Here is a 139,322-nt window from a genome sequence, read left to right as displayed (position 1 = left end):
CTATCTTATTTTCTCCCTTTCTTAGACAAGACCCTGCAAAGGCATGTCTGCCCTCAGTATCTCCACTTCCTCCTCTACACTGTATTCCTTGCCTACTTCAATCTGTGTTTCTAACTCCACTGAAGACACTGTCACTGAGACCTCCAGCCCATACTGTTAAATCTTTTGAGTCCTTATTTGACCACTGTGACTATATGAACCATATCAGCCTCTTTGAAGTTCTTTTTTTTTTTTTTTTTTTTGAGATGGAGTCTCACTCTGTCACCCAGGCTGGAGTGCAGGGGGCCAATCTCGGCTCACTGCAACCTCCGCCTCCTGGGTTCAAGTGATTCTCCTGCCTCAGCCTCCTGAGTAGCTGGGACTATAGGCACACACCACCACGCCCGGCTAGTTTTTTTTTTTTTTTTTTTTTGGTATTTTTAGTAGAGACGGGGTTTCATCATGTTGATCTGGCTGGTCTCGAACTCCTGACCTTGGGTGATCCGCCCGTCTCAGCCTCCCAAAGTGCTAGGATTACAGGCATGAGCCACCGCGCCCGGCCTGAAGCTCCCTTTCCAGGACTTCTGTGAGGTCATGTTCTCTTGCGTTCCATCCTACTTCTTTGGCTGCTTCATCTCCATCTTTTTCTAGGAACCTCTTCTGCTGCCTATCTTGGGAATGTAGGTGATCCTCAGGGTTCTGTCTGGCCTTCTCTTCTCTACTGAATGATCTCTACCATGTCTATGCCTTCAATTATCAGCCACATTGTGTCAGTTCTGGCTTCCCAAGAAGCATCCATCAAGACGCACAAGAGATTTATTGGGGAAAGCACCCACGAAGGATAAAGGTGAGGGAGCAGGAGTAGGTTGGGAAAACATTCAGATCATGATATTATTCTGACACAGGTGAAAGAAGAGGGGGAACAAAGGAGGTCTGGGTAAAAAGCGTCTCAGATTTCCAGGTAGTTCTAAGAAAGTTCCAGTCAGGCCCGTCTGGAATCCTGGAGCCCAAGTTGCCTGTTAAGTCATCCTGCGCCAGCCAGGAAGTGTTGTCTTGGTGTTAACGTGGTGCTGGATCCAAAGGGAGACTGGCTGTGTTTCTCAAGGCAGTTTCTCCTGAAGGTGTGAGCAGTACACTTTCATGGCTACCACACATATCAAAAAATTTTAACCTTGACAGGGCAACAGAATCCCAGTGGAGCTCTTTAAAAACCTATATTTCTAGATCCTGCCACCTGAAAACTTTGAGATTCAGTTGGTTTGGGATGAAATCAGACCTCTTCATTTGCAAAAGGAAAAAAAAAGCCCCAGAGGCAATTCTGATTCCTGACCAAGTGTGGTAACAATGATCTTCATGCTGATAACTGAAATTGTTCTATTCAGTCTAGGTCTCCATCCTGAGGTCCAGACCCATATAACCAACTGCCCACTGGCATTTCCATTTGAATGTCCCAGAATTAAAGTCAATGCAGTCTGTTCCAAGCTTGTGTCTCCTCCTGCACTCTCTGTTTCAGTGAACGTCAATTTCACCTTTCTGTGTAGAAACCAAAAACCACGGTGTTGTAACTGACTCTTTTTCTCCCCGCTTATTCCTCATGGCCAGTTCATCACCAAGTCCTGTTGGTTAATTCTGCCTTCTTGATATTTTCTGAATCTCTCCCCTTAACCCAGTGCCACTATGTTAGTTCAAGTTATTCTTGCCTCCATTTTTTCTCCTTTAGTTCGTTCTTCACCCCATAGCCAGACTTCCAAACCACAAGTCTAATAATATCCCTACATTACCTCCTCATGGTTCTCAAGATAAAAGTCCAAAATTCTTTATATATTACACAAGGCTTTACACATTTGGAACCCTGTTTATCTGCCCTGTCTCATCTCTTGCCATCATCCTACCTCCTGCGGAGCTACTGGCAATTCTGGAAGATCTCCAGGCCTTTGCAACAGCTGTATCCTCTCTCTGGAATATATTGCTCCACTTCTTTTCCTTGCTAATTCCCAGTCTCTCAAGGATCCAACTGAATGAATTTCCTTTGCAAGCCTTTCTTGAGGTCAGTGTCTCTTTTCACCTCCACCAAGACTGGGTTAGATGCTCTGACACTACCATAGCGTCCTATCATTGCAGGTTTCACAATGATTAATGTGATCCTTGAAGCCATGGATATGCCTTCTTCACTGTAATATCCCCAGCACTTGTGTAAATACTTGTATATAAATGAATGAACCGATAAGTGAGTGAGTGAGTGATGTTTTGGCCTCTGTACCAGGCATTGGAGCTCTAAGCTGTGTATCAGGAGGGCTATGAGCTGCAGAACGAACACAGGCTTTGAATCCCTGCATGGCCACTTTCCGGATAATGTTGAGCAAGTACTTAACCTCTTTGGCCTTCAGTTTTTTCATCTGTAAACTGAAAAATATCCTTCTGGGTTGTTGTAATGATTAAAGGAATCATTATTTGAAAGATAGTGCCTGTCATATGAAAGGTACACTCTAAAATTTTAGTTTCTCGACTCTCTTCACTTTGGTATTATCTCAGTTTAACTCTTCATCTAATCGAATCCAATAAGCCTTCTTCATTCTTTCCCCCTTAGAGCCGTTTCCTTCCTGTACATTACACCATCTTCCCACAACTCATCTACATAGCCACCCTCTTCTTTTCTTTGATGTCTTCCAAGAGCTGATTCCTGTACCTCATTGCTGAAGCAGACACCACTAATGGTTTTTGCAGAAACTGTGGCGTCAGACACTGCATCAGATGCATAAGTTACTGCACATCCATGTGAGCAAAGGATAGGGCTTGAATTCCCAGGTGGGAAATGATAAATATAATTGCTGAAGTGGATACCATTAATGGTTTTTGCAGAAATTGTGCTGTCAAATCCTTAATCACATGGATACTTCAACTCCCAATAGCAACCAGGATAATAAATTCTGGTGTACCAGAAGTTCTTAGACAGATCTTCTGCATTAAAACATAATCTCATGTAAGTATTTGATGAGGACAAAGCAAAAGCTAGATAACAAATCCTTCTCACACAAATGTTCTTAAGAAACTGACTTAGGACCCCAGTCCTACATAGATTAATTAACCAACTATTTAAATCTAGTATTTGCTGAGTGCCTTCTATGTACCAGACGCTCCGAATGGTCTATGGATGAGTACAGTTTGGAACAGAAAGCAATTTAACACAGCAACTAATAGCATGGGCTCTAGATTCTGTCTGTCCAAACTCAAATCTAGATCGCATCATTAATTACTTGGGTGACCTTGATCATTAACTGTTCAGCACTTCATTTTTCTTGTCTGTAAATTGGAAACAACAATAGTACCTTTCTGATAAAGTTGTAAGGAATAAGTGAATTAACACACATTAGATGTCACTGAGAACAGCGCCTGCCACTGTATACACTTAAAAATGTTAAGTACTACTATTGCGAGACACAGAGTCAGGGCATCCAGCCCAGGCTTGGGAACCAAGAAGGGCTCCCTGGAGGAAACAGTGTCAACACTGAGACTGAAAAGATGAATATAGGTGAAAGAAAGAGTGTTTTTGATAGAAGGAAGCACGTGCACAAACCCCACAGTACAGTGACTATGATCCAAGGTGAAAAACTGTTAGGTTGAGAGTGACTGAGTTACTGCGTGTGTGTGTGTGTGTGTGTGTGTGTGAGTAAATGAGTGTGTGTGTGTGTGTCTGTGTCTGTTGGGAGTAGGAGGGCCGCAGAGAGATGAAAAGTGTCTCCATTTGCCCCTGTAGTTATACTCTCCTCCACCATGCTCTTTGCAAGCCTAAGCTGGCTTGAATGCACTACTTCAGTGGTTCCTTTGTCTACTGGCTTCCAGCTGTATTTGGAGAAGGCCTGAAAGGCCATGAGAGGGAAGGAGGGGAGTGAGAGTGGGATACGACTCCCCTAGTTCCCTTCCTGCAGGGTAGTAGCCTTCCTCACCCAACAGTCTTCCCCAGGCATGGTGACGAAAGCATACCAGCCCAGGAAATTCCTGGGGAAGGAAGAGCCCTGACATTCTTTGGATCTCTGGATCTTTCTACCACCCACTGGATGTTTCAATCCCTATCCCAAGTGTCAGCCCTGAGGAATAAAGAGGAGAAAGGTCTCTATTTTTCTTTTCATAGACCCCTTTTCCCCTTAAAATCTGCTAAGACCAAAAAGTATGAAGTTCAACTTTTCACTTTCTCAGTTATGTGCTCCTTGTTGATGGTTTGCTAGAGCAGAGGGCTTTATGGCCTAACCATGTGATGGGAGTGTCGTCCACTCTGCACTATGATGTAAACATCTATGTTCTGAATGCCTCATGAGTGGCCTGGCAATGGTATCTATGGGATGACTTCACCCCAGGGATTACTTAGAACAAATACTTTGGTTTAACATGCTCATGCTATTTTACCTGTGATGTGAAGACTAGCAATAACATATATAGTGTGTACTACCCAATGTATATAGTGTTTACTCCTGGCATGTAGTAAGCAGTTACCATATGGTACCTGCTATTATTTTATAAACCAAAGATGGTGCAGTGATGTGAATATTATTCCTTCTTAGGCAATGATTGTGAAGGGCTGTCTCTACTGCCCCCACACTGCAGAGCCTACTTGCAGAGCCTTTCTTCTTTATTTCACGTTTGCATTTTATGGTTTTTAACCCTGCAGCTGGAATTCTTCTGTGTTGAGCTGCAGTGTAATAGAAAAAGTTGTCTCTGTTATCACCTGCCAGGCTAATCTGTCAGTTGTTCTGGTTCCCAGCACTCCACCACTCTGCCCTTGGGAAGTGCGTCTCTCCGAGAAGAAATGAGTCAGCTGCTATAGCTGTCACTGATTCCAGCCCCAGCAAAGTTCTCACCTGTGTAACTTCCTCAGGACCACTAGCAAAATAAAAGTTGCCGGATATGAGGGCTACTGACAATACCAATCTTAGCCTCTAGGGGCACTCTAATCTCTCTAGTCTCACCGGAGCTGAAGTGGTTTGGTAGAGATTATAAAAAATGGCTTCTTGGCCGGGTCAGGTGGTGCATGCCTGTAATCCCAGCACTTTGGGAGGCCAAGGCAGGCGGATCACGAGGTTAGGAGTTCGAGACCAGTCTGACCAATATGGTAAAACCCCGTCTCTACTAAAAATACAAAAATTAGCCGGGTATGGTGGCTTTTCCTGTAATCCCAGCTACTCAGGAGGCTGAGGCAGGAGAATCGCTGGAAGCCGGGAGGCAGAGGCTGCAATGAGCCGAGATCATGCCACTGCACTCCAGCCTGGGTGACAGAGCAAGACTCCGTTTCAAAAAAAAAAGGCTCTTTTACACAAAATAAGCTATTGATCCTAGTGTAACTAGAAGACCTCCAGACTGGTTTGTTTGCACAACTTACAGGGTTCATAGCAACCATGTCCTTCTCTTCGATGCTGTTTCACTGGATGGTAGACCAAAGTACAAGAACTCTGAGCTTAGGACAGTTTGGGGGTGGCACTATGTAAGATAAGGTAGTTTTCTAAATCTTTTCCAGAATCCTATAATCCTTTCTCTCTATAGGCTCCCAGCCCATCTGTCTGGCACTGAGAAGCACCATACACCTAGTGTATGGCAGCCCTGGTCTCTTTCTGGAGCAGGAGTGTATTCTAGCTGGCCTTGAGACTTTTCACTTTCATCTCCTGTACAGAATGAGGCCTTCTAGACACTGGAAATACTGCCTTAGTTCGTGAGCTAGTTATTTTAATTCCGTTATTTTTACCTGACTTAAATCATTAGTTGATTGTTAGAGATGGTTCTAGTTCTAATTCAACTCAGCATCTTTCTTCTTCTTTTTTTTTTTTTTTTTTGAGATGGAGTCTTGCTTTGTCACCGAGGCTGGAGGGCAGTGGCACCATATTGGCTCACTGCAACCTCTGCCTCCCAGGTTCAAGCGATTCTCCCACCTCAGCCTCCTGAGTAGCTGGAATTACAGGCGTGCACCACCACGCCCAGCCAATTTTTGTATTTTTAGTAGAGACGGGGTTTCACCATGTAGGCCAGGCTGGTCTCGAACTCTTGACCTCAAGTGATCCACCCACCTTAGCCTCCCAAAGTGCTGGGATTACAGGCATGAACCACCGTGCCCGGCCAGCATCTTTCAAAGTATGGTCTGGGGACCAAAGACATTAAAACCACTTGGGATATTTATTAAAAACAACCATGTCCCTCACCCCAACACACACACATGCACACACACACACATGCACACACACACACATGCACACACACACATACACACACACTTACCTAGATGTTAGATACAAATTTTTAGCAAATCAAATTCAACAACATATTGAAAGAATAGTACACCAAGACCAAATGGGAGTTATTCCAGGTATGCAAGGTAGGTTCAACATTTGAAAATCAAACCATGTAATTCATCATATCAACATGCTAAAAAATAAAAAGTATATGATTATATCATTGATAAAGAATAAAAGTTTTTTAAGAGATGGGGTCTTGCTATGTTGCCCAGGCTGGTCTTGAATTCCTGGCCTCAAGCAATTCTTCTACCTCAGCCACCTAAAATGTTGAGATTATAGGCGTGAGCCACTGCACCCAGCCAAGTAAAAAAAATTGATAAAATTCCACATCCATTCATAAAAACTCTCTTTTATCCATTGATAAAAACTCTCAATGTACTAGGAACAAAGAGGAACTTCCTCAACTTCACAAAGAGCTCCTACAAAAAACCTACAACTAACATTACACTAAGTGATGAAAGACTGAGTGCTTTCCCCCTACAACTGGGATCAAGGCAAAGATGTCTGCTCTCATCACTCTCATTCAATGTAGTACTGGAAGTTCCAGTCAGTGTGGTAAGGCCAGAAAAGGAAATAAAAGGTAACCATATTATAAAGAAATAAAACCGTTTCTATTTGCATGATTATCTACATAGAAAATACAAAAAAAATATTTTAAGACCACTTAGAATTGACAAGTGAGTTTATCAAAGTCTAGGCTACAAGAAAAACATACACACATTAATACCAGCAAAAAAAAAAAAAAAAAAAAAAAAACCACACACACACAAAAAACCCACATGGACACTGAAAGAAAAAATACAGTATCATTTAGAATTATTCAAAAACCCATGACATTCTTAGGTATAAATCTAACAAAACATGTACAGGATTTGTATGCCGAAAACTATGAAGTGCTGATGGAAGAATTTAAAGAAGATTTAGATAAATGGAGAGGTATACCCATGTTCATGAATTGAAAAACTCAACATAGTAAATATGTCAGTTCTGCTGAAATTGATATACAGGTTTAGTGCAATTCTATTCAACATCCCAGCAAGATTTTTGTAAATATAGATTATTCTAAAATGTATATAAAGAAGCAAAGCAACTAGAACAGTTAAAAGTTTTTTTAAAAAAGAAGAGTGTATGAGAGAAATCAGTCTACTCAATTTCAAGGCTTATTATACAGCAATAGTAATCAAGACTGTGTTGTATTAGTGAAAGAATAGACATATCAATCAATGGAACAGAATAGAGAACTCAGAAGCAGACCCACACAAGTATGTCCAACCAATTTTGACAAAGGTGCAAGAGCAATTCAGTGGAGGAAAGATAGTTGTTCAACAAATGGTGTTGGAGCAATTGACATCCATAGACCAAAAAAAAAAAAAAATTAACCTCAAACCTCATTCCTTATGTAAAAATTAACTCAAAGTGCATCATAGACTTATGCATACTATATATATAGAATTATAAAACTTTTTTTTTTTGAGACAGAGTCTCGCTCTGTTGCCCAGGCTGGAATGCAGTGACACAATCTTGGCCACTGTAGCTGCCACCTCCCGGGTTCAAGAGATTCTTGTGCCTCAGCCTCCTAAGCAGCTGGGTGCCCACCACCACTCCAGGTTAATTTTTTCTATTTTTAGCAGAAACGGAGTTTTGTCATGTGGCCGGGCTGGTCTTGAACTGCTGACCTCAGGTGATTCAGCCACCTTGGCCTCCCAAAATGCTGGGGTTACAGGTGTGAGCCACCACACCTGGACAGAACTATAAAACTTTTTTTTTTTTTTTTAAGGAGAAAATCTGCAGGATCTAAGGCTAGGTAAAGAGTTCTTAGGCTTGCCAACCAAAAGCATAACCCATTAAAAAAAAAGGTGGGGGGTAAATTGAACCTTATTGAAATTTAAAATTTTTGCTCCAGGAAAGATTTAGTTAAGAGGATAAAAAGATAAACTACAGGCTAGGAGACAAGATTTGCTAACCTAACAAACAACTAGTGTTTAGAATATATAAAGAGCATTCAAAATTTAACAGTAAAAAATAAACAATACAATTAGAAAATTAGCAAAAGACATTAGAGACACTTTACTGAGGAAGATATACAGATGGCAAATGAGCACATGAGAAGATGTTCAACAATTAGTAAAGTTCAAATTAAAACCATAAGATATCACTACATAATATCAGTATGACTAAAATTCAAAAGACTGACAATACCAAATGCTGTCAAAGACATGGAGAAACCCAATGGCTTATACATTACCAATGGGAAGGTAAACTGGTACAACCACTCTGGAAAGTAGTTTGGAAGTTTCTTCCAAAACTAAATGTGCACCTACTATACCACCTAGCAATTTCACTCCTAGGTTTTTATCTTGGAGAAATGACAAATTATGTTCACCGAAAACCTGTACACAAATGTTTGTAGTAGCTTTATTCATAATAGTCCCAAACTAAAAACAGCCCAGATGTCCTTCAAAGGGTGAATGGTTAAACAAACTGTGGTACATTCAGACCATGTGACAGACACAACCAGGCAACAAAATGGGACAAACTGCTGATATGCATAACTTGAATGAATCTCCAGAGAATTATGCTGGGTGAAAAAAAAATCCAAAATGGTTACAGAATGTAACCATTTATACAACATGATTGAAATGACAAATTAGAGAAACAAAACTGCCATAGCCAGGAGCTAAGGACTGGGGTATGGGGTTAGGGAAGCAAGTATGGCTGCTGTAGGGGCCAAGGGAAACTTCCCCTTCACCCTCTGAAGTTTTACTGAAAATTCAACTCACAAAAGGCAGATTAATGGGAGAAAAGGCATACAAATATTATTAATTTATACAAACAGAGAGAACCACAGAGTGATTATCCACCCCCATCAATGAGGTTCAGAAGTTTATATCCACCCTGGCAAAACAGGTTATGGGAATGGGGAGAAGAAGAATTCTGTTGAGGGAATTACTAGGGAGAATGAATGGATCAGGGAATACAGATCAACTTGTACATTATCCTGTGAAAGGGTCTGTTCAGGTGTGATTACATTTTTGGTCTTACAGAGAGGGAAAGAAAAAACAATTGTTCCGTTTGGTGGATCTAGATATTAGGCAGATAAAGGAACTTTGTCCTGTGCGTTGGGAGGGAAAGTTGGGGGATGAGGGGAAGGCCAGTGAGATCTTGAGGCTTCTTCACTGCACCATGTCAAAGCATCATATGTTGGGGTATCAGTTTCTGAGCCCCAGCACTACAAAAGACTACATGAGAGATGTTTGTGGTGATGGAAATGTTCTGTTCTGTACCTTGATTGTGCCAATGTCGATATCCTGGTTGTGATATTGTACTATAGTTTTGCAAGATGTTACCATTAAGGGGAAATAAGTGAAAGGAATATGAGATCTCTCCACATTGCTCCTTAAAGCTGCATGTAAATCTATAATTATTTCTAAATAAAAAGTTTAAATACATAATGAAAAATGAAAATGTTAATTAGTATTCAACAATTATTCAATATTGTCATTGTTTACCAATATTGAATGTCAGTTAGTTTGGATTTATTAGGTTGGTGAAAAATGAAAATGTTAATTAGTATTCAACAATTGTTCAATAGTGTCATCATTTACCAATATTGAACATAAGTTAGTTTGGATTTATTAGGTCAGTGCAAAAATTTAGCATTTGCTGTTAAAAGTAATGGCAAAAACCACAACTACTTTTCACCAACCTAATACTTGCTATGTCCCTATTAAGCTCACTTTGCTAATTTTAAAAAATGACCAAGCTCCCTGACTCCAACATACTCAACACACACATGTACACACAGACTTAGATTTTAGATAATCCTAGTCTGCAGGTCTGGTATGTATCTGGAAATCTATATTTCTAGCAATCATCCCAGATAGTTCTGAAGCACATTAAACACTTCTTTAGGTGAAATTTGGCATCTTTCCCCATCATTCTAAATTAACATGCCAATGCTATCTGTAAGTGACCATGTGGTGTCAATGGCAGGATGGAGCAGCAGCCCTTGAACTTTGCTATTGAAGCATCTTCCAGGGAAGTCTGGCTCCTCCTGTTTCATAGGACGTGCTTCCTTTTGGAGCAGAGCACAGCCTCCTACTCCCTGTGTGTCAAACACCTTCAGCTTTCCTCACCTCTCTGGGCTATGGCAGGTGACTCCTTTAGTTTACGTGGGGGAAAAAAACATGACATTCAGTCTTTGGGTCAAAGTGAGGACTTTTTGAAAAGGACAAATGAGCTAACTTTAAACTAAAACTCATACCTCTACATTTCCTGATCCTGCAATGTGAAAGAATGAGAAGAGGCCACGTGCTGTGTCTCACGCCTGTAATCCTAGCACGCCCTAATCCTAACTTTGAGAGGCCAAGGAGGGAGGATTGCTTGAGCCCAGAAGTTCAAGACCAGCCTGGGGTAACATAGTGAGACCCTTGTCTCTATAATTACTTTTTTAAAAGGAAAAGAATTAGAAGAAATCCCCAGTCAAAACAATCAAAACAAAGGCTTTGGACCCTATGTACTCACACATTCCTGTCTTGGGGTGAAGGTTTACAGCCAGGCTAAGAGTTACCGCTTTCTTTGAATATCTATTTAAGCCAAACAGGGATTTTTAAAAGACATACAGGTTACCTCTGATACCAAACAGGAAGAATGAAAACCTTTAGTGGACAGCTGCTGGCTTCCCAAATTGTCTTAGCAGGCTCATAGTGCCAGCTTTGCTGAAATCTGAGGAATTGAATTCAAGAGAGAAAGCTGGGGGCTATAAGAATCAGGAATTTAGAAAACCAAAGCATTCCAAGGAAAGAGGAATTTTGATTGACTAAGCAAATATTCTACACCAAATAAATCTATGTCAAAGTAGGAAAAAAAGACCAGCCGTGGTGGCTTATGCCTGTAATCTATCTCAACACTTTGGAGGCTGAGGCAGGAAGATCACTTGAGCCCAGGAGTTTGAGATCAGCCTGGGCAACAGAGTGAGATTCTGTCTCTACAAACAAACAAACAAAAATTAGCTGGGGATGGTGGTATGCCTGTAGTCCCAGCTACTCGGGAGGCTGAGATAGGAGGCCCAGGAGGTCAAGGCTGCAATGAGTCATGATTGATCACACCACTGCACTTCCAGCCTGGGTGACAGAGCCAGATCCTGTCTCAAAAAAAAAAAAAAAAAAGAGAGAGAGAGAAAACCAGGAGGGAAACAATGCAATGAGGGAGGGATGCTGAGTGACTAAGACTAATCTCTTGTTTACCTCCTGGGACTTGAAGACCTTTCTAGCGTATTTCACAGCCAGGGGAAGATTCGCTGTCAAGCAATTAGGTTTTCTCCCAGAAGACAAAGGGATAATCTATAAGTTTTCTTCTGTCTGATGGAGGCAGGTAGAGGGGAATAAGCAGGCACTGAACATTACTGAAAATTCCATTTGGTTTTTATACTGGCTAGAGGACTTGGCTACAAACAACAGAAAAAGAATTAGGGTAATTATGCAGAATAGGAATTTATCATCAGGTGGAATTGGAGACTATTGTTCTAAGTGAAGTAACTGAGGAATGGAAAACCAAACATTGTATGTTCTCACTCATATGTGAGAGCTAAGCTATGAGGACGCAAAGGTATAAGAATGATACAATGGACTTTGTGGACTAGGGGAAAGGGTGGGGGGTGGCAAGGGATAAAAGACTACACATTGGGTACAGTGTACACTGCTCAGGCAATGGGTGCACCAAAATCTAGGAAATCACCACTAAAGAACTTATTGATGGCTGGGCACAGTGGCTCAAGCCTGTAATCCCAGAACTTTGGGAGGCTGAGGCCGGTGGATCACTTGAGGTCAGGAGTTCGAGAACAGCCTGGCCAATGTGGCGAAACCCCGTCCCTACTAAAAATACAAAAATTAGTTGGGTGTGGTGGCACATGTCTGTGATTCCAGCTACTCGGGAGGTTGAGTCAGGAGAATCGCTTGAACCTGGGAGGCGAGGTTGCAGTGAGCTGAGATCATGCCACTGCACTCCATCCTGGGCAACAGAGCAAGACTCCATCTCAAAAAAAAAAAAAAGAACCTATTCATGTAACCAAACCACCTGTTCCCCCAAAACCTATATAAATAAAAATTAAAAAAAAATTTGTAAAGGAATTTATCATCAGGAAAGCTGAAGAACCTAGCTCAGATAGGGAATGTGAAGCGAGGGAGGTTGAGCAGCTGAGCTGACTGCCAAGGTCATGCTGGCCTGACAGGGGGCCATTGCTGCCACCACCACCACCATAGCTGTGAACAGAACATTGCCAAGGCCTCTGCTGGTCCTGGGCCCTGGTGGGCACCGCTGCTCTCACCATCACTAGGGGAGCTGCCTTCTCTAGGAACAGGGTGAATCAGGATGAAGAATCAAGATCCCCGGGAGATTGAATAATGAATAAGAACCCCCAGGAGTATAGCCTATACATTTGTATTTTGAAATAAATTCCCTAAGATGATTTTAAAGATCCCTCTGATTTGGGAAACAATGACTTAAATGCAGAGTATTCATCTTGTGATTGTGCTGCTCAAAGCCTTCCTGTTGGTTTCTTGTTCAAAATTATTTGGTAACATATAATTACTTATGGGAAACTAAGTTCAGGTTTCTTAGATTGGCATTCAATGGCCTCCATGACCTGGCTCTAGCCCATGTTTCCAGGCGTATGTCCTCCTTTCTCCTCTGTGTACCCAATGCCCTAGTCGCACTGAACCTCCCTGGTCTTTCTGGGGCAGTGTTCCTCATTCACACTCCCATCTTTACCTGCTGGCGTACTCTTTATTTTCAGGCCACCCCCACCAACAGCTTTCCTTAACTACCTCTCAGCTTTCTCTGAACTTTCTGTAACACTTCACCTCTCTTTTGGAATGTCGGATTATGACTCATGGCATAGGCTTTTTGCATATATGTTATTTACAGTAATAGGTGATAAGAACCTTTGCACCTCTAGGGTATATAGAATAGCACCTGACTCATAGTAGATATTCCATTAAATGTATAAACAAATGCCATCTTGCGAAATTTTGCAGTCAGATTTGTAAGGTACGTTAGCCTTCTTGAATGTTCCCATTGGGAGCAGCTTAATTTTTACAGCAGTTTTTCTTATTTCATTTTAAGTCATGAACAAGGAGACTTGCTGTTACCATAGGTTTTATATGGGTATCCTTGAACAGTAGTGTGCTTTTCAAAATTATAGACCATGATTCTTTAAAAGGAATGGATGATTACACTAACTCCCCTCAATTACAAATGTTACCTATCCTATCACTGTATTGAGTACCAATAAAACTATGGCTTCCAGAGTCAGCTCACACCCTTGCCTTCAAAAGTTAAATTTAATAGTATCTATTAACTTAGAGCAAACACTATTTTTTTTTTTTGAGACAGATTTTCACTCTCGTTGTCCAGGCTGGAATGCAATGACATGATCTCAGCTCACCACAACCTCCACCTCCCAGGTTCAAGTGATGTCCCTGCCTCAGCCTCCCTAGTAGCTGGGATTACAGGCATGCACCACCATGCCCAGCTAATTTTTGTGTTTTTAGTAGAGGTGGAGTTTCTCCAAGTTGGTTAGGCTGGTCTCAAACTCCCGACCTCAGGTGATCCACCCACCTAGGACTCCCAAAGTGTTGGAATTACAGGTGTGAGCCACCGCGCCTGGCCTGGTACCCATTTTTAAGAGGCTAACTACAGAGAAAAGGTTATCTTTTTACCACTCCACAGGTAAAAGCTTGAAGGTCAAAAGTGACATGTTGACACAGTGGTGTGTGGTTAGAAGAAAGGAGGACTAAATTTTTAATTTTTTTTTTTTTTTTGAGATGGAGTTTCGCTCTTGTTGCCCAGGCTGCAGTGCAATGGCACAATCTTGGCTCAGTGCAACCTCCACCTCCTGGGTTCAAGCGATTCTCCTGCCTCAGACTCCCAAGTAGCTGGGATTGCAGGCATGCACCACCACGCCTGGCTAATTTTTTGTATTTAGTAAAGACAGGGTTTCACCATGTTGGTCAGGCTGGTCTCAAACTCCTGATCTCAGGAGATCCACCCACCTCGGCCTCCCAAAGTGCTGGGATTACAAGTGTGAGCCACCACTCCCGGCCATAAATTTTGAATTTCTTTTCTGTGGTCACCTTGTATCAGAGGGTTACTACTGTAAAATTACAATGGTGTTTGTTTTCATTTCCCTCTGTCACTTGGATGTTTCCTCTACTTTTGTATGAAAGTTACAAAACCAGGCCAGGTGTGGTGGCTCATGCCTGTGAGCCTCCCACTTTGGGAGGCCGAAGTGGGCAGATTACCTGAGGTCAGGAGTTTGAGGCTAGCCTGGCCAACATGGTAAAACCGTGTCTCTACTGAAAATACAAAAATTAGCTGGGCATGGTGGCTCACTCTTGTAATCCCAACTATTTGGGAGGCTGAGGTGGGAGGATCAATTGAACCTGGGAGGTGGGGGTTGCAGTGAGCCGAGATCCCATCACTGCACCCTAGCCTGAGCAACACAGTGAGACTCCATCTCAAAATGAAAATAAATAAATAATTAAAAAAGAAGTTATAAAACCTAGCCAAACCAAAATGAAAAGAGTAAAAGAAAACAAAGCAAAAAGCCAAAAAAGTAATTCTTTGCTTTCTCATGGCAGCCGTGACACTCTAGTCAGAGCTGCATGAATGAAGAGGTTAAATATCTGTGTGGTGGGGCTTCGTTTGTGAAACTGTGGGGCTGTCAGTGAGTTTGGAGGGTCTGTACAGAATTTAATCCAGATGCAGGAACAGATTGTGTAAGAAGGTTCAGTGTAGGATTGGTTCTTGACTCTTAATTTATTCAACAAATATTTACTATGTGCCTGCTACTGCAGGCCTTGGGATGAGTAAGACAGACATGGTTTATTTCCTCATGAAATTTATTGTTAAATGAAGGAGATGGACAATTAACAAATGATTGTGCCAATGATTGTTTTGCTGTGGTGACAATAATTGCTATGAAGTCAATGTATACAGTGTGATCTGAAATTGTGTAACAGAGGTCCCCACCCCAACTCATTTCTTGGCCTCCAGACCTGTAGTATTTACTGCTACTGTTAGTTGTCAATTTGTGTAGCTCTTCCCTTTACTCATCATGTCAGCCTTGTCTGTTCCAGCCCATCCTCTTCTCTAGAGCTCTGGCAAATGTTTAGAGCTGTGGGTCACTTTCATGCATCCAGAATTTGGAAAAATCTATAGTCCTTTTCTGCATAGCATCTTATCCTGGACATAGCTCATTAGAAGAATCATAGTCATGGATAATCTCAGAGAAGATTCTATTGATTCCTATCATTCCAAAAGTGACTCTGCATTGTCCACACAATGTAGTGTGAGAAATCTCCATTAAGTGACAGTCATCCATGGCCCATTTCCTCCAACAGCCCTTTCTGTTCCTCTCAGTGGCACCAGAGAGGAGATGGTATCTCAAGTGAAACCCTAGTAGTCATATTTACATTCTGCTGCACCCTCAGGGGTGGGGAGCATTATCACTATGCAGACATATATGACAGGTCAGTATCTACTATCTTGATGAGGTAATACAATGCTCACAAACTGAGAAAGGTCTTGATTTGTACATCTTTTTTTTTTTTTTTTTTTAACAATTTTATTTTAGGTCATGAATGGGGAGACCTGCTGTGAACATGGGCTTTAGGATTGTGGACATCAATTGGTGGAGAGGCAGAACTGGGAGCGAGGGAGTCAACAGAGTTGTGCTCTATCTATTCATTCATAACATTTCAACGTTTGCTCACCATTTCTAGGTACCTTGTCTGGGTTCCATGCTAAAGAGGACTCAAGAGGACAGTGATACAGGCAATAGGTTGAATTGAGCTGATATAAAAGGATCACCTTCAAACAATAATATTGCTGGGGAAAACAAAATAATTTTAATACATGGCCAGGCTTGAAAGCAAACAAGAGAAATCCCCAGATGCCAGAGGCACAAAACAGGAGTTGAAGCCAAATCTCTCAAAACAATATCAATATAGGGCCCAGAGGCTGAAGACCGGAGTATTAGTTTTCTCATATGGATGGGAGATGAGGCTTGGGGACTCCAAAAAAAGCCACGGCGGCCAGGCACTGTGGCTCACGCCTGTCATCTCAGCATTTTGGGAGGCCAAGGCAGGCAGATCACGAGGTCAAGAGATGGAGACCATCATGGTCAACATGGTGAAACCCCGTCTCTACTAAAAATACAAAAATTAGCCAGGTGTGGTGGTGTGCACCTGTAGTCCCAGCTACTTAGGAGGCTGAGGCAGGGGAATTGCTTGAACCCGGGAGGCAGAGCTTGCAGTGAGCCGAGATTGTGCCATTGCACTCCAGCCTGGTGACTGAGCGAGACTCTGTCTCAAAAATAAATAAATAAATAAATAAATAATAAAAAAGCCAGGACTCGCAGGGCTGCTCCACCCACAATAATGAACCACTATCTAGAGAAGTGTCAGCGAAGCTACTTATCTACCAGGGGAAAATCGCATCCATCAGAAATCAGAACCCCAAATCTGTGCCATAAGATTTTGGGACCAGGCACAGTGGCTCATGCCTGTAATCCCAGAACTTTGGAAGGCTGAGGTGGGTGAATTGCTTGAGCCGAGGAGTTCGAGACCAGCCTGGGCAACATGGTGAAACCCCCTCTGTACAAAAAATAGGGAAGTTAGCTGGGCATGGTGGCACATGCCTGTAGTCCCAGCTACTTGGGAAGCTGAGGTGGGAGGATCACCTGAGCCTGGGAAGTCAAGGCCGCAGTGAGCTGTGATTGTGCCACTGCACTCCAGCCTGAACCTCAGAGTGAGAAACTGTCTCAAAAAAAAAAAAAAAAAAAAAAAAGATTTTGGTGCTACAAATTTATACTTCCCTATGGAAGAAGAAATGCTAAAAGATTAACCTAGAAACTCTCCCAGAAGCAGTGACTCTTAGGGCTCCAGAAAAAGCATCACAAAACTATCTTGTAGACGTGTCTCCCATGTGGAGGGTCCCCTAGGCCATTCCCAGGTTCAACAATTAACAGGAGGACTCACAAGACCGGAAAATAGTTCTGCCAGCTGTGACTTATTACAGGGAAAGGATACAAAACATAAGGAAAGATGCATGGGTGAAGTTCCAGAGGTACCAGATACAAGTTTCCAAGAGTACCCTGCCAATGGAGTCACACAAGACACACTTAATTCTCCCAGCAAGAGTCTGTGACAATATGTGTGAAATGTTGCCTAGTTGTGAAGATTGTTAGAGACTCTGTGCCTAGGGTTTTTATTTGGGGGTGGGTCATGAAGGTACGAGGTATCCTCTGCCTAACTCATAACAAAATCCAAGAATCCCAGAAGGAAAGAATGTGTTCAGCATAAACTACATTGTTTTTTGCTTTACTTATTTATTATTTTTGGTAATAGCTTTATCGAGATATGATTCATATACCATACAACTCACCCATTTAAATTGTACAATTCAATGGTTTTTAGTATATTCACAGTGTTTTCCAATAATCACAATCAATGAACATTTCCATCACTCCAGAAAGAAACCCTGTGTGCATCAGAGACAATCCCTATTTCCCTTCCCTCAACCTCTAGAAATCACTACTCTCCTTTCTGACTCTGTGGATTTGCCCATTCTGTTCATTTCGCACAAATGGAATCATATGATATGTGACCTCCAAAATAAAAATAACTAAGGAAAAGCCTAGCCAACATAGTGAGACCCTGTCTCTACAAAAAATTTAAAAAGTAGTCCGGGTGCAGTGGCTCACACCTGTAATCCTAATACTTTGGGAGGCTGAGGCGGGAGGATCACTTGAGGTCAGGAGTTGGAGACCAGACTGGCCAACATGGCGAAACCGCATCTGTACTAAAAATATAAAAATCAGTAGGGCATGGTATCATGTGTCTGTAGTCCCAGCTACTCAGGAGGCTGAAGTGGGAGGATCAGTTGATCCTGGGGGGCGGAGTTTGCAGTAAGCTGAGATTGTGCCACTGCACTCCAGTCTGAGCTGGACAGAGTGAAACTTTGTCTCAAAAAAAAAAAAAAAAAAAAATTAGCTGAGCATGGTTCCATGCCCCTCTGGTCCTAGCTACTTGGGAGGCTGACATGGGAAGATCACTTGAGCCCAGGAGTTCAAGGGTACAGTGAACTATGATCATGACATTGCACTCTAGCCTGGGTGACAAAACAGACCCAGGCCCTATCTCTTAAAAAAAAAAAAAAATTAAGGAAGAAAAAAAAATCCACATTGTTTTTACAAACAATTTAAACATCATTCTTATCAGTTCTGAGAATAGTGGGAGCCCTCCTGAAATCTAAGTTCCCAAACTCCTGCCAAGGGCCCTACCTTGCAAGCAGACGTTTCTAAGGACAGCAGTCTCAGGCCTGCTATGTTAACTCTCTTCTGCACATTTCCACAACAAGGGCATGAGAGATTGCCAGGGAGCACAGCTCAGTGACGGTCATGTCAGAGTTAAAAACTGACAAACCTCATCTTTAAGGAGGTAGAGCACAACTCCTCACTCCTTAAGTGTGGGTTGTGTATAGTGATACAGTCCCTCTTGCTAAGAGAGGAGCTTTACAGTGAAGAATCCTCACAAACACGGCCTCAGCCAGGCCATCACAGATATTGAGGATGTCAGTGATAAGTCGTGTCAATAGCATGTACCCTTGACACAACGTGATAAGAACGGCGCTTTACCTCTGTGGTCTTCCTCCCAAAACACGTAACTCCAGTCTATTCATAAGAAAAATATCAGACAAATGCCAGTGGAGGGACAGTCTATGAAACTACTGATCAGTCATCCTCAAAACTGCCAAGAACATCAGAAATGAGAAAGGAGGCCAGTTGTAGTGGCTTACACCTATAAGCCCAGCACTTTAGGAGGCCAAGGTGGGAGGATCACTTGGAGGTCAGGAGTTTGAGATGAGACTGGGCAACATAGTGAGACCCCATCTTTACAAAAAAAAAATTAAAAATAAGGAAGGTTTGAGAAACTGTAACAGCCAAAAGAAGCCTAAGAAGACATGACGACTAAATGTGATGTGGAATCCTGGACGGGACCCTGGAGCAGAAAAAGGAAATCAGGCAAAAACTAAGAAAATCTGAATAAGGTGTGGACTTTAGTTAATTATAATGGATCAATATTGGCTCCCCAATTGTGACAAATGTACCATCCTAATGGAAGAGGTTCATAATCAGGGAAACTGAATGTGAAGTACAGGGGAATTCTGTGCTATCTCTGTAATTTTTCTGTAAATCTAAACTTTTTCAAAAAATAAAGCTTATTATATTTATATTATATTATACTTTTATATTATAATATTTTATATTACACTATAAATATTTGTAATACTTTTGTATTATATTACAAATCTCATGAGGAAATGGGCCTCCATGAAGTAGGATCAGTAGTTTAAACAAATGTGTTTTTTAATATCCCGAAGAACTAGTGATAATACAATTAGAGTGAATGTTTTTCTCTTTTTCTCTTTCTGGCTACTATCAGTTTGTGGCATTTCAACAGCCTCCTGTTTTGGAAGAATCACTGATTCTGTGGTAGATATTGATCACTGATATGCTGGAGGCCATGGATATCAGACGATCCCCAGAGGAGACAAGGAGGAGCTATCTTTTCTTCTTGCCATACTTGGGAGAGCCAGGCTGCCTGCTGTGCGCAGGTACCTCCTTGTAGCCCAAAGGCTTCATTGGGAGCCACTGGGCGTCTCTGGGCAGTGTGTTACAAACATCCACTCTTCCCCTCTGTCCTGCTGATTCTTGCCAGTGACTGATTCAGGAACCCACGTTCCAGATTCATATCAGTCAGCCCATGGCAGCCCCCAGGTGAATGTTGAGGGGTAGGTACTCAACCAAAAATGTGCACCATCAGAGTGGAGAGAAGAACTCATACTCCTGGTTAGCAGCCATCTTGCATCCATAAGGTTATCCATCCTAAGAATAAAGTTGACATTTAAAAAGTGAAGGTAGGATCAAAAGGACCTCAGAAAAACGGAACCGAAGCCCTGATTGTATTTTCACCTGAACTCTGCCCCACAGGGAGGGGTTTTCTTTTGAATTAGATTTTCCATTATTTTCAAAGTCATCCACAGGCATATGTTTTCTCCTTCTGAAGAAAGTCATGGAAGCAGGGAGGACAGTCTGGCAGTGGCAATAGAGGTGACAAACGCCCAGTGAGGTGGTCCCAGCTGCACATCTCCATGTCACCTAGTCTCTTGGGTCCTGGACATTTCTTCTCTAGTTATACACCCTTTCCACCAATTCTACTAGGTATATTCATCTTTCTAGCAAATTCCTTCCTGCTTAAGTTATCCAAAATTGATTTCTGTTGCTTACAACCAAGATTCTTGGCCTATATAAGAACAATCTGAAAGAGACTTTGAAATAATACATGGCCTCTGTAACCTCACTTGATGGGGGAAACAGACACACAGGGATCTCACTGTGCATCCTATGAAAAGTGCTATAATAGATGCACCTGCAAAAGACTCTTGGGAACCCTGTGGAGGGAGACTTTTCCCTCTTAGAGTGAGCATGGGCAGTCAGGACAGGCTTCACAAGGAAGTAACATGAGCTGAGTCCTTAAAAGGTCATAAAATGTCATTAGACAAAGAGATAAGGAAAGGGAAAAGCATAAACAAATGTATGCTAGGAGGGAGCTGAGGCTGAGGATAAAGTAATTTAGGGTGTGAGCACGATTAGATACAAAGTTACAGAGAAAATATGCAGACTGTCTGAGAAAGGATTTGGGAAATGAAGCTGGATAAGTAGGTGGAACTAAGTTCTACAAAACCTTAAGTTCACATTCCAAAGGTTTTGAAAATTACTCTTGCTTGAAATTTGTCAGAGTAGGGATAAGCCATACTGGAACTTCAGCTGCACGAGCTGATGGGAGAAGAGGAGGTCATTGGAATAAGAAATGGATTGGGGCTAGAGAGCAATAATCCACACCTTCGACTAGTCATTGAAAACAGGACAAAAGTAGTAAATTCTTCTAGGTTTAAAGAAGCTTTATTCAGACAAAGAAAAAACAAAACAAAACAAAAACATATGAGAAAAACAGAAAACAAATATAAAGATGATCAATTTAAATCTAACTATATCCATGATCACACCTGTAAATGTTTATACACCCTAATTAAAAGACAGAGATGGTAAAATATCAATATTGGCTCATTAATTGTGCTATGGCCTGAATTATGTCCCCCTCAAAATCATATGTTGAAGCCCTAACACTCAATATGACTGTATCTGGAGATAAGGTTTTTAGGTTAAGGTAGGGTCTTAAGGTTAAATAAAGTCATAGGGTGGTTTCTCATCTGTTAAGACTGTGGCCTTATAAGAAGAGAAAGAAAAACCTCTCTCTGTCTCTCTTTCTCTACACACACACGCGTGCGCGCACACACACACAAACACACACACACAGGAAAGGCGACATGAGGACACAGTGAAAAAGGTTGCCAGCCACCTGCAAACCAGGAAAAGAGCCCTCACCAAAAAGTAAATAATCCAGAAAGAATTGTGAGAAATAAATTTTTGTTGTTTAAGCCACTCAGTCTCTGGTATTTTTTATGGCAGCCCAAGGAGACTAAGACAAAATGTAACGAATGGACTACACTAATGCTAATAATGCAAGATGTTAATGAGAGGGAAAACTAGGGTGGGGGTTGTGAGGGAGAATCCTTTGTACTTTCCACTTACTTTTTCTGTAAACTTAAAACTGCTCAAAAAAAAATAAAGTCTATTAATTTTTAAGGCAGAAATTGTCTAACTGGTTATAAAAGCAAGATTCACTGTAGAGGTACCCACAAGAAACACATGTTGAATACAAAGACACAAAAAGGTTAAAAGTAAAAGGATAAAAAAAGATATACCAAGTGAACACTAAATAAAACAAAGCTGGGGAGGCTACATTAATAGCAGACAAAAAGGATTTCAGAGCAAAGAATACCACCAGGGATAAAGAAAATAAATTCATCATGATAAAGGGTTAATCTATCAGGAAGATATAACAATCTTAAATGTTTATGCACTTAATAACAGAACTTCAAATAAATATGAAGCAAAAACTGACAGAACTGCAAGAAACAGTAGATAAATTAGCAATTACAGTCAGAGATTTCAAATACCCTGTCTCAATAATTAATACAGCAAGTAAAGAGAAAGTCAATAAGAATATAGAAGATTTGAACAATGCTATCAACCAACATGATCTAATTTATTTTTATAGAACACACCACCCAAAAACAGTAGAATACATAATTTTTTCAAATGTAAATAAGATATTTACCAATATACAGCATGTTCTGGGCTTCTGGGCCATAAAACAAGTCTTGGTAAATTTTAAAGGATTCATGTCATAAAAAGTATATTCTCTGATTAGAGTGGAATTAAATTAAAAATCAATAACTGAAAGATCTTTGGGGAACTGTCATATGATTGGAAACTAAATAATACACATAAACAACTAGTGGGGCAAAAAAAAATCAAAATGGGAATTAGAAAGTATTTTCAACTTAGTACAAATGAAAACATAACATATCAAATTGCATGGGATGCCTTTGTGGTAGGCTGAAAAGGAGCCCCCAGATATGTCCACATTCTAATCCCCAGAATCTGTGAATGTTGCTCTACATGGCAGAAGGGATTTTACAGATGTGATTAAGTTAAGAATCATGAGGTGGGGAGAGTATCCTGAATTATTGGGGTGGGCCAATAGTCCTTATAGGAGGAACCCAGGAGAAGTCAGAGTTAGAGAAGAAGGCAATGTCATTGTTATGGGTGGGACTTTGTTCTTAGAGCTCCCAAGATGGTGGCAGGCCACTCCCAAGATGGCAGCAAGCCTTTTGTTCTCTGACCTGAGGTTCTTGGCCTCACGGATTCCAAGGAATGGAACCTTGTGCCATGCAGTGAGTGTTATAGCTCCATTAGAAGTCGTGGGTCATGGAAGAGAACTGTGGAACCCAGCAACTAGTGTTCAGCTCAATTGGGATGAACCCTGGGCCCTTAGCCATGCAGGAACAATGGTGAGCCTCTAGCCTGATCGGGAGTGGCAATGGGTGCCTCGCTGGATCAGAAGCACAGCAGACACCCTGCTGGATCTGGAGGGGTTGATGTCAGCAGTGGGTCTGTGATGGCGGCAAACAGCAGTGGTGGACGGTGAGCGAAAGCTCAGCTCAAGCCGTAACAAACACGGACCAGAACAGTGTACAGTTGCAAGATTTAATAGAGTGAAAACAGAGCTCCCATACAATGGGAAGGAACCCAAAGGGGGTTGCCACTCCCAGCTCAAATGCCTGGGGTTTATGTTCCAATTATTGTCCCTCTCCCTGTGCTCGCAGGCAACAGATGATTTGATTATTTCTTTACCTCCTGTTTTTAGCCTAATTAGTATTTTAGTGAGTTCTCTTTACTACCTGATTGGTCAGGTGTGAGGTGAGTTACAGGCCGCGTGTTTAAAGGTCGGTGTATTCACCTTCCCCAGCTAGGCTTAGGAATTCTTAGTTGGCTTAGGAAATCCAGCTAGTCCTGTCTCTCATCATGACAGAAGCACAGATTGGAGTGATGCACTTTGCAACACATATGCTTTAGCCCAGCAAATCTGATTTTGGACTACTAACTTCCGAAACTAAGAGTTGTGTTGTTTTAAGCCATTAAATTTGTGGTAATTTGTTACAGAGAACATAAGAAACTAGTACAGCCCTTAAAAGTGTACGTAGGAGGAAATTTATGACACTAAATGCCTCAGCTTTAGCCTATGAAACTAGGAAGCAAAAATACTCAAAGTAAATCCAAAGTAAGCAGAAAAAAGAAAATAGTAAAGGTCAGAGCAGAAATCAATGAAGTAGAAAACAGAAAACAATAGAGAAAAATCAATGAAATTAAAAATTTGTTCTCTGAGAAGATCCATAAAATTGATAAACCAAATTGATTAGGAAAAAAATATGTAACAAAAGACCAATATCAGGAATGAGAGAAATGACATCACTACAGTTTCTACAGATACTAAAAGAACAATAAGGAACTATTACAAATGACTTTGTGCCAATAAATTGAACAACTTAGATGATAAAATGAACAAACCCCCCAAACTACCAATGCTTACTCAGGAAGAAATAGATAATTTACATAGCACTGTATCTATTAAAAAAATTAAATTTGTAGTGAAATACCCCCCCCCTCCAAGAAACCTCCAGGGCCATATGTCTTTACAAAATTCTATCAAACATTTGAGGAAGAAATAATACCAATTCTATACAAACTCTGCTAGAAAATGGAAGAGAATGGAATACTCTCTAACTCATTCTATTAGACCAGCATGACCTTGATACCAAAAACAGGCAGTTATTATAAGAAAACTGTCACACGTGTCTGTGTGAAGAGAGTCCACCAACAGGCTCTGTGTGAGCAACAAGGCTATTTATTTCACCTGGGTGCAGGCAGGCTGAGTCTGAAAAAGGAGTCAGCAAAGGGCGGTGGGATTATCATTAGTTCTTATAGGTTTGGGATTGGCATACAAAGTACATTCTCAAGGGCAGGGAGAATATTACAAAGTACCTTCTTAAGGGTGGGGGAGAATATTACAAAGTACCTGCTTAAGGGCAGGGTAGAATATTACAAAGTACCTTCTTAAGGGCAGGAGAGACTATATTGTATCAGTTAGGGTGGGGCAGGAACAAATCACAATGGTGGAATGTCATCAGTTAAGGCTATTTTCACTTCTTTTTTGGATCTTCAGTTGCTTCAGGCCATCTGGATATATACGTGCTGGTCACTGGGGATATGATGGCTTAGCTTGCGCTCAGAGGCCTGACATTCCTGTCGTCTTATATTAATAAGAAAAACAAAACAAAATAGTGGTGAAGTGTTGGGGAAGCAAAAATTTTTGGGGGTGGTATGGAGAGATAATGGGCAATGTTTCTCAGGGCTGCTTTGAGTGGGATTAGGGGCAGTATGGGAACCTAGAGTGGGAGAGATTAAACTGAAGAAAGATTTTGGGGTAAGGGGTGATATTGTGGGGTTGTTAGAAGGAGCATTTGTCATATAGAAACTAAATGGAAGACACAAGGTCTGAATAAGAGAAGGAGAAAAACAGGTATTAAAGGACTAAGAATTGGGAGGACCCAGGACATCCAATTACAGAGTGCCCAAGGGGGTTCAGCATAATTATTTGCTTGGTTGGCGAGTTTTTGGGCTCTATCCTTGAGTTTTTTTATGTTGTCATATACCGGGCCAGGTTGATTTAGGTAAAAAAAAAAAAAAAAAAAAAAATCTCTTCATTTAAAAATATACAGAGTCCTCCTTTTTCAGCAGTGAGTAAATTGAGGCCTCGGTGATTTGGGAGGAAAGAGAAATGCAAAGCCAGCAATTGTTTGTTAAAGAAGGATTAGAATGGCTAAGAGAGAGTGAGTGAGATTGATAGTGTGGTGGAGATAGCTGGGGAGAGGTAGAGGGTGGCATAAGAACAGGAATGAGAATAAGAGTGAGTATAAAAGTAAAGAATAGGACTTCATCAGGGTGGAAGTATTGGAGCGTGCCCTGTCAGCAAAGATCATCCATCCACTCCTCCACTCCAAGAGGGAGTCAAGAGTGGCAGATTGGGGATAGTACCAGGAGATATCTGCTACGATGGTTTGGAGGAAAAGTGTAAACCGGCAGTGTAAACAAGGGCAGGGCATTTATGAGTAGTTGAGAATGGTGAATAGGAGTATGACTAGACAGAAGATAGTAGGGATGACAAGTTTTTGGGGTACAGTCCAAGTAGTGGGGGTGACTGTGTAAAGCCCTGTTGTAAAGAGTAGGATAAGGAAGATGAGACTTAATAAAAATGAAAGGATGTATTAGGCTTATAAGGGTTACTATTATCCTTTAGGAATGCGGGTGAGTTTAAGGAAAGTAAGGGTGAGTACTTGCGACTTCCAGGAGGAAGAGGAGAGATCAGGCTGGCTGTTTAACAGACACAGCTTTATTCTGGAGTGATGAACCTAATGGTGGGTGGGTTCCTGAAGACAAACAGCCACTGGGGTACTATAGATGACTAAGTGGGGTCCAATCCACCGAGGTTGTAGAGTTTGAGGGGTCAGATTCTTAACAAGAACTGATCGTCCAGCTAGGGTGTCTTCATATGGCTGGGAATCTGGAGTAGGCAAGAGAAGATTAGCAGCCTGGCAAATTTCCTGTCTAGCCTGCTGGAGGACTTGAAGATAGTCGCTCAGAGGGCTGGAGTCTGGGACGTGGTTGGGGCCGAGCAAGAAAGTGCGTCCATATAAAAGTTCAAATGGACTGTACCCTGTCGCATCTCAAGGACAGGCTCTAATTCTGAGAAGGGCGAGAGGTAAAAGTACTGTCCAGTCCTGGCCGTGAGGAACAGAAGTTGGAACACCAGCTTCTTCTTTAGCTACCTTATCAGCATAAGCATTGCCTTGAGCAATGGGATCTGATGCCTTTTGATGGTCCTTGCAGTGAATGACTCCAGCTTCCCTTGGAAGTAAAGTGGTCTTGAGAAGAGTTTTTATTAAGGAGACATTAATGATGGAGGACTCTTGTGTAGTGAGGAAATTTCTTTCAGCCCATGTAACAGCATGGCGGTGCAGGATATGGAAGGCATATTTAGAGTCAGTATAAATATTGATGCATAGTCCCTTTGCAAGAGTGAGGGCCAAAGTTAAGGCAATGAGTTTGGCTTGCTGAGAGGTAGTGGAGGGGGGCAGAGCAGTAGCCTCAATGATAGATGTGGAAGATACTATAGCATAGCCTGCCTTTGCTGGTCAGTGGCAATTAGGCCTGGTGGAACTGCCATCAATAAACCAAGTGTGATCAGGGTGAGGAACAGGAAAGAAGGAAATATGGATAAATGGAGTGAATGCCAGGTGGATCAGAGAGATACAGTCATGGGGGTCAGGTGTGATATCTGGAATAATGTGGGAGGCCAGACTGAAGTCCAGGCCAGGAACAATGGTAACTGTGGGAGACTCAACAAAGAGTGAGTATAGCTGAAGGAGCCAGGGAGCAGAAAGTATATGTGTCAGGTGTGAGGAAGAAAATTTATTTTTGAAGTTATGAGAACTGTAGAGAGTGAGTTGAGCATAGTTTGTGATTTTGAGGGCCTCTAAAAGTATTAAAGTAGTGGCAGCTGCCACACATAGACATGAGGGCTAGGCTAAAAGAGTAAGGTCAAGTTGTTTGGACAGAAAGGCTACAGGGCATGGTCCCGGCTATTGTGTAAGAATTCTGACCATACAGCCCTGCACTTCGGCTGTGTGTAATGAAAAAGGTTGGGATGAGTTAGGGAGAGCTAGTGTGGGAGCAGCTTTTAGGGCTGTTTATTAAGGAATGGAAAGGGGAGTGGGGAAAGGATTTAGGATTTACAGGGTCAGCTAGGTTTATCTAGAACAGAATAATGGATTGTGGAGGGAGGTATTGAGGATAGGAGAGTATATGGGTTTGGCACCATGGGGTGGATAGGCAAGACGATTTGGTTGATAAGGGACAGATCCTGAACTAACCTGTAAGACTTGTCCAGTTTTTGGACAGGTAAGATAGGGGAGTTTGTAGGCTTTAGAAGCCCATGCTGTAACAGGTGAGTGATAACAGGCTTTAATCCTCTTAAAGCCTGTTGTGGGATGGGATACTGGCATTGCGTGGGGTAAGGGTGATTAGGCTTCAATGGGATGATAAGGGGTGCATGATTGGTCACCAAGGAAGGAGTAGAGGAATCCCATACTTGTGGATTAAGGTAGGGAGATACAAGAGGAGGACTCAAAGGAGGCTTTGAACTAGGGGAAAGGGCAGCAGTGAGGTGTGGCTGTAGCCCAGGAATAGTCAGGGAAGCAGATAATTCAGTTAAAATGTCTTGATCTAATAAGGGAGCTAGGCAGGTGGAGATAACTAAAAAGGAGTGCATAAAAGAATGTTGTCCAAGTTGGCACCAGAGTTGGGGAGTTTTAAGGGGTCTAGAAGCCTGGCCGTCAATACCCACAACAGTTATGGAGGCAACGGAAATAGGCCCTTGAAAAGAAGGTAATGTGGAGTGGATAGCCTCTGTATTGATTTAAAAGGGGACAAACTTACTCTCCACTGTAAGAGTTACCCAAAGCCTCTGTTATGGTCCAGGTGGCTTCCAAGGTGATTGGGCAGCATCAGTCTTCAGCCGCTAAGCTAAGAAGACCTGGGAAGGAGTCAGTCAGAGATCCTTGGGCCAAAGTTCCAGGGACTCTGGGAGTGGCTGCCAGGTGAGTTGGACAGTCCAATTTCCAGTGGGGTCCTGCAGAGATGGGACATGGCTTAGGAGGAATCCCGGGCTGTGGGCATTCCTTGGCCCAGTGGCCAGATTTCCAGCACTTGAAGCAAGATCCTGCAGGAGGAGGCCCTGTAGGAATGCCTGACTGCTGCAGCTTAGGCGTTTTGAAGTTCTTGTGTGCTGGAGATGTGGCTGAGGTTTCTCTCACAGTGGAGGCAAGGAACTGCAACTCAGAAATACACAGCTACTTGGCTGCCTCTACTCTATTATTGTACACCTTGAAGGCAAGGTTAATTAAGTTGTGTTGTGGGGTTTGAGGGCCGGAATCTAATTTTTGGAGCTTTTTTTAATGTCGGGAGTGGATTGGGTAATAAAATGTATGTTGAGAATAAGACAGCCTTCTGGCCCTTCTGGGTCTAGGGTGGTAAAGCATCTAAGGGTTGTTGCCAAATGGGCCATGAACTGGGTTGAGTTTTCATATTTGATGAAAAAGAGCCTAGACGCTAACTGATTTGGGAGAGGTCGGATAAAGAAAAAGGAGCATTAACCTTGACTATGCCTTCAGCTCCAGCTACCTCTCTAAGGGGAAATTGTTGGGCAGGTGGAGGAGGGCTAGTCGCAGAACAAAACTGTAAGCCAGACCGAGTGCGAGGAGGGGAGGTAATAGAAGGGTTATAGGGTGGGGGAATGGAGGCTGAAGAAGAGTTGGGATCTGGCTCAGCCTGGTGAGGAGCAGCCTGGGGAGGAGGGGAGGGGTGAGATAGATCTGTAGAAAATGAGGATTCAAAGGACTCAGAGCTTGGGGTGGAGACTGAGGGAATAGACAGGAGAGAAAGATTTGGGATGAGTCTCATTGGGAGCAGAGGGACCAATGTGTAAAAGAATGCCCGGACGTCAGGCATCTCAGACCATTTGCCCATTTTTCGACAAGAATTATCTAGATCTTGTAGGACAGACAAATCGAAAGTGCCATTCTCTGGCTACTTGGAACTACTGTTGAGTTTGTACTGGGGCCAAGCGGTATTGCAGAAGAAAATAAGATGCTTAGGTTTTAGGTCAGGTGTGAGTTGAAGAGGTTTTAAGTTTTTGAGAACACAGGCTAAGGGAGAAGAAGAAGGAATGGAGGGTGGAAGGTTGCCCACAGTGAAGGAGGCAAGCCCAGAGAAAAGAGAGGGTAGAGACATGGAAGGGAAGGTGGTGAGCAGCCCTGGGCTGCAATGTGGGTGAGCAGCCAAAGAAGGCATCCCTGCAATTGACTTGCCACCAAGGGAATGTGGGTGAATGACCAAGGCAGGCGTCCCCATGGTGATCAGACACCAATGGAGTGTGGGTGAATAATCAGGCAGGCATTCCCACAGTGATTAAACACCAAGGGAAGACTGTCTTCTCAGGTCTGTGACCGGTGCCGGAGTTTTGGGCCAGAGACAATGTGTCTCCTTGTCTCTACTAGAGAGGAAAAAGAACTGGAATCAGAAGGACAGGGAGATTGAAGTGTAGCAAGAGAGGAAGATTGAAGGGTAGCGAGAGAGGAAGATTGAAGGGTAGCAAGAAAGGCTGGAGAAGAGTGAAAAGACTGCTTACCCGATTTGAAATTGGTGAGATGTTCCTTGGGCTGGTTGGTCTGAGGACCCGAGGTCATAGGTGGGTCTCCTCATGGAGTGAGGGTGAGGACAGGGGACCAGTCTCCAGAAGGAGTCCTCCTGTCCAAGGTCTTTGGCACCAAATATCTCGCACGTCCATGTGAAGAGACCACCAACGGGCTTTGTGTGAGTAACAAGGCTGTTTATTTCACCTGGGTGCAGGTGGGCTGAGTCCGAAAAAGGAGTCAGCAAAGGATGGTGGGATTATCATTAGTTCTTATAGGTTTGGGATAGGCATACAAACCACATTCTCAAGGGCGGGGGAGAATATTACAAAGTACCTTCTTAAGGTGGGGGTAGAATATATCTTATCAGTTAAGGTGGGGCAGGAACAAATCACAATGGTGGAATGTCATCAGTTAAGGCTATTTTCACTTCTTTTGTGGATCTTCAGTTGCTTCAGGCCGTCTGGATGTATACAGGCAAGTCACAGGAGAGGTGATGGCTTAGCTTGGGCTCAGAGGCCTGACAAAAACTACAGACCAATATCTGTCATGAACATGGATACAAAAATTCAAAAAAAAATTTTAAGTAAATTGTACCCACCAATATATGAAAATAATACTACCGTATGATTTCATGGGGCTTATCCAAAAAGTACAAGATTAGGTCAGTGCAGTGGCTCACACCTGTAATCTCAGAACTTTGGGAGGCTGAGGCGGGCAGATCATTTGAGGTCAGGAGTTTGAGACCAGCGTGGCCAACATGATGAAACCCCATCTCTACTAAAAATATGAAAATTAGTTATGTGTGGTGGTGGGCACCTGTAGTCTCAGGTACTAGGGAGGCTGAGACAGGAGAATTGCTTGAATCTGGGAGGTGGAGGTTGCAGTGAGCTGAGATCATGCCACTGAACTCCAGCCTGGGCAACAGAGAGAGACTTCTTTGCCTCAAAAAAAAAAAAAAAAAAGCAAGATTAGATTAACATTTAAATATCAATCAACATAATTTAACATACAAATTGTTTTAGTTAAAAAATAAAACAATACCCTATATGATCACTTCAATGGATGAAAAAAAGCATTCGACATCTCAAAAAAATAACAAAGAATGCAAGGTTAGATCAACATTTAAATAGCAATCAACATAATTTAGCATACAAATTGTTGGCTTTTAGTTAGAAAATAAAACAATATCTCATATGATCATTTCAATAGATGAAAAAAAGTGTTTGACAAAATCCATGATCAATTCTTGATTAAAAAAAGAGAAGAATTCTCAGCAAACTGGGAATAAAAGGGAACTTCCTCCATCTGATAATGTACATCTAAAAAAAAAAAACCTATGGCTAACATTATATTGAGTGGTGAAATACTAAATGTTCACCCCTATAAGTTCAGGAATAAGACAAAGCTGTGTTTCTTTGCCACTTCTATTCAACATTATACCAGAAGGTCTGGTATATGCACCAGTGTAATGAGGCTATAAATAAATAAGTAAATAAATAAATAACAGCATCCAAATTAGAAAAAAAGAAGTAAAACTGTATTTACAGAAGGTACCATTATTTATATATTAATATTAATAGAAAATTTGATAGAATATATTAAAAAGCTACTAGAACTAATAAATGAATTTAGCAATATTACAGAACTCAAGGTCAAGATATTGAAAAATCTACTGTTTCTATATACTAGCAATAAACACTTGGAAATTGAAATAAAAATAGCACTTAAAATAGCAGAAAAATATGAAATACTTAAGGATAAATCTAACAAAAGTTGTCCATATACACTGAAAACTGCAAAACGTTGCTGTGAGAAATTAAGGAAGACTTTAATAAATGGAAGAGGTAAGGTGTTCATGAAAGACTCAGTATTGTTAAGATATCAGTTCTCTCCTAAATGATCTATAGTTTCAACACAATCCCAATCAAAAGTCCAGCAGGCTTTTTTTTTTTTTTGGTAGAAATTGACAAACTGATTCTAAAATCCATATGGCAATGCTAAGGACCTAGAACAGCCAAAATGTCTTTGAAAAACAAAAATAAAATTGGAGAACTAATACTACTTCATCTCAAGACTTATAAAGCTGCAGTAATCAAGACAGCATATTATAATGACAAATAGATCAATGAAACAGACTAGAGTCCAGAAAGAGACCTACACATATATGAACAACTGACTTTGACAAAGGTGCAAAAACAATACAGTGGGGGAAATGACAGCCTTTTCCACATTGATGCTGGAGCATTAGATATTTATATACACAAAAATGAATTTTGATTCATATCTTATACTATAAGAAAAATTAACTCAAAATGGATTACAGACCTGATTGTAAAACCAAAAACTATCTATAAGAAAATAGGAGAAAAATCATCATGATTTAAGGTTAGGAAAAAACATCTTAGATATAAAACCAACAAAATTAAAAATCTATAAGTTTGACTTAATCAAAATTTAAAACTTCTGCTTTTTGAAAGATACTGATAAAAAATGAAAAGAAAATTCACAGACTAGGAGAAAAAAAATTGTGATTTATATTCCTGATAAAAATTTTGTGTCCAGAATGTATAAAGAATACTCAGAAAAATAAAGAATACTCAAATTCAATAATAAGAATTGAAAGCAGGGGCTGAAAGAGTTATTTGCACACCCATGTTCATAGCAGCATTATTCACAACAGCCAAAGTGCCCGTCCATGGATGAATGGATAAACAAAATGTGGTATAAATGTGTGGACAACATGCTATGGATTATTATTCCAGCATTAAAAAGGAAGGAAATTCTGAAATATGCTACAATGTAAAGGAACCCTGAGAACATTATGCTAAGTGAAATAATCCAGTCACAGGAAGAGTAATACTGTATGATTTCACTTATATGAAGTACGTTTTTAAAAAATTATTATTATTTTTAAGAATAACAGATAAGAATAACAGATAGATGGAGTCTCTCTCTGTCACCCAAGCTGGAGTGCAGTGGTGTCATCATAGCTCACTGCAGCCTCAAACTCCTGGACTCCAGGGATCCTCCCTCCTCAGCCTCCTGAGTAGCTGGGATTACAGGCATGAGCCTTCATGCCCGGTGTATTAGTCCGTTCTCACACTGTGACAAAAATGCTACCTGAGACTGGGCAATTTATAAACAAAGGAGGTTTAATTGACTCACAGTTCTGCATGGTTGGAAAAGCCTCAGGAAACTTACAATCATGGCAGGGGAAGCAGGCACATCTTACATAGTGACAGGCAAGACAGAGTGTGTGAGAGAACAGGAAAAACTACCATTGATAAATCCATCAGATCTCATGAGAATTCACTCACTATCATGAGAACTGCATGGGGAAAACTGCCCCCATGATCCAATCACTTTCCACAAAGTCTCTCCTGAAATACCTGGGGATTAAAATTCAAGATGAGATTTGGGTGGGGACACAAAGCCTAACCGTATCACCTGGCTATATGAGATACTTAGGAGTAGTCAAATTCATAGAGATAGAAATTTGAATAGTGGCTGCCAAGGCCTGAAGGGAAGGAGAGAGGAAAGAGGAGTTATTGTATAATAGGTACAGAATTTCCATTTTACAATGAGGGGTTCTGGAGACAGTAGCATGGTATGAAATTGTGATGATGGTAGCATGGTGTGAAAGTACTTAATGCCACAGAGCTGCACATATAAAGATGGCTAAGACAGTAAATTTTAAGTTATGTGTATTTTACTGCAATTTTTAAAAACTCAATAATAAGAAAACAACCCAATTTTATAAATTGAGCAAAACATTTGAATAGATACTTCCCCAAAGAAGATATACAGATGGAAAATAAGCATATAAAAAGATATTCAAAATCATTAGTCACTAGGGAAACACAAGTGAAAACAACAAGAGATCACCACAAACCTATTAGGATGGCAAAAATTAAAAAAAGACTGACCACACTAAGTTCTGGTAAGGATATGGAAGAACTGGGACTTTCATACAGTGCTGGTGAGAATATGAAATAGTACAACCACTTCAGAAAATAGTTTGGCAGCTTCTTAAAAAGTGAAATATACACTTACTGCATATAATCTATACCTTCCACGCTGGCTGGATTTGGATTTCAGATTTTTGGATTAGGGGTGCTAATCTCTCTCTCTCCCAAGAGAAATGAAAGCATATACTCATACAGAAATATGTACAAAAATGTTTACAACATTTTGAGGCACTGCAATGTCACTTCCTTTGTAGTGCCTCAAAACCGGAAATAGCCCAATGTCCATCAACAAGTGACTGGATAAGCACATAGAGGTATATCTACATAGTAGACTACTACCCAGTTCATTTTTATTACTACGCTTTTATTTAAAAAAAGGAACATGAATGAATCTCAAAATAATTATGCTGAGTTAAAGAAGCCAGACAAAACAATAGAACATACTACATGATTCCATTTATATAAAATTCTAGAAAATGTGAACCGTCTATAATGACAGAAAGCAGATCAGCGACTGCCTGCGTATGGGGGAAGAAGTAGAAGGGGAGGAAGGCATTACAAGGGAGCACGAGGAAACTTTTAGGGGAATGGGATGTTTTCATTACCTTGGTTGTGGTGATGGTTTCATGGATATATATACATAAGTCCAAATTTATCGAATTACACACTTTAAATATGTGCAGCTTATTGTATGTCAATTTTATTTCAATAAAGACAGCCTTATGAACTCGGACTTGATCTGCCTTGGCGGATTCCATCTGTTGGTGGAGATTGAGAATCATAACAATTTGGAATTTTTACTTTGGGAAACAACCAAGGAAGACAACCTGGGAACAAATGTTGCTGAGCAACGTGGAGAGTTTTGAAGAGATTGAAAGTGGTTCGTTTGCTCTGCATTTAATCAGTGTGGAAGGCCTCAGCATCACAAGATATTGGAGCTAGAAGGGATCTCAGCAAGATGAAATGAAGTCCAGTTTATTTTACAGATCAGGAACTGAATCCAATAGAGATAAAGGGACTCGCCTTAGGTCACACAGCTTACAAAGCTAAAAATAAAATGTGGTTCTCTGAGGCTTAATCCTGTGCTGGTTTTCTTTCTATACAGTATCTAATAGTTATAATAAACCTTAGTCTATGGAAATATAGAATGATACCCAACAGATGCTGAGTTCCCTCATGGCTATGTGGGTGGCCTTGAAGCATTGTCAGTGCTATAGCAACACTGTCTTCCTGGCCACCCTCGGGGTCTAGGCAACCTGGAACCAACACATAGGATTTGAACTCCTTACAGCCGCAACCAGTTCTGCTGTAACGCTGGTCTTAAAAACACAAAGTTATTGCACACGTGATTGATATACAGGTTGAGCATCCCTAATCCAAAAATCTGAAATCCAAAATGCTCCAAAATCTGAAAGTTTTTGAATGCCAACGTGATGTCACAAGAGGAAAATTTCACATCTGACCTCATGGGATGGCTCACAGTCAAAACGCAAGTGCACAACATACAGTTTATTCAGCATTGCCAAGAGAAAAATAAAATTACCTTTAGGCTATGTGTATAAGGTGTATATGAAACATAAATGAATTTCATGTTTAGACTTGGGCCCTGTCCCCCAAGATAGCTCATTATGTATATGCAGACATTACAAAATCCAAAAAAAATCCAAAAGCAAAAATATGTCTGGTCCCAAGCATTTCAGATAAGGGATACTCAATCTGTCTTAGGAAACAATATGAGCATGATGCAAATTTGGTTTGGTGATGTGAGATCTTATGAATGAGAAACACTAGGTGAAAGCAGAAAACTGCTCTCAGCTGAACTGAGCTGCTTGATAATACACAAAATGCACACACAGCACACACCTCAAACATCTATTAGCTACTTTAGTTCACTATGTGTGTTATGAGTCCCACCCATCCACTTATGGTGTTACAACACTTCCATCCTAATTTTTGCCATCCTGATAGGTTTGTGGTGATCTCTTATTATTCAGGTAACTGAGTTCAGGTAACTTCCTTCCCACACTCCCCAACAAGTCACAAGCTGCAACCTTTCCCATGACCACTTCCACAAATTTCAGATCTTGTTTAAAGCAAAGTGCCTTATTTGTTGTATTCTTTGTGAATTTCTTAACCATTTAACTGTGTAAAACTGTTCTACCATCTTTATTAGGCTCCAATACCTTTTTAGAAATCTGTCACTGAAGAAAATTTTGAGTGTTGACACCCTAAGCCCATTTTTTTCCTATTGTGCATTGCATACTGACTTTTTTGAGGGCATATGTTTTTTATAGCAGAACTATATTGGGAGTGTGAAGTAGATCCTTGAAAGACTGATCTTGGGTCCAGTACTATGTGCATGCACACACACACACACACACACACCCCTTGTTTAACTACTACTAGGCAGATTTCCTGTCATATACATTTGTTTCAGGGCTGATATGAGAAGTAAGTACCCTCTTCAGAGTCAGCCAACACAATGATTCTTAGCGGCAGGATATGGGTCCCTGGCTCCTCCTGACCAGTGACTGATGTAGGATAGAATAGAAACCATTAGCACTAGTCAACCAGTGGAGACAGCATTAAATCAGTTCACATATGATGGATTGTGCTTAGCAATGACCCACCCTCTTAGCATGTCGTCAGGTGCTGGGAACAGTGTAGGTCAAAATATGTTTCTTCATGGTTGGCATCAGAATAACCTAGGGAACCAAATAGAATAAAGATTCCTGAGCTCCAAACTACTTTTTACCTAAAACAGCTGGCTCTTACTCTGTTTTATTTATCATTATTGTTCAATTACAATGGCTTTTGTCCACTTTTAGACAATTATTGTTGACTATTTGTCATGGTGCCACGTGTTGACCTATTGTGAGGAATTGGGGATTGACAGAAAGGAAAGTGCCAGAGAGGGGCCTGGCATATTAGAGAGTGTTGTACTATAGCTGGTTCATTAGGTTCATATCCCATCTGTCTGTCAACATTTTTTTTTAGAACTTTGAATTAAATTCTCTGGTGTATTCTGAAACAAAGATAGGACATCTGTAGTTTCCTAATGAATAATTTCTCCCTTCTATAGTCTAGCCCTGATTAACTGGCACTAAGTTCTTTATTTGTGTACAAGATGGCTGGGGAACAAAACAGCAGTTAAAAATTACAGTGATATTATGAGTGCATTTAAATAATATAATTATTTTTCTGGAGAAGATAACCATTATTATAATGTACCATACAGTAATGCCTTGTAATCATCAGCAACTGTTAATGTGATGTTTTACATCTTTTGCCTTGAAAAGTGAGTACTGTATTTTATTATCATTCAAGTCACAGGCAAAATAATCAAATAGCTTAACTCCCTTCTTAATAGTTCCAAATATGTATCGTAAAATAACTCTAGTGATTAGTATGCTGGGAGGAAAAAAACAAGTTGTAACTTCTAGTATGTACAATAGGACATTGTAATAAAGATATATTTTTGAAATAAGCAATGAAGAAAATGGATATGAAAGCATGCAGAATTAAAATGGATTTGCTTTGTCTCTTTAGAAATTATTGAAACAAGAACTACCAAGACGGAATTTATTACCCATGTTTTGTAAAATAGCACCACTTATCAGAGAATCGATGTGAGAATTAGCTAAGTGCTGGAAACCATTCCCAGGAGTCATGCTGACAATTCATCTTGCTCATCCTCTCTCTAAACAAAGCTTCACTTTTCTTCCTTAAGAATTCCCTTGGTCTGGCCGGCACAGTGGCTCACGCCTGTAAGCTCAGCATTTCGGGGAGCCAAGGCGAGAAGATAACTTGAAGTCAGGAGTTGAGACCAGCCTGACCAATATGGTGAAACCTCGTCTCTACCAAAAATACACAAATTAGCCAGGGGTGGTGGGACACGCTTGTAATCCTAGCTACTTGGGAGGCTGAGGCAGGAGAATTACTTGAACTCTGGAGGCAGAGGTTGCGGTGAGCTGAGATCGTGCCACCGCACTCCAGCCTGGGCGACAGAGCAACAGTCCATCACACACACACACACACACACACACACAAATTCCCTCGTTCTGATGGCAAGAAAAGTGTTAAACCTGGTGAAGTATTTAGGGGTAAAATGTCATAGTATTTATAACTTACTTCCAAAGGGGAATAAATAAGTAAGATCATTTTCAGAGAGAGAAAAAGCAAATATGGTAAAACATTAACCACTGTTGAATCTAAGAAGGAGATATATGGATGTTCACTGAACTATTCTTTCAACTTTTCCGAATGTTTGGAAATTTTTATAATAAAAATTGGAGAGAAAGGAATGCACAGTGTAGCCATTTAAGGTCCATGAAAATATTTCCATTCACTCCAGAAACCCCTGAAAGCATATCCTAGCCTGTGAGCGTGATTTAGCATGTAATTCTAGGTTTATGGCTCCGGATGCCATGCCTCTAAAATTATGGCTGAAGAAGAAGGAAGTGAAAATCGAAACTGCCCTACCCACCATAATTCTTCTGATACTGAGTATGTTCCCCTCCAGAGGTACGACTTGTACACTGAATGTTAACAGTAGTTTTCTACCTTTAGGACTGTTGTCTTAAGATTATTTATCTTTCTATGGCTGACTAGAAACTGAATTGCTATAGTGTGGAGATCAAAATGAGGAGCTTCCACAGATAATGATTTTCATGTAGTCTTCACACTGATGAGATTTGTGAAACAGGAAAAGTTTTCTAAATAGACTTGAGTCCACAAGTAAAATTTTATTTATCAAAATAAATGACAGTGTGGGTTTACTCATGGAGTGAAATCACAGAATTAGGATTTTCTCCTGGAAGAGTCATAGGTGTTTCTGGGTTATACATGTTTATATTTGCTACTTATGTATGTTTCTATTTCAGGAGCTTGAAGCAACAGAATCATCTCAGATCTTTTCTTCTCTCCTTGTCATCATCTTTCTTCTCCAGGGCCCATTACTTCCATCTCAGTCTTTCATACTTGAAGTGTGGCTCTGAGCAAAGGACCACATCTTGTCTGCAGAGTGACGAAAGGAGCTAAAGCATCTTACAGCCCTCCTGGTTCTGATATCTGCTCAGCCTAATTTTCCATCTTTCTTTCTCTCCCTTTCTTTCTTTCTTTCTTTCTTCCTTCCTTTCTTTCTTTCTTTCTCTTTCTTTCTCTCTCTCTCCCTTCCTTCCTTCCTTTCTTTCTCTTTCTTTCTTTCTCTCTCTCTCCCTTCCTTCCTTCCTTTCCTCTTTCTTTCTTTCCCTCCCTCCCTCTCTCTTTTTCTTTCTTTCTTTCTCTCTCTCTCTCTTTCTTTCTCTTCTTTTTTTTTTTTTTGACAGAGTCTCTGTCTTGTCACCGAGGGTGGAGTGCAGCGGCACGATCTTGGCTCACTGCAACCTCTGCCTCCCAGGTTCCAGCGATTCTCAAGCCTCAGCCTCCTGAGTAGATGGGATTACATGCATGCATCACCATGCCCAGCTATTTTTTGTGTGTGTTTTTAGAACAGATGGGGTTTCATCATGTTGGCCAGGCTGGTCTTGAACTCCTGACCTCAAGTGATCTGCCTGCCTTGGCCTCCCAAAGTGCTGAGATTACAGGCGTGAGCCACTGCGCCCAGCCCCTCATTTTCATTCGCCAGCAAATTGTCTTGTTTACTCTTCTGACCTCCTGGGAACCCACCAGCCCCAGGATCTCTCTAATCAATAAATTAAATGCCTCCTCTTCTGAAACAGGAGCAATGATATTATCTCCGTTCTCTCTCACTCTCTCTCTTTCTCCTTTTCTACTAGCTTCCATTTCTGTAAGTCCAACAGATATCTACCTCCTGATTCCTAATATCAGCCATTAGGCTAGCTGACCTATTAACCTTTTCACAGTTGGCTTGCCTCTGCACCTGCTGTATCCATCATAGTTTTACATTTCCTGGAAACCAAAAGACTCTTAAAACATGTTTAGTAAATACTGTTTCCATTCTCCTAATGATGCACATTCATGGCAAGTGACAAGTCTAATGTGCTCAGCTGGACCTAGTCATAATCTCTCTGAACCCCTTAGGTACAGCCCCATGACTTCCCAGTTGCCAAATATTTTCATCTCCCTCACCATGAGCATCTGGTTTCAGATGCACAGTTAAAGATATGACCAGACAGACAGAGAAGCACTTCAGCAGAGCTTCCTAAAACACCTTCGGGATGACAGGCATTGTGTATGCTCAATCTGCTGCTGCTATTATTAGAGTCACTTCATACTGACTAAGCTGTTATTGAGGAAGAAGTGGATTAAGACTTATGGATTCTGAGTGGTAAATGCATGATGCAGGGCTTTTAGGGCAAGATCAGTGGCATGCAGTTTTATTCAGCACCACACCTCAAATGCTCAGCAGGGCAACCTGTGTTAAGGGCACTCTCTAAGCAGCAACCAGGCAGTTCAAATGTTCGAATGACTCATCCTAATTGACCTTCTACTGCAGCCCAACCAACCTCAGGGATGGGCAGTCTGGCAGCATGGTGCTACAAGATAGGAAGCATGGAGCAAAGGAGGGGAAGCAAGGCAGCTGACAAATGTCCACAGCCTGGGCAGATGAGTCACATTGTCCCCCTGTGCCTCTGCTTCCCCATGAAGTTCAGGGACAAGAACACCTGCCTCCTATTTGTCTTCTGAGGTTGTTTTGAGGACTGGAGATAATGTTGGCCAACTGCTTAGAACTCTGAAAATTGCTAGAGCAGAAATACAAATGGAATGTCAAATCACAGTGGACGTTTTGAACCCTAGCCTCTCCAATAGATAGAGGTGTGCCATTTAAGTCTTTAATTAATTCAATGTCATTACATGACAACCTAACTAGTAAGGTTAGATACAAAAAACTCAACTAAATTGTGATGTGGCTGCTTCTCAAGTAGAGTCCTATAGATGGGGGCAGAGAAAGAAAGAGCCCTTGAGAGGTGCATGCTGGACACTGTAATTTTTTGTAAATGGTATCTGTTCAGAGTGGGTATGGAAGAAGATCCCAGATCAGGTGCGGTGGCTCATGCCTGTAATCCCAGCACTTTGGGAGGCCAAGGTGGGTGGGTCATTTGAGGTCCGGAGTTCAAGACCAGCCTGGCCAAACCTGTCTCTACTAAAAATACAAAAATTAGCCAGGTGTGGTGGCGTGCACCTGTAGCCTCAGCTACTCAGGAGGCTGAGGCAGGAGAATCACTTGAACCCAGGAGGCAGAGGTTGCAGTGAGCTGAGATCTTAGAAAAAAAAAAAAAGAGGAAAGAAGATCTCACCACATTCCAACAGAGACAGCTGATGACAGTCTACTTGATACTTGAGTTGGATCCAGAGTGGGGTGTGTACCTGCTGGCCATTTGCCATGGATCTGACTCATGGACCTGACCTGTGCCCAAGTGAACAGGGAGCAGCACTGTGGGCAAAAAGCACACCCAAGTGAAGTCCCTAGATAGAGCTGGCTTCTCCAGAGAGAGAATAAATAACGAATAAGAAAATTAGATATCTGGGCTTCATTTATTCCTACAGGAAACAGAAAAGAAAAATTGAGAAAAATTTACATCCTTAGAAGACTGCAAAGTAACTCACCTCTCTGAAGCAGAATCAGAAAACCATAGAACAGGTTGAGGTGGAAAGGCAATGGAATGAAAGGAAAAGGGAGATGAACTCGGATAGCAGAGTTAAAATTCATAATGGAGATAATGAAGAACAGAATTGGCAATGTGACGTCACCTTTCTCAAGGCAGTTTAGAACATGTTGCTGGGCATGGTGACACGTGCTTGTAGTCCTAGATACTTGGGAGACTCAGCTGGGAGGATTGCTTGAGCCTAGAAGTTCAAGACCAGCCTGGGCAACAAAAAAGAACATGTATTAATGTACTTAAATACATATGTGGCCTTTTACACAACAAGTCATTTCTAAAAATTTAATAAGAGGAAATAGCAGTACAAATTTGCAATGATATAATATATGGAATGTTAATCAGGGCTTTTACAGTAGAAAAATCAAACAGAAAAGAACCTGAGTGTCCACCAATAGAGAAGTAGTTAAATAAATTATGGTATTAAAAGATCATAATATTAATATGAAAATAATATGAAGCAACTATTAAACTAATTTATTTAGCACAGAAAGATATTTATTTAGCACATGCTATGTTATTAAAGAGATATAATGCAGGAAACAAAATAATACATAGAGTAAGATAGTGTTGTTTTTTTTTTTAAAGTCTATGTGTGTATGAAGCATAGAAAAAGAAGTCCAGGCTGGGTGCGGTGGCTCATGCCTGTAATCTCAGCACTTTGAGAAGCTGAGGTGGGAGGATCTCTTGAGCTCAGGAGTTCAAGACCAGTTTGGGCAACATAAGAAAACTTTGTACGAAAAATAAAAAATTAGCTGGGTGTGGTGGCACGCGCTGTAGTCCTAGCTACTCAGGAGGCTAAGGTGGGAGAATTGCCTAAGCCCAGAAGGTTGAGGGTACAGTGAACCATGATTGCACACTGCACTCCAGCCTAGGCAGCAAAGCAAGACCCTGTCTGAAAAAGAAGGAAAAGAAAGCAAAGCAAAGCAAGAAAGCAAGGAAGGAAGAAAGAAAGAAAGGAAGAAAGGAAGGAAGTCTGGAAAGACTGCATTGTTCACTTTTGCTGCATAACAGACCACCCTAAAACTCAATGGCTTAAAAAATAACAACCATTTCTTTCATTCATCATTTTGTAGGGCAGCAATTTGGGCTGTGTTCAGCTGGGCCGTTCTTCTAGTCTTAGGCTCATTCATGCATCTGTGGCCTGCAGCCGGTTGCCTGAAAACTGGTCCCACCAGTCTCTGCTCTACCTGGCCTCTCATTCCCCAGAAAACAAGACTGGATTTGTTCACAGAGTGCCCCCCAAGGTTCTGAGAGCAAGAGTGAATCCTGAGCTGATACTGGTGTGCTACTTCTGCCACATTCTGTTGGTCAAAGTAAGTCACAAAGCTAGCTCAGATTCAAGAGGAGAGCAAATAGACTCTTCATATCTTGTATCTCTTGATATAAGGAACTGCCAGGTCACATTGCAAAGAGGTGTGAATTCAGGAGAGGAAATAATCGTGGCCATTTTTGCATATAATCTGACACAAAGATACTATATTCTAAAATGTTAGCAGTGCATATTTGAGATATGAAATTACAGATGATTTTTACTTTATTATTTAAGTGTTTCTGTGCTAGCAAAATTTTTATAATAAGCATGTATTACTTTTATTGCCAAAATCAAGTTATTTCTATCTTAAAATTTTACTAAGAGGTTTTTTTGGGGGGTGGGGGGATTGTTTGCTTGTTTGTTTGAGCCAGAGTCTCGCCCTTTCTCCCGGGCTGGAGTACAGTGGCACAATCTTAGCTCACTGCAACATTCACCTCCCAAGTTCAAGTGATTCTCCTGTCTCAGTCTCCCGAGTAGCCAGGACTATAGGTGCATGCCACCACACCCAGCTAATTTTTGTAGTTTTAGTAGAGATGGGGGTTTCCCCATGTTGGCTAGGCTGGTCTTGAACTCCTACCTCAGGTGGTCTGCCCGCCTCGGCCTCCCACAGTGCTGGGATTACAGGCATAAGCCACTGCACCCAGCCTAAGAGTTTTTAATGGCATTGCAAAATGATCACAATATACTCTTAAGTTTAAAAGCATGATAAAAAAAATCATGAAGTATATACACAATATATCCTAAAACATTAAAATATACAGAGAAAGGTCTAGAAAGAATTATAAAAATGTTAACAATGGTACTGTTTGGATGTAGGGTTATGAGTATTTTTATATTTTAATAAACTTTCTAAATTTTCTGCAATTAAAAGGAATTAATAATTAGAAAAAAGCATAAAAGCAAAAAATAAAGTTTTTTAAAAGGGACATTTAAAGAAGGCTGGGCATTAATGTTCAGAAGACATCCTGGAAACAAAAATAATATGCCACACACCGAGAATGATTAACTCATTTCTCTGCACCTACAGCCTAATGATAGGAAGATATTTTTTGCGGAAAAACAATGATGAGCTGGTTTGTCTACTTATACAGAAGTATTCAGAAAACGTCACTAATATGGATTTGAAGAAAATTAACAGTGTAAATCCACATTCTCCAACACAATAGAAACTCGCTATTTTATAGTTGTTGGCACTGCTCAGTTAATAATATAGCTTCTGCTATATTGGTTTATTATATCCGTTTCTAACTGATTGGTACTCCAGGCGCAGGAGTGATTGACACCATTAACCTCTAACAGAGTGATCTCAGAGAAAGGCAGACTAGGGTAGGGCAAGAAAGACATCTAGGGCACAAAATTTAAGGAGGCACTCCTTTTTAAGGCCAACTCTATACTTGCATGACCCTGGGAGTGAATGTTCCCTTAAATTTTGCTTCCTAGGTATCTCTCTCTCATCACTCTGATCCCAACCATGTCTTAGAGAACTGATCTTACCTTTCTTAACCAGAACAGAAGTACTCTCCAATTTTGTTTTTCATGCTATGGTACTGACAATGTCTTAGCTGAGGCTCCCGAAAAAAAGAGCCTGAAGCAGAGGCCTTACGCATGGGTGCCTTACCAGGCAATGCAATTCCAAAGAGCAGGAGTAAAGCTCCAGGGCAGAGAAGCAGAGAAGGAGAAAGGACCAATACCAAGATGATGTATCAAGCTGACCACCAATAAACAACTGATTTCCCAAGCCATAAGATTGTACCCCTGCGAAACCACATACACACCATCTCAGCATCATCTTGGGGAAGGAAAGGAAACAACGGAAGAATTTATCCATTGACTCCCATCTTTCATTGGTCAAAATTTCTCCCTCAGGAGCATCAACTCCCCCACACTGCCAGGTCACACTTGAGCAGTATCACTCTCAGATCCAGACAAGAAGGACCGCTGCCCAGGGCTTCATGCTTCGGTTGTAGATCACAAACCCTGCCTCTCATCAGTATACATACAGAGAAAAATCAAAGAGCATGTCTCACTTGGAATCCTGCCATCAGCACTGGCATGGCACAACCTCTAACCCTAAACACCTGCTCCTATGAGTAACACTCTTCTGGTCCCAGGGGAATACATCTTCTCATGGCTCTTCCACCCTCCAAACAAAAGACAGCTGTGTCAAAATACCAAGAAGATTTGTAGAGTGTTCCACCACTGACATTGGAGGCCAGTACCTTTTAGGAGTTCAGGACAGATTTGAGCAGCAGATCTGCTTAGGTAACAAAAAAGACTGATTCGTTAGTTTGTCAAATCCTTCTCAGAGAGCAGGAAAGCAACAAATTTTCCAAAGTGAAGCATGTCCCAATAGCACCAAGCATTCTTATTTTTTTGGTGTGTTCCAATTAATGGTTCTGGAGTAACTGACGAATTAATGCTGTATTCACAATTGCATATGGTGGCAGAGGCACATTTTGTAACACCAAATAAATCGTTTTACTCTTAAGTGTGTATTATCCCTCAGATCTGAATTCACCTATATTTTTTTTTGTGAGGCATTACTGAAGCTCTGCAAACTACGTTTTTACTTTCTGCCAATAGGGCATGCTAGAGGGAGACTGCAAGGCCAGAGAAGGGAGGGGCTGGTTCCTCCCCCTGTTTACTGGATGTTCCTGTTGGCAACACCACCACAATAGCCCTTAAACGTGGCTGGAACTGCCACTGCTTGTCCAGTGTCCAGCTATTTTGCGCAGTCCCAGAACCAGCCTCATGACACCCCTTTAGAGACATCAGCACTACCCAGGCAACGCCTCCTGTTTAAAACCCGTGCCCCAGTTCTGCAGGGTTCTGAGCTTCTAGTTTCTTCTTTCTGCAGATGATGGCTTCTGCAGATAATATGTGCATGTACCTTCATGTCACCTTTTCATTGTTTTAGTCCTCTGATACCTGTTCAAACCATCCCTTAATTTTTGCTGTGAAAACAACTAGTGTGGCTTCTGTTTTCCTAACTGCCCCGATCAACACCATGGATCTGAATGTGGGAAGCAAGCAACATGACAATTCTTTACAGTGCAACTACGTGGACAGAGTGCACTGGGATTGTGTATGGCTTTATTTTACAAACTTATTTCATATAAGAGCTAATTAAACTGTTAACGGGTTGAATAAACTTCCATTTTATTAAAATACTTTGCATTTTTTATATTAATGCATTATGATTTGAATTGATTTGGTCTTCTAGTTTTAATAAATGGTCTTGAATATTTTAGAAGAAAAAATACCTTATTTTAAAAACATATTATTTTAGAGTTCCCCACAGAGAGAGAGAGAGACAGAAAGAGATTTATTTCAAGAAATGGGCTCAGGCGATTGTGGGGGCTGGCAAGTCTGAAATCTGTAGGTCAGGCCAGCAAGGCTGGAAGCTCTTGGGCAGGATTGATGCTGCAGTCTTGAGGCAGAATTTCTTCTTGATGGAAACCTCAGTTTTTGCTCTTTAAAGGTCTTTCAGCAGGTTGGATGAGGCCTACTAACATTATCAAGGGTCATCTCTTTTACTTAAAAGTCAACTGATTGTAGACATTAACCACATCTACACAATACCTTCACAATAACACCTAGATTAGTGTTCACTTGAATAACTGGGTAGTATAGCCTAGCCAAGATGATACATAAAATTAACCATCTCACATATATAAAATAATTTTTTAGTTTTAAAAATTCACTTTATATTTTTGTAAATATATTCAAAGTTTATGTACTTGAAAACTGTTATATTTTATTTAGAAATAATACAAAAGTAGAGCTCAGAAAAAAAACAAACAGCTTACCCACACCAAAATGTTGGCCTGCTGGTTAACCTCTTCTGCCTCAACACTACCTCCTGCCTCCACAGACCCATCCCTAACACTTACAGGGCCTGAGGCAAGCGTACACCTGAAGCTTACTCACATTTTCTTTTTAATCAATAATTATAATCTCCATTTGGTACAAAATTTGCAGTTGCAGAAATTTTATCTATTTGTTCAAGTTGTGTGGTTGTGTGTTTGATGAGAATAATTTTCTTGCTCATTTTCATTGTTTTTGATGAGTAATTAAATCTTTGTTAAACTTAGAATTTGTAATGTAATGTCTTGTTTGCTAATTTTATGATGATCATACTCAACTGAACGCTGGTTATTTTCGTTGTTTTCAGGTTTTGAAATTTAAGCAGATCTCAATCTCTTTGAGGATTTTCCATTTTGGAAAATCTTGAATACCTTTGCTCAGCATGCTCTGATTTGGCAATGTCCCTTAAACATGTGGTGAACAGAGTATAAAAACATTTATGGCCCTTGGTATATTCTGTCAAATTGCTTTATAAAAATTCATAATCTCTTATGTAAATACTTTCATTTATTAAGTTTTTTGGCAGATTTGGTCAACCAAATTGATGGTAGGCCAAAAATGATACCTCGTTTTTGTTTCAATTATTGGTGAGATGGGCAAAACAGTTTCTCAATGTGTACTTAAACCAATAATTTGTATCACAAGGCATATGAGTATTTATAATTCCTGGCCAAGTAATTCTACCTGTCAATTTATTCTAAGGAAATAATATGTACTAAGTATAAAAATTTTTTTTCTAGAGTTAATGATGTTGGAAAAGTGAAACCAATGTTCAATTCCTGGGAACTTATTGTTTAATTATAATAAATTTATTTATCAACTTTATGCAGTCCCTAACAATTACCACTATATTAAGGCTATACACCATCATGGGGTGGCAGGGTGGAAGAAACGGGCAGGGAGACTCATAAGGGGAAAACAAGAAACACAAAAAACTCAAGATACTAATTACCTGGACATTTTGAGTACAGTGAAATTTTAAAGGATGCATTAAAAAGGCTAGAAGGAAATTCATCAGAATATTACTGGTAGTTATATTTAGGGTCACAGGATTACAAGCATTTTCTTCTTCAATTGCCTTACAAAATTTTCTATAAAAGGATTCTATAACATTTTCATTGGAAATAAAAGTTGTTTTTTTTTTTAAAGACTCCTTATACCCCACCAAAACTTTTTTTTTTTTTTTTTTTTTTGAGATGGAGTTTTGCTCTTGTTGTCCAGGCTTCACGATCTCGGCTCACTGCAACCTTTGCCTCTGAGGTTCAAGTGACTCTCCTGCCTCAGCCTCCCAAGTAACTGGGATTACAGGCACCTACCACCACACCTGGCTAATTTTGTATTTTTAGTAGAGATGGGGGTTTCATTATGTTGGCCAGGCTGGTCTCGAACCACCACCTGGGATTGCTTCCACCTGTGGGGTTCAGGCAAAAAACCTCTCAGAGGGCTTGCTTGGGTGAAGCTGGCATTCTGGGTCAGAACCCATTCAGCATTCCCATGGGCTTGAAGCTCTGTGCTATCTCCACCTTATATCAGTGCCTTCCCTACCGTTCCAATTCTTCCCTTTATTATTTATTTATTTACTTATTTATTATTATTATTTTTGAGACAGTGTCTCACTCTGTTGCCCAGACCTGAGCACAGTGGTGCCATCTCAGCTCACTGCAACCTCTGCCACCTTTCAGGTTCAAGTGATCTTCCCACTTCAGCATCCCCAGTAGCTGGAATCACAGGCACCCACCACCACGCCTGGCTAATTTTTGTGTTTTTAGTAGAGACAGGGTTTCACCATGTTGACCAGGCTGGTCTCGAACTCCTGGCCTCAAGTGATCCACCCTCCTCGGCCTCCCAAAGTGCTGGAATTACAGGCATGAGCCAACACACCCGACCCCACGAAAACTTTTGAACTCATAAAAAATCTGTATTATATAGAGCTAAATGAAATATTCAACTTTCATCACTTTCTTAGGATAACTTTGTTTCACAGAATTATTTACTGTGAAGGTAGAGACCATGTGATGAGGACTCCATCAGATTTTCTTTCACGACCTCCAAACGTCTTTGTGTACTGGGTGGTCCATTCCTGCTGTCTTAGAGAAATATCCTGCCCATTTTCCAAAAGTAAGTCTCCCATTTCTCCTTGGTTTAACTTCCGGCTTTCTCACAAAACTTTGCACCATTAATTCTGGCCTCTCTTGTGCATTTGCCTCAATTTTCACTGGATCCTTCCCTAAAGGGTAATGATGTTGAGTCTCTTCTTGTGTGCTTACTGGCCATTTGTATTTCTTCTTTAGAATCCTTTGCCCGTTTTTTAATTGGGTTATTTGTCTTCTAATTTTTTAGTTGTAAGAGTTTTTAATAATTCTGGATATAAGTCCCACACTTGCCACAGCACTGTCAGCTGATCCTACAGGAAGCTCTAGAGCTGGAATAGCCCTTCAGAGTTGTTCTGTATTGAGGCAAGAGGGGTTGTGCTTCTCTAGTCATTGGAGGTAGGCTCTACCAGGGATGAGGGAAAGTAACCATGGCAATTCAGCTCCCTTCTGCCAGGACATTCCCCAGAAAGGGATGGAGCTGTAAGCAGTCGTCAATCAACACCTCCCTCCTTCAGCTGGGGAAATGAGTGCCTCCGTCCTGAACGGGAAATCTGGGCTGGATGGTGCATACCAAAGCAACTGCTACAGCTCGACTGTTCCAACGCCAATGCTCTGACACCAAGTGGGTGTCCTACAATTCAATTCAGTTCTGATACTAACCACCAGGAGTTGGCACAAAGTCCTTCACAAGACTGCCCCCACTTCAGACATCAGCTGAAGTCTTGGGGCCACCCCCACTTCTGACTAGCTGGCTATAACCTTGGGGGTTCTCATGACCCCCTCAGGTTCAACAACTTACGAGGATAACTCATAGAACTCCTTAAAACATTATACTGATGAGGCCGGGCGCGGTGGCTCACGCCTGTAATCCCAGCACTTTGGGAGGCCGAGACGGGCAGATCATGAGATCGAGACCATCCTGGCTAACACGGTGAAACCCCGTCTCTACTAAAAAAATTAGCCGGGCGTGATAGCAGGCGCCTGTAGTCCCAGTTACTCGGGAGGCTGAGGCAGGAGAATGGCGTGAACCCGGGAGGCGGAGCTTGCAGTGAGCCGAGATCACGCCACTGCACTCCAGACTGGGTGACAGAGCGAGACTCTTGTCTCAAAAAAAAAAAAAAAGAAGGAAAACAAAACAAAAAAAATTATACTGGTGATTACAGTTTTACTGTAAAGCATACAACTCAGGAAAGCCAAATGAAAAAGACACACAGGGCAAGGTCTGGAGATGGCAGGGAGGACACAGCTTTGATGCCCTCTCCTCGTGGAATCTGGGCATGTCCTCCCTCCAGGACACCAGTGTTGCCAACCAGGAAGCTCCTCTGAGCATCAGAGTCCAGGGTTCTTTACTGAGGTTTCATTACACAGGCATGATGGATTAAATCACTGGCCATGTGATTGAACTCACTGTCCAGCCTTCCTCCCCTCCTTGGAGGCTGGATGGCTGAAATTTCCAGTTCCCTAATCACAGGCTTGGTTTCTCTGATGACCAGCCCCCATCCTGAGGCTATCAGGGCCCCTCTCCCTCTATCACTTGGATAATTCCAAAGATTTTTTAAATCCCTGTGTCAGGAGCAAGGGACAAAACTCAGATATTTTTTATTATGCCACAGCTCATTGGCATATTAATAATTCTGGGATAGTCTATAGGTTAAAAAAACGATTTAACTTTGCTTAACCAGTCCTTCCTCAATTTATTTGACCATGGAGCCTCATTTTGTAGACCCTACTTTTTCCTCCCACACAATACCTGTTAGCACCCTTTGAAAACACTCTTTGGGGAACACTACTCGAATCCTTATTCCTCTGTGCTCTGAGGCTGCACTCCTAAGTGCCTGATGGCAGGATAGGCTACATCATGTGTAGGGCCTAGTACAAAACCAAAGTGTGGGGTTCCCTGTTCAAAAGCTACTAAGAATTTTAAGGCAGGCCAGGCATGGTGGCTTATGCTTGTAATCCCAGCACTTTGGGAGGCTAACGCAGGAGGATTGCTTTAGGCCAGGAGTTCAAAACACCAGCATAAGTGACATAGGGAGACCCCATCTCTTCCAAAAAAAAAAAAAAAAATCAAGGCAGGAGCAGTAGAGCATTAGCCACTCATGGTTCTTCTGAGCACAGATCGCGTGCCCGTGAAGCCAGCCCGACCTGATGGACTCTCTCCTACTGTGTTTTCTATCTCAAGAACGACATCATCGTCTATAGTGTCTCTGACTATCACTCTTGACTTTTCTTCTCTCTCTCCCCTCACAGCCAGTAAATCACCAGGTCCTGAATTCTCCCACTTACATACCTCTCAAACTTGTCCACACCTCTTTATCTCCCCTGCCAGCCTTCCTAATGCAGGCTGTCATCACCCTCACCTAGATTGCTTCAGCTTCCCCCACTCACTACTGCCAGCTCCCTCCTCCACTAAGGCTGCCAGGATATCTTTCTCAGGAAGCAAATCTCATCACGATTCCTGCCTCCCCTCCCTATCTGTCCCACCACGCTTGCAACAACACCTCAATGGTACTCCTTGTTTTGGGGATAAAGTGTAAACTCTTTAACATGGCTCATAGGATGCTTACTGCTGACTCTTCAAGTCTCACCTCTCACTATGACTGTTTTCCTCCTGGGGCCATTTTTTTCTCCTCTGTCCTCCATGTATCATAAGGTAGAGCCTCAGGCGTAGAGTCAGACATCATTAAAAAAAAAAAGCTCTCACAGGAGAATGGGACCAGCTGTACAGCAGGGACTCACTGGCTGTGGCACATGGCCTGAGGACCCACAGCTGCTCTCCTGGTGGGCATAGGGTGGGGACAAGGGCAGCACAGTGCAGTGGCTAAAAGCAGGGCTCAAGAACCAGGCTGCCAAGACACTTAACACTTTTCCACCTCAGTTTCCTCATCTGTAAAAATGGGAATAATAAACATATCTACCTTAAATTATGGATGAAATGTGGACATTCCCTGGCAAGCAACCAGCCCCACGTAAGCATTTTGGCAAAGCTCAAATTCATGTCTGCTTCTTTCCATTCCTGTCAGCCAACTACTTTTCCACTAGGCTTTCTCATGCTCATGTCCTCCACTCTTGGTTTCTTGCTCAGGCCTGGACTCCCCCATGGCGTCTGCATGTTGCTTTCCCTCTGTATGAGTGTTGCTTCTACTCCAGTGTGTCAGCGACACAGCTCTCTCTTGAAACTTTCTGAACTCCTCAACAGAAACAATCTGATTTGTCCAGAAAATCACTGCAGTGCCTGCGGGGCCAACTTACTGCAATCAGCTGAAGCAGGCACATGTGGATAACAGCACGACTGCAAACCACCACCTGGGATTGCTCCCACCTGTGGGGTTCAGGCGAAAAACCTCTCAGAGGGCTTGGTTGGGTGGAGCTGGCATTCTGGGTCAGAACCCATTCGGCATTCCCATGGACTTGAAGCTCTGTGCTATCTCCACCTTATATCAGTGCCTTCCCTACCATTCCAATTCTTCCCTTTATCATTTATTTATTTACTTATTTATTATTATTATTTTTTGAGACAGTGTCTCACTCTGTTGCCCAGACCTGAGCACAGTGGTGCCATCTCAGCTCACTGCAACCTCTGCCACCTTTCAGGTTCAAGTGATCTTCCCACCTCAGCATCCCCAGTAGCTGGAATCACAGGCACCCACCAACACGCCTGGCTAATTTTTGTGTTTTTAGTAGAGACAGGGTTTCACCATGTTGACCAGGCTGGTCTCGAACTCCTGGCCTCAAGTGATCCACCCGCCTCAGCCTCTCAAAGTGCTGGAATTACAGGCCTGAGCCACTACACTTGGCCTTTATCTTCTTTTTAAAAATTTTGTTTTTGGCAGGACACGGTGGCTCACGCCTATAATCCCTGCACTTTGGGAGGCTGAGGTGGGTGGATCACCTGAGGTCAGGAGTTCAAGACCAGCCTGGCCAACACGATAAAACCCCATCTCTACTTAAAGTACAAAAAATTGGCTGAGCATGGTGGCACGTGCCTATAATCCCACCTACTCAGGAGGCTGAGGCAAGAGAGAATCACTTGAACCCAAGAAGTGGAGGCTGCAGTGAGCCGAGATCACGTCACTGCACTCCAGCCTGGGCAACAAGAGCAAAACTCTGTCTCAAAAAAAGAAAATTTTGTTTTCATATATTTTGTATAGAAAAAGCATGCATTACCTTCTTTTTTTAAATACTGCTAATCAGTCTACATTAACTTCTGTGAAAATACTGCCTGCATTTTGGGGTAAAAAAGTTCTAAAAACAATTTCAGTAGTATAAGAAATATCCAACTTAAATAACAAAGAACTACATCCAAATTACTGCTGCACTAGTTATTTCCACGTTTTCCATGTTTTTAAAATAACCATCTTACTTGGTACTATACACTCAAAGAGTAATTGTGAAAAGTCAGACAATTCAATATACCTCTAAAATCTCATTGAAAATGTATTGGCACTGGCTCATTTATAGGTGCACTTGCAGTAACAGAATGTGAATAAACTTCTTTTATACCATGTGAGAAAGTAAAACTTATGATTTATTAAAATATATATACACTAAATTTTAAACTATCCAGATATGCTGTATGGAACAGAAAGTAGAAATGATTTTATATAAGAAGATGTGTGTCCTTGCCAGTTCATACATTCATTTCACATCTGAATCCTGAAAGACAATTAAAAAGCACATTTAGTATTGCACCCTTTCATGTTTGTTTCTTTCCCACACTTTTCTCTCCAAAATCTTATTATGAATAATCTCAAAAATGTAGAAAAGTTGAAAGGATCATCCAGTGGTCACCCATACACTCACAGTTGATTTATCCATCCTCCTGTTAATGGATACCTGCACCATTTCCAGTTTGGGGGTACTATGAATAAAACTGCTATGAACATTCTAGTAAAAGTCTCTTTGTAGATATATTATTTTATTTTGTGCTTTGAATGAATAGAAGTTTTTTATTTTAATGAAGCCCAATGTATCAACTTTTCCTTTTTATGGTTAATTCATCTGTATCCTAGTTATAAGTTTTTTGCCTACCCCAATTCCATGAATATATTTTCTATATGTTTTTTAGAAGCATTATAGTTTTGTCATTCACATTTATATCTATGATTTAATCATAAGTTCATTTTTGAGCATATTACAAGGGTCTTCCATGTAACTATTCGATTTTTTCATTTATTGAAAAAAAATTACCCTTTTCCCACTGAATTGCATTGGTGACTTTATCATAAGCAAGTAACCATGTGTGCATGGATCTGTTTCTGGACTCTATTTCATTAAGTCGTCTGTCCTTATGCCAGTACCACAGTTCCTTTACGACTCTTTTAGGCTAAGTTTCAGATTAATTCTTAAAAAAAAAAAAAGATAAGATCTTGCTATGTTGCCCATACTGGGCTCAAGCAATCTTCCTTCCTCAGCCTCCCTAGTAGCTGAGACTACAGGTGCATGTCACTGTGCCCAGTTTAGATTTCATGTCTAAGTTTGATGTCTCATGGGTTAGTCCTCCAAGTCAGTTCTCCTTCAAGATTGCTTGACTATTATAATTTTTTTTTCTTTTTTCATATACATCTTAAAATCAGCTTGTCAAATTCCATGGTTGAAAACCTGCCGAGGCCGGGCACGGTGGCTCACGCCTGTAATCCCAGCATTTTGGGGGGCCGAGGCAAGCACATCACCTGAAGTCAGGAGTTTGAGACCAGCCTGGCCAACATGGTGAAACCCTGTCTCTACTAAAAATACAAAATTAGCCCAGCATAGTGGTGTACGCCTGTAGTCTCAGCTACTTGGGAGGCTGAGACAGGAGAATCATTTGAACTTGGGAGGCAGGGGTTGCAGTGAGCTGAGATTGTGTCATTGCACACCAGCCTGGGTGACAAGAGTGACACTCCATCTCCAAAACAAAACAAAACGAGAAAACCTGCTGAGATTATTGTTTTAATAGAATTGTATGAAATCTATGGATCAATTTAGGGAGAATGACATCTTGAATTGAGTCACCCAATCCTCGAAATGGTGTATCTCTCTATTTAGTTAGGCCATCTTTAACTTTTCTTGGCAATGTTTTGTAGTTTTCATTATAGAAGTTTGCATATCTTTGATTAACTTCATTCCTGAGTATTAATTAGTTTTCTAACTAATCTTGTATCCAGCCATCTTTGCTAAATTCAACTTGTTTTTTCTAGAAATGTATGTGTTGCCGTGGTTGGATTTTATAAGTATATAAGCATATCATCTGCCAATAAAGACAATTTTACTTCTTCCTTTCCAGTTGTACGTTTTTCTATTTTGTTTTTCTTTGTCCTTTTTTTCTTTTCTTTTTTTTTGCATAGGCTAGGAACTCCAGCACAACATTGAAAAGAAGTGATAACCATAGATAGTCTTGTTTTGTTCCAATTTAAGCGGGAAAAATTCAATATTTTGCCATTAAATGATATTAGTTATTATTATGGTTGTGTTTTGTATGTGCACTGATGGTGTTCAGGACACACAACCCCAAAATGTGGAAGACCCTGGCATTTGAGAAAACAACAGAAGCAGGAAGGACTTTCTTACCTTCCCCTCACCTCTTCTCCCGTGAAGTAGGTCGTAAACCTCAGCAGACCTGGTCCCCTAAAGTAGGACATACGACTCTCATTCCAGAGATGCCTGCTCTACACCTGGAGTAAAGGAATGCCCTTCTCTCTGAAGACACAGGGACACAGAGATTAATCTGAACAAACAGACCTTGCAGAGCTCCCCCTAGCTTATTACCATTGGATGGTAACAACCCCCCTTTGTCCAATCGTACTTTTGCGTGACTGTCCTCTCTTCATCAAACTTAAGCATAAAAATACACAGGTTTCCCCATCTCACTTCTGAAAGCTCCCATGCTTTTCTCTTGTTGATCTGTCTTCTGTTATAGATGCCTCATCCATGAAACTAGTGATGGAGAAGAAAGGATTTCACTCTTTCTCCCCTGCAGTACCTTGCCAAAATCGGCTAAATTCCCTTCCCAGCTTTAGAATGACACAAGCTTTTCTTATCTTCTTTCTGACTTTCTATCTCTTCTCTCACACTGAAAATACTGATTCCTGATAATGTTATCATAGTTTTTGTTTTATGCTATAATATGCATTAAACAGTTTCAGAAATATAATGTAATAATAAAATAAAAAAGAAAAAAGTTTCAAAATTATAATATCAATAATAATGAAGTTACTACTAAAGTGGAAGATTTCTTTGTCCTTTTTTCACCCTTACATTTCGCTAAGGATGTGTGGTCAGAGTTCTATGTTCTAAAGAGAGCTGAAATAATTCTTTTCTCTTTATAGTTGAATTACCAATCTGATACATAGTTAGATTGAGTTATTTTTATCTTTTTTCAGTTTTACAGTTTTATTTATTTTCTCAGGTAAACTATCATATCACTTAGAAATAAAGATAGTTTTGCCTCTTCCTTTCCAACTTTTAACCTTCTAGTTGTCTTCCACTGTGTGATTGTATAGGCTACAATCTCCTAGGCAGTTAATTTGTTGTGGAGCTGGTGATCATTCTTGCCTGAGCAACAATGTGTACAGAATTCCCCAGTAAGTAAGGTCCTGCATTGGCAGTGACAATGTATATTTTTATTTTTAAAAACTGTTCCCTTGGCCCAGCATGGTGGCTCACACCTGTAATCCCAGCACTTTGGAAGGCTGAGGCAGGAGGATCACTTGGGGCCAGGAGTTTGAGACCAGCCTGGCCAACATGATGAAACCCCATCTCTACTAAAAAAATGCAAAAATTAACTGGGCGTGGTGGTGCACACCCGGAATCCCAGCTAGTGGGAGGCTGATGTGCGAGAATCACTTGAACCTGGGAGGCGGAGGTTGCAGTGAGCCAAGATTGTGCCACCACAGTCCACCCTGGGCAACAGAGCAAGACTTCATCTCAAAAACAACAACAACAACAACAAACAAACACATTTTAAAAACCTGCTCCCTCCTTTACACTTCTATAAGTACAACCCTAAATCTGACATTCCTTTTTTTTTTTTTTTTTTTGGAGACAGAGTTTCACTCTTGTTGTAACTGGGATTGCAGGTAGGAGCCACTGTGCCTGGCCCCTAACCTTCCTTACAGTTTTCTCTACCTCAGCCTTCTCCTTTCCACTCTGTCTACCCTATAGGGTTGATTCGTTGTTCAAATTATTTCTGTGATTACTCCACTTGGCTGTATATTCTGTAAAATGCAAACACGTTCGTTTGGCATGCGAGGACTTCTACATGAGAAATAAATGTTACAAGTACAGTACAAGACATGAATGGCCTGAGATTGGGTTTTGGAGGGGGCATAGGCAGGATGCAAAAACAGATATGAAGGAAACCAGAGTCATATATATGTCTGCATAGCAAGAGACAGCAAATCCCCAGTGGGGTGAGCTGCAGAATAATAACCCAGAGTAAGACTGCAGCCAGAGAACAAAGGAAACGCTAGGAAATTCAACCTTTGTCTCAGGGCAAAAGACCTCTTTGAAGACCTGAGGTCCCTTCTTATTCATATTAATGAAGCAAATTTTTCTAGCTCCAAACTACCTTTCCAAACTTATTTCATACTATTGCCCTTGACAAACTCAGTTGGACTTAATTACTTTCTGTGCCATTTCTGCACTCAGGATTTCCAATTATATCGATTTTGCCTCTGGCACTTTAAATTGGTCCCTTGCAGCTGTGCACCAAATATCTGCTGGCCACGAACACGAAGCCCCCTACAAGGCTCATGCACAGCACAAGAGATTTGACTGTGTTCTAGACTCTAGCTGTTCCTTCTGCTCAATGCGCATCTCCTGATCACTACTCCCAGAAACGATCTCTAGCTTCTTTGAATTTATATACGGCTTTACCTGTACCTCTTTCCAGTATTGATTCCTAACTTCTGCTTTAGCTATTAAAATACAGTCTTATTTATCCTCTAAATAAACTGGAAGCTTCCTTAAGTAACTCAGGCTGATCCATCTTCAGATTCTGATAACTTCTAGAATAATGACCTGAGCCATGGTAATAAATAATCATGAGTGACTGTGGTCTAATCATTACAGAAAACAATGGGCTTCAATAATCTTTTGCTGTGCTTTTATTAATACAAGCATTTGCCAGGGGAGGTGGCTCACGCCTGTAATCCCAGCACTTTGGGAGGCTGAGGCAGGTGGATTGCTTGAGGCTAGGAGTTCAAGACAAGCCTGGGCAACGTGGCAAAACCCTGTCTCTACAAACTATACAAAAATTAGCCAGGCTGTGGTGGCAGGCACCTGTAGTGCCAGCTATTCCGGAGCCTGAGGCACGAGAATCTCTTGAACCCAGGAGGCAGAGGTTGCAATGAGCTGAGATCACATCAGTGCACTCCAGCCTGGGCAACAGAGCAAGACTCTGTCTCAAACAAACAAAAAACCAATCATTTGACTTCTTCTTTAGTGGCAAACTATTAGGTAACATAAGCTTAAAATCAACAAAACCCTTTACTATTTTTTAAAGACTTTTTTTTCTTCTCTAGGTCTCCCTCAACTTGTATTTATGAGGCTAATCTTTACAATTTAAATATAAACTTATAAACCCATGTCACATTTTATCTTTTGAGAGTCTATCATGTAGTCTGTGGAGATCTTGATTCCATCACCCAACCTGTAATCTGTTCTTTCAACTTTGAGTCATATTCCTATTTGCTAACCATTTTTTTAGATCTTCATCAAGGTAACTAACAAAAATATGAACAATTCATGAATCCTGCATAAAGCTATTTTAAAAAATCCTCTAAGCAAATATGGGTTGTGTAAACAGAGATGTTTGGCCACTGTTGTTAAATTAGCTAGAAATCAAGTACAGATAGTTGTTTTATTTTCCATATGACATTTCCTGGACTCATCCACAAAGATATCCTAATTGTCTTTGTCGGGTGTCTCACTAAACCAAGAAATAACTTTCTATAACATTCCTCTCTTCTATCAGTCTTTCTTAAATTTGGAAAATAAGGTTAGTTTGACATGCTTTGTCCTTGGTGAACCCAAGCTGGTGCCTACTGCCAAATAAAAGGATTCTAATTTGTTTACCAATGTCTAACACTCACAGGATTTGCCACGCTTGCTTGGCTCCCCCAATGCTGAAGGGAGGGTGTTACACCTTTTTTTTTTTTCTTTTTTTTGAGATGGAGTCTCACTCTGCCACCCATGCTGGAGTACAGTGGTGTAATCTTGGCTCACTGCAACCTCCACCACCCAGGTTCAAGCGATTCTTCTGCCTCAGCCTCCCCAGTAGCTGGGACTACATGCGCATGCCACCACGCCTGGCTAATTTTTGTGTTTTTAGTAGAGATGGAGTTTCACCGTATTGGCCAGGCTGGTCTCAAACTCCTGACCTTGTGATCTGCCCGCCTCGCCCTCCCAAAGTGCTGGGATTACAGGCATGAGCCACCGTGCCCGGCCTGGGTTGTTACTCTTATAGAAATAAAACAACTTGTTGACTCACGCACAGGAGAGAGGCTACTCCTCTTTACTGCTAATCATAGCCTATGCACGTAAACATAAACAGCATGCATGTAAAGTAAATCAAACTGGCATGACTCAGCCCCTTAGACTGCCCATAGGTGAGAAACACAGGAAGAGAGCCTCACCCGTGTTGTTTCCCAGGACAAGGCAGTCCACAGAGTTCTGCAGCACCAGACCAGCCTTTTAGAAACCTGCGGATACCCTCCCAGTTAACTGTTCCTTTCCCTTTCGAATTACCAGATCTTACTCAGAAAATTTCCACTATTAGTTGTACAACATGCATTCCTAAAGATGTTCCCAAATATATAGGTTTTTCTGGCATGGTTTTTGCCATGCTACTGTTAGGCATGCTATTTTCTTCTCTGCCAGAAATTATTTTGGTGGATGGTATCTAATACATATGTATATTTGAGGCTTGATTTCCCGCTTGACCTAAATCTGTTAGTTTTCTAAAAAGGTAATTTTCAGCGGGGCAGGATGACTCACACTTATAATCTCAGCACTTTGACAGCCCCAGAGGATGGGGGGTTTAGTTTAGTGGGTATTGGTTGCCGGCAGGGAGGGCAGGGGAGTATCGCTTGAGCCTAGGAGTTTAAGGCCAGCTTGGGCAACATAGCAAGACTCTATCTCTACAAAAAAAATTACAAAAATTAGCCAGGCATAGTAGTGCATGCCTGTAGTCCCAGTTACTCAGGAGGCTGAAATGAGGGGATCCACTTGAGCCCAGGAGTTTGAGCCTGCAGTGAGCTATGTTCGTGCCACTATACTCCAGCCCGGGCAACAAAATGAAATCCTGTCTCTAAAAATAATAATAATAAAAAGAGAATTTTAAAGTTTCAATTTGAATATACGCATTATCTATTCAAGTTAAAAGGTAGTTTTTGGAAACATATTTTAATAAATTTGAGTCTATTTTTTGGCTCTCAGCTCTCCTTTTTTTTAAATAAAAGTAGTAACAATTATGTATTATTAATAGTTATGATAACTTGAATATGACTATTTGGGGATGCTTTACAAATATCTCAGCATACATAAGCTCAGGCATCATTACAGTCCGGCAAATTCACCACTGTGCCCACTTTACAGCTGAAAGCCACAGACTCATGGAGGATGAGCACAGAGCAGTGACCAGGGCTGAGGCTTAAGCCAAGCATTGGGATCACAAGTCTTTTTTGAAAATGTCACAATGATCCTGTCTTGCTGACATTGTTTGAGATCGTTTCTCAGAGTCTCCTTCTTTTTTGAGTGGTCTCCTGACTTTTCCTGGTCTTGCTAAAAGGATGTTTGGTGGATAAGAAGGAGGATATGACCTCCCCCAGTGTGGCTCTCCAGAGTCTCCTTCATCTTGTGGTCACACTCGGTGTCCCTGAGCTCCTCCCCATGGTGGGGGACCAGCTCCGCATGCTGAGCATAAGCACAGCTGCTTGTGTGTGCAGACTACACAACTGTTCCATGATTGTCTAGAAATTCCAATGTTTCCAGGTTCAGTGTAGTAAAAAAAAAACAGGCTTCAGTAGATGCTTTTTATCCTTACAGCACCATCAGCTCTCCTTCTAAGCAGAGTTTATAATTCTGCTAATTCATTTGTGCATATTAAAGGAATCTTTTTATTCAGGGCACCACTGTAAATTCCAACACATTCTTACAGACTCTAGATAGATGACTTCCTGCTGACAAGGAAAAAGAAAAAAAAGAAATTCTAGATTGAACTGGGTCTGTCCTTGTTACATGCTCTTGCTCTAAGGAAATATAATGTGAAATAGCTCTATTTAATCACAACATTTTTGCATGAAAAGGGCTAGAAGAAAAATAAAGTTTGTAAGTAAAGTTGTGTTTATCATAGGAAGATTTCCAATATAAAATGTCATTCAGCTAACAAATCCTGACATATTCTTTTTAAATTTCCAATTGAAATACTTAAGAAGAAAAAAAGATAAAAATCAAAATTAAAGTAAAAACTGACAACCTATGGGCAGAAGCAGGGAGCATACTCCACTAAGAATAAGACAGATGAAACCATTTAGAAAATTTTAATCCATTTCTCTATCTTCCTATGCCACTGGAGAAAAAGGATAAACGTCAGGCAAGAAAGCAGGTGGAAAGATCTTCACCTTGCCCTGATTTAAATATAAGATTATAGGCTGGGTGCAGTGGTTCACACCTGTAATCCCATCACTTTGGGAGGCCGAGGCGGGTGGATCACCTGAGGTCGGGAGTTTGAGACCAGCCTGGCCAACATGGTGAAACCCCGACTCTGCTAAAAATACAAGAATTAGCTTGGCATGGTGGTGTGTGCCTGTAGTCCCAGCTACTTGGGAGGCTGAGGCAGGAGAATCGCTTGAACCCAGGAGGCGGAGGTTGCAGTGAGCCAAGATTGCACCACTGTACTCCAACCTGGGTGACAGAGTGAGACTCCATCTCAAAAAAAAAAAGAAAAAGAAAAAAAGAAAAAGAAAAAGAAAATAAGACCGCAGCAATGAAGACCCTGGACAGCCAAACCTCCCCTTATGGGAGGCATGTTTTGAGGGAGCTGGAGTGTTCTCTCCCAATCTTCCATTCTCTTTCTAAAAACATTTAAATACTATGACAAAAACAAGGCAGGAACTGGGGTAATATTGGAGGTGTTATAGACCCCTAACTTAACACTATAGAGACCAAAAGACAGAAAGAGCTGTGAAAGTCGTGGAATCTGCCAATTGTATGTTTCACACATCCCAGCAATCAGAAGGTGACAGAGGCAGTGGGAGCAGGAGAGGCTATCATCTAAGGCCTGGAAAGTTTCACCCAGTGAAAACCTGCAAGAGGCTGGGAATCAGGCTAGGAGCTGCACATGAGCCTGCTATCTAGTTACAGATCTGAGAAGGAATCACCCAAACAGAAACCCAAGATACAACGGTGTGCTGGTAAACTGATTTCCACAAAAAACAGGGAAGGAGGGCTATTTTGGTTGTAGTATTTGCCAATTTCCATGTGTAAATACTACCACCATGGTGGACCTCAGCTATCAACATCACTGAACCACAAGTTGGGAAGAGATGCACACAACCCTGAGTTGGCATCAGCTGGATCCACCATGTTCCCTAGAAAATACTAAACGTGCATGAATTTACCTTCATTCTAGAACGAGTAAAGAGAGGCCTGTGAGAAACATGCCTCAAGAATGAGGAATGAGAGTGATAACAATACTTAGTAGGACTGAGTACTTACTATTCTAAGCACTTTATACTTTACATGCAGCATCTCATTTAATCCTCAAGGCAACTCAGTGAAGTAGGTCATAATATAATAACCTTAAGACAACAATCTGAAGCTTAGGAAGATAAAGTAACTTGCCCTCTCCATGCAGATATTAAATGTTAGATCTGGTCTTAGGACAGCTAAACTCCAAAACCCATACCTTTAAATGCTGTGCTAAGCATAAAATAAACCTGCAATAAATGTACTGACTTCTTGACTCATAATACTGCAATAAACCAATTGTCATTTTAATTTCTTCTCCTTTGAGTTAATGAGAGATTTATGTTTAGGACCTTCCAATTGCTTTTTCCTAGTTTAGAAGGAAAGAGGCCTCAGAGGTGTGTGTGTGTGTGTGTGTGTGTGTGTGTGTGTGTGTTAGAGAATATTCAGAAAATGGGGGATCAGGGTCCTTGGATTCTTCTCCAGGTTTCCAGAATACAATGGCTACAGACTGGAGGCTGGGACAGATACTCACAAATAAAAGCAGCCTGTCATCTATTAATCTGCTGGTATTCTTCTAAATTTGTGCCAGAGAGTCTCTTTGGTATTTGTCATGAGTCTGAGTGTTTAAACACCCACAAGGATAAGTCAGATAAGTCATCAACACCCTAACTTCATGATGGCTTGATATACAATGACCTTTATTCCATATCGATGCCTCCTCCCATGGGCACACCTGGGGACCTTTGCACAGCTATGTGCTCCACCTCTGATATATTGAATTCCAGTAAATTGCTCTCTGACCACAAGCTTCTAGCTCTTCTACATCTCACTCCTCCACTTGGCCTTTGATCTACCCAAGGCCCCACCCCTCCACCCCCTACCCAGGAACTGCCCTGTGTTTCTCTCTAACTTTCATACCCTTTTTGTCTTCCCTACTTTCTTCATTCATACCAGATCCCTGGATGCATCAGTTTAATCATGGTCTCATCAGGGACCTCCCATCTTTGCCCCTTTGCCTCCCATTGTACCCCAGCCTTTACCCATCCAACCTCAGGGCCCGCTCTCAAGCTGGTTTAGGGTAATAAGTTTCTCCAGCCTCAACTTATTCTTCCTCATAACCCAAAGTCCTTCAATGAATGCTTTGTTGGATTTTTCTCCAATTCCTCATGGCAGTTGTTCCAAATTTCCACCCTTAACTCCCCTACTCTACAGACCTCTCCTTAAGCCCAGAAGAGGACACTGACTCTACTTCGCAGGTGTATTCAGAAGGAAGTGCTCCACACACTTAGGGTGTCTGGAACCACAAAGCCCTCAGTCCACAGGCCTTTTTAGCTAGAACTTCAGTATCTACTTCTTGAAGTCTCCACATTTCCTCTGAATTGTCTAAAAGCCTTAGAGGTTTTCACAGCCAAAAGGGGGTCAGTCTTCCTTCCACCCCCAAGTAGAGATGGCTCTGGAGTCTGACTGGGACCCAGTGTCATGACTTCTGGCTAGCACACATATTGTTGACATTTACATCATCCAACAACATGTTGGAACATCATCAACTGTGGCCAACTCCTTTGATGATCCTGCAGGGACTATCTCAAGTCTTCAGGGGAGAACAATCTCCCTTACATAGCATTAGTCTTTCCCAAGCCTACCCCACTCATGGACTCTCAAAATTACAGACCTAGAGCAGTGGACATTTTTAAAACATTTAAGCCCCAAATCTCTTTAAGTCAGCCTTGAATAAAACTGTACTTGTACCAGAAGTGCCATATGTTTCAGTAACAAGAACCTTCGCCAGGTGAGATGTTGACACAGGCATTTTAAAGTTACAGAATACTAAACTGGCCTTTGCAGCTCATTATAGAGATAAGGACCAATCAGATATCTTGAACACATTAAAAATGTAAACGTTAGCTAGGTTGGGGTGAAGGTCTTTTCTCCACAGATTTATGTTTCTTGTCATCATGAAATTGATTCTGACTAGTGTGCTTTTTTTTTTTTTTTTTTTGAGACAGAGTCTCACTCTGTTGCCCAGGCTGGAGTGCAGTGGCACGATCTTGGCTTACTGCAACCTCTGCCTCTCGGGTTCAAGCAATTCTTCTGCCTCAGCCTCCCAAGTAGCTGGGACTACAGGTGCGCACCACCACACCCAACTAATTTTTGTATTTTTAGTAGAGATGGGGTTTCACCATATTGACCAGGCTGGTCTGTAACTCCTGACCTTGTGATCCTCCTGCCTCGTCCTCCCAAAGTGCTGGGATTACAGGCGTGAGCCACCGCGCCCGGCCGTAGTGTGCATTTAAGAAGTTTCCCAGCTGCATCTTGATTTTTAACTACTATGGTTTATTGTTATACAACCCTTAATTTTGAGACAATGGTGCCTGTTTTACTTGTTTGTTTTGAGAAATTTTATTTCTTCATTGTTACAAAAAGTTCAATCTGAATTTCCTCATCTGCATTATAACCAATCTTTATTGTAATCCAAACTCAACAAGTGTAAAGCAATTGTCAGATTCTCTTGGAATTGGGAAAAATACATCTGTTTTCTTCCTTTCATAAGCTGCAGTTGTAAAATATGTGGTGATTATACCTAATTCCTTTTTCAGTATTTATCGTGAAAAAACATTAACCTACACAGAAATAGAGAAACATCATGCCAAAACCATCCCCCACTACCCGGTCTGTGGAAAAACGGTCTTCCATAAAATCAGTCCCTGGTGCCAAAAAGGTTGGAGACTGCTGCTTTAATCTATAAATGGGTAAACTATATGAAAAAACTATCTGATGTGCAACAATCTTGCATTCCTGGGCTTAAATGTTAAGATTTTCACATGTGTGCTTATAATTATATTAACCTTCTTAGGCTGACCAACTGTCCTTGTTGGCCCAGAACCATCCATCCTAGTTTTAAAACAGAGGTCTGGGCCGGGCCTGATGGCTCACATCTGTAATCCCAGCACTTTGGGAGGCTGAGGCAGGTGGATCACTTGAGGTCAAGAGTTTGAGACCAGCCTGACCAACATGGATAAACCCTGTCTCTACTAAAAATACAAAAGTTTAGCTGGGCATGGTGGTGCAGGCAGGCCCATAATCCCAGCTACTTGGGAGGCTGAGGCAGGAGAATCGCTTGAACCTGGGAGGTGGAGGTTGCAGTGAGCCGAGATCACGCCATTGCACTCCACCCTGGGAAACAAGCGCGAAACTCCGTCTCAAACAAACAAACAAACAAACAAAAAGAAGGTCCCACATCCCAGAAAACCCTCAGTCAAACCAGGATAGTTACTCACCTACCCATGGTTATTTTTTCTTATACTGTTTCTGTTAGGCAGAATAATCATCCCCTAAAGATGTCCACGATGTAATCCCTGGAACCTGTGAATATGTTATGTTACATGGAAGGGGGAATTACATTTGCAGACGAAATTATGTTTACTAATTAGCTGACTTTAAAATAGAAAGATATTTTTGGATTATCTGGATGGGCCCAGTGTAAGCACAAGCGCTTCAATGTGGAAGAAGGAGATGGAAGAGTCAGGGTCAGAATAGTCCATGTGAGAAAAATTCTGCCAGCCATTGCTGGCTTTGAAGAGGAAAGGAGGCTAGGAGCCAAGGAATGCAGGAAGCTTCTAGAAGCTGGAAAAGGCAAGAAAATGGATTGTCCCCTAGAGCCTTCAGAAAGAACACAGCCCTGCCAATGCCTTGATTTGAACCCAGTGAAACTCATTTCAGATTTCTGACCTCCAGAACTATAAGATAATAGATTTGTGTATTTAAGCCACTAAGTATGTGGTAATCTGCTATAGCAACAAAAGGCAACTAACTAATACACTGGGCTTACTCAGTTTAGGCATTAATGTTATATTTATCTCACAAAATAAGTCAAATAGCTTCCCACCCACCTAATATCATACTTTAAAAAATTACTTTTTTGAGTCAGCTTGATAAGAGAATAATTTATTTCTTAATAAAAGTGACAGTATTATAGAAATCACAAGAGACAAATTTTCCCATCTTTTTCCTGCTTGAAACATACTTGCAATGCGGCCCATCTCCCTCTCCCTCTCCCCCTCCCTCTCCCTCTCCCTCTCCCCACGGTCTCCCTCTCCCTCTCTTTCCACGGTCTCCCTCTGATGCCGAGCCGAAGCTGGACGGTACTGCTGCCATCTCAGCTCACTGCAACCTCCCTGCCTGATTCTCCTGCCTCAGCCTGCCGAGTGCCTGCGATTGCAGGCGCGCGCCGCCACGCCTGACTGGTTTTCGTATTTTTTTGGTGGAGACGGGGTTTCGCTGTGTAGGCCGGGCTGGTCTCCAGCTCCTAACCGCGAGTGATCTGCCAGCCTCGGCCTCCCGAGGTGCCGGGATTGCAGACGGAGTCTCGTTCACTCAGTGCTCAATGGTGCCCAGGCTGGAGTGCAGTGGCGTGATCTCGGCTTGCTACAACCTCCACCTCCCAGCTGCCTGCCTTGGCCTCCCAAAGTGCCGAGATTGCAGCCTCTGCCCGGCCGCCACCCCGTCTGGGAAGTGAGGAGCGTCTCCGCCTGGCCGCCCATCGTCTGGGATGTGAGGAGCCCCTCTGCCTGGCTGCCGAGTCTGGAAAGTGAGGAGCGTCTCTGCCCGGCCGCCATCCCATCTAGGAAGTGAGGAGCGCCTCTTCCCGGCCGCCATCACATCTGGGAAGTGAGGAGCATCTCTGCCCGGCCGCCCATCGTCTGAGATGTGGGGAGCACCTCTGCCCTGCCGCCCCGTCCGGGATGTGAGGAGCGTCTCTGCCCGGCCGCCCCGTCTGAGAAGTGAGGAGACCCTCCGCCCGGCAGCCGCCCCGTCCAAGAAGTGAGGAGCCCCTCCGCCCAGCAGCCACCCCCGTCTGGGAAGTGAGGAGCGTCTCCGCCCAGCAGCCACCTCGTCCGGGAGGGAGGTGGGGGGGTCAGCCCCCCGCCCGGCCAGCCGCCCCGTCTGGGAGGGAGGTGGGGGGGTTAGCCCCCCACCTGGCCGGCCGCCCTGTCCGGGAGATGAGGGGCGCCTCTGCCCGGCCGCCCCTACTGGGAAGTGAGGAGCCCCCCGCCCGGCCAGCCGCCCCGTCCGGGAGGGAGGTGGGGGGGTCAGCCCACCACCCAGCCAGCTGCCCCATCCGGGAGGGAGGTGGGGGGTCAGCCCCCCGCCTGGCCAGCTGCCCCATCCGGGAGGTGAGGGGCGCCTCTGCCCGGCCGCCCCTACTGGGAAGTGAGGAGCCCCTCTGCCCGGCCACCACCCCGTCTGGGAGGTGTACCCAACAGCTCATTGAGAACGGGCCATGATGACAATGGCGGTTTTGTGGAATAGAAAGGGGGGAAAGGTGGGGAAAAGATTGAGAAATCGGATGGTTGCTGTGTCTGTGTGGAAAGAGGTAGACATGGGAGACTTTTCATTTTGTTCTGTACTAAGAAAAAATTCTTCTGCCTTGGGATCCTGTTGATCTGTGACCTTACCCCCAACCCTGTGCTCTCTGAAACATGTGCTGTATCCACTCAGGGTTGAATGGATTAAGGGCGGTGCAAGATGTGCTTTGTTAAACAGATGCTTGAAGGCAGCATGCTCGTTAAGAGCCATTACCACTCCCTAATCTCAAGTACCCAGGGACACGAATACTGTGGAAGGCCGCAGGGTCCTCTGCCTAGGAAAACCAGAGAACTTTGTTCACTTGTTTATCTGCTGACCTTCCCTCCACTATTGTCCTGTAACCCTGCCAAATCCCCCTCTGCGAGAAACACCCAAGAATGATCAATTAAAAAAAAGAAATCACAAGAATTGTCTGGGCCTAGTGCTTTTATGGAAGGTGGTGAAATGAAAGATATTTTTGAGTATATTTCAATCTTACTCTTAGGTATTGGTTTACTAAAGTTTGTGTTTCTTTCCATCTGGTTTATCTAACTTTCTTCTAAATTGTTAGCAGATTATGCCAGTACCATTTATTATGCAAAAGGTCCTTTTCCCACTTAACTGAAATGTAATCTAACATTAGGTTGGTACAGAAACAATTGGCAAAAACCACAGTTCCTTTTGCATCAACCTAGTAATACCCTATGTACACTTAGATAATTTCTATACTCTTTATACATATTTCTCTATTTCTTTACTGTTTTGATTACAGATACTTTACAATAAGTTTTACTCTCTGAAAGGACAAATTCTCCTCCATAGTCTTTTATTCAAATATTTCCTAATTATTCTGGCATATATCACTCTATACAAAATTTTAAGTAATTTTTTTGAGGCAGGGTCTCTGTCTGTCACCCAGGCTGGAGTGCAGCGGCAGAAACATGACTCACTGCAGCCTTGACCTCCTGGGCTCAAACAATCCTCCTGCCTCAGTGTCCCCAAGTAGCTGAGACTACAAGTGTGTGCCACCATGACTGGCTTATTTATTTATTTATTTATTTATTTAATTTATTTTGAGACGGAGTCTCACTCTGTCGCCCAGGCTGGAGTGCAGTGGCGCGATCTCGGCTTGCTGCAAGCTCCACCTCCCAGGTTCATGCCATTCTCCTGCCTCAGTCTCCTGAGTAGCTGGCACTACAGGCATCAGCCACCACGCCCGGCTAATTTTTTGTATTTTTAGTAGAGACGGGGTTTCACCGTGTTAGCCAGGATGGTCTTGATCTCCTGACCTCGTGATCTGCCCGTCTCAGCCTCCCAAAGTGCTGGGATTACAGGCGTGAGCCACTGCGCCTGGCCTAACTTTTTTTTTTGAATAGAGATAGCATTTCACCATATTGCTCAGGCTGGTCTTGAACTGCTGGGTTCAAGCAATCCTTCCACCTTGGCCTCCTAAAGTGCTGAGGTTACATGAGCCCCTACACCTGACCAAATATTTTTAATTAATATAATTTTGCTTAGCTTCATTAAAAAAACAAGATTCCAATTAGAAGTCCATTAAATGTATATGTTAATTAAAGAAGGATTGGCATTTTTATAATATCGACCCTCACAGCCATTATTAAGCTGTATCTGACACTCCATTTTTATGCCTTTAAATACAGTTTTAGTCTTTTAAAATTGTCCCTATTTAATTTGTTCCCTTGTATTTTATAATTTTTGTCTCTATTGTGAATGTTTTTCATCTTTAATTTTCAAATGATTATTCCTAGTGTAAAGATAATAATAGATTTTTATATACCTCATTTGTATTTAACTACATTACTCAGCAGCCTCTAGTTAGTTTTAATAGTTTTTAAATTGAGTTATATTTTCTGGATGCATAATCATATTATCTTCAAATTCTGTGTCTTCTTTTGGAACATTTTTATTTTAATATTATTTATTTTATGCCTTACTCCCTCAGCTAAAACCTCCAAAACAATGCTGAATAATAATTGTGCTGGCAAGTATCTCCAGCCTGTTTCTGATATTTCTGGCAATAGCTTTCATTTTTCTTTTCTTTCTTTCTTTTTTTCTTCTTCTTCTTTTTTTTTTTTTTTTTGAGACAGGGTCTCCCTCCCATCACCCAGGCTGGAGTGCAGTGGAGCACTCTTGGTTCATTGCAACCTCCAGCTCCTGGGCTCAAGTGATGCTCCCATCTCAGCCTCCTGAGTAGCTAGGATCACAGGCACACGCCACAACACCCAGCTAATTTTTAAATATTTTGTAGAGATGAGGTCTCCCTGTGTTGTTCAGGCTGGTCTCAAACTCCTAGGCTCAAGCAATCCTCCTGCCTCAGCTTCCCAAAGTGCTGGGATTACAGGAGTGACCCAGTGCACACAGTCTAAACAGTTTTTTTTACGTAGTCAAATATGTTTACATTTTCTGTTGTTGCTTCTGGGTTTCCAGTCTGGGTCAAGATCCCTCACACCCTTAGATGGTTCAGGTAGACTCTTATATTTTCTTGCAAGACTCTTCAGATTTTATTGTTTATAATTATGCCTTTGATCCAACCAGTTTATTTTTTAATATTATAAAATACAGGATTAGTTTTATTTCCCCCAATTGTACCAACACTACTTATTATATAAACTATCACCTTTGCCATATATTAAATTTTCATTTTATACTGTATCTATTTCTAAATTTTTCTACTTTCTTCCTTCACCAATGCCATATGAATTTAGTTTTACATTAGCTTTATAGTATATTCCCAATACCTGGGTAGGCAAGCTCTCCCACAATGTTGCTGTCTTTCTGTTTCTTTATTTTTTTAGAGACAGGGTCACTCTATGTTGCCCAGGCTGGAGTGCAGCAACTATTCACAGGTGCGGTCATTGTGCACTAAAGCCTGGAACACCCAAGCAAAAGCAATCCCTCTGCCTCAGCCTCCCAATAGCCGGGACTACGAGTTACGCCTTAGTCACATACCACTGTGCCCAGCATAGTTCCTCTTAAGTAAAAAAATTTTTTCCCATGCCATTTATTTGTTTAAAAATCAGGTTGCTTGTCCTACAGAATATTCCGGATTCTGAATTTGATTGATCATTTCCTTGTAGAGTTGTTTAACTTATTCCTCTTTTCTTCTCATTTTTTGTAGACTGAAAGATAGAGGCCTGATATTTGTTCAATTTTTTTGTTGTTGAGTATTTTTCATAGGTGGTGTGATATATTTCATATTGTATCACATCATGATGTTCTTAATTTCTGTTGTTCCACTTATAGTGATATTGAGATTGATGGATGAATTCAGGTATTGTTATACCTGATCAACTCATTATAAAATTCCCTTCCCGGCTGGACACGGTGGCTCACACCTGTAATCCCAGCATGTTAGAAGGATGAGGTGGGTGGATCATCAGAGGTCAGGAGATCGAGACCAACCTGGCCAACAGAGTGAAACTCCATCTCTATTAAAAATACAAAAAAGTCATGGTGGTGTGCGTCTGTAGTCCCAGCTACTCGGGAGGCTGAGGCAGGAGAATCATTTGAACCCGGGAGGCAGAGTTTGCAGTGAGATGAAATTGTGCCACTGCACTCCAGCCTGGGTGACAGAGCGAGACTCCATCTCTAAATAAATAAATAAACAAATTTCCCTTCCAGCCTTTCACCTAATGGCTTTAGCAGCCATTCATGAGCATTCCTTACAGCCCATGTTTCACCAGAGTCTGCAAAATGGTGACTTTATGTTTTATTTTTATTTTTTAGAAACAGGGTCTTGCTCCGTCACCTAGGCTGGAGTGCAGTGGTGCCATTATAGCTCACTGCAGCCACGAACTCCTGGGCTCAAGCAATTCTCCTGCCACAGCCTTACAAGTAGCTGGGACCACAGGTGCATGTGACCACACCTGGCTAATTTTTTTAAAACTTCCTGTAAAGATGGAGTCTCACTATGTTGCCCAATCTGGTCTCAAACTCCCGGCCTCAAGCAATCCTCCTGCTTCCGCCTCCCAAAGTACTGGGGTTAAGGTGTGAGCCACCACGCCCTGCCTCAAAATGACCTTTCTAAACTACCCATTGCGGCCGGACATGGTGTCTCATGCCTGTAATCCCAGCACTTTGGGAGGCCGAGGCGTGTGAATCACTTGAGGTCAGGAGTTGGAGACCAGCTTGGCCAACATGGAGAAACCCCATCTCTACTAAAAATACAAAAATTAGCCGTGCCTGGTGGCACATGCCGGTAATCCCAGCTACTTGGGAGGTTGAGGCATGAGCATGGCTTGAATCTGGGAGGCGGAGGTTGCAGTGAGCTGAGATCATGCCACTGTACTCCAGCCTGGGTGACACAGCAAGACTCTCTCTCTCAAAAAAAAAAAAGAAGTACTCATTTGATGTCACTTTTTTCCTTAAAAGATTAAGACATGTCATAGGATACATGAGTATCTACAAATCTGCTCAAACTCCTTAATATTATTGTACTAGTTTCTAAGGGCTGCCATAACAAATTACCACAGAGACAACATAGTAGAAATTTATTCTTTCACAGTTCTGGAGGCTAGAGGTCTCAAATCAAGGTGTTCGGCAGAGCCATCCTCCCTCCAAAGGCTCTGGGGAAGACTCCTTCCTTACTGCTTCCTAGTTTCTCATGGCTCCCTGAAATCCTTGGCATTCTTTAGCTTGTAGCTGCATTGCTCTATTCTCTGATTCAGTCTTAACATGGCCTTCTCTGTGTCTCTTTGAGGCTTTTTTTCTTTTTTCTTTTTTTCTGAGACATAGTCTTACTCTGTCTCCCAGGCTGGAGTGCAGTGGTGCGATCTTGACTCACTGCAACTTGCGACTCCCAGGTTCAAGTGATTCTTCTGCCTCAGCCTCCAGAGTAGCTGGGATTACAGGTGCTTGCCACCATGCCTGGCTAATTTTTGTATTTTTAGTAGAGACAGGGTTTCACCATGTTGGCCAGGCTGGTCTCAAACTCCTGACCTCAAGTGATCCACCCGCCTCAGCCTCCTAAAGTGCTGGGATTACAGGCATGAACATCGCACCCGGCCAGAGTCTTTTCTTCTTATAAAATCAGGAATCACTGGATTTAGGACCCACCTTAAGATGACTTTTTATCTTGAGATTCTCAATTAATTACATCTGCAAAGACTATTTCCAAATAAGGTCGCATTCTGAGATTCCAAGAGGACATGAATTTTGGAGGGACAATATTCAACCCATGACAATTGCCTACAGGTCTTTTATGATGTGGTACCAACTCACTTCTCCAGCCTCGTCTCTTACCACTCTCCACCTCTCATTCCAAGCTAGTTGTATTAAGCCACTTGCAGTTCAGGGACCATAAGGTGCTCTTTCTCATTTCTAGATCTTTGCTTTTTCTGCCCACCTCTGTTTGAAATGTCTTTGCCATCTCCTTTTGCCTGGTTCTTACTATTTTGCAGATTCAGCTGCTCTGGGAAATTTTCCCACATCCCACCTGGCATTGCTGTATTCCTTCCCCCTCCCATCTCTCTCTTGCATCCTAGGTTTAGCTCTATTACAGCATGTATCTCACTATTTAATAATTTTAGTTGATGTCCCGCTTCTTTCCTAAGTCTCTTTCTCCAACTCTTTGCCATCCAAATAATCAATAAGGGACAAATCATTTTTTGTCTTATTTTGATTTACTTTTGTATTCTTAGTGCTTAACATGGTTCCTAACAGGCAGTCTACAAATGATTATAGAATACGCGAACAAATGAATGTCTTTGAAATGTAGTTCACATGTGGTAAGAATTTCCAGGTGTTAAAATTGATAGGCAGCAGCATCTGTGGTGGTTTTTTTATTCATATTTGTCTTTTATAGAGAAGAATAACTTTGAAGAAATTGAGGGAAGTATTCCATGACTGTTGAATATTATATTAGACAGTATTAAATTACCTCATTTAGTTTTGGTGTTGCATGTGTTGAAAACTCACTTTGATCTGACCATAGCTCTATTCATTTTTATTATCCTTAGATCAAATAATGTAAGATTCTCAATACAGCCATAAATCTGAATGATGGAATTACCATATGAATGGATTTGAATTTCATATTAATATTAACTTTAAAGAAAATGATGTGGGTTTTTTTTTTGAAAAGAGAAAAGCCTCTATTGAAATCAGAAAATGTATATAGCTACAAGTGAAAGAACTAGAAATAAGAAAAAAGTTAAGGTAGATAGTGTTGATTATCTTCAGATAACTTGCCATTCTCATCACCAATAGAATTTAAATTATGCACTTTGAATAAAATGAGGACAGAAAGCTGTTGTTAGAAAGACCACATTTCTTTTAGTGAATCATTTTTGGAATAAAAGGCTTCCAAGATTCCTGAATGTTTTCCTTTTTGGTTGACACAACATCAAGGACTATAGAAGTATGTAGCAGAGCTCTGATTTCCACAGAGCTCTCTGGAGCAGCTCTGTGGCCCAGTCAGTAGAATGGATAAATAAATGGTAGTGTGCAGCAATCAAGATGGATAAGCTTTCAGCTACATGGAGCAATAAGAATGAATCTTAGGCTGCTGCACAACAGAAACAGGACACAAAAGAACATGGACAGTATGGCTGCATCTACATAAAATTCAAAAGCAAGCAAAACTAAGCTATATTATTTAAGGGATGCATACATAGAGAGTGTATCCATAGCCTGGGTGCAGTGGCTCACGCTTGTAATCCCAGCAACTTGTGGGGCTGAGGCGGGTGGATCACCTGAGGTTAGGAGTTCAAGACTAGGCTGGTCAACACGGTGAAACCCTGTCTCTACTAAAAATACAAAAATTAGCCAGGTGTGGTGGTGCGTGCCTGTTATCCTAGCTACTTGGGAGGCTGAAGCATGAGAATCCCTTGAACCTGGGAAGCGGAGATTGCAGTGAACAGTGATTGCACCGTTGTGCTCCAGCCTGGGAGACAGTGAGACTCAAAAAAAAAAAAAAAATATGTATCTATACTTTTTTAGATAGCTAGAGTGAAAAAGTAGTGATTACTTTAAAATCAGGAGAGAAGTTAGCTCTGGGAGAGATGAGAGGGGATGTCATGGGGAAGAGTTACAAAGCTGGTGGATATTTCAGGGGTGTTACCATTGTCTTATTTCTTGCTTTGGAGGACGATTACACTACTGTTTGTTTTTTCTTTTCCTAGTTGAATGGTTATACTTGTATTTGCTTTACAATTATGGGGTGTACATTTGTATTTCACATCACACAATATACATTTGTGTTTCTGTAATACTTCACAGTTGTTTAAATAGGTAAGCAAACTAAATACCATTGCTGTATGCAGGGTGGCCAAGAGGTGAAGGGATCGATTTTGACAGTCTTGGAGTCTCTAGCTCCTGGCACAGTATCTAGTCCCAGGCAGGGGATCTATAAATGTTGGCTGAACTAAATTGGCCCAGGCAATGTGGCATGATTCAAAGGAAGAAACATCATGCAGAGCCCACAGTCTGCATCTAAAATTCTCATATTCACTCCATGTCAGACAAGATGCTGTTGGGGTTCTGTGGTTCTGATGATCTTACTATGCATCATTAATTTCTACTGAGAAAAAATAATTGCTATTCCCTTTGGGGACACGAAGTGTTTTTAATTGGTTTGTTTATTTAACTTAGTATTGACTTTTAATTTCTTTTTTTCATAAAAATTGTATATATTTAAGGTATACAACATGAGGTTTTGATATACATATATATACTGAGTGGTTATTACAGTCAAGCAAATTACGTATCTGATATGGTTTGGATCTGTGTTCCCACCAAATCTCATGTTGAATTGTAATCCTCAGTGTTGCAGGTGGGGCCTGGTGGGAGGTGGTTGGATCATGAGGGTGGATTCTCATGAATGGATTAGCACCATCCCCTCGGTGCCATTGTCATGATAGTGAGTGAGTTCTCAAGAGATCTGGTCATTTAAAAGTGTGCTGCCCTCGCTCTCTCTTGCTCCTGCTCCCACCATGTGAGATGTTTTGCTCCGCATTTGTCTTCTGCCATGATTGGAAGCTTCCTGAGGCCTCCCCAGAAACAGAAACCGCTATGCTTCCTGTACATCCTGCAGAGCTGTGAGCCAATTAAACCTCTTTTCTTTATAAATTACCCAGTTTCAGGTATTTCTTTATAGCAGAGCAAGAACAAACTAATACAGTATCCATCTCCTCTTGTAGTTACCTTCTGTGTGTGTGTATAGTTATCTTCTGTTACTTTCTGTGTGTGTGCGGTAAGAGCACCTGAAACCTACTTCTAGCAAATTCCCAATATAGTGTTACTAACTATACAGAATGATTATGATACAACATTATTAACTGTAATCATCATGCTGTTTATTAGATCTCTAGACTGATTCATCCTAACTGCAACCTTGTACCCTTTGACCAACAACTCCCCATTCCGTTCTACTTTGTTTCTATGTATTCAACTTTTTTAGAGTTCACATATAAGTGAGATCATACAGTATTTTTCTTTCTGTGTCTGGCTTATTTCACTTTGCGTAGTGTCCTCTAGGTTCACCCATGTTGTCAAAAATGGCAGGATCTAGCCCAGCGCAATGGCTCACTCCCATAATCCCAGCACTTTGGGAGGCCAAGGCTGGTGGATCACCTGAGGTTGGGAGTTCAAGACCAGCTTGGCCAACATGGTGAAACCCCATCTCTACTAAAAATACAAAAATTACCCAGGCGTGGTGGCACACACCTGTAGTCCCAGCTACTGGGGAGGCTGAGACAGGAGAATCACTTGAACCCAGGAGGTGGAGGCTGTCATGAGCCGAGATCGTGCCACTGCACTCCAGCGTGGGCAACAGAGCAAGACTGCATCTCAAAAAACAAACAAAAAAAAGACAGGATCTACTCCTCTTTTAAGGCTGAATAATATGCCATTGTGTATATGTACCACAATTTCTTTTTCCATTCATCTGTCAATGGACACTTAGGTTGATTCCTCATCTTGGCTATCATGATTAATGTTGCAATGAATATGAGAGCACAGATACCTCCTTAAGGTACTAATTTTGTTTCCTTCGGGTACACTTGGAAGACGAATTGCTGGATCACACGGTAGTACTATTTTTAATTTTTTTGAGGAACTTCTGCACTGTTTTCTATAATGGCCATACCAGTTTAAATATCCACCAACAGTGTACAAGGGTTTCCCTTCCTTCCTCCCTCCTCCTCCTTTTCTTTCCTTCTTTCCTTCTTTTTCCTTCTTTCTTTTCTTTTTCTTTGTTTTCTTTGCTTTCCTTTCTTTCTTTCCTTCCTTCTTTCCTTCCTTCCTTCCTTCTTTCTTTCTTTCTTTCTTTCTTTCTTTCTTTCTTTCTTTCTTTCTTTCTCTCTCTCTCTCTCTCTCTCTCTCTCTTTCTTTCTTTCTTTCTTTCTTAGGTCTGGCTCTCTCATCCAGGTTAGAGTGCAGTGGCACAATCACAGTTCACTGCAGCCTCAATCTCCCAGCCTCAACAATCCTCCCACCTCAGCCTCCTGCAGAGCTAGAACTACAGGCACACGCCACCACACCCAGCTATTTTTTAATTATTATTTGTTGTAGAAACAAGGTCTCACTATGTTGCCCAGACTGGTCTCAAGTTCCAGTGATCCTCCTGCCTTGGCCTCCCAAAGTGCTGAGATTACAGGGTAAGCCACCGTGCCCAGCCAAGGGTTCCTTGTTCTTCACACCCTCACCAACAACTATTTTTTTTTTGTCTCTTTGATAATAGCTATTTTTTTTTTTAGACCGAGTTTCACTCTTGTTGCCCAGGCTGGAGCACAATGGCATGATCTTGGCTCACTGCAACGTCTGCCTCTCAGGTTCAAGCAATTCTCCTGCCTCAGCCTCCCTAGTAGCTGGGATTACAGGCACCTGCCACCACACCCGGCTAATTTTTGTATTTTTAGTAGAGACGGGGTTTCTCCATGTTGGTCAGGCTGATCTCAAACTCCCAACCTCAGGTGATCTGCCCACCTCAGCCTCCCAAAGTGCTGGGATTACAGGTGTGAGCTGCCGCACCTGGCCTGATAATAGTTATTCTAACAGGTATGAGGTGATAGCTCATTGTGGTTTTGATTTGCATTTTCCTGATGATAGCTGACATTGAGCACCTCTTCATATACTTGTTGGTCATTTGTATGTCTTCTTTGGAAAAATATCTATTCATTTCTTTTGCCCATTTTTCAATCAGGTTATTTGATTTTTTGTGGTTAAGTTGTAGGAGTTCTGTATGTATTTTGGTGATTAACACCTTATCCAAAATATTTTTAGTTTGCAAATATTTTTTCCAGTCCACAGGTTACTTTTTCATTTTGTTGGTTGTTTTCTTTGCTGTGCAGAGACTTTTTAGTTTGATGTAATTCCACTTGTTTATTTTTACTTTTGTTACCAGAGCTCTTGGTGTTAAAGTAGTCCCTCTTTATCTGTTGTTTCTCTTTTCATTCAGTTACCCATGGTCCACCAGGGTCCAAACATATTAAATGGAAAATTCCAGAGATGCGCAATTCATAAGTTTTAAATTGTATACTATTCTGAGTAGCATAATGACATCTCGTGTTGCCCCACCCAGGCCGTAAATCATCCCTTTGTCCAACCGATTCACACTGTCTGTGTGACCCACCCAAAAGTCATTTCGTAGCCTTCTCAGTTATTAGATCTACTGTGGTATCAGAGTGCTTGTGTTCAAGTCACCCTTATTTTACTTAAAAATGGACCAAAGCACAAGAGGAGTGATGTTGCCAATTCAGATATGCCAAAGAGCAAAAATAAAGTATTTCCTTAAGTGAAAAGGTGAAAAGTTCTCAACCTAATAAGGAAAGCAAAAAAAAAAAAAAAAAAAATTGTATGCTGAGGTTGCTAAGATCTATAGTTGGAACAAACAGCAGCTTGGCGGGAATCACATCTCAAACTCCAAAAGTTACATCCAATGTGTGATAAGTGCTTAACTAAGATAGAAAAGGCATTAAATTTATCTGTGAAATACATAAACAGAAATGTGTTCCTGTTTATGGCAATTGGGTTTGGTACTATCCATGGTTTCAGGCATCCACTGGTGAAAGGAGTTAGCTAGCTTACTTTAGGAAGATAGTAAGGGAAGGGCCCCCAGAGACTCTCCAACCTGCCCCACAAGTGTTTATACCAGATGTTTTATGCAGATAAGGGAAGCTGCACAAGGGGCTTGCCTAAACATGTCCACAGTGGAAAATTCCATTCCTTAACAAACATACAGTAAGGAGAAATACATCAATATGGAGTGGCTCAGATTAAAACCCCCCATGCACACTGGAAGGACAAGGTGGAGCCACCAGGAATTCATGCCTTATACAAATAGGGAACCCAGCCCCATGAGCTTGGATAAAAAAAGCTCTTGTATTCAACTGTGAAGGGGGGCAACTAGAAACCTGCTTTCAGGACCCTGTTCTTTACTGAGAATTTTCCTTTTGGTTAATAAATTCTACTCCACTCACTCTTCAATGTCTGCATGCCCAATTTTTCCTGGTCATGAGAAAAGAACCTGGGTTTAGCTGAGCTAAGGAGCAGAAAAATCCTACATTACTAGGAGTCTTGGAACATCTTCCACAGATGAGTGGGGACTACTTTATATCCAAGGAATCATTGCCAGTGACAGTGTCAAGGAGCTTTTCCTCTGTGTTTTCTTCTAGGAGTTTTACAGTTTCAATATTGACCTTTAATTTCAAACCTCATAGAAAATTTTCTAGATCGAGATAGAATAATGGACTTGAATCTCTAGCAGAGCCAAACACTGAAAGTTTGGGAATATAGACACATAGTATATGTATGCTACAGATTTTTCCTGTTTCTCCCAAAAGAGATCAACCAAAGAAAACTCTATCTGTAGATTTATTTTCTTCTAATTGAGAATTTACTATTAATGTATTCTGTGACATGCAACTATATTAAAATTTTTATTATTCACTTTAGATAATAACTATATCTTTCTCATAGTCAACAACCAATATGATTTTTACCTGCTTTAATTCTATCTATGTTAATAACCAATTCTCTGAAAATTATAGCCTCAGATGCAATTACAAAAATGTTGAGACAGGCTGGGTGCGGTGGCTCACGCCATAATCCCAGCACTTTGGGAGGCTGAGGCAGGTGGATCACGAGGTCAGGAGATCAAGACCATCCTGGGTAACATGGTGAAACCCTGTCTCTACTAAAAATACAAAAAATTAGCCTGGCATGGTGGCAGGCGCCTGTAGTCCCAGCTACTCAGGAGGCTGAGACAGGAGAATGGCATGAACCCGGGAGGCAGAGCTTGCTGTGAGCCAAGATAGCGCCACTGCACTCTGGTCTGGGTGAAAGGGTGAGACTCTGTCTCAAAAAAAAAAATTGTTGAGACATTATACTAGTTTTCAATGCTTTTAAACATGGAACTAATTGACGAAAATCTTTTAATTTACATATACACTATAATGTAGTTTTTTAATAGCTCAATTTTATTCATTTATTGTACATGATAGCTATAACAGCCTTAACATAAATTGAAATAAAAGAAAATTTCACCCATAATTCTAATATCACCATAAATCAAACTGCTCTCAGTTTTAATTATACTGTAGACAAAATTCGATTTTCTACTTTTTAAGTTAACGTTATTTTAGCCTGTGCTCTTTTATAAATTAGAAAAAAAGTTTCATGTTTTTCATTTTCCTATTTAGTTCAAGTTAACTGTGTTATAAATAAATTTTTGGTGCCACCAAAGAAATAGCACTCAAAGATAAATTTAATTTTCTCAGCAAGGCAATTTTTACTTCTATAGAAGGGTGTGACTTGAGGATGGAGCAACGGTGAGAGCACATGTGAACAAGGGAGGGGAAGGGGTTCTTATTCCTGATGCAGGTAGCCCCTGCTGCTGTGCCATTTCCCCATTGGCTAGGGTTGGACTGCACAGTCTAGGCTAATCCCAACTGGCTATTTTAAAGAGAGCAGGGGTATGAGCTAGAGTGGTGGGGTGAGCAGTTTGGAGGGAAAGACGGTTACAGAACAGGTAACTAAAGGTGACTTAAATCATAGCAGGTGACCAGGGGTGACTCAGGTCAAAGCAGGTGACCAGGATGAGTCAGGACAGAGCAGGTGACCCGGGGAACAGATGTGAACTGCTGATTAAAACTGGTGGAAAAGGTTGTTTACTGAAACTATGAGGAAGTTAAACTTTAAAATGGAGAACAAAGAACTGAACATAGTGACATATCGATTCTTTGAAGAGAAATTTAGAACTCACAGTATCCAACACCTGAAGGATTCCCAACAAATGCTAAAAACTATGCATTCTCTTTTACCCCAGTGTATAAATTGTTCTAAGTGCATTCACCTGTATGAAAAAATATGAAATAAAACATATCAAATATAAACTAAAATGAATAAGTGACTATATTTATTTCATGTAAACTCTAGAAACAATATGTATGTTCTAAGTTATAGAGTGCTCTCATAATGTATCCTTGTATCTTCTATTCAATTATTGAATATAAATAACATTTATTTAACATTATAGAAGGCACTAGGATTTGAACCCTGGCAATCTAACTCCAGAGCTTATCTTCTTAATGTCTCAGGTACCTGAGTGTCCGTCACCTGTTTTTAGGAACTGGGTTCTTAGAGGGGGTCTGTAGGATCATGATCTGGATCAGATAGCTCTGTAGACAAGGAGGAAGGGTCAGAACTTTGGGGAGTGTGAGTATGGGTCAAGCCTAAGAAACCAAGGTGACCAAGATGACTAAAAAGCTTCCTTATTGAATCCTGGACAATGCAATCCTTTTCTTTATAAGGTGTCCTAAACTAGTTTTCCTACAGAGTGAGAAGAACAAATGTGAGTGTGAAGCCACCCAATCGGAAAGTCTTTGGAGAGAGCAATGGATTAATGCATCTGGATTAGTGCCTCAGAGTAAGGAGTGAAGGAACCGTCCTTGAATACAAGCTCTGATTGATCAGTGAAGACAAAATCAGCCCCTCCACAATAAAAGACAGCAAATGGTGGCATTGAGAGAATGAGAGTTGAAGTCTCAATCAAATGGTGAATCATTTTTTTCCATTTATTGTGTTTTATTTTTTCTAGAGACAAGGCCTCACTATGTTGCCCAGGCTGATCTCAAACTCCTGGCCTCAAGTGATCTTCCCACCTCAGCCTCCCAAGGTGCTGAGATTACAGGTGTAAGCCACTGTACCTGACCTAGACAAAGGAGTTTCTATATCATTTTAACAAAGGATGATAAATTGTAGAGAAGTGACTAGATAAAGGAAAGGAAGTTTTGGCTTCTAGGGGTGGAAAATTGTGGAAAAGTGACTAGGCAATATATGGGGGAAACTAATGAAAGATAAGAGTTATCTGAGTAAGGTTTGTTTCTGCAAACTTATCTCAGTGTTAGTTCTCTGTTTGATGATAAAGGTTTTTCTCTTCATCCTGGTACAGGAATGCTGGGGGAGATTTATGCCAGCTTCGCAAAAGAAAATGTATGCCCTGCTTTTAGGCAAATGGAGGAAGGGCAGAGCCTCTTCCTGCATCTGTTATTTCTCAATTGCTTTCAGCTCAAAATAATACCTATGCTAAAGTGGCATATTTGGAGGTGGTATATTCTGGACCCCTTCGTCTACAAAATAGATGTTATCCCAGACTACATTGTAGGGTTATTTTCAGGGTTAAATGAGTTAATGTATGTAAAATACTTGGAATAGTGACTACCAAGTGTTAGCTATTATTATTTCTTCTCAAATATTGTCACTAATTGTTGGTCATTCTTCACTATTGTCATAATCCCTCCCCAGAGGTTTACCTTGTGATAAGGAAATATCTGCAGCCTCTTGCACATTATCAGAGGTTGCTCTTAACCCCCAGCTTTGGGTTGTGCTGACCAGTGGATCAAGGTCTTTAGCTGGTCAGTCAAATCCAATTTCATTTTGTCTCCTCCTTTCTCTCTAGCTTTGTGGTTTTCCAAAGTTTTCATCTTGTTGAGTAGTTTGTTATCTTCATAGATAACCCACCTCCCATCCCCAGACATTTATCTTTATGTTTGATTTCTTTGGTACTTAGAACCATACTTTCTCCAGTCTTTTCTTTTAAGATGGAGTCTCGCTCTGTCACCCAGGCTGGAGTGCAGTGGTGTGATCTCAGCTCACTGCAACCTCCACCTCCCAGGTTCAAGCGATTCTCCTGCCTCAGCCTCCTGAGTAGCTGGGATTACAGGAATGCGCCACCATGCCTGGCTAATTTTGGTATTTTTAGTAGAGATGGGGTTTCACCATGTTGGTCAGGCTGCTCTTCAACTCCTGAGCTTGTGATCCACCCGCCTCGGCCTCCCAAAGTTCTGGGATTTCAGGTGTGAGCCACCATGCCCAGCCACCACCAGTCTTTTTATATTTGTTACCTGTCTTGTTTTTCCTAACTTCTTTTTGACACCGTCTTAGGCATTATAATAGTATTTTCTAAAGGCTCCTCAAGTGTAGCCAGGGTTGACAACCTGTGAAAGAAACTGACTCTTACACATGCATAAATTGGAATGCAGATTCAAGTGTTTCAAGAAAATAATTATCTCTGATGAAAATAGAAGAATCATTAAGAACCATTAAGCTCTGACATTGGTCGTTGATGAAAGCAATCAACTTTCTTTCCCAGAAAATACTTAAAGAGAATTAGATTTACAACTATTTAGTAATCTAAGTAGTAAAGATACAGTTAGAAAGTCTAAAGCTAGGAGTAAGGTCTAAATCGTCAGTGGTCTTTGATGAATCTAACATATTTGTTAACTTTTCGTTGAGATATAACATTGATGTAACATTGATGCAGCTTGATGTATTTGTTTGCTTTTGAGATAGGTGTTTCACTACGTCATTCAGGCTGGCTCAAACTCCTGGGCTCAAGCAATTCTTTCACCTCAGCCTCCCAAGTAGCTGGGACTACAGTCATGCACCACCACGTCCAGTCTAATTTTAAAGACTGATGTCAGTCTGGATGAGAAATGTCTGCATCCAATGTAATGTTTCTGTATGCATTCCTAACCTGCTTATTCCTATCAAGAAATAAAGGAACATTTTCTCTGGACTTTATTTCTCTCAGGCTTGACCTGACCTGGGATGGAAAGAATGGGAGGAATTTACGGAATCTTTGTCAGAGTACAGGGAAGAGGAAGAGGGAGGAAAGGAGGGGTCACTGAGGGTAGGAATGCCTAGGTCTTCCTCAGTAGCAGAAGCGGAGCCAGAAGGACACACAAGTTGAGGGAGGTGCTTGCTGGGTGGGATCATATAGAATTTTCCTTGAGAGGCTTCCATCAGCACACTCATATCTCAGAAGGAAGAGCTGTCTGCCTTATCTTGCAAAAAACTTTGGTCGTGAATGTAAGTAACTAGAAAATATACTTTCAAGTTATGTTATGTTAAAACAATGAATAGGTCTCTGAGAAGGAAATATAATAATTGGTGTGGGCCGGATGCAGTGGCTCGCACCTGTAATCCCAGCACTTTGGGAGGCCGAGGTGGGCAGATCACCTGAGGTCAGGGGTTCGAGAACAACCTGACTAACACGGTGAAACCCTGTCTCTACTAAAAATACAAAAAATTAGCCGGGTGTGGTGGCACATGCCTGTAATCCCAGATACTCAGGAGGCTGAGGCAAGAGAATTGCTTGAACCTGGGAGGTGGAGGTTGCAGTGAGCCAAGATTGCACCACTGTACCCCAGCCTGGGCAATAGAGCAAGATTCCATCTCAAAAATAAATAAATAAATAAATAGTGTGTGAGAGACATGGCAAAGAGAGGAGGGAGAGAGAGGCAAGGAGAGAGAGAGAAAAGAAGGAGGAGGAGAAGCAGGAGAAGGAGGAGGAGGAGAAGCAGGAGAAGGAGGAGAAGGAGAAGCAGGAGAAGGAGGAGAAGGAGAAGCAGGAGAAGGAGGAGGAGAAGCAGGAGGAGGAGGAGGAGGACGAGGAGGAGGAGGAATCCTTTAGGAACTCTACCAGAAAAAAATACTAATGAAATGAAAGACCAAATTCAGTGTCATCTATACTACAACATATTGGAGCATAAAATACATCATTATCAGTCCCTAGATATTTTTACACAATAACTCATCTAAGGTCATGCATATTAAATAGAAAAGGCTTAAGTTGAAGCACTGAAGTAATTTATAATGAACATAAACAGCTTCTGATACTAGGTGCACTGAGTGTGACGTGTTTTGGGAACACAGTGATCTTTGTTTTTGACAAGTACTACATCTGAGATGACATCTGAATAATTAATATGTTTAGCCCAGATGATATATTTTCAAAAGTAATGTGCTACTCTGGATACAGATTTTCAAATTACAATCAGCACTTCTTGTTGCCACCTCCCATTATGTGTCTTTCATCACCTATTTAGCCAGCTGTGCTGCTATGTAGGCAAAATCAAACATTTAACAGATGTTCCTTGAACTTAAAGTAGGAGGTGTTTTCAAACATGGCTAGCTACATTGATTAGGGATGAAATATATCAACTGGAAAGCAGATTAATTTACCTATTAAGAATAACAGATTGTGGGCCAGGTGCAGTGGCTCACACCTGTAATCCCAACACTTTGGGAGGCTGAGGCAGGCGGATCACCTGAGGTCAGGAGTTCAAGACCAGCCTGGCCAACATGGTGAAAACTCATCTCTACTAAAAATACAAAAATTAGCCGTGCATGGTGGCAGGCGCCTGTAATCCTACCTACTTGGGAGGCTGAGGCAGGAGAATCACTTGAACCAGGGAGTCCGAGGTTGCAGTGAGTTGAGATCGCGCCATTGTGCTCCAGCCTGGACAAGAGCAAAACTTCATGTCAAAAAAAAAAAAGAAAACCAGAGACCTTTGTTCACTTGTTTATCTGCTGACCTTCCCTCCACTATTGTCCTATGACCCTGCCAAATCCCCCTCTGTGAGAAACACCCAAGAATGATCAATAAAAAAAAAAAAATTAAAAAAAAAAAAAAGAATAACAGATTGTGGAATCAAAGTCATCCCCTGCTATCCATGTGATCTTGGGCTAAGTTAACTTAAACTTTTTAAGCCTCACTCTTCTCATCTATAAAATGATAAATTATCTGACTTAATGGCATCTACTAGGATGGTTATCTGTAATCTCAACACTTTGGGAGGCCGAGGCAGGTGGACCACCTGAAGTCCAGAGTTTGAGACCAGCCTGGCCAACATGGTGAAACCTCATCTCTACTAAAAATACACAAATTAGTCATGCGTGGTTGCAGGCGCCTGTAATCCCAGCGACTCTGGAGGCTGAGGCAGGAGAATTGCTTGAACCAGGGAGGCTGAGGTTGCAGTGAGTCGAGATCGTGCCACTGCGCTCCAGCCTGGGCAAGAGCAAAACTCCATCTCAGAAAAAAAAAAAAAGAATAACAGATTGTGGAATCAAAGTCACCCCCTGCTAGCTATGTGATCTTGGGCTAAGTTAACTTAAACTTTTCAAACCTCACTCTTCTCATCTACAAAATGAAAAATTATCTGATTAATGGCATCGTCTAGGATGGTCATGATGATTAAATGAGATTGTCCATATACCCTTAAGAGTATATCTGGCACAGAGTAAATGGTCAATCTATTTTAGCTATTTATTATTTCACTTTTATCGAATTGCATACTTAAGAGCTTTGGAAAGTAAAGAAATGGTTTAAAGTAAGGAGGTTGGTTTGGTGCACTGGTTTTCAAACTATGTTCTCACAAAGAGCTGCTTCCAAGGCTGTGGCTTGGTGGCAAAAAAGAGGCTGTAGGTGGAGCTTTAAAACCCTCACTTCGTTTTACAGCACAGCAGTTCATTTTGTATGCTCTATATATTGAGGTTCTATGTGAGTCTTGCCACAGGCCGGCGGTCAGAGCCTGGGACCGTGCCAATCATACCCCCTCCACACTCCCTGCACCACTGGCCTTGCCGCTGTCTCAGTACACCTCCTGCCTGGATTTCAAGAGAGCATTGGACAGAGCTCCCGAGACCAACACTGAGGATGACAAACCGAGGAGGGTGTGCCCATGCCCAAGAACCACCTGTGGCTACCATTGTCTATATAAAATTCTAATTTAAAAAAAAGTATTACATAAGTTGAGCACGGTGTCTCACGCCTCTAACCCCAGCAATTTTGGAGGCTGAGGCAAAGGATTGTTTGAGGCCAGGAGTTTGAGAACAGCCTGGGACAACATAGCAAGACATCCTTTCTATGAAAAATAAAAAACCTGGCCAAGAAAGATGGCTCACGCCTATAATCCCAGCACTTTGGGAGGCCGAGGCAGGTGGATTACTGGAGGTCAGGAGTTCAAAACCAGCCTGGCCAACATGGTGAAACCCCGTCTCTACTAAAAATACAAAAATTAGCCAGGCGTGGTGGCGGGCACCTGTAATCCCAGCTACTTGGGAGGCTGAGGCAGGAGAATTGCTTGAACCCGGGAGGTGGAGGTTGCAGTGAGTCAAGATCCCGCCATTGCACTCCAGCCTGGGCAAAAAGAGTGAAACTCCATCTCAAAAAAAATAATAAATAAATAAATAAATAAAGGCTGGGCACAGTGGTTCACATCTGTAATCCTAGCACTTTGGGAGGCAGAGGCAGGTGGATCCCTTGAGTCCAGAAGTTCGAGATGAGACTGGCTAACATAGTGAAACCCTGTCTCTACTAAAAATACAAAATGTACAGGTGGTGCGCACCTGTACCCCAGCTACTTGGGAGGCTGAGGCATGAGAGACTCACTTGAACCTGGGAGGCAGAGGTTGTAGTGAGCCAAGATGGTACCACTGAACTCCAGCCTGGGTGACAGAGCAATATTTTGTCTCAAAAAAAAAAAAAAAAAAATGAGCTGCCTATGGTAGGTAACACACCTGCAGTCTCATCTACTGAGGAGATCAAGGCAGGCGGCTCACTCAAGCCCAGGAGGTCAAGGCAGCAGACAGCCGAGATTGTGCCACTGCACATCAACCTGGATGATAGAGTGAGACCCTGCCTAAAAACAAACAAACAAGCAAAAAGTATTACTATTTTTAAAATAAATTAAAATAATTGACAAAGAGTAGAGTATCTGATTACAAATGTGTACACTACATGATAAAACTCTTTAAAAGCTAGGGATAATAGAAAACTTACATAATATGATAAATAGCACCTACAAAAGATCTACAGTAACCATATACTTAACAGTGAAATGTTGAGATTTCCCTTGAATAATAAAAGGATATCTGCTTTTCATTCAATATGGTACTAGCCAGTGCAATAAAGCAAAAAATCGAAAATTGATTAAAGATTGGAAATAAAACAATGAAAGTGTCATTAACTTCAGGTAATATGCTTTTTAAACCTAAAAATCCAAAATAAGCTATGGATAAATCATTAGATTTAATGAGTTGTTTAAACTTGATGGATTGCAAAGTCAATTTTAGTTGTTTATACCAGCAACAAATAGAAAATAAGCATTTAAAAAGACACCGTTTTGATAATTTCAAAAACATCAAATATATGGTAATGAATCCAATAAGTATATATTATTGAAATAAATTAAAGACAACCTAAATAAATAGGGGGATATAACACGTTCTTTGTTTGGAAGACTCAATGTTAAAAGGATGTCAATTCTTGGCTGGGCATGGTTGCTCATGCCTGTAATCCCAGCACTTTAGGAGGCCAAGTAGGGTGGATCACTTGAGGCCAAGAGTTCGAGACCAGCCTGGCCAACATGGCAAAACCTGTCTCTACTAAAAATGCAAAAAATTAGCTGGGTGTGGTGGCCCACACCCATAATCCCAGCTACTCGGGAGGCTGAGGCACGATAATCACTTGAGCCCAGGAGGCAGAGGTTGCAGTGAGTCGAGATCATGCCACTGCACTCCAGCCAGGACTCTGTCTCAAAAAAAAAAAAAAGCTGTACAATTTTTCAATTTTACTGATTTCGGCTTTAATTCTTATTATTTCCTTTCTTTTGTTTACTTTTGGATTTAATTTACTCTATTTTTCTAGTTTCCTAAGGTGAAAACTTAGGTTATTGATTTTAGGTCTCTCTTCTTGTCTAATACAGACATTCAATGCTATACATTTCCCTCTAAGCACTGCTTTCGCTGCATCTTACCAATTTTGATAAGTGGTATTTTCATTTTCATTCAGTTCAAAATATTTTTTCATTTAGTCTTTGACCCATTTATTATTTAGAAGTCTGTTGTTTAATCTCCACAGATTTTGGGATTTCTCCAGTTACCTTTCTGTTGTTGATTTCTCATTTAATTCTACTGTGACCTCAAATCAGAAATTGTGTGATTTGTATTCTTTTAAATGTGTTAAGGTGTATTTTATGGCCCAGAATGTGGTCTTAGTGAATGTTCTATGCGAGCTTGAAAAGAGTGTGTATTCTGCTGTTACTGCATGAAGTTGTCTACAGATGTTAATTTTATCCAGTTTCTTGGTAGTGTTTTTTGGGAGTTGTTTGTTTGGTTTCTTTTTTTGCTTTTTTGTGTTTTGTTTTGTTTTGTTTTGTTTTTGAGACAGAGTTTCTCTCTGTCTCCCAGGCTGGAGTGCAGTGGCCAGTGGCGCGATCTCGGCTTACTGCAACCACCGCCTCCCGGGTTCTCGTGTCTCGCCCTCCCGAGTAGCTAGGATTACAGGCGCACGCCACCAGCTAATTTTTGTCTGTTTAGTAGGGACAGGGTTTCACCATTTTGGCCAGGCTCATCATGAACTCCTGACCTCAAGTGATCCGCCCACCTTGGCCTCCCAAAGTGCTGGGATTACAGGCGTGAGCCACTGTGCCCAGCCTTGGTAGTGTTTTTGAGTTCAATTATGTCCGTAATGATTTTCTTCCTACTGGATCTGTCCATTTCTGATAGAGGAGTGTTGAAATCTCCACTGATGGTGGGATTCATTGCTTTCTCCTTGCAATTCTGTTTAACTCACATATATTGACACTCTGTTGTTAGATGCTACATGTTAAGAATTGTTGTCTTCTTTGAGAATTGACTGCTTTATTATTATGTGATGTCCCTCTTTATTCTTGATAACTCTCCTTGTTTGAAGTCTGTTTTGTCTGAAATTAGTATACAGTGAACAACATAGGGGTTGAACAAATAGGGGTTAAGAACTCTGACCCCTTGCGTAGTTGAAAATCCATATAAAACTTATATTTTATTTATTTTACGTTTTGTTTTTATTTTATTTTTTAGAAACAGAGTCTTGTTATATTAACCAGGCTGGTCTCCTGGCCTCAAGCGCTTCTCCCACCTCAGGCCCCGAGTTGCTGGGGTTATAGGTATACTCCACTGTGCCTGGCAAACTGTGTGTAACTTTTGACTCCCCAAAAACTTAACTACTAATCGTCTGCTATTGACCAGAAGCCTTACTGATAACATAGTTGATTAACACATCTTTGGTGTTATATGTATTACATACTGTTTTATTATAATAAAGTAAGCTAGAGAAAAAAATATTATTAAGAAAATCATAACTCACCACTAAAGAACTTATTCATGTAACCAAATACCACCTGTTCACCAAAAACCTATTGATATAATAAATAAATAAATAAAAGGGAAAAAAATAAAATCGTAAGTAAGAGAAAATATATTTACTATTCATTAAGTGGAGTGGATCATCATAAAGTTCTTCATCTTCATCGTCTTCATGGTAAGCAGGCTGAGGAGAAGGAGGAAGAGGAGGGGTTGGTCTTGCTGTCTTGTGGGTGGCCAAGGCAGAAGAAAATCTGTGTCTAAGTGGACCCCACCATTCAAGCCCATGTTTTTTAGGGGTTAGCTGTAGTTATTCCTGCTTTCTTTTGATTACTGGTTAGCACAGTATTTTTCTACATAAATTTGCTTTTTTTTTTTTTTTTTTTTGACAGAGTCTCGCTCTGTCCCCCAGGCTGAGGTGCAGTGGCACGACCTCGGCTCACTGTGACCTCCACCTCCGAGGTTCAAGCGAGTCTCCTGCCTCAGCCTCCTGAGTAGCTGGGGTCACAAGCACCCGCCACCACGTCAGGCTAATTTTTGTATTTTTAGTAGAGACAGGGTTTCACCATGTTGGCCAGGCTGTTCTCGAATTCCTGACCTCGGGTGATCCACCTGCCTCTGCCTCCTAGAGTGCTGGGATTACAGGCGTGAGCCATCGCGCCCGGTCTACTTTTTGTTTTTAAGAGACAAGGTCTTGCTATGTTGTCCAGGCTGGACTCAAACTCCTGGGCTCAAATGACCCTCCTGCCAGCCTCCCAAGCAGCTGGGACTATAGGCATGAGTCACCAAACCCAGCTCATCCATTTATTTGTAATCTATATGCATCTTTATATTTAAAGTGGATTTCTTTTGTTGTTGTTCTGATTTAATTGGAATTAAAGTGGGTTTCTTATAGCCTATATATAGTTGGGTCTTGTTTTTTGATCCATTCTGACAATCTCTGTCTTTTAATGGGTGCATTCTGATCACTGATGCTCAAAGTGATTGTTGATATAGTTGGATTAATATCTACTATACATATTACTATTTTTTATTTGTAGCCCTTGTTCTTTGTTCCTATTTTTGTCTTAAATCTTTTACTGTGTTTTGTGGGTTCAAGTGAGCATTTCATATGATTCCATATTCTCTCTTAGAATATCAATTATACTTCTTTTTTTTAAAGTTTTTTAGTCATTGCCCTAGACTTTGCAAAATACATTTACAACTAATCCAGTCCACTTTCAATAACACTATACCACTTCACTGATAGTATGAATACTTTATAATAACAAAATAATACTAGGCTGGGCGCAGTGGCTCATGTCTGTAATCCCAGCACTTTAGGAGGCCAAGGCGGGCAGATCACAAGGTCAGGAGTTCAAGGCCAGCCTGGCCAACATGATGAAACCCCGTCTCTACTAAAAAATACAAAAATTAGCTGGGCATGGTGGCATGCACCTGTAATCCCAGCTACTTGGGAGGCTGAGGCAGGAGAATTGCTTGAACCCGGGAGGTGGAGGTTGCAGTGAGCTGAGACTGTGCCACCACACACCAGCCTGGGGGACAGAGCAAGGCTCTGTCTCAAATAATATAATAATACTAATAATTTCTCCCTCCTGTTCCTTGTACCATTGCTGCCATTCGTTTCATTTACATATAAGCATACAGAAATATAGATGCATCTATAACTGAATACATTATTGTTATTGTTTTTAGCAAACTGATATCTGTTAGGTCAAGTAAGAAAAGTTTTTATCTTCACTTACTCCTTCTTAAATGTTCTTCCTTTCTTTATACAGATCCAAGTATCTGACCTACATTATTTTCCTTCTCTCTAAAGAACTTACTTTAATATTTTTTGCAAGGCAAGTTTACTGATAACAAATTCCCTCAATTTCTGTTTGTCTGAGAAAGTCTTTATTTATCCTTCATTTTGGAAAAATAATTTTTCAGGGTACATAATTCTAGGATGAAAGCTTTTTTTTCACTCAACACTTTATTTCACTCCATTCTCTTCTTGCTTGCATGATTTCTGAGGAAAAATTGGATGTAATTCTTATCTTTGCTCCTCTGTAGCTAAGGTGCTTTTTCCTGTGGCTTCTTCCAGGACTTTTTCTTTATCTTTGATTTTCTTTCTTTTTTTTTTTCCTCTTTTTTTTACTTTTTTTTAGGGACGAGGTCTCACTATGCTGCCCTGGCTGATCTTGAACTCCCTAGCTAAGGCGATCCTCCTGCCTTGGCTTTCTACAGTGCTAGGATTACAGGTGTGAGCCACTATGCCTGGCTTGATTTTCTGTAATTTAAAAATTATATGCTTAGGTGTAGTTTTGTGGAATTTGGTTTTGCTTTTGGCATTTATCCTCCTGCATGTTCTCGGAGCTTCCTGGATCTGTGGTTTGGTGTCTAACATCACTTTGGGAAAATTCTCAGTCATTATTGTTTCAAATATGTCTTCTTATCCCTTCTCTTTTTCTTCTTCTTTTGGTGTTCCCATTATGCGTATTTACATTTTTTGTAGTTGTCGCCATGTCCTTGGATATTCCGTTCTTTTTTTTTTCTTTCTTCAGTCTGTATGCTGTTTGCTTTTCAGTTTTGGAGGTTTCTATTGGAATATCCCCAAACTCAGAGATTCTCTACTCTTTCTTAGGATTTCCATCTCTGCTTGCATTGCCCACCTGGTTTGGGTTTTTGTTGTTGTTGTTGTTTGTCTGTTTTTTGAAATGGAATCTCACTCTGTCGCACAGGCTGGAGTGCAGTGGCACGATCTCAGCTCACTGCAACCTCTGCCTCCTGGGTTCAAGCAATTTTCCTGCCTCAGCCTCTGAGTAGCTGGGATTACAGGTGCATGCCACCATGCCCAGCCAATTTTTTGTATTTTCAGTAGAGACAGGGTTTCACCATGTTGGCCAGGCTGGTCTCAAACACCTGACCTCAGGTGATCCACCCGCCTGAGTCTCCCTACAGGCGTGAGCCACCGTGCCCAGCCAACCACCTGGTTTTGCATGTTATGTACTTTATCCATTAGAGTCCTTTGCATATTCATCATAGTTGTTTTATTTTTTTTAACTGTCCAAAGTATTTGATAATTGTTTATTTATCAAAGGAAACTATTTCTTAGCCCACATATTCATATTTCATAGTTCAGGAACACAGGTCAATGACAAACTTCTAGGTAATACAACACAAATAAATTCTTTATATTCTGAAATCACTTTGCACTTTCCTCATCTCCACAAAATTTTTCATGGGATTACAATTTTTTTAGAAATCTATAGATGCTTTCTTTCTTGGTTCAGCCACAGCAAACTTATAAAGAGCTACAACAAATGCTCCAACAATATGAAATCACAGACACTTGGTCAGAAGGCCAAGCAATTGAGGTTCTGTCAAAGCTCTGGAAGCCCTGGTAGTTACTGTTCTTAATAGGTATGTCAGTCTCAACACCAATGCCCTTCCTGGCTGATGGAGAAATGGATGGCCCATAGTTGTTTTAAATTCCTGGTCTGATAATTCCAATATCCCTGTCATGTCTGGCTCTGATCCTTGCTCTGTCTCTTCAATTTGTGTTTTTGCCTTTTAGTATGCCTTGTAATTTTGCACTGATAGCCAGAAATGGTGTACTGAGTAAAAGGAACTCCTGTAAATAGGCCTTTAGTGATGTGGTAGGAAGGTGCGGAGAGCAGGGAATTAGGTATTTCCCTTTTCCTCAGCTAGTTAGGCTCTGATAATGCCCCAGCAGGTTAGGATCTGGTTAACTAGTTTCTACTTGTTAAGAAGAACAGTGTGCTCTGGCATATTTCAAAATGCCTCCTTTTCCCCTCCTCCTGCCTGAAGCATGAGAAGATTTTTCTCTGATACTTACTGTGAGAAGCTGGTCAAGCTCCTGGAGGTAAAACTCACAAAAGTTGGGGGAATGGGTTATGAGTAGGTCCCCCTAGGTTTTTTAAACTGTCAGACTTGTCTGTACTGAGCCTTTAGCAATCTGTCAATTTCAGTTCAAGTTTTCCTATCCTGGCTGGCAGTGATTTCCATTCATGAGTCTCTGCTGTGGTAGATTATGACTCCTACTGGTTCCTGGCAGTAATTTCCATTCATGAGTCTCTGCTCTGGTAAATCATGATTCCCTGGGATACCCTGTCTGTCTCTACAATCTTGGGGGAAGCAGTTTTCCCAGTGTTCCCAACTCTCTTGTAGATCCAAGAAGTGTTGCTGATTTTTCAGTCCATTCAGCTTTTCACTTGTTAGGATGGAGTGGCAACTTCTAGGCTCATTACATATGAAACTGAAACCTGGAAGTCCTCATTAAAAAAAAATCTCGGCTGGGCGTGGTGGTTCATGCCTGTAATCCCAATACTTTGGGAGGCCAAGGCGAGCAGATCACGAGGTCAGGAGATCGATACCATCCTGGCTAACACGGTGAAACCCTGTCTGTACTAAAAATACAAAAAATTAGCCAGGTACAGTGACACACACCTGTAGTCCCAGCTACTCTAGGAGGCCGAGACAGGAGAATTGCTTGAACCTGGGAGGCGGGAGGCGGAGGTTGCGGTGAGCCGATATCGTGCCATGGCACTCCAGCCTGGGTGACAGAGCGAGACTCAGTCTCAAAAAAAAACAAAACAACAAAAAATACTCTATATATCTGAATGAAAAAATATGGATTATTTCTTCCATTATTCAATAGACACATCTTTTTTAAAAAAAATGGGCAGGAGGCTTAAAGGATCCCTTTATTTCACAAAAAAATAATATTCAAATGGCTAATGACATAAAAATATGCTCAAACTCATTAATAAACAGAGAAATCCAAATAAAGCCTTAACAAGACAGTACTACACATTTCGATATAGCTTAAATTGAAATAATTAACAATTCCAAGTGTTGATGAGGATGTGGAGCAAGGAAAGCTTACATCCGCTGCTGCAGGGAGTGTAAGTTGGTGTAAGTTTGGAAACTGGCTGGGCATGGTGGCTCACCCCGGTAATTTCAGCACTTTGGGAGGCGAGGCGGGAGGATTGCTTGAGCTCAGGTGTTCCAGAGCAGCCTGGGCAGTATAGTGAGACCCTGTCTCTACAAAAAAGAAAAAATGTTTTTTAATTAGCCGGGCACAGTGGTGGGTGCCTGTGGTCCCAGCTACTCGGGAGGCTGGGGTAGAAGGATCACTTGAGTCCAGGAGTTCGAGGCTGCAGCGAGCCATGATCGAGCCACTGCACTACTGCTTGAGAGACAGAGTGAGACTATGTCTCTAAAAAAAAAAAAAAAAAAGGAAACTATTTGATATTCCCTACTAAAGCTAAATATGTGAATATGCACATATCCTATGATACAGTAATTCCAGTCTTAGATATATATCTAACAGACCAACAGAAATGTACCAAAATGTTTATTGCAATACATTTGTTATATCCAAAAACTAAGAATAGCAAAAATGCCCATCAACAATGGAATACATAAGTAAGTTGTAGTATATACATATAGTGGAATACTATACAGAAAGAAATAGCTATGTGGAGCAACATGTATGAATCTGAGAAGCACAACGATGAACAAGAGAAGCCACATGCTAACAATATACTACATGATTCCACTTGCATAAAGTTTGAACAAGCATAGCTAAACTCTGGTGTTAAAGCCAAGAGGTTGCCTTTGGGGTAAGGGAGGATGCAATGATTGGGACTGGGCATGAGAGGGGTTTCTGGTGTGTTAGCAATATTTACTTTGTTGCCTTGAAAGGTGATCAAGGAATGTATTTTGTGATAATCCAGTAAACTTCACTTTTATGGTTTGTATATTTTTTTGTTCCTTGTTTATATTTTAATTTTTAAGGTTCAGAATAAAAAAATGAAATAGCTTGGTTGTGAAAAGCAGTAGAGAGCTAGGAGTGCTGGACAGACTTAATATGTTTAAATGTGGCCAGAGGCACCTGCCTTGAGCAGTAGAAAACACCTCAGTCTCAGGCTGATGATACAGGAGAGAAACAACAATGGGCAGACCAAGCTCATCACTTATTTTCAGGAACACATTGTTTTCATATTTGCCCTTCCAGGTCCTGTATGAAAAACTGCTTCCACTAAACTAAATGATCAATTCATTTACATTAACGTGTGATATGGTTTGGCTCTGTGTGCCCACCCAAATCTCATGTCGAATTGTAATCCTCACATGTCAGGGGAGGTGGGAGGTGGGAGGTGATTGCCTCATAGGGGCGGATTTCCCCCATGCCGTTCTCGTGGTAGTGAGTGAGTTCTCATGAGATCTGATTGTTTAGAAGTGTGGCACTCCCCCTCTCTCTCTTTTCTGCCACCAAGTGAAGAAGGTTCTTGCTTCCCCTTCACTTTCCTCCATGATTGTAAGTTTCCTGAGGCCTCCCAGTCATGCTTCTTGTTAAGCCTGTGCAACTGTGAGTCAATTAAACCTCTTTTCTTCATGAATTACCCAGTCTCAGGTAGTTCTTTATAGCAGTGTGAGAACGAACTAATATAACATGTAAATCCAGTAATTCTAGGGTTGTATGTGCTATTAGAGATCATATATTCCAATTACTCATCCAGGTGCATAAAAAGACAGACGATAGCTTAACCAGTGACATCCCCAGGCTTAGATTGGACTGTAGACTAAATCTTCCACTATAGAAGTTAGGTGTCAGATTGCTAGGCTGGGGAGGAAATTTCAGTCCCCTGAAATCCTTTGTCTAGGTTTGGGCTGTGCTTGAGTTGTTTCACTTTGAAGGAGATATTTTGCTTGGAGCTTTGGATCATGTAAAGGTGGAGGATCCTAAATCCTCAGAAGTTGTTCCAATTATCTTTTGCTGAACCATCCCAAGTTCAGTGGCATAAAACAGCAACCAGGATATTATGCTCACAGATCCTGTTGGTCAACAATCTTGAAAGGGCACAGCTTGAGCAATTGTCTCTGTTCCATGAGGTCTGGGACCTCAGCTAGGAAGACTCAGCTAGTGTGGCAGGGGCAGAGGAGATAATGTGACTCAACACCTAGGGTAGGATAATTGACTGTCTTGGTTTGCCCAGGACAGGAGGGAGTCAAGATAGTCCATCTAGACTGGGGACTGCAGTCATCTGAAGACTCACTTATTAGATGTCCGGTCATTAATGTTGACCGTTGGCTGAGCACCTAATTGGAGTTATTGACAGGAATACCTTTACATGGACCCTCCATGTGGCTGCTTGGGCATCCTCACAGCATGTTGGCCAGGTTCCAAAAGTAAGTGCCCCAAGGGAACCAGGCAGAGTTCATCACCACTTTCTGTGGTCTATTCTCAGAAGTCACATAGTGTCACCCAGTCACATTCAAGGGAAGGGATCATCGATACTACCTCTCTATAACAGAAGAGTCAAAGGCACAGCACGTCATAAGAAGAGCATGTGGGCTTGGAGATACTGTTGTGGCCATCTTTTGAAAATACAATCTGCCACAGTTGTATACAGAGCCCACTGAGACACTTCGGGGACTTGAGCATACATAGGCGGTGGGCATGGGGGAGAGGGAGCAAAAGAAATTCATTCTCTCAAATTCTTCTCACTATATTCCACATGTAATAAGTCAGTTTCTATCCCGTGGGTTTAAATTTTTATTTTTTTCAGACGGAGTCTCGCTCTGTCACCCAGGCTGGAGTGCAGTGCCACAATCTTGGCTCACTGCAGCCTCTGCCTCCGGGGTTCAAGTGATTCTCCTGCCTCAACCTCCTGAGTAGCTGGAATTATAGGCACCGGCAACCACACCCAGCTAATTTTTTGTCATTTTTAGTTGAGATGGGGTTTCACCATGTTGACCAGGCTAGTCTCGAACTCCCGACCTCAAGTGATCCACCTGCCTCGACCTCACAAAGTGCTGGGATTACAGATGTGAGCCACCGTGCTCAGCCCTGTGGGTTTAAATTTTTAACTATGGGCTAGAATTCAACAAAATGATGGGCAAAAATGGGGGCAATGTGGCTAGCAAGGTCACATATTCAAATTTCAGGTATGCTTTATACCTTTGGGTGACATTATATGAGCATCAAGTGGCATCTGATGTTGTAAGACTATCAGCTTAGGAGTCAGAGATTCTGTCTCCGCCTCCTCTGCTAGCATCTCCATTGATTCATCTTGTGACATTTGTCAACTCACTTTGCATCTCAGGTGCCTCATTTTTTGAAATGAGAATGATAGCAGAACTTGAACTATCCACTTCACAGCCGTAGGAATCAAATGAGTATGAAAAACTGCCGCAGGAACATAAGGCATCACAGTATTACAGGCGTACCTCATTTTATTGCACTTTGTGGATTTTCTTTTGCAATGCTTTCGTTATAGATACTGTATTTTTTACAAATTGAAGGTTTGTGGCAATCCTGGATTGACCAAGTCCACTGGCACCATTTTTAACAGCATGTGCTCACTTGGTGTCACTGCATCCACATTTTGGTAATTCTCACAAGATTTCAAACTTTTTTATTATTATTGTACCTGTTATGGTGATCTGTGATCAGTGATCTTTGATGTTACCATTGTAACTGTTTTGGGCTGCTATGAACCATGCTCATATGAGACAGTGAACTTGATAAATGTTGTGTATCCTCTGACTGCTCCTCTGACTCGGCTGTTCCCCTTGTCTCTTTCCCTCTCCTCAGCCTCCCTATTCTCTGAGACACAATATTAAAATTAGGCCAATTAGTAACCCCACCATGGCCTCCATGTGTTCAAGTGAAAGGAGGAATAACACATCTCTCACATTAAAACAAAAACTAGAAATGATTAAGCTTCGTGAAGAAGGCACATCTAAACCCAAGGCAGGGCTGGGTGTGGTGGCTCACACCTGTAATACCAGCACCTTGGGAGGCCAAGGCAGGTGGATCACCTGAGGTCAGGAGTTCGAGACCAGCCTGGCTAACATGGTAAAACCCTGTCTCTGCTAATAATACAAAAATTAGCCGGGTGTGGTAGCACATGCCTGTAATCTCAGCTACTCAGGAGGCTGAGGCACAAGAATTGCTTGAACCCAGGAGGTGGAGGTTGCAGTGAGCTGAGATCACACCATTGCACTCCAGCCTGGGTGACAGAGTGAAACTGTGTTTGTTTTTGTTTTAAAAAAAGAAAAAGAAAAAACAAAAAACCCAAGGTAGGCCAAAAGCTAGGCCTCTCCAACAAACGTATGAAAAAAAGCTCATCATCACTGGTCATTAGACAAATGCAGATCAAAACCACAATGATATACCATCTCACACCAGTTAGAATGGCGTTCATTAAAAAGCCAGGAAACAACAGGTGCTGGAGAGGATGTGGAGAAATAGGAACTCTTTTACACTGTTTATGGGAGTGTAAATTAGTTCAACCATTATGGAAGACAGTGTGGTGATTCCTCGAGGATCTAGAACCAGAAATACCATTTGACCCAGCAATCCCATTACTGGGTATATACCCAAAGGATTATAAATCATTCTACTATAAAGACACATGCACATGTATGTTTATTGAAGCACTATTCACAAGAGCAAAGACTTGCAACCAACCCAAATGCCCATCAATGATAGACTGGGTAAAGAAAATGTGGCACGTATACACCATGGAATACTATGCAGCCATAAAAAAGGATGAGTTCATGTCCTTTGCAGGGACATGGATGAAGCTGGAAACCATCATTCTCAGCAAACTAACACAGGAACAGAAAACCAAACACCGCATCTTCTCACTCGTAAGTGGAAATTGAACAATGAGAACACATGGACACAGGGAGGGGAACAGCACACACTGGGGCCTGTCGGGGGTGAGGGGGCTAGGGGAGGAATAGCATTAGGAGAAATACCTAATGTAGATGATGGGTTAATGGGTGCAGCAAACCACCATGGCACGTCTATACCTATGTAACAAACCTGCACACTCTGCACATGTATCCCAGAACTTAAAGTATAATTTAAAAAAATTTTTTTTAATAATAAAATATACAAACTTGGAATATATAAAAAAAAAGCCAGGCCTCTTGTGCCAAACAGCCAAGTTGTGAATGCAAAGGAAAAGTCCCTTTTTTTTTTTTTTTGAAAAGTTCTTGAAAAAAATTAAAAGTGCTACTCCAGTGAACAAATGAGTGACAAGAAAGCGAAACAGATACATTGCTGATTTGGAGAAAGTTTTAGTAGATTAAACATCAAACCAGCCACAACATTCCTGTAAACCAAACCTAATCCAGAACAAGGCCCTAACTCTTCAATTCTATGAAGGCTGAGAGAAGTGAGGAAGCTGCAGAAGAAAAGTTTGATGCTAGCAAAGGTTTAAGGAAAGAAGCCATCTTTATAACATCAAAGGCAAAGTGAAGCAACAAGAGCTGACGTAGAAGCTGCAAGTTATTCTGAAGATCTAGCTAAGACCATTGATGAAGTTGGCTATTATAAGCAGCACATTTTCAATGTAGATGAAACAGCCTTCTATTGGAAGAAGATGCCATCTAGGACTTTCATAGCTAGGCAGGAGAAGTCAACGCCTGGCTTCAAAGTTTCAAAGGACATGCTGACTTTCTTGTTAGGGGCTTATGCAGCTGATGACTTGAAGTTGAAGCTGGTGCACACTTACCATTCCAAAAATCCTGGGTTCCTTAAGAATTATGATAAATTTACTCTGCCTGTGCTGCATAAATGGAACAAAAGAGCCTGAATGATAGCACACCTGTTTACAGGATTGTTCACTGAATATTTTAAGCCCACTGTTGAGACCTATTGCTTAGAAAAAATGATTCATTTCAAAATATTACTGCTCATTGACAATGTACCTGGTCACCCAAGAGCTCTGATGGAGATCGTGAGAAACAAACTTACCTGTCCAAACCCAAAGAATGGACTCAGAGACACAGGGAATAGTGGGAGCAAGACTTTTAATGACAGTCTTGCAAGATCGGGTGTCTGATGCGCAGACACACACAGCATGGTTACAACAAGCCATTTATCCCCTAGTATACAGATCCCTCACCTGGTTCCTCATAGGCTGAGTACTATGGGGTCACAGTCTTTCCAGACGTCGCCTATTGGTTGTTAGGTAGGCGCTTTTAGGTGTCTTATTTAGGGTTATCTCACTGCATTTTGTTGCAGCCTACAATGCATTGCAATCATAGTCAGCTCAGGGGCTTTTCAAGTATTTGACTTATGACCTAGGTAGTCAGGCGAGCTGATAGGAATAGATAAAGTGAGGTATTTTGCAGTCTAGTAAACTTTTATTCTAGATTAAACTTCTTTGGTTCCGATGAGGGCAACTAAGTGGGGCCCCAACAAGTAGGTACTGGCTATTAAAGCAGGGGCCTAGTATATTCTGTCTTTCTGTAGTTTGCGGACCCAAGCCTATTCAAGGCACTTTGTCTTGGAAATGGACCATCATATACATTATTTCCTTCATGATGTACAGGAGATTAATGTTGTTTTAATGCCTACCAACACAGCATTCATTCTGTAACCCCTGGATCAGCAGTAATTTTGACTTTCAAGTCTTATTTCTTAAGAAGTACATTTCCAGGCCAGGCATGGTGGCTCACGCCTGTAATTCCAGCACTCTAGGAGGCTGAGGTGGGTGGATCACAAGGTCAGGAGTTCGAGACCAGCCTGGCCAATATGGTGAAACCCCTTCTCAACTAAAAATACAAAAATTAGCCAGGCGTGGTGGCACGTGCCTGTAGTCCCAGCTACTCGGGAGGCTGAGGCAGGAGAATTGCTTGAACCTGGGAGGCAGAGGCAAGATTGTGCCACTGCAATCCAGCCTGGGTGACAGATCGAGACTCCATCTCAAAAAAAAAAAAAAAAAAAGTACATTTCCCAGCCTGAGCAACATGGTAAAACCCCATCTCAACCAAAAATACAAAAAATTACCTGAGTGTGGCATGCACCTGTGGTCCCAGACACTCGGGAGGCTGAGGTAGGAGGACCACTTGAGCATGGGAGGTGGAGACTGCAGTGAGCTGAGATTGCACCACTGCACTCCAACTTGGGTGACAGAGTGAGACCCCATCTTGAAAAAATAAATAAAGTACATTTCATAATGCTATAGTTGCCACAGAGTGATGCTTCTGATGGATCTGGGCAAAGTAAATCGAAAATCTTCTGGAAAGGATTCACCACTCTAGATGCCATTAGGAATATTTTAGTCCTTCAGTGTAAATAAGGTTAAAAAAAAAGTAAAAATAAAAAAAGAATCTTCATTATTCAAGGGAAAAGGTCAAAATATCAACATTAACAGGCATTCGGAAGGAGTTGATTCCAATCCTCATGGATAATTTTGAAAGGTTTAAAACTGCAGCAGAGGAAGTAACTGCAGATGTGCTGGAGATAGCAAGAGAATTAGAACTAGAAATTGATCCTGAAGATGTGACTGAATTACTGTAATCTCATGATAGAACTTGAACAGATGAGGAGTTGCTTCTTATGAATGAGCAAAAAAAAAAGTGGTTTCTTGAGATGAAATCCACTCCTGGTGATGATGCCATGAACGTTGTTGAAACGACAACAAAAGATTTAGAATATTACATAAGTGTAGTTGATAAAGCAGCAGCAGAGTTTGAAAGGACAAACTCCAATTTTGAAAGATTTACTGTGGGTAAAATGCTATCAAACAGCATTGTATGCTACAGAGAAATCTTTTGCAAAAGAGTCAATCAACGTGGCAAACTTCATTGTTGTCTTATTTTAAGAAATTGCAGCTGGTTACAGTGGCTCACACTTGTAATCCCAGCACTTTCGAAGGCCAAGGAGGGAGGATCATTAGAGGCCAGCAGTTTGAGATTGTAATAAACTATGACTGCACCGCTGTATTCCAGCTTGGGCAACAGAGTGAGACTCTGTCTCAAAAAAAAAAAAAAAAAAAAATTACCACAGCTATTCCAACGTTCAGCAACCACCAACGTTATCAGTCAACAACCATCAACACTGAGATAAGACCCTCCATGAGCAAAAAGATTATGACTTGTTGGAGGCTCAGATGATCATTAGCATTTTTAAGTAACAACGTATTTTTAAATTAAAGTTTTTTTAACATAATGATTTACACATTTAGTAGACTACAGTATAGTGCAAACATAACTTTTATATGCACTGGAAAACCAGAAAATTTGTGTTACTCCCTTTATTGCAATATTGGCTTTATTGCAATGGTCTGGGACCAAACTCGCAATATCTCTGAGGTATGCCTATATATGGATGTGTCAAGTTTAGCATCTGCTGTCATCAGGAAAGCTAAGTATAGAAGCAAAAGCAGGAATAGCCCTGGATGGGAGTGCAGTAAAAATGACTTCGGGTCCCTGTAAGACCGGTAATTAAGACCTTGAGCCAAACTAATTACTTATGCTTGACTTAATAAGTTAAAACATTTTTGACAAAACAAGGACAAACAATTAGATGAAAAAAACTGTGTGTAACTTATTAATACAATGAAGCTATACATCAACTGAAGTCTAAGTATATTCCTTATTTTGGGGAAATAATATAGAAAAAGTACAGTTCCTATGATTTTTACAAGATCCATAGCTGAACAAACTTTTAAATTTATTCCTATTTTATCTATCTAAAGATCTATTCTGCTGAAACTCATGATGCAGAAAATGGAGCATATTGCAGAAAAGGCTATACTGGGAAATAATTCAGAATGGGAAGGTAATAATCACAAGCAGCTGTGGAAAGTGGTTGTAAATAATTAAATGAAAAAAAGTGAGATCAGGCGCAGTGCCTCACACCTGTAATCCCAGCACTTTGGGAGGCCAAGGTGGGTGGATCACCTGAGGTCAGGAGTTTGAGACCATCCTGGCCAACATGGTGAAACCCCATCTCTATTAAAAATACAAAAATTAGCCAGGCTTGGTGATAGGCACCTGTAATCCCAGCTACTCGGGAGGCTGAGGCAGGAGAATCACTTGAACCTGGGAGGCAGAGGTGCAATGAGCTGAGATCACGCCACTGCACTCCAGCCTGGGTGACAGAGCGGGACTCCATCTCAGAAAAAAAAAAAAAATGAGTAACGCTAAAAAAGAAATTAAATATCTCAAATTAATAATGAGTCTAGTAAAGAAATCACAGATTGAAGGAATGATAGCAACCACCTAGATGGATAAGGAATTTTATTTCATTTCTGTTCCTAAGACAGTAAGTTTATGAACAGCTCACAGTGGTATAAAGAATAATTTAAGGCAGGGGGTGGTGGCTCACTCCTGTAATCCCAGCACTTTGGGAGGCCGAGGTGGGTGGATCACTTAAGTTCAGGAGTTCGAGGCCAGCCTGGCCAACATGGTGAAACCCCATCTCTACTAAAAATACAAAAATTACCCGAACATGGTGGTGTGCAGCTGTAATCTCAGCTACTTGGGAGGCTGAGGCAGGAGAATCCCTGGAACCTGGGAGGCAGAGGTTGCAGTGAGCCAAGATTGTGCTACTGTACTCCAGCCTGGGCAACAGAGCTAGACTCCGTCTCAAAAAACAAAAACAAAACTTAAAAGGCATTGTAGGTAAGTTAATCCTTGCTTTATTATCGTTAGGCTAGGAAAATTGCTTGCCCAAAAAGAGATGCTTTGGGTCTCAGCTGCTAGTTAATCCTTTGAGGCGTTCTCACCTGGATTTTTGTCCCTGAGTTGTGACAATGTCTCCCAAAGTTTCAATGATCACCTTTACACAGATGTCTCTGTCTCTCTAACTTCACCATTCTAGGGGCCTCACATTCATGTCACTAATGGTCTACTGATTATAGCGTAATTAATTCTCCCATTTTGCCCAGAAATAGAGGGTTTCTGGGTGGACTTTCAGTGCCAAAGCTGGGAAAGGGCTATCTAAAAGTGCTGGGATTACAGGCATGAGCCAACATGCCCAGCGAGATCATGCCACTGCACTCTAGCCTGATGACAGAGTGAGACTCCGTCTCAAAAAAAAAAAAAAAAAAAAAAAAAAAAATTAGCCGGGTTGCCTGTAATCCCAGGTACTCAGGAGGCTGAGGCAGGAGAATCGCTTGAACCCAGGAGGCGGAGGTTGCATTGAGCCGAGATTGCGCCATTGCACTCCAGCCTGGGCAACAAGAGCATAACTCTGTCTCAAAAAAAAAAAAAAATTGTTCTCGGCCAGGCATAGTGGCTCACACCTGTAATCCCAGCAATTTGAGAGGCCGAGGTGGGTGGATCACCTGAGGTCAGGAGTTCAGGACCAGCCTGGCCAATATGGTGAAACCTCGTCTCTACTAAAAACACAAAAATTAGCTGGGCATTGTGGCACATGCCTGTAATCCCACCTACTTGGGAGGCTGAGGCAGGAGAATCGCTTGAACCCAGAAGGCAGAGGTTGCGGTGAGCCAAGATCATGCTATTGCACTCTAGCCTGGGTGATAAGAGGAAGACTCCATCTCAAAAAAAAAAAAGAAAAGAGAATGGTTCTCATTTTTTCACACATGAACTATTGCAAAGGCCTCCTGTTATAAAATGAAATGATATTTAAAATATTCACCCCCTAGCATATGTCTCATTACTTGTATTTATGTATTTGTTTTTCTTTCTTTCTTTCTTTCTTTCTTTCTTTCTTTCTTTCTTTCTTTCTTTCTTTCTTTCTTTCTTTTTTTAATGGAGACAGAGTCTTGCTCTATTGCCTAGGCTGGAGTGCAGTGGCACCATCTCGGCTCACTGTTACCTCTGCCTCCTGGGCTCAAGCGGTTCTCCCTCCTCAGCCTCCTGAGTAGCTGGGACTATAGGCACGTGCCACCATGCCCAGCTAATTTTTGGTATTTTTTAGTAGAAACGGGGTTTTGCCATGTTGGCCAGGCTGGTCTCAAACTCCTGACCTCAAGTGATCTTCCCACCTTGGCCTCCCAGTGTGCTGGGATTAGAAGTGAGCCACCACACCTGGCCTTATGTTTCCTGATTAATAAAAATTAATATGTCTTAGTTTCAGTGAAAGGCTAAGTGTTCTAGAGTAAAGGAGACTAAAGGGACAAAATAGAATCTTGGTTCTCGCGGGATAATGTTGCTACAAAGGATAACATCGAGATAATCAGTGAAAACTGAGTATGGACTGTGTATCGGGTGATAGTATTTTTTTCTCTTTTTTAAAGTAGAGGCAGCACATGGAAGCTGACATCGTGAATTTTTGTCCCAGAACAACTGCGAGAATAAATCAGGTCCTCTCAGGAGAGGACCCACAGACCTCCTGAAGGAAGCAGATTGCTCCTGCAGGACCCGGGAGACACCTCAAATACTGTGAGTGCCAAAACTGTGGAAGTGGGAAAGGGAGATGGTCCGCCCCGAACACACCCACTGGGGAAACTGAAGGCCTAGATTATGGGAGAAGATTTCGACCCTATCTGGAACTGAGTCAATTTAGAGAGCTGAGTGAAATACAGGGGTAGAGGAAGCAGCAGGAAAACCCCTGGGAGCTTCCTGGGTCCCCTAGCAACCTGTTTCTGCCTGGTCTCACAGGGGTCCTCCAGGAGAGCGGCCAGAGGTGCTGGGCCAAGGCCACAGGAAGAAGGAAATCTCCAGCTGAACTCTGTAACAATTTGAACTGATAGAGAAGCCTCCTGGCCAGAACTCAGGGGAGGGTGTGAATCCAGTGTGCAGACTCCACAGGCTGGGGTAGAAGGAAAGGCATATTTGCTTTCACAGCTAGGAGGTGGGTAGCCTGGGGCAAGTTTTTAGCTCTGCTCTCCCACTGCCTGGAAACAGACGAGGTGCTGTTGTAGGGTTGCACAGTGGGAGTGAGACCAGCCCTTTGGATTGCGTGGGAGCTGGGTGAGGCCTGTGACTGCCAGCTTTCCCCAACTTCTCTGACAACGTGCATGACACAAAAGAGGCAGCCATAATCCTCCTAGGTACACAACTCCATTGACTTGGGAACCTCAGCCCCATCCCCTACAGCAGCCACAGCAAGACCCGCCCAAGGAGAGTCTGGGCTCAGACACGCCTAGCCCTGCCCCATCTGATGGTCCTTCTCTACCCACCCTGGTAACTGAAGACAAAGGGCATATATTCTTGGGAGTTCTAGGGCCCCACCCACTGCCTGTTCCTCTCCATACTACCACAGCTGATGCTCTCTGGAAAGCGCCACCGGCTGGCAGGAGGCAACCAGCATAAAAGTAGGGCATTAAACCGTCAAAGCTAAGAACCCTCATAGAGTCCATTTCACCCCTCTGCCACCTCCACTAGAACAGGTGCTGATATCCACAGCTGAGAGACCCACAGACGGTTCACATCACAGAACTCTGTGCAGACAGCCTCCAGTACTGGCCCAGAGCCTGGTAGACTTGCTGGGTCGCTAGATCCAGAAGAGTTATAATAATCACTACAGCTCAGCTCTCAGGAAGCCACATACATAGGAAAAGGGGGAGAGTACTACATCAAGGGAACACCCCATGGGACAAAAGAATCTGAACAACAGACTTCAGCCCTAGACCTTTCCTCTGACAGAACCTACCAAAATGAGAAGGAACCAGAAAACCAACTCTGGTAATACGACAAAACAAGGTTGTTTAACACCCCCCAAAAAAATCATACTAGCTCACCAGCAATGGACTCAAACCAAGAAGAAATCCAGATTTACCCGAAAAAGAATTCAGGAGGTTAGTTGTTAAGCTAATCAGGGAGGCAGCAGAGAAAGGTGAAGCCCAGTGTAAGCAAATCCAAAATATGATACAAGAAGTGAAGAGAGAAATATTCAAGGAAATAGATAGCATAAATAAAAAACAATCAAAACTTTTGGAAACAATGGACACACTTATAGAAATGCAAAATGCCCTGGAAAATCTCAGCAATAGAATTGAACAAGTAGAAGAAAGGAATTCAGAGCTCAAAGACGAGGTCTTTGAATTAACCCAATCCAATAAAGACAAAGAAAAAAGAATAAGAAAATATAAACAAAGCCTCCAAGAAGTCTGGGATTATGTTAAATGACCAAATATAAGAATAATTGCTGTTCTTGAGAAAGGAGAGAAATTTAAAAGTTTGGAAAACATATTTGGGGGAATAATTGAGGAAAACTTACCCAACCTTGCTAGAGACCTAGACATCCAAATGCAAGAAGCACAAAAACACCTGGAAAATTCATCACAAAAAGATCATCGTCTAGACACATTGTCATCAGGTTATCTAAAGTTAAGATGAAGGAAAGAATCTTAACAAACAGCTGAGAGACAAAAGCACCAGGTAATACATAAAGGAAAATCTATCAGATTAACAGCAGATTTCTCAGCAGAAAACCTACAAGCTAGAAGGGACTGAGGCCATATCTTCAGCCTCCTCAAACAAAACAATTATCAGCCAAGAATTTTGTATCCAGCAAAGTTAAGCTTCATATACGAAGAAAAGATACAGTCTTTTTCAGACAAACAAATGCTGAGAGAATTTACCACTACCAACCCATCAGTACAAGAACTGTTAAAAGGAGCTCTAAATCTTGAAACAAATCCTGGAAACACATCAAAACAGAACCTCTTTAGAGCATAAGTCACACAGGACCTATAAAACAAAAATACAATTAAAAAAAAACATCAAGTTATACAGGCAACAAATAACATGATGAATGGAATGGTACCTCAAATCTCAATACTAACATTGAATGTAAGTGGTCTAAATGCTCCACTTAAAAGATAAAGAATTGCAGAATGAATAAGAATTCACCAACCAACTATCTTATATGGGTATGAGGACTCACACAAACTTAAGGTAAAGGGGTGGAAAAAGATATTTCATGCAAATGGATACAAAAAGCACGCAGGAATAGCTATTCTTATATCAGACAAAACAAACTTTAAAGCAACAGCATTAAAAAAGACAAAGAGGGACATTATATAATGATAAAAGGCCTTGCCTAACAAGAAAATATCATAATCCTAAACATATATGCACCTAACACTGGAGCTCCCAAATTTATAAAACAATTACTAATAAATCTAAGAAAAGAGAAAGACAGCAACATAATGTTAAATACAGTGAGTTCTAAGTTTCTCTTCAAAGAATCAGTATGTCAGTATGTTCAGTTCTTTGTTCTCCATTTTAAAGTTTAACTTCCTCATTCTCTTCTTCTCCTCGCCCCTAGTTTCAGTAAACAACCTTCCCACCAGTTCCAATCAGTAGTTCACATCTGTTCCCCTGGTCACCTGCTCCATCCTGAGTCACCCTTGGTCACCTGCTCTGACCTGAGTCACCTTTAGTCACCTGTTCCATAACTGTCTTTCCTGCCGAAACTGCTCACCCCGCCACTCTAGCTCACACCCCTGCTCTCTTTAAAATAGTCAGTCAGAATTAGCTTAGACTGTGTGGTTCAACACTAGCCAATAGGGGACTGACACAGCAGTAGGGACTACTTCCATCAAAGATAAGAACCCCTTCCCCTCCATTGTTCAGGTGTGCTCTCGCCATTGCTCCATCTGCAAGACACACCCCTCTATAGAAGTAAAATTGCCCTGCTGAGAAAATTTATGTTTGAGTGCTATTCCTTCTGCAGCAACAAAATTTATTTCTGACAATAATAATAGTGGGGAACTTCAATACTCCACTGACAGCACTAGACAGGTCATCAAGACAGAAAGTCAATAAAGAAACAATAGATTTAAAGATTTAAACTATACCCTAGAACAGATGGACTTAACAGATATATACAGAACATTCCATCCAACAACCACAGAATATACATTCTATTCAATAGCGCATTGAACTTTCTCCAAGATAGAACATATGATAGGCCACAAAACAAGCCTCAATAAATTTTAAAAAACTGTAATTACATCAAACACTCTCTGAGACAACAGTGGAATAAAACTGGAAATCAACTCCAAAAGGAACCTCCAAAACCATGCAAATACATGGAAATTAAATAACCTGCTCCTGAATGATCATTGGGTCAAAAATGAAATAAAGATAAAAATTTAAGAATTATTCGAACTGAACAACAATAGTGACACAACCTATCAAAACCTCGGGGACACAGCAAAGGCAGTGCTAAGAGGAAAGTTCATAGCCCTAAATGCCTACCTCAAAAAGTCTGAAAGAACACAAACAGACAATCTAAGGTCACACCTCAAAGACCTAGAGAAACAAGAACAAACCAAACCCAAACCCAGCAGAAGAAAGGAAATAACCAAGATCAGAGCAGAACTAAATGAAATTGAAACAACAACAAATACAAAAGATAAATAAAGCAAAAAGCTGGTTCTTTGAAAAGATAAATAAAATTGATAGACCATTAGCAAGATCAACCAAGAAAAAAAGAGAGAAAATCCAAATAAGCTCAATAAGAAAAGAAACAGGAGATATTAAAATTGACACCACAGAAATACAAAAGATAATTCAAGGCTACTGTGAACATCTTTATGCACATAAATTAGAAAACCTAGAAGAGATGGATGAATTCTTGGAAAGATACAACCCTCCTAGCTTAAATCAGGAAAAATTAGATACCCTGAACAGACCAATAACAAGCAGCAAGGTTGAAATGGTAATTTAAAAATTACCAGCCCAGCGCAGTGGCTCGTGCCTGTAATTCCAGCACTTTGGGAGGCCAAGGCGGGCAGATCACCTGAGGTCAGGAGTTCGAGACCAGCCTGATCAACATGGAGAAAACTCATCTCTACTAAAAATACAAAATTAGCCAGGCATGGTGGTGCATGCCTGTAATCCCAGCTACTTGGGAGGCTGAGGCAGAAGAATCACTTGAACCCAGGAGGCAGAGGTTGTGGTGAGCTGAGATCACACAATTGCACTCCAGCCAGGGCAACGAGCAAAACTCCAACTCAAAAAAGAAAAAAAGTTACCAACAGGCCAGCCATGATGGCTCATGTCTATAATCCCAGCATTTTGGGAGGCTGAGGCAGGTGGATCACCTGAGGTCAGGAGTTCAAGAACATCCTAGCCAACATGTCTCAACTAAAAATACAAAAGTTAGCCAGGCATGGAGGCACGTGCTGAGGTGGGAGAATTGCTTGAACCCAGGAGGCAGAGGTTGCAGTGAGCTGAGATAATGTCACCGCACTCCAGCCAGGGCGACAGAGAGAGACTCCCTCTCAAAAAAAAAAAAGAAAAAAAAATTACCAAAATGAAAAAGTCCGGGATCAGACGGATTTACAGCAGAATTCTATGAGACTTTCAAAGAAGAATTGGTACCAATCCTATTGACACTATTCCACAAGATTAAAACAAAAAAAAGGGAACCTTCCCTGAATCATTCTATGAAGCCAGTATCACCCTAATACCAAAACCAGGAAAGGACATAACCAGAAAAGAAAACTACAGACCAATATCCCTGATGAACACAGATGGTAAAATCCTTAACAAAATACTAGCTAACTGAATCCAACAACATATCAAAAGGATAATTCACCATGATCAAGTGGGTTTTATACGAGGGATGCAGGGATGGTTTAACATATGCAAGTCAATAAATGTGATACACCACATAAACAGAATTAAAAGCCAAATTCACATGATCATCTCGAAGGATGCAGAAAAAGCATGTGACAAAATCCAGCATCCCTTTATGATTAAAACTTTCAGCAAAATCAGTATAAAAGGGACATACCTCAATATAATAAAAGCCATCTATGGCAAACCCACAGCCAACATAATACTGAATGGGGAAAAGTTGAAAGCATTCCCTCTGAGAACTGTAACAAGACAAGAATGCACATTCTCACTATTCCTCTTCAGTATACTACTGGAAGTCCTAACCAGAGCAATCAGACAAGAGAAAGAAATAAAGGGCATCCAAATTGGTAACGAGGAAGTCAAACCATTACTGTTTACTGATGATATGATTGTTTACCTAGAAAACCCTAAAGACTCCTCCAGAAAGCTCCTAGAACTGATAAAAGAATTCAGCAGGCTGGGCGCGGTGGCTCAGTCCTGTAATCCCAGCACTTTGGGAGGCCAAGGTGGGTGGATCACGAGATCAAGAGATGGAGACCATCCTGGCCAACATGGCGAAAGCCCATCTCTACTAAAAATACAAAAATTAGCCAGGCATAGTGGCACGTTCCTGTAATCCCAGCTACTCGGGAGGCTGAGGCAGGAGAATCGCTTGAACTCAGGAGGCAGAGGTTGCAGTCAGCCGATATCGTGCCACTGCACTCCAGCCTAGTGACAAAGCGAGATTCCATCTCAAAAAAAAAAAAAAAAAAGAAGAAGAATTCAGCAAAGTTTCTGGATACAAAATTAATGTACACAAAACAGTAGCTCTTCTATACACCAACAGCGACCAAGCTGAGACTCAAATCAAGAACTCAACCCCTTTTAAAATAGCTGCAAAAATAAAATAAAATAAAATACTTAGGGATATACCTAATCAAGAAGGTGAAAGACCTCTACAAGGAAAACTACAAAACACTGCTGAAAGAAATCATAGATGACACAAACAAATGGAAACACATCCCATGCTCATGGATGGGTAGAATCAATATTGTGAAAATGACCATACTGCCAAAAGCAATCTATAAATTCAATGCAAATCCCATCAAAATACCATCATCATTCTTCACAGAATTAGAAAAAACAATTCTAAAAATCATATGGAACCGAAAAAAAAGCCCACATAGCCAAAGCAAGACTAAGCAAAAAGAACAAATCTGGAAGCATCACATTGCCTAATTTCAAACTATACTATAAGGCCATAGTCACCAAAACAGCATGTTACTGGTATAAAAATAGGCACATAGATCGATGGAACAGAATAGAGAACCCAGAAATAAACCCGAATACTTACAGCCGACTGATCTTTGACAAAGCCAAAAAACATGAAGTGGGGAAAGGACACCCTTTTCAACAAATGGTGCTGGAATAATTGGCTAGCTACATGTAGGAGAATGAAACTGGATCCTCATCTCTCACCTTACACAAAAATCAACTCAAGATGGATTAAGGACTTAAATCTAAGACCTGAAACTATCGAAATTCTAGAACATAATGTTGGAAAAACCCTTCTAGACATTGTCTTAGGCAAGGATTTCATGACGAAGAACCCAAAAGCAAATAAAATAAAAGCAAAGATAAATTGCTGGGACTTAGTTAAACTAAAGAGCTTTTGCATGGCAAAAGAAACAATCAGCCGAGTAAACAGACAACCTACAGAGTAGGAAAATATCTTTACAATCTATACATCTGACAAAGGACTAATATCTAGAATCTACAATGAACTCAAACAAATCAACAAGAAAAAAACAAACTATCTTGGCTGGGTGTAGTGGCTCACACCTGTAATCCCAGCACTTTGGGAGGCCAAGGCAGACGGATCACCTGAGGTCGGGAGTTTGAGACCAGCCTGACCAACATGGAGAAAACCCATCTCTACTAAAAATACAAAATTAGCCAGGCATGGTGGTGGGTGCCTGTAATCCTAGCTCCTCTGGAGGCTGAGGCAGGAGAATCCCTTGAACCTGGGAGGCAGAGGTTGCGGTGAGCTAAGATCACACCGTTGCACTCCAGCCTGGGCAACAAGAGCTAAACTCCATCTCAAAAACAGCAACAACAACAATAACAAGCCATCAAAAAGTGGTCTAAGGACATGAATAGACAATTCTCAAAAGATATACAAGTGGCCAAAAAACATGAAAAAATGTATGATCAGGGAAATGCAAATCGAAACCACAATGCGATACCACTTTACTCTTGCAAGAATGGCCACAATCAAATGAATGAGACTCCGTCTCAAAAAAAAAAAGAGAAAAAAAAGGAAAGAGAAGAAACTGTGATATATATATGATGGAATACTACTTGGCCACAAAAAGGAATGGATTAATGGCATTCACAGTGACCTGGATGAGACTGGAGACTATTATTCTAAGTGAAGTAACTGAGGAACTGAAAACCAAACGTCGTGTGTTTTCATAAGCAGGAGCTAAGCTATGAGGATACAAAGACCTAACAATGACACAATGGACTTTCGGGACTCAGAGGGAAAGGGTGGGAAGGCGGTGAAGGATAAAAGGCTACAAATAGGGTGCAGTGTATACTGCTCAGGTGATGAGTGCACCAAAATCTCACAAAGCACTAAAGATCTTACTCATGTAACCGAACACCACCTATTCCCCCAGTAAGCTATGGAAATAAAAAATTAAAAAATAAAATAAAATGAAGCAGTCTTGCTATTGGTGCCCAGGCTGGTCTCAAACTCTTGGTTGGGCTCAAGCATTCCTCCCACCTTGGCCTCTCAAAGTGTTGGAATTATAGGCATGAGCCACCACACCTGGCCCAGGCAATAGTATTTTATCAGCATTAAATTTATTGAGTTAGATTATCACTCTGTAGTTATTATCCTAACGTCCTTGTTCTTAAGATTATTTGCTATAGAGGTGATGGGCCATAATCTCAACCTCTTACTTTCATGTTTTCACGAAGAAAAGTTGTTTTAAAAATAAGAATAAGAAAGAAGTAAAATGAAAAATGAAACAGGTATCTTAGATATGTGTAAGTATTTGGCAATTTTGGTGAAACATTAACTAATCACTGACTACTCAGTGCCCAAATGTCTGTTTCAGGCAGTGTGTTCAAAGGTCCCGTTCAAGGCAAATGCAATGAAGAGCTGAGGTCTAGTGTCAGGTCAACATGAGTTGTAAAGTCAAAAGCATTCCAGAAGCCCCTTTCTCCACTAAATGCAGAGTTTAAGGGGTTCTATGAGCCAAAGTTTTGTGGAAGAACAAAGGGATTTGCAAAGCAAGTGCTTATCAAAGTAAAGTTTAGAGGGACTCTAATAAAGACAAAAGCACTGGATGGTCCGTCCCAACCCTGCTTTCCACTTTTTATTGCAACCCAGCCCTCTAATTTCTAAATTTTTTGTATCTCTGACATTAAGAAATGAAGTCTTGAAAAGGTAAATCTATAATGCAGGGTCAACTGGCTTTATGTCTTTTTTCTTTTTTTTCTTTTTTTAAGATACCATCGGGCTCTGTTACCTAGGCTGGTATACAGTGGTGTGATCACAGCTCACTGTAACCTTGACCTTCTGGGCCCAAGCGATCCTTCCACCTCAGCCTCCAGAGCAGCTGGGACTACAGGCACATGCCACTACTCTAGGCCAAGTTTTGTATTTTTTGTAGAAATAGAGTTTCACTGTATTTCCCAGGCTAATCTCAGACTCCTGGGCTCAAGCAATCAGCCGACCTCAGCCTGCCAAAGTGCTGGCATTACAGGTATGAGCCACCATGCCTGGCTACTGGCTTTACGTCTTAAAGACACCGTATCAGAGCTGACCTCACTGGCTCTGAGTCTTTGAACTGGTGATTGGAGACCAAGTAACAGGCAGGTATACGAGGTTGGTCTAGGGAAAAAACACCTGTTTTGTGAATTTCAGGTCTCTGACAGCTTCCTCTACAAAGAGTCGCCTCCTGAGATGTGGGAAAGGAGTGACAATGTGTTGTACTGACACTGCATCCAAGTTTCAAAGCCAGGGTGGTATTTCTCCAAAGCCCAAATTCCTAGCCTAAATGTCCTGCTGCCACATCAATGCCCCATACAATCTGGCCCTGTACTTTTGTCCCTTATCCAACCTACATGCATACTATTCCTTCAAACGTAGCTTAATTTTTAGCTATATCTAAATTACCTACCCCTCACTTAACCCATAATGCTTCTTTATGCCTCCATATATTTGCTTATGTTTTGCTTCTACTCAGATCACCCTTACCCTCCCAGGGCATGCAAGAAACATCATCTTGCGTCAAGTTTATCCCAAATTTCTTTTTATCTTTCAAACCTTTAATAAATTCTTTTTTTTTTTTTTTTTGAGACGGAGTCTCGCTCTGTCACCCAGGCTGGAGTGCAGTGGCGCGATCTCGGCTCACTGCAAGCTCCGCCTCCCAGGTTCACGCCATTCTCCTGCCTCAGCCTCCCGAGTAGCTGGGACTACAGGCGCCTGCCACCACGCCTGGCTAATTTTTTTGTATTTTTAGTAGAGACGGGGTTTCACCTTGTTAGCCAGGATGGTCTCGATCTCCTGACCTCGTGATCTGCCCGCCTTGGCCTCGCAAAGTGCTGGGATTACAGGCATGAGCCGCCGCACCCGGCGCAACTCTTTTTTTTCTAACTCCTCCAAGCAGAGGTTGTTCTCCCACACTAAGACCTTATACAGACTTTTATTATAATTTGTATTATTTTCCTTTTTATTTTTGATTAGTTTTCATGTCTGTCCTTTTGATTAGATGTAAACTCCTTCAAAGCCACAACTGAGTCATAGCAATTGTTTTTTTTTTCCTGTGGTCCACTATTTCAATTCCTTTCCTGTCAGCACAGGTTTCTCTTTATACAATACCAGCCCCACAAAGTGTCTTCTCCTGTTCAATTTCAACACCCACACCCAACTTTTTCATGGAATTTGCTCCCTTCCTATTCAGGTGTGTACTCTTTCAATTACTGATCCCTAAACACTTGGAGCAACAAGAGGTCTAACTCCATCACCTTGCAGTAGAATGCTGACAGGTAGCCAGGGCATCAGTGGAGGTGCACTTCCTTTCTGGATCACTCAGCCTGATGTTTCTTTCCATTCACTGGCTATTGTATGACGTATCTGTGGTGCTTACAGCCCAGGTTGGTCTGGAACACATCCATTTCCCTACTTATGATGGTAGAATGGATAGTTTGGGTATGGAAGGAAGCCCCTCAGTTGGATGAGGCCGTGAAGAAACAAGGGCAGGGATGCAAATAGAAGTGGAGACTGGAGTGGAAGGCCATTGTGTCAATTAGCTTGATTGCTGAGAAGATACAAAAAAATGAGTGACTGGGAAGAGGCAAGAGCCACACCTGGCCCCACCTGTTGCATGTTACTTATTGGGTTAGCCTTGTTTCTCTCTCTCTCTCTCTCTGTCACACACACACACACACACACACACTCTCTCTCTCTCTCTCTTTCTCACACACACACACACACACACAGAGTCACCTGAAAGGTGGTCCATGAGGTGTATTGTCCAGCCTGAGTTTTCCCCAGGAATAGGTAGGAGTGTGGAGCCCTATAGAATGGAAAATATGGATATATGCCCTAGTTACAGTTGAAGGAGTGTCTGGGTGGGGGTGTAAACTATGAAGCAATTCTGTCATGGGAAGATGGATAACCAGTTTTCCTGGTAATAGGTAGAGTAAAAGAGTAATCTCAGTTTGTTATTAATTCTTATACTATGCCAGATCTTTTGCATTCATTATCTACTCAAATCCTCAAAACAGTCCAATGAACTGTGTATTATTCCAACTTCACAAATGTGGAAAGTAGCTCTTAGATCAAATTATTAACCGGTCTAACAGCAAATTAGTGACAGAGCCAACACTGAGTCAATATTGAAATTCAAATGTGTCTAATTCCAAAATCATCATGACATAACACCTACAAGATATCCAAAACACAGTTAATTCATTTAGCTAACAGATGTTTATTGTGCACCCACTGGAGGCAAGCACCCACTGGGAATATAATCATAAGGTAAAACAAAAACATGCTTCTCCTCGTGGAGCTTACAGCCTCATGGAAGAGATAAGCATCAATCAAATCATCAAGCAAGTAAGTGCAATATTGCAGCTGTGACTTGTACCATGAAGGAAAAGTACATAGTGCTATAAGAATGTATTAGTATGGGGCCAGGTACAGTGGCTTACACCTATAATCCTAGCACTTTAGGAGGCCAAGGTGGGAGGATCCCTTGAAGTCAGGAGTTTGAAAACAGCCTGGGTAATACAGTGAGACCCTGTCTCCAGTAATTCTAGCTACTTGGGATGCTGAGGTGGGAGAATCACTTGAGCCCAGGAGTGCAAGGCACAGTGAGATATGATTGCAACACTGCACTCCAGCCTGGGGGAAAGAATAAGGACCTGTCTCTTAACAAAAAAAAAAAAAAAAAGAAGAAGAAAGAAGAAGAAGGAGGAGGAGGAGAAAAAGAATATACGTATCCAACATTTCCTCTTCTAAAAACTTCACTTCTGGCCAGGTATAGTGGCTCATACCTGTAATTCCAACACTTTGGGAGGCCAAGGTGGGAGGATTGCTTGAGCCCAGGAGTTCAATACCAGCCTGAGCAACATAGTGAGACCCCACCTCTAAAAAAAAAAAAAGAAATTATAAGTTAGCCAGGTATGGTAGCATGCACCTGTGGTCCTAGCTACTCGGGAGGCTGAGGTGGGAGGATTGCTTGAGCCCAAGAGTTCAAGGTCACAGGAGCCAAGATTGCACCACTGCACTCCAGCCTGGGCAACAAAGCAAGACTCTGTCTCAAAAACAAAACTTCAGTTTTCCTTTGGGAACCACCCCTTCCTCATTCTCTGACAATGCAGTTCAGGTAGAGCTAACATTGCCCCACTCACTAATCACAGCCTCTCCCCACTGACTTCATTGAAGGTCACATGACCTAGCCCTGGCTAATGAAAGTACTACTTCCCTAGGACCACAGTGATTGGTTCAAGAAAGTTTCATGTGACTCAAGCCAGGCCAATGAGAAAGATGCAGAGATTTTCCTGGCACCATTAAGAATGAGATGTTCTTCTTCAATTGAGCAGCAAAGCTAATAGAATGTACTTGGAGCTGCTGGTGGCCGTGACACAAGGAGAGTATACCTGAGGATGAAGCTAACAGAGAAAAGGAGAGGCAAGAAATACAGATCCCCGCAGATATTAATTAAATACATGCACCCAGGTTCATATCAGCAACTGATAAATATTTTGGTTATATGAGCCAGTTAATTCGCCTCTTTCTGCTTAAGCCAGTTTGACTGATTGTTTGGTTGGTTGATTGATTTTTTTTTTTATCACTTGCAGTTAAAAGAGAAAAGCATCCCGACTGAGAGATTTATTTTTTATCTTTTTTTTTTTTTTTTGAGGTAGACTTTTGCTCTTGTTGCCCAGGCTGGAGTGCAGTGGCACAATCTCGGCTCACTGCAAGCTCTGCCTCCCCGATTCAAGCGATTCTCATGCCTTAGCCTCCTGAGTAGATGGAACTACAGGCACATGCCACCATGCCTGGCTAATTTTGTATTTTTAGTAGAGATGGGGTTTTACCATGTTGGCCAGGCTGGTCTCGAACTGCTGACCTCAGGTGATCCACCAGCCTCGGTTTCCCAAAGTGCTGGGATTACAGGCATGAGCCACCATGCCCGGCCTGACTGAGAGATTTATCTGCACAGTCAGGGAAGGCTTCCATGAAGAACTAAGGTGATCTGAATTCTGAAAGATAAGTAGCAGTTAATTTGGCAAAGAGAGGAAGGAGGAGTGTTCCAGTCAAAGAGACTAGCAAGTGCTAGAGGTTTGTATGAAGAAGGAGCATGATGATTGAGAGGGATGGAGAGAAGGCCAGTGTGAGTGGACAGGGCTGATGTAGTACAAGATGAAAATGGAAAGACAGCTTCCTGTCTTTAGCATAGTAAACTGTGCTAAGGATTCTGATCTTTGGATTTAGAGCCAGAGGACACATTTAAGGGCTTTTAAGTATGATGGATAAGGTAGTGGTGATACTACCAGACTTGTATACAGGTTGTTTTTTCCTTTAATGAGACAGGGTCTCACAATGTTACTCAGGCTAGACTGCAGTGGCTATCCAGAGGCATAATCACAGTGCACTCTAGCCTTGAACTCCTGACCTCAAAGATCCTCTTGTCTCAGCCTCCCTAGTAGCTGGGACTACAGGTGCACTGCACTGTGCCCAGCATCTACATACAGGGTTTTTTTTTTTTTAATTCGCAGGCTGTTATATGAATAGATTGAAGGTTATCAAGAGTGGATAAAAGAGAGGAAGTATATAGCCCCATCTATGCCAAAAGATGCATCTTGAATCTAATCAAGATAATAAATCTAACTACCAGTTTATAGGAAATATGGGAGCCAGAGGAACATGTTAAACAATGCCACAAAGATACAATCAGCCAAATCCAGGATACAAGATATTAAATGGGATGAATGAACTGGTTTCTGCAAAAACTAAATGAGATTAAGAATTTTAGGCCAGGTGCAGTGGCCCATGCCTATAATCCCAGCACTTTGGGAGGCTGAGGCGGGTGGATCACGAGGTCAGGAGTTTGAGAACAGCCTGGCCAACATGGTGAAATCCCATCTCCACTAAAAATACAAAAATTAGCTGGGTGTGGTGGCGGGCACCTGTAATCCCAGCTACTCAGGAGGCTGAGGCAGAAAAATTGCTTGAACCCGGGAGGCAGAGGTTGCAGGGAGCCAAGATCGCACCACTGCACTTCAGCCTGGGTGACAGAGCAAGACTCCATCTCAAAAAAAAAAAAAAAAAAAAAAAAAAAGAAGAAGAAGACGAAGACGAAGAAGAAGAATTTTAGAGCAGGGCCCTCTAGCATGCACTTGTAGTCCCTTCTACTTGGGAAGCTGAGGCAGGAGGTTTGAGCCCAGAAGTTTGAGACCATCCTGCACAACATAGTAAGATCTATCCAGTTTGGTGGGTGGAGAATAAAAATAATTTTTTTGTAAGGGATGTGGTCTTGCTAGGTCATCTAGGCTAGTCTCAAATTCTTGGCTTCAAGTGATCGTCTAGCTTTGGCTTCCCAAAGTGCTGGGATTACAGAAATATGCCACTGCACCTAGCCAGAAGAAGAATGTTTAAAAAGGAAGTGATTGGATATTATTTGGATCCTGATGTAAACAAACTGCAAAAGACATTTTGACACAATCAGGCAAATGTGAACATCTGTTGGGTATAAGGTGATATTAAGAAATAATTGGAGGCCAGGCGTGGTGGCTCATACCTGTAATCCCAGCACTTTGGGAGGCCGAAGCGGGTGGATCACCTGAGATGAGGAGTTCGAGACCAGCCTGATTAACATGGAGAAACCCAGTCTCTACTAAAAATACAAAATTAGCCGGGCGTGGTGGCGCATGCCTGTAATCCCAGCTACTCGAGAGGCTGAGACAAGAGAATCACTTGAACCCAGGAAGCAGAGGTTGTGGTGAGCCGAGATCGCGCCATTGCATTCCAGCCTGGGCAGCGGAGCAAGACTCTGTCAAAAAAAAAAGAAAGAGAGAGAGAGAGAGAGAAGGAAGGAAGGAAGGAAGGAAGGGAGGGAGGAAGGAAGGAAGGAAGGAAGGAAGGAAAGAAAACGAAAGAAAGAAAGAAAAAGAAAGAAAGAAAGAAAGAAAAGAAAAAGAATTGGGGCTGGGAGCGGTGGTTCATGCCTGGTGACAGAAAGAGACTCCATCTCAAAAAAAAAAAAAAAAAAAGAAAAGAAAAAGAAATAATGGGCTGGTGCAGTGTCTCATGCCTGTAATCCCAGCACTTTGGGAGGCTGAGACAGGTGGATCAGCTGAGGTCAGGAGTTCAAGACCAGCCTGGCCAACAAGGCGAAACCCTGTCTCTACTAAAAGCACAAAAATTAGCTGGGCGCAGAGGTGGGCACCTGTAATCCCAGCTACTCAGGAGGCTGAGACAGGAGAATTGCTTGAACCCGGGAGGCGGAGGTTGCAGTGAGCTGAGATTGTGTCACTGCACTCCAGCCTTGGTGACAGAACGAGACTCCGTCTCAAAAACAATAATAATAACAATTGAGATGAGGCAGACTAAAATGCTTAGCACAAAGACTCAGCATTAATTCACTGGACAAATATTTTTTGACTAGCCACTGTGTTTCAGGTACTGTGCCAGATGGTAGGAAAAACCTGGTTTCTAGTGTCTCTGGAAAGAAAAAATTAGCCGGGCATGGTGGCATGTGCCTGTAATCCCAGCTACTTGGGAGGCTGAGGCAGGAGAATCGCTTGAACCCAGGAGGTGGAGGTTGCAGTGAGCCACGATCGCACCACTGCACTCTAGCCTGGCGACAGAGGGAGATTCTGTCTCAAAGGAAAAAAAGAAAGAAAGAAAAAAAGAAAAGAAATATTTGGGCTAGGCGTGGTGACTCACGCCTGTAATCCCAGCACTTTGGGAGGCCGAGGCAGATGGATCACCTGAGGTTAGGAGTTTGAGACCAGCCTGGCCAGGTGAAACCCTGTCTCTACTAAAAGTACAAAAATTAGCTGGGCACAGTGGTGGACACCTGTAATCCCAGCTACTCAGGAGGCTGAGGCAGGAAAATTGCTTGAACCTGGGAGGCAGAGGTTGCAGTCAGCCGAGATTGCGCCACTACACTCCAGCCTGGGTGACAGAACGAGACTCTGTCTCAAAAATAACAATAATAATAATAATGATTGTTCTCTTAGGTGTGGTAATAGCACTGGAATTTGTTGTTTTTTTTTTTAAAAAAAAAAACACTGACTTTATATGTTAGTTATATACACACTGAAGAATTTACAGGTAAAATGACATGACATTTGAGATTTGGTTTAAAATAATTTAGAGAAAAGGAAAAAGAAAGGTAGAATAGCTGGCAAAATGTCAACAATTGGCTGGGCGCAGTGATTCATGCCTGTAAACCTAGCACTTTAGGAGGCCAAGGTGGGAAGATTGCTTGAGCCCAGCAGCTCAAGGCTGCAGTGAGCTGTGATCATGCCACTGCATTCCAGCCTTGGCAACAGAGCAAGACCCTGTCTGAAAAAAAAAAAAAAAAGTTAGCAATTGGCTGGGTGTGGTGGCTCATGCCTGTAATACCAGCACTTTGGGAGGCCAAGGTGGGTGGATCACCTAAGGCCAGGAGTTCAGGACCAGCCTGACCAATATGATGAAACCCCATCTCTACTAAAAATACAAAAATTAGCCAGGCATGGTGGTGTGTGCCTGTAGTTCCAGCTACTGGGGAGGCTGAGACAGGAGAATTGCTTGAACCTGGGAGGCAGAGGTTGCAGTGAGCCAAGATCATGCCACTGCACTCCAGCTGGGGCAACAGAGGAGACTCCATCTCAAAAAAAAAAACAACTTTAACAATTATCAAAGCAGGGTAATTAGGTGTAGGGAGAAAGTTATTATATTATTGTGTTTCTACTTTGGTATGTGTATATTTGAATTTTTTCATTATAAAAAGAATTTTTAATAAATTATTAAAACATAAATAAAATTTGGGATTAATGCTAACTGAATTTTAATAACTGAAGGTAGAGCTGTGAAATCTACCCAAGATATTGAGGGAAAAAAAAGCAAGTTTCACCCCCACCGCCATCACCCACAACCGACAACAAAAAAGCAATAGAGAAGAATAAAACCATTTTAATGTTATGCCCTTCCGTCCACCCTCTTCCCCCTCAAAAAAAAGTGGATGCAGAAAAACAAATTGGAATGTTATCCAGTCATCTAGTCCAAGGACAGCTTGGGAGGGGGAAATGGCAGTGGAAATGGATTAAAAAGTGTATGTGTTTAGGGGCCAGGCGCGGTGGCTCATGCCTGTAATGCCAGCACTTTGGGAGGCTGAGGCAGGTCGATTACTTGAGTCCAGGAGTTTGAGATGACTCTGGGCAACATAGGGAGACCCTCATCTTTAAAATAATAATAATAAAATAAATAAATAAAAAGAAAAAGCGTATGGGTTTTTTCACAAAGGTACTATTTAATGTTGTAGATGTAGGGATCCCACAGGGATGCTACAGTGATCCACTGCTGGTAGCAGCCTGGATTTTAGCTCCCACAAGTGTAAAGATTTGAAGGGAGGGAGAATTAACTAAAACCCAGAGGGAAGAGTCATGTGGACTTGGCCTCCTGTAGAAGGGAAGTGGCTTTCAGTTGGGACACAGTCAGCTCCAGGCAACCTGACAGAGAGGGAGCCAAGGGAATCAATACCCTGACCTCACGTTCCTCCCTCTGACCTCTGCAGAGATAATCAGTGGGTGAACCTCAGTGGAAGGCAGGGCGCAGCAGCCTTTGATACAGTCCTTACAGGCCTGCCTCCTGGGGCCTTGAGCAGGGCACAGCAGGGTGGAGAGTGGACTGGGAGGGGCAAACACAAGCTATCCAGGACAGGCTTCACAGTTTTTGCATGACCTGTGTTAAGAGGTTCCTTGTGATCTTAACACTGCCTACCCGTCTCAGTTCCTGTCTGCCTACTCCCCCTGTAAAGTGGAGGCATAGAGGATAATAGTGTCTAATCCATCACATGAGGATGAAATGAGTTAACCTGTATAAAGCATTCAACTTCATATGTCAAGTGTTTTACAACAGCTAGCACTCAAAAATATTATGAAGAAGACTTTCTGGACATGGTTTCCTCTTTTTGCTTTTTCCTACTTTATTTTCTTTTTTTAATTGATGCATAATACAAATACATAGTTTCAAAGTACATGTGATAATTTAATACATTCATATAGTTTGTAAATATCAAAGCAGTGTACTTGGAATATCCATTACCTTAAATATTTGTCTTTATGCTGGAATCATTTTATTTACTTATTTATTTGGAGACAGGGTCTTGCTCTGTCACTCAGGCTAGAATGCAGTGGTGCAGTCATAGCTCACTGTAACCTGGGCTCAAGCAACCCTCCTGCCTCAGCCTCCTGAGTAGCTAGAACTACAGTCATGTGCCACCACATCCTGCCTAGGCTAGAACCATTTTACTTTTTCTCTCCTAGCTATTTTGAAATGTACAATAAATTATTGTAAAGTAGTCACCCTACTGACCCAACTTACTAGATCTTATATAATTCCGTCTTTGTGAACATTTTTTCTTTCCAGGGACACTAGAAACCAGGTTTTTCCTACCACCTGGCACAGTACCTGAAACATAGTGGGTAGTCTATAAATATTTGTCCAGCGAATTAATGCTGAGTCTTTGTGCAAAGCATTTTAGTCCGCCTCATCTCAATTGTTACAGCAACCTTATAAGGTAAGTATCATTCTGTTTTAGAGATGAGGGTAGTAGAGGCTCAGCAGGACTCAATGACTTGTCCAGAGCAGACCAGGATTCAAAGTCAGGCCGATCTTACTCTAAAACTTGTGCTCTTTGCCCTGTGCCAGAGGCTTCAGGCAGTGAGGGCTTTCTGCAAAGGTGACCACTGGCCACCGAAGTGTCACCCTGACACTTCACTGTGACTCCCAAAGGGTGGGTCTCCATTCAACAGGAGCCAGATGACCATGTAGTCTGTATCTGACAATAGGCTCTTGGGGCGTAGACCTCTGAATCATCTTTGTGTCCCTATAAGATACCTTTTTACTGGGTGCTAACTAATGTCCATTGACTTAAATAATATAATAAAAGATAGACTATCTTCTTTTGCTCTTGTCAATGCTGCTTCCAATGCACTGTGGCCGTTCCTGGCATTGAGGGTAGGGGTGGTTTGTGGGCACAAAGCCCAACCTTTAATTCCTAGTGTAGAGGATCAGGCCTAACATTTATTAAGCAATTGTATTGTCAGGCATTGTTCCAGATGCTTAACATGTAATATCACCATGACAAATCTATGGGGTAAGAATTATCATTAATCCTATTTTATGCTTGAGAAAACTGAAGTTCAGAATAGTTAAGTGAACTTTTTCAAGGACACACAGCTAGAAAGCAAGTAAGGATTTTGAATCCAAGCATCTGATCCAGGATCTGTGCTCTTGACTTTTCAATGAACCACACTTACCTTTCTTGTCCTCTCCCCTCCTCTTCTGTACCTCTGCAGCCTCCCGTCCTAACCTGCAAAACTTCCCTGCTTGCTGGCAGCCTAAGGGGTCACCTTCCAGTTCTCTTGAATGTTACTGCTCACAGTCAAAAGCAAACAAAATGAAAGTGTCAGCCAGTATCTTGGTTGTCCACCTGCTTGATACAGATGTGCCTCACTGTCTTATTTTTATCAAGCACATTTAGGGATTCACTTCAGCTTTTTGTTTCTCCCTCATGGAAGATGTTTGGTCTGGATGCTTCTAGTAACAAACAGAAACCCAAACCTTCATGGCAAAGAGCTGCTGAAGAAAACTGAGGTGAGGGCCAGGCGCGGTGGCTCATGCCTGTAGTCCCAGCACTTTCGGGAGGCCAAGGTAGGCGGATCACGAGGTCAGTTCAAGACCAGCCTGGCCAACATGGTGAAACCCCATCTCTACTAAAGATACAACAAATTAGCCGGGCATGGTGGCGTACACCTGTAATCCTAGCTACTCAGGAGGCTGAAGCAGGAGAATCTCTTGAACCCGGGAGGCGGAGGTTGCAGTGAGCCAAGATCATGCCATTGCACTCCAGCCTGGGTGACAGGGCGAGACTCCGTCTCAAAAAAAAAAAAAAAAAAAAAAGAAAGTAAATTGAGGTGAGAGCAAACAGCACAAAAACGAGACCAGTCTTCAAATCTTTGCTGGCACAAAGTTAATTTATTGAAATAATGGCTAGCACACCAAATTATGTATGTATTTATTTATTTATTTACTTACTTACTTACTGAGACAGGGTCTTGCTATGTTGCCCATACTGGCCTCAACCTTCTGGGCTTAAGTGATCCTCCCACCTTAGCCTCCCGAATAGCTGGAACTATAGGCGTGTGCCAGCATGCCTGGCTCACCAGGTTATTTAATGTAGCTGAAATAGTAATAAACTTCTTTTTAAATTAATAACATTAATTTGTGTTCTGTTACAATTCAGTAATTACAACCTATTTTCCCACCCTATGCAATCATTTTTTTTCCCTTTTATTCCTTCATGGAATTTATATTACAAAATAAACATAATTAACATGGATTTGACACATACCTTCTGTTGTCTGTATGAACAGCCGTAAATGTACAAGAAAATACTAATTAATTGATATGAAACCCTTTCTGGGTTGGGTTTCCCAGAAATGGGCTCTGACAGAAGTTAACATGCAAGGCCTTTATTAGGCATTGCTCTTAGGATCAACACACGAGGAAGGAGGGGAGGAAGCAGGACTAGGAAGAAGTCTAGCTCCCATGCTGGCCCAGCAAAGACCTCAGGACCACAAAGGGTTGTCCTTCAGGTTGATGGCTCTTCAGAATTGCTCAGAGTTGGGGATAGGAAGCCAAGCCTTTATACTCCCACAGGCCAGCCCTGAAAGGACAGGTGATCTTAGATCAATCAGACAATGTTCTTCAAGTCCAGGGGATCACCAAAGACAGCTGAGTGCTGTCTTCCTGCAGCATTCCTGGGAGGTAGGGGAATAAGTCTTTCATTCCTACTAGGGGATCTAGGTGGTGCGTGACATAGTCCACCACAGAAACAAGTTAATTGTAACTCATTTTGTTTCCAAACTCTAAGAAAAGTTATACCACTGCATCTCCTAAGCCACAGCATGTTTCATCATTTCAGTCAAGGCATCAGTCATTTTCTCAGCCGATCTTGAATTATCCTGAGACTATGGCAGAAGCAAAGGTCATAGATGAGGCTCATCCCTAAGCTGAAAGGAAGCTGGCAGTGGGTGCTCCTGTCCACAGATCAGAACCCAAGGATACCAAGGGCCAGCTGAGGGTTTGGGTATCAATGGGGGTTTCGGGAACCAATCGCCCACAGATCCAAAGGGATGACTGTGTTTACAACTAAGTGTCGTGCAAGGCTGCTGCACAAAGAGCAACAGAACAGGCAAGGCAAATTGCGTCTGAAGAAGAGAAGTGAAGAAGGTCCTATTTGCTAGGGTCCCCACAACAAAGTACCATAGACTGGGCCATTTAAACAACAGAATTCTTGAGGCCACGCCTGAGATCAAGATGTTGGCAGGATCTGTTTCTTCTGAGGCCTCTCTCCTGGACTGTAGATGGCCATCTTCTCCCAGGGTCTTTCCATGGTCTTCTTTCTATATCTGTCTGTGTCCAGATCTCCTCTTCTTCTAAAGACACCAGTCATATTGGATTAGGGCCCACCCTCATGACCTCATTTTAACTTAATTACCACTTTCAATTTCCTATCCATCTCCACATAGAGTCGCATTCTGAGGTACTGGGGTTTAGAACTTCAACACATGAATTGTGTTGAAGGGAATACAATTCAGCCCACAGAAGGGGCTTTGAATTGGGTTTCTTCAAAAGGTGATTCAGTTTTGACAGGCAGAAATGAGAGTGCAGAAGGGCATTCCCAAGGAGGGAAGAGGAAGCAAGCCCTGAGAGGAATGCGAGGGTACAGATAGGAATAGATTACGTTCTGCCCCTGGGAGCTCTGTCATGAAAGAATGCAGAGTGACTAAGTCCAGTTGGGCTGTGGGTGGACTGTAGTGGAGAAGAAGGTGTAAGGTAGGACACAGGCCTGATAATGGAGGTGTTAGATGCCTTTGTGTAACAGTCCATAAAGTCGCGCCTAAAAGATATGTCACAATCTATGATTTCCTATAAATAAATTTAATTTCTTCTTCAAGTCCTATCCTCCTGCATTGATAGAAAATGAACCTCAGGCTGGGTGCAGTGGCTTATGCCTTGTAATCCCAGCACTTTGGGAGGCCAAGGCAGGCAGATCACCTGAGGCCAGGTGTTTGAGACCACCCTGGCTAACATGGCGAAACCCTGTCTCTACGAAAAATACAAAAATTAGTAGCCGGGTTTTGGTGATGCATGCCTATAGTAGTCCCAGCTACTTGGGAGGCTGAGGCACAAGAATTGCTTGAACCCAGGAGGCAGAGGTTGCAGTGAGCCAAGATCGTGCCATTGCACTCCAGCCTGGGCAACAGAAAAAAAAAAGTCTCCAAAAAAAAAGAACCTCAGTCATTGTTTAGGCCCCACCTAGGGATGTGCCATCAAAGGAAACTCACAGAGTCAGAGGAGCAGGGATGGGGTAGGGTCCTCTGGTCATTGACCATCTCTGCACACAGGCTACAGTGGAGTCAGCCCTTGTTCCTGTCTGTATAGCTCCTTCCAGTCTCGTGGCGCTGTACAGTCATGTCACACTCAGGCTACCAAGTTTTTTTTTTTTTTTTTGTCTGTTTGTTTGTTTTTGAGATGAGGTCTCACTCTATCATTCAGGCTGGAGTGCAGTGACACAAAATCGGCTCACTGCAACCTCTGCCTCCTGGGCTCATGGGAACCTCCTGCCTCAGCCTCCTGACTACAGGTGCATGCCACCATGTCCAGATAATTATTGCATTTTTTGTAGAGATGGAGTTTCACCATGTTGCTCAGGCCGGTCTTGAATCTTGGACTCAAGCAATCTACCCGCTTTGGCCCCACAAAGTGCTAGGATTACAGACGTGAGCCACCGCGCCTGGCCTGAATTCAGTTTTAGATGATTCCAATTTTGTTGGCAGTAACGAGTCCCAGTACTCAGGGGCCAGTCCAGTATATGCCTTCTTGCCTCCATTAGGCTTTCCTCCATCAGGGTATGCACCATGTCAATATCATACAGTTTTTCTCGAAGACTGCCTGTTCTGAGGCTTGTTGGCCTTGGCATCTACAGTAAAAACCAATGTGTTGTTTTCTCCACCTTCTTTGAGGTCAAGGGGAACTTAATGATGGCACTATGGTTTCACTTGTTCCTCCTGAAAACACATTTTCTAGGGCCCTTTGGAGTCTCAGTGTGCTACACCCCTGGAGGGTGACTCATGGGCCTTCCTCAGGAGGCTGTGGCTGCCTTGTAGTGTGGCTTTCTTGGCCTACAAAGCCTTTGTTCTTGCCCTGATATTGTGATGGGCAGGAGGCTCCTCCTTTCCTTTGACATCATCTTTGTATAAAGGTCTTAACTCATTTAACTCACATTTATGATGCATGAAAGATCCTTGCCATGTTCATAAGAAATTTTCAGTGGGACTGGGTGCAGTCTGACGCTGTAATCCTAACACTTTTTTGGGAGGCTGAGGAGGGAGGATTACATGAGGCCAGGAGTTTGAGACTGACATAGTGAGACCTTGTCTCTAAAAAAAATTTTTTTTTTTAATTTGCTGGGTGTTGATGTGTCCCTGTAGTCCCAGCTACTCAGGAGGCTGAGGTGGGAGGATCCCTTGAGCCCAGGCGTTAGAGGCTGCAGTGAGCTATGATCATGCCACTGCACTCCTGCCTGGGCAACAGAGCAAGACCTTGTCTCAAAAAACAAAACAAAAAGAAATATGCAGTGAGACAGAGAGATGCTACCTGAGGAAAGGACACATAAAATTGCAGAACTTTGCTGTATTCACCACAATCCAGAGTTGAGTCTTCAGGTCCAAAAACTCCACCTTTCTTCATTGTCCATGAAATGTACAAAAGTGTCCATGAAATGTACACTAGCCACAAAAAGGATCTGTACAGTGCAGATAGGCACGCCTGTCTTTCATAGATGATTGTATCTTTCTTTCATAGCTAGGTGTACTGTCTTTTTATAACTTGATAACAATAGATATTAAAACCAGTATCCAAGGTGTTAATTTACAATGAGAAATATAACTGCCAAATAGGCAGAGCATGGTGAATCACACCTGTAATCCCAGCACTTTGGGAGGCCTAGGCAGGCAGATTACCTGAGGTCAGGAGTTTGAGACCAGCCTGGCCAACATGGTGAAACCCTGTCTCTACTGAAAATACAGAAATTATCTGGGTGTGGTGGCGAGCACCTGTAGTCCCAGCTACTTAGGAGGCTGAGGCAGGAGAATCGCTTGAACCCAGGAGAAGGAGGTTGCAGTGAGCCAAGATTGCGCCACTGCACTCCAGCCTGGGTGACAGAATGAGACTCCATCTCAAAAAATAAAAAAATTTTAAAAAAGAAAGAAATATAACTGCCAAATGGAGAAGTCATTAATATTGTCTGGTCAGAGTATTCTGTATCTTGAAAAAATATGTACTTGGGTAAAATCAGAAGTTAACTAAATGTGGAATTAGAACAAACAAAATTAGATGGTTTTATTATTTTTTAATTGTTTTTTATTAAATTAGGCAGCCCTCAGAACCAGGACAGGTTCAGAGAGCTCCCTCAATGGCTTTAATATCTATTGTCATCAAGTTATAAAAAGACAGTGCACCTAGCTATGAAAGAAAGATACACTCATCTATGAAAGACAGGCGTGCCTATCTGCACTGTACAGATCCTTTCCGCGGCTAGTGTACTGCTCAGATATGGAGTCATCATGGTACCAACTTGGTTTGTTTTCTTTTTCTTTTCTTTTCTTTCTTTCTTTCTTTTTTTTTTTCTTTGAGACTGGGTCTCTGTCACCGAGGCTGGAGTGCAACATCATGATCATGGCTCACTGCAACCTCAAACTCCCTGACTCAAGCCATCCTCCCACCTCAGCCTCCCAAGTCACTAGGACTACAGGCACACATTACTACACCTGGCTAATTTTTTTTAATTAAAAATTAAAATATTTCAAAAAAAATTTTAAAGAGCAATCAAGGTGGGAGCAATCAAGCTTCCCAAGGTGCTGGGATTAGAGGTGTGAGCCACTGTGCCTGGCCCCTACTTTAGTATTTAGGGAAGCAAAGATGTCCACATCCTAATCCCCAAAACCTATGAATATGTTAGGTTCTGTGTCTGGGGTGTTTTTTAACACCAAGCAATTCTCCAACATCAGCTGGATGTCAAACATTTCAATTAATTCAGACACAAACTACCTAGAGTTAGCTTGCTTCAAACTTAAGGGTTCAGTCCCACAAGACTGTCCCCACTTCAGACTGCACTTGCAAGTCTGATGCCATATGCATAGTTCTGGCTGATATAACTCAGGGGTTCCCATGACTCCTTCTTTAGGTCTGATCTTAGTAATTTGCTAGAATGGCTCACAGAACTCAGAAAAACCTTTCCTACTTTTACTGGTTTATTATAAAGCACACAACTCAGGAAGAGTCAGATGGAAGAGGTGCATAGGGCACGGTATTGGGCAGGGGTTGGTATGGAGCTTCCAAACCCTCTCCAGTAGTATGACCCTCCCAGTAAGTCAATGTGTTCATCAACTTGGAAGCTCTTTGAATCTTGTTGTTCAAGAGTTTATATAAAGCTCAATCCTCAATCCCCCTTTCCCTCCCAGAAGGTTGGTGAATAGAGCTGAAACTTCCAATCCTCTAAACACTTGTTTTTTCTGGTGACCAGCCCCCATCTAGGCCCCACATCAACTCACCTCATTAGCATAAACTCAGGTGTGATCAAAGGGAGCTCATATGGAAATTGCGCCACTGAACTCTCCAGCCTGGGTGACAGAGTGAGATCAAAAAAAAAAAAAAACCAGAAAGGGGATGGAGGCTCACAGTTATTGCTGCAGGGCTTTCACCCTGCCTGGACCAGGTGCCATTTAAAAGCGCACCCTTGGCTGGGCGCAATGGCTTATGCCTGTAATCCCAATGCTCTGGGAGGCCAAGGCAGGCAGATCACCTGAGGTCAGGAGTTTGAGACCAGCCTGGCCAACATGGCAAAACCCCGTTTCTACTAAAAATACGAAAATTAGCTGGGCATGGTGGCATGCACCTGTAATCCCAGCTACTTGGGAGGCTGAGACAGGAGAATCACTTGAGCCCAGGAGGCAGAGGTTGCAGTGAGCCAAGATCACACCACTGCACTGCAGCCTGGGCGAGAGAGCAAGACTCTGTCTCAAAAAAAAAAAAAAAAAAAGTGCACCCTACACTCCCCCTGCTTGTTGGGCTCACCAAGAAGTGCCTGGGCTCCATGCAGCAAAAAATACCATGTATGTTTGTGATGGAGGTGAAAGAGGAGCCTTCTGCCAAAAGGGAGCAGCAGATTAGCCATACCTGTGGGCTCAACTAAATAGAAAACCCAACAAACAAGCCAAAAAAGATTTTAAATTTTTCTACATTCAAAAGAAAACACAAAAGGATTTTTTGGGAACCTTGAGGAGGACTTCAAACAGGCTCCAGAGTGCTGGATACCAGCAAAGGAAATAGAACAATTAAATGGGAATTCAGCGCCTGATGAAAATGGACACATTCTTGGTTGAGTACCAGGAGAAAAAAACAACAAACAGTACTGCTGGCATTCCTCTGTAGTTCATTATGAATTTGAAATTGCCCTGGTACTAAAGCATCATCCTGATGAACCTGGGCTTTTGGAAATTAGTGTAGTGCCACTAATTTTAGAACAAACACTGGAGCTTATAGGAACAAATATCAACGGAAACCCATGTGGGTTAGGAGGCAAGAAGCATCCATTACATCTTCTTATACCACATGGAGCATTCCAAATAAGAAATCTACCCATGGCTGGGCACGGTGGTTCAAGCCTGTAATCCCAGCACTTTGGGAGGCCGAGGTGGGCGGATCATGAGGTCAGGAGATCGAGACCATCCTGGCTAACACGGTGAAACCTCGTCTCTACTAAAAATACAAAAATTAGCCGGGCATTGTGGCAGGTGCCTGTAGTCCCAGCTACTCGGGAGGCTGAGGCAGGAGAATGGCGTGAACCCCGGAGGCAGAACTTGCAGTGAGCCGAGATTGTGCCACTGCACTCCAGCCTGGGCAACAGAGCGAGACTCTGTCTCAAAAAAAAAACAAAAACAAAAGAAATCTACCCGTCTGGGGCCGGGCGTGGTGGCTCACATCTGTAATCTCAGCACTTTGGGAGGCTGAGGCGGGTGGATCACGAGGTCAGGAGTTCGAGATCGGACTAGCCAACATGGTGAAACACCTTCCCTACTAAAAATACAAAAATTACCCTGGCGTGGTGGTGGGCACCTGTAGTCCCAGCTACTCGAGAGGCTGAGGCAGGAGAATCACTTGAACCTGGAAGGCAGAGGCTGTAGTGAGCCGAGATCGTGCCACTGCACTCTAGCCTGAGACAGTGAAACTCTATCTCAACAAAAAAAAAAAAAAAAAAGAAAGAAAGAAAAGAAAGAAATCTACCTGTTTGGAAATACAATGGTCTCTTGTCCTGCTTTGAAGTTTGCAAAGAGGGTAAAATTGAAGGAATAGTACTGCATTGCAGTGATGGTTGTTAGATTAAGGTCCATCACCATCGTCTTGGTTAATGTTGGCCTATCCCAGATACTTACATTAACTCAAAACCAGTTATAGGTCAGGCATGATGGCTCGTGCCTATAATCCCAGCACATTGGGAGGCCGAGGTGGTCGGATCACTTCAGGTCAGGAGTTTGAGACCAGCCTGGCCAACATGGTGAAACACTATCTCTACTAAACCAAAAATTAGCCAGGCATAGTGGCAAGTGCCTGTAATACCAGCCACTTAGGAGGCTGAGGCACAAGAATCCCTTTAACCCCGGCAGAGGTTGCAGTGAACCAAGATTGTGCTACTGCACTCTAGCCTGGGTGACAGAGTGAGACTCTGTCTCAAAAACAACAACAACAACAAAAAAAATCAAGCTCCAGTTATTATCAACATGAACCTGAACAAATGTGATTCTGCCTTTGATATTAAGTGTTTGTTTAATCATTTTTCAAAAATAGATAGAAATAGAGTAGACTGAAATATATATTTGATGTATAAAATGCAAATAAAATTAAGATTAGTTTTATTGTTGTTACTTTCTAAAAAACAAAAAAACAAATGGGGCTCATAATGAATAACAAAAGAAACTCCTATCACTCAGGAAATGCCAGGTGTTTCAGGAGCTCCATGACAGAAACTATGGACAAATATATTCTTATTATATCACACTGTGAAAAGGGGGACTTAAATATAGCAGATAGTGTTAAGGTTGCTAATCAGCTGACCTTAAAAGAGGTTTTCCTGGATTATCTGGGGGGATCCAAAGTAATCACAGGATTCTTAAATGTGGAAGAAAGAAGTAGGAGTTTCACTGACAGTGTCATAGTGATATGGTGATGCAAGAAAAACGTATAAAGAATGGGGCTGCAAGCCAAGGAATGCAGGCAGCCTATAGAAGCTAGAAAAGGCAAGGAAATGGATTCTCCCTGGATCCTCCAGAGGGAATGCTGCACTACTGAACACCTTGATTTCAGCTGAGTGAGTCTCATTTTGGACTTCTGACCTCCAGAAGTGTAACATGATAAATCATTGTTGTTTCTTTTTTTTTTTTTTTTTTTTTGAGGCAGAGTTTTTCTCTGTCACCCAGGCTATAGTGCAGTGGCGTGATCTTGGCTGACTGCAAGCTCCACCTTCCAGGTTCATGCCGTTCTCCTGCCTCAGCCTCCCGAGTAGCTGGGACTACAGGCGCCTGCCACCACGCCCGGCTAATTTTTTGTATTTTTAGTAAAGATGGGGTTTCACCACGTTAGCCAGGATAGTCTCGATCTCCTGACCTCGTGATCCACCCACCTCAGCCTCCCAAAGTGCTGGGATTACAGGTGTGAGCCACCACGCCCAGCCTCATTCATTACATTTTGAATGTAACTAATTTCATTTCTCCTTAGCTTTAATTTGGGGAATACCTTGCTGTGATCCTCAAGCACATGTGATTTTCCCTTCACTAATCTTATTTTATCAGTTCTTTTTATTTTAGTTTAGTTTTTAACCACATGCTTTCACTTTGATTTTCCTGTCCTTAAAGAAAGACAGAGAGAAAATTTTCAAAGCCATACTCAAGTTTTACAATTTCAGTGATACCTACTTTGCTAAACTTATTACTTTTCTATCTTTTAAAATTATACACACAGTTGCTTCTTCTGGATGCAAAGTTAAATGCCACAATGGGAAACAGAGGCCATGAGCTAATAGAGCTGTGATGTGTTTGTGTGTTTTTTGTTTGTTTGTTTGTTTGTTTGTTTTTCAAGATGGAGTCTTGCTCTGTCACCAGGCTGGAGGCTAGTAGCTCGATCTCTGCTCACTGCAACCTCCACCTTCCGGGTTCAAGGGATTCCCCTGCCTTAGCCTCCCAAGTAGCTGAGACTACAGGCGCGCGCCAACATGCCCAGTTAATTTTTTTGTATTTTAGTAGAGATGGGGTTTCCCTGTGTTGGCCAGGATGGTCTCGATCTCCTGACCTTGTGATCTGCCCACCTCAGCCTCCCGAAATGCTGGGATTACAGGTGTGAGCCACTGCGTGTGATGTGCTTTGATTGTCATTTTTCCTTTGAAAAAATATTTCTGTGGTATCTATTCTGTGCAAGGCACAGATAAATACAACCCACATAGCACCTAAACAAAGAGATAACGATTTTAAGCACAACAGGAGCCTAAGAACAATAGAATAAAGCAAGAAAATTAAAAGAGCATTGCTTTTGGATCTCATGAGAGACCACACAGTTGTTACTTTTAATTGTTATAACAAAGGCATACAAATTTCTTTGGTTGCCAAAATCAGTCTTCAGAACTAAATTCCATTTCTGGGAGGACCTCAAGTGGTCCTGTTTTCCCTTGGAAAAAGCCCTAGGAAATGCTCAACATATCATCATATCACTTGCATTCAAGGTTGGATTCAAATGAAGGTCTTGGAGGCCCCAAGAATCTTACCTAGGTCAATTCTCCCTCAGGAAATTCCCCCTCAGGTCAATCCATAAAGTCATTATTAGTGTCCTGACTTAAAGCAGAAACCAATTCCTTGAACAAGGTGGGCACAGAAGGAAGAAAACTTCTGGGAGAGAGTGGCTTTAATTTCAACCAACCAAAGGAACAAAGATGCTTTGGAATGTTTTAGGCTGGCTAGTGATACTCCCCAGCAGAAAATAAACCAGCTGGGTGTAGTGGCTCATGCCTGTAGTTCCAATGCTTTGAGAGGCAGAGACAGGATGCCCTTTTGAGGCCAGGAGTTCCAGCCTGGGAAACACAGTGAGACCTTGTCTCTATAAAAAAAGAAGAAAATACAGAAAATAAACCAAAGCCTTGCCCATCATTCTACAAGGGACATATTTCTACACTGGAGATGCCTGAGTTGTCCTTTCCAGTTGAGGAGCTGTATATATTTAAAAAGTAGAACTATATCTGAGATTGAAATACTTCTTCAACCCCCATATACCTCCTTTTTTAGATTCTGTTGACCATTATTAAATCTCCAGATTTCTATACGTTCCTGAAGTTTAATTTGGGAACTTGACCCTCTGAGCAGTATGGAATTTAGAGGCCTGGAATTCTTCTCTACAAACTAATAAGTTCTGAGTGGGAAGCAGAATGACTCGGGGGTGAGATGAGTTCCCTTTTCAGAGACAGAATGGCATGAGATTGACAGCAGGCATTCTGAAGTCACGCACACCTGGTTTCAAATCCCAGCTCAGTTACTGACCGGTCATATGACCTTGGGCATGTTACTTAACCAGTCTGAACCTTGGTTCCTCCTCTACAAACTTGGAACAAAAATGATTCCTAACTCACAGGATAATAAGTAGAATTTTCATTATCTATGGCTGTGTAACAAATTATTCCAAAACTTAGTCATTCAAACCAATAATTTCTTTATTTTTCCTATTTTTTTTTTTTTTTGAGAGCAATTCAAGGGAAGGGTAAATAGACCCCACCTCTTTTTTTTTTTTTTTTCTTTGAGACGGAGTTTCACTCTTGTTGCCCAGGCTGGAGTGCAATGGCACGATCTCGGCTCACTGCAACCTCTGCCTCCAGGGTTCAAGTGATTCTCATGCCTCAGCCTCCCAAGTAGCTGGGATTCCAAGCGCCCACCACCATGCTCAGCTAATTTTTTTTTTCTTTTTGTATTTTTAGTAAAGATGGGGTTTCACTGTGTTGGACAGGCTGGTCTTGAACTCCAGCCCTCAGGTGATCCACCCACTTTGGCCTCCCAAAGTGCTGGGATTACAGGCATGAGCCACCGGGCCCGGTCTTTTTTTTTGAGATGGAGTCTCACTCTGTTTCACAGGCTGGAGTGCAGTGGCACAATCTTGACTCACTGCAACCTCTGCCTCCAGAGTTCAAGCAATTCTCGTGCCTTATGCTCCCGAGTAGCTGGGATTACAGGCGCGTGCCACCACGCACTGCTGATTTTTGTATTTTTAGTAGAGATGTGGTTTCGCCATGTTGGCCAGGCTGGTCTTGAACTTCTGACCTCAGGTGATCCACCCACCTTGGACTCCCAAAGTGCTGGGATTACACGCGTGAGCCACTGCACCCAGCTGCTTCAATTTTTCATCTACAAAATAGCAGTAACAAGTATATCTACCTCACAGAATTATTATAAAGGTTAAATGAAATATTACATGTAGGCCGGGGGTGGTGGCTCACGCATGTAATCCTAACACTTTGGGAGGCCGAGACGGGCAGATCCCTTGAGGCCAGGAGTTCAATACCAGCCTAGCCAACATGGCGAAACCCCGTCTCTTCTAAAAATATAAAAATTAGCCGGGCATGGTGGTGCACGTCTGTAATCCTAGCTACTCAGGAGGCTGAGGCAGAAGAATTGCTTGTACCCGCGAGGCATAAGTTGCAGTGAGCTGAGATCAAGCCACTGCACTCCAGCCTGGGTGACAGAGCAAGACTCCATCTGAAAAAATAAAAAATAAAATGAAATATGACATGTAAAAAGCATAGAAAAGTTGATTTAAAAAAGAAATTTTTTGTGGCCCGGTGTGGTGGCTCAAGCCTGTAATCCCAGCACTTTGGGAGGCCAAGGCGGGTGGATCACCTGAGGTCGGGTGTTCGAGACCTGCCTGACCAACATGGAGGATACAAAAAATACAAAAATCTCTACTAAAAATACAAAATTAGCCAGGCATGGTAGTGAATGGCTATAATCCCAGCTACTCCGGAGGCTGAGGCAGGAGAATAGCTTGAACCCAGGAGGTGGAGGTTGCGGTGAGCCGAGATTGCACCATCGCACTACAGCCTGGGCAATAAGAGCAAAACTCTGTCTGAAAAAAAAAAAAGAAAAAGAAATTTTTCAGCTGGGCGCAGTGGCTCACGCCTGTAATCCTAGCACTTTGGAAGGCTGAGGCATGTGGATTACCTGAGGTCAAAAGTTCGAGACCAGCCTGGCCAACATGGTGAAACCCCGTCTCTACTAAAAGTACAAAAATTAGCCAGGCGTGGTGGCACACACCTGTAATCCCAGCTACTCAGGACACTGAAGCAGAAGAATTGCACGAACCCAGGAGATGGAGGTTGCAGTGAGCCGAGATCATGCCACTGCACTCCAGCCTGGATGACAGAGGAGACTCTGTCTAAAATAAATAAATAAATAAATAAACTATTCTTCAGACTTACTGTGGTACATATATAAGGTATGGTTCTAGGTAATTTTCTCCAGGCTGTTAACTAGTTGTCTCAACATTCATAAAATAATCCTTTCATCTATTTAGTAGTGTCTTTGTGTTATACATTAAATGATCATTTGTAATAAGGTTCTATTTCTGATGTTCCTATTTCAGTCCCATGAATCTATTTATTTGTTCTATTATTTAAATCGTTGTTGCATTACAATGTCATTTACCATCTTGACAGCGACTGTCTCCT

The 139,322-nt window shown here is 41.8% G+C and overlaps 1 pseudogene; it reads left to right on the top strand.

The window, feature by feature from the left end:
• The first annotated feature begins 23,323 nt into the window (after positions 1-23,323).
• Positions 23,324-134,436, top strand: LOC109023800 (RNA ligase 1-like; annotated as a pseudogene).
• Positions 134,437-139,322: the final 4,886 nt, after the last annotated feature.

This window comes from Gorilla gorilla, chromosome 19 (assembly GCF_029281585.2).
Source record: "Gorilla gorilla gorilla isolate KB3781 chromosome 19, NHGRI_mGorGor1-v2.1_pri, whole genome shotgun sequence".
In the NCBI taxonomy this organism is placed as follows: Eukaryota; Metazoa; Chordata; class Mammalia; order Primates; family Hominidae; genus Gorilla; species Gorilla gorilla.
This window is presented reverse-complemented; position numbering and strand designations above follow the sequence as displayed.